A 144,179-nucleotide genomic window follows, 5' to 3' on the forward strand; every position below is an offset into this window, starting at 1 on the left:
CTAAAATTTATCTTTGAGCCCCCTAAACACACCCTAAAAATCATATTTGACCCAAATGCACACCCCAATTTTCATAATTGACTCCAAAACACACCCCAAATTTCAAATTTTACCCCATAATACACCCCAAATTTCATCTCCGACACCCGAAACCCGTACCCACCCTAAAACTTTAAAATATCCCATTACTGACCTCACAATTCGTTGTAATGAAATGCAATGTAAAGGCACCTACGTTTTTGGGGTTGCGTTGTAAAGGCATTACGATGTAATGCCTGCATTGTAATGGAGTCTCCTGGGCCAAAGGCAAGCCATAGGCAAGCCCCTCTGCATCCGTCTGCCCCTGGAACGCGCTCAGCACCAAGGACCCTTCGCCTCGGACACTCCACAGCTACAATGCCATCAACATCCTCAACATCAACCCTGGACGCCACATCTCCTGCCAGCACCAACCTCTGTTCCGGACCGGACATTGCCATCGCCATGACTGACTGCTATTAAATCACCTGCAAGGACCAGCCCGACCCTCCAGGAGGAGGCATTGCCATCACCTACAGAAGCACACTCTGACTGACCACACACTCTAATGACCCAATGGTGACCATGGAACACCTCAACTTCCAGATCCGGACCAACCCCATGCCCATCCTCTGTGGCACCTTCATCTGCAGGCCCCCTGGGCCATGGACCTCCATTCTCCGATACCATTGTAGACCTCATTGCACCCAAGGCTGTCCCATCCACCGACGACTCTAGTTCCACCTGGACAACCCCAGTGACCAGAACACCACCTCTTCTTGGGGAAGCTCACCAACATCAGACTCAAGCAGCTAGTCCGCACCAAGCCACATCGCAGGACACACGGTCAAGCACATCTCCTCCATCAGTGGGCACTTCAACTACAGCCACACCACCGGACTCTCCTGGACCAACCATCATTGTATACATCACGTCTTCACCATGCCCACCGTACACAACCGCCATCATCGCCCCCCCTCTCAGCTGGATCAAGGCCATCGAAGAACTTCTCACCAACTCCCTCAGCACCACCACTCCGCCAACGCTTGCAGACGATAACACTGTAGCTCGCAAACGCCATGGATGGATCTCCAACTGCGCCGACACCCCGGCACCCCTCAAGAAAAGACCAGGCAAAATCTAGCACCACGTTGCGCCATATTTGCAAAGTGAGGCATGTAGGCATATACGTGACCTTGTGAAGCCCTGTGCCACATCATACCTGCATCAGGTATGATGTATGCAGGATGTGCATTCCCACGCGACAGGGCCTCATAGGAGTGGCACAGTGAAATCAATCAGATTTCACTGTGACTATTGTAGGATGGCACTGCGTTGGTACCTTACGCCTGCCTGATCACAGGCGTAAGGGTGACCTAGTGCCACAGGAATAGGCTGGCCCCATGCATTGATGGAGTTGCGTCATGCTTGTGACACAAGTGCAGCAAAGCGTGACTTTAGCGCTGACAGATACATCAGGATTCCAGACGTATTTGTCATTACTTGCAACATGGAGCGCTGTCCAGTGAATACAGTGCATCCATGGTGTTGCAAGAAGGGCATAGTGAAAAGTGTTGCAACGCTGTCTTGTCGCAGTTTTCTTGACTGAGGCCCATGGATGCGCACTATCTTATCAATGGTGCACATTCCTGCCCTGTAGTTTTGTCGCAGGGCAGCGCAGCAACATTGCTTGCAGCGCTGTCCAGCACCAAATCCTGCTCAAATGAGGCCCTAAGTTTTATCTCAGTTTTTAAGACCAGCTACTTTCTGGTCTTAAAAAACTGTCTCTAACTACAGCTAGATGCACTTTTTTTTGATCTTCCAAACTCCAAGGATTCCCTTGTAAATATCGCAAAGTGGGGTTAGCAGACGTTTATGCACGGGAACGCCTTGCATGTCATTATCACTAACAGAAGTGACGATCTTTTCTATGGACGTTTTCGCAAGAAAACTGCAACTAACTGAGGTTAGTGACAGCTTGTACATATGGCGATAAAAAAATCGCAGCGTTAACTCCTTGTACCTATGCCCCTGTGTTTCCCTTCAATGGATGTATTATATCATTGACGGTTATAAGTTAAGACGCAGTCACTAGATGCACATGTATATGTAGAAAAACAACATGCACCAAGCTCTGTTATTAGTCATGGGACAGGCAATCTTCTGAAATGACTTGCAATGCATACAAGTGCAGCTCATTCACAATTTACTCTGCTGAGCTAAAATCAGATTAACAATGTGACTCTCAGAACCTTCGCAAAAATGCCCGAGAGAATTCCATCTCTAAAACTTGTAATAAATGAAGTAAAGACACTATGCCCAATCTAAGGAGTGCAATGAATGTATTATAAAGAAAAGCAACGAATTTGCTAACTAAGATATTAAGAGTATAGTTTAAAAATCTTGACAATGAATCGCAAGTTTTCGGGTGTCATATGATCCTTAACCAATGTTCTTCCCCACGAGTCTCCGTTGCACTCTGTTTAAAATACAAATGGAGTGTGCCAGAGTATGAGTATATTATTTTAATGTCTATATCCACTCATTTTTTTTATTTTTTATTTGTTGCTACATAATTCTATTTGAAATATTATTCAAAGCGACTGTAGTCTGGCTTGGCTGACAGCTTCACCTCTTGGTTTCTTTTGAGGTCATTCAGTTCCCGGGGGTTAAGCAGATTAAAATATAATAATGAGTGACAGTCTCCTTTTTTCTTGTAGATATGCGGACACCTCATTATAAAAATTATAAATATTACAAATGGGAAAAGGAGCCTGCAGGCAGATGGGTCTGCGTATGGTCCTTCCTCTATATGGAGTACAATTGTAAAAGACAATCTTGCACTTATACATTGTCACCTTTATGTACTACACGTGGTATAAAACTGGGATAGCTTCCCTTTTTATGTGTAGGAAACTGACTTTATAAATATAAGATACATACATTTAGTTCAAATATTATACTTAAACAATAAGACTTAAACAATAACCCCTGCTACAATCATAATAATATGACATTCACATAAGAAGAGTGACAAAGGTATAATGCAGCCATAAGATTTCAAAATACCACTTGAACAATTCTTCATATACTTACTAATTCAGTTCATCTCCTTCTCAAAAAAACATTAAAGTTGCCTCACATTTTCTGAATTATCGCACAATTGTATTTTTAAGGCAATTTACCACTTCTGAGAGAAACTGTCACCCATAATTTCCTGCTTGGTGTGTCCAGGTAATAGCACCAGAGAATGACTCAGACCACACAGAGCATTGTAATGTATTGTCACACCATTGATAAGGGAGAAATGGAATGCAAGCATTGTGACAATCGAGTGTAGAGAGTAGTTCATTTTAAATTCCGCGAATCCACAGAGAAGGCACCGGAGGGGCGATATAAAATGTGTGGAGGAGCTCTGGGATGACTTCAGTGACCAGTTCATCTAGAGCAGAATGAAAGATGCCATGACCTTTGACCCACCACAATGTACTTGACCAGCCTTGTTTCCCTCAGATAGCTGATCAAAATTAGGTTGGTTCTTTTAAACCTACAAACTCACTTTTCTTTCCCTGTTTGTATAGCAAATTGTTTTCAACCAATACAGCAATATCAACATAACACGTGTATTTGTAAAACTAACTTCCACTGGAACACGTTGGCGCTGAGTAACCGGTGCTTACTGCTACCGTACGGTACTTATTTTATTGACCTCAGATAGATGAGAGGCAGAGTAGACCCACCAGCATTTTAAGCCGTGGGCATAAGGTGAAATACATGTTTCAAGGTGCATTCCGGCATTAGAGCTGCAGAAGGAAAAGGAGCCAGTTCAATCTCAGTTTCCTTCATAAGCAAAATCAATAAGGTTTCAAGATATTATTTTTCCTTCTTCTACGTAAATAAATGAAAGGATCTTGAGATCAAACATCTGGTTTCACGTTGCTGTTTTTCCTACTTTCCAGCCTCTTTGTCCAAAATCCTTAAGCCTGCCAATGGCCTTTCTGGGCAAGCAGTTTTCCATTAATATGAATGCTCCCTGTGCTGTTTAATGGAAATGTAGGTCAGAGCATGTCTGGCGAGGCATTAGATACAGGTGCATAAATATTTATATCTGTACTGTGCATATTTTATATTCCTGGATGAGGTCAATATTTTAGGTACTTTGTAGAGTTTTCTTTTCTTGTACAAAATATACAGTTAAGCAGAATTTCCTTAGTTTAGCATTAATCGCACACATCCATATTGTAAATCTAATTTTTGCTCAACCCTTTCTCTCCCGCCCAAACTGGGCCTGCACGTTCCAGAACGGCTGCCTGTAAGAGATAAGGATTGCTGCATGAGCAGGATTTAAAGCGCTACTGGCGCTATTTAAATCCTTTCACAATACAAAAATGCACGTAGCACCAGGCAAATATTATCTTTATTTTAAAAACTTCTGCTTTTCATTGAAGCTAGTTTTCACATTTTATGTGCTATTTATGCATTTTAATCATTACTTTTTTACTGTTGAATTGTAGTACACAACTTCAAGAACCTTCGTAAAAACAAGTCTAGGGTTGAGTAATTGAACAAGGGCAAAGGATCAAGGAACTCTTTGAAGAGGCAGAGCAGTAGGCTGTTCTATAATTATTTGATAGGGATCAACATAGTGAAAAAATTCAAGCCATTCTGTAGATTGCCACGAGGTATTGTATGACTACACTAACACAACCACACACATTAAAGGGGAAATCATGGGTGTGCGCTGATGTCATACACAGTAAAGGATGCAGTGCAGAACTTCAAAGGCTTTTGACAAAGGGACTTTGAGATATCCTCAGCCGCACTCTTATCTAACGAAAGATCACTTATACAGGACATGACTTCATGTCTCAAGTCTTCCACCGCAGCTTTGAGTCATGTTCCCTATCCGCTGGTGACATATTAAGGTCACGACATGATCCAGATATGGACCGCACGTGATAGACAATTATTTGCTGGCAGAACCACCAGCCACAGTTTATTTCTTAAAGATGAATGGAACAAATGAATTGTTAATTCACCCTCCTATTGGCTTATCCACCTTCTGATTCTTATTACAGGAATCTATGAGTTATTAAAGATGCCTTTCAATATTTAAAGAACGTCGAATTATTATGACATTTGCTAACAGTGTTACAATAGACATAACTTTTCCTCATTTCATTAGTGTTACGTTATAGTCACTAAGAAAGGCTTATAGTGGGGTTGGGTGTGTGGGGCAGAAAGTAACTGTAATACCTGCTGCTCAGCCCGTGTGAATGTGCTGTGGAATGTTGGTGTGCATGGTGATGTGTTGGAATGCGAGGATGCCTGCTTGTGGAGTGTTAGTTGGAGTATGGGCTGAGCAGCAGGAAGACTGCTCCTGGTGGGGCTCTACTTTACATCATAACTACTTATCCTGAATAAACCTACCTAATACTTACATGGACTACGAAGCTTCCTTCTTCATTACCACAGTAACCTTACCCTTCATATTTTCTGCATCCCCAAAAAGGGGCGTGCTTAGCTGCCTTTCCTGTCCCACTGCTCCTCTTTTATTTAAGAGGAAGATTAACAAAAAATCTGAACATTTCACTTAACATCATTGTAGCCTATAGCAAGTTAAAGAAAAATACCCACCTGCATATGCCATTAGCACCAAAAAGATTTAGAGCCCAATGATGATGAGACTCGGAGAGCCTCCCACATAAGGTCGGAGGCTTTCCAAGCCCCATTACTGTTTCAGTTTTGAGCAGCGCATTACAAAGCAGGCGGTTGAAAGTGAAACAGGCTGGTCATTCACACTGGATTTCGGCAGCCATTCTGAGATCGGCACGTAATCCCTATGTATGGCGTTTCCTCTGCAGGGATGACAATGTCGGTTTACGACAGGCTTTCCATGCCGAGCTTTCCGACATAGAAAACCTGTTGGAAAGCAACTTTGGGGGCCCCTAGTAAGCCCCTTTCTTTCTGATGCTTCCAATTTGGGGCCAAGTGGTCACCCATGGTGCCCGCCAGTGAATCCCTGCAACGTGTGGCAGGCAAACTGAGGTGCAGGCATGGGAGGCGTGCAGGGGAGAATGGGGCAGCTTTGCCAGAACTCACCAGCTGACCTTGCGGCAGTGCTCTCTTCAGGAAAACCAGAAACATCTTCAGGAAGTTTGGCCAATCTCCTGTGGAACACCTGAGCCCGCTGCCATCTTGAAATAATCACTTACATTTGGCAAGAAAGTGTCCTCTTTCTACGTCCATGACTTGTTCCCTTTGGTTGCTTCGTACACTTGGGGCAGAGTTAAAAAACTTCACAGCCGCCTGTTCTGTTTAGCACCTGCTCATCTTTCAGCCTCTCACCCCCATGTGTCGGTATGTGCCCCCTCTCCAACAACTTCATAAGTGCTCCGAGTCAGCTGCAGCTTTGGGGTTCTTCTCATGTATGAACTGGCTGCTCCAGGGTCTGAACTCCATATAGCCGCAGTGCCCCTTTAACAGCACCCCCTGCTGCCTCATCGCTCCTCCACCCTTTCAGTGCTCCACGGACCCACCCAGCCTCAGTACTGCTTTGAAACCCTTCCCCAGCCTCAGCAGTCCTGATGCCACCAGCAGGTACTGTGGTCCATTGACCCTCTTACAGATTCAGCTCTCTTGCAATCCCCTCTGCAGCTTCTGCACTTCTTAAGACTCTTTACTGGCCCACACCAGCAACCAGAGACCCCCCTGCAGCCCTCCCCTTGCTTCTGTGCTCCATTGTCTCCACCACCCCCGGCCTCAGGGCCCATCTACAGCCCTTTTAACCCTGCCTGTCCTAGAGCTGCTTTGAGCCATCTACAAGCCCAGGGGCATCAAGTTCTTTTTACAGCACTTCGTTGCCATCTGGGAATTGTTCTATTTTGCATCAGTGTGGTGGACCTTAGAACGCAGCACACACGTAAGCAATGCTAAACCAAAGACAGCAGATGCATACAACCATCATGTTAGAAAGGCAGTAAAGTGTGAGTGCCCCAAACTTAGTTAAAGAACCTACCACAGTCAGGTGCAAATGCAGTCAAATTGATTTGCATACAATCAAACACTGTGGGCATGGAGGCCGGGATTTAGACACTAATCTTTTAGTTTTGCTGCAGATCATTGCATGTCCTTATCTTTTCAGTGGTTCCCAATACCCTGCTTCCTGAATCAGATGAATTCTCCAGACCTTGCCTCTCTGAGTTTTTGTTTTGCTTTGATGGGTGTCAGTCAATCTCTTATATGGCTTTGTAGTTCCTCCTCTATTCTCTTTAGTGCTTTGAAGCACCTTATTGTCTTATAAACTCTATGCAAGAGACCAGCATGGCCTGATGTAATGTGCAATGCTTTCCATTCCACTGTCTCTGTCTTGCCACCCCCACACCAAATTCCTTTCATGGCATTTTTAACCCCAGCAGTTTTGAAGCGTTCAAAAGTGCCTATTTCCCATGTTGTCTTTTTTTTAAAAAAAGGCAAATGTAGGGTTGAGTGCTGGGCGACAAAATAAGCTGTTTTGACAATGTCCTTTTTTGTAGTTTATATTTTTGAATAGGGTAACCAGCGATAGAAGCCTTTTAAAAAAAAAATATTTACACCTGCAGCTTGTGAAGTTCGACTGCTTAATCTTTCATGACTTTTGGAAGTAGCCGAACAAGTAATTGTTCCTTCTATTGTCTTTGTTTTCTTTATACAGAATATGCCCATTCCCACACCACATATTCAAAGACTTCACTGTGAGATGACTCCTTCAGTTTCAGTAAAGCCTCTCTCGAGGTCTAGTGGTCTCGTATCTTCTCTCGTATCTTCTCTCTACTCAGAGGTTGTTCTGCAACTGAAAGATCCAACCTTTGACTTTAGTCTTGTTTAGTGGCGACCAAAGTGGCCACTGAGTTTAACACATCACTGCCATCTGCTGTGATTTGCAGGTTACGTGTTTGAATACGGGGAGTGTCAACCTTAACTATTAATCCTTCCAAGGGCGGTAAACTGAGTAACATGAACCCTGGTAGTGGAAAATCATTATTGCAGTGCTTAGAAATCAGCCCAAGTATGATTTGAAGCTCTAAATAAAATACTTGTTATAACTTGAGGTAAGGGTGGCCCTTTCTCTTTATGAAAGCTGCGGTGTATTGCAAGTGCTGCTTTGGATTTGGCAGGTGAAGCCTTAGTTTCCTTCCCTTTTTTTCTTCTTTTTCTTCTTCCTGCCTCCTCCTCCCAGCCCCGACACTGTACCATGGTATCCTCATACTTGTTTTATTTCCACACTATCATAGTCTCTTTTTTCAGTGCTATCTATGTGGACCACAAGTACAACTTCCAGGATTGAAAAATAACAGTATAGTCTTGTGGAAAGGTGCAATGAGGAACTAAGAGTGTTTTAGATGTCTAAAAATCATGTGCAGAAAAGATACATCTTTTATTTGCATTCTGGGAGTTGTAGTACTTTTAGTAACATTATTACACAGGAATAGTGTAGTGAGAAATAAAAGTTGAGAACATGTTGTCCGCCTGTATATGAATTAGAAAGAAGCAATACTTTTTAGGTATGTATTGGGAAGTGTTTGTCAATGTGTTTTGTAACTTATATGACCGCTTTGCATGTGCTTAGTTGGTGAGATATGGATTTTGTGCTTTCACATAGCTGTATATACATGGAGACTTTTGAGTTTACCTAAAGATGCAGAGAGATATATATTTTTAGAAAGAAATTGCATGTATGTTTACATGGTGATCTATGCTCAGTAGGACTGATGAAAATTTAATGTAGACAATGAGGGTAGTGTTTTTTTTAAACATGGTTTGTTTAAAATTGAGAAGGTTTAATAGTGCAGAATGCCTCAAGAGTTCTTGTTCAGGCTTAATTTCGAGTGTAACTCTTGTTTGTCAGTCAGTCAGGAAGTATTCAGGCACTCATGGAATCACCCAACCACTACTCAGGCAGTCATCAAATCAGTGCTTCAGTATGCATGAAGTTATTCAATTACCCAGACACTACACATGTACACTTGTAATCAGGCAGGCAGACATTATGTAGTGATAGGACTATGCAGGCACTACCCATACATCCATCTAATCACCTAGGTACTAACTATTGACTTATGCAATTAACAAGGCTGTAACTATGCAATCATTATAACATTTGTGTAGAACCTATGCAGCCATCTAAACACCCACTTATAACCCATGCAGTCATTGAAATACTGAGGCACACACATGCACTGATGAAACACTCAGCCTCTTTTCATGCACTCATTAATTACGTAGACAGTACCATTGTAGTAAACCTGTCACCCATCCAGTACCTATGCAGTCATTTAATTACTGAGGCACTAGGTTTGCACTAATACAGTCACGCCAGCAATACACTTGCTTTCATTCAATCTCTGAAGCTTTAGCAATAGAATCATGCAGTCACCCAGACACTAGTCATGCACTCATCTAATTAGCCAGGCACTATTGATGCACCTATTCAATTCTCCAGGCACTACACATGTAGTTATCTAAGTATCCAGGAACTACCTGTTCACTCAACCAAAAAGAATTGGGCAGCATCTAATTGCTGAAACTCTATTCATTCACTCATCCAATTGGCTTGGCGCTATGCATGTGCTTAAACAATCATGTATGCACTATCCATGCACTGCATACATCACCTATATATTATGTATGCATTCTTGCAATCATCCAAGCGCTAGAGTTGCACTCATTTAATCATCCCAGCAGTATCTATGCATGTGCTGGATTATTGAAGAGTTAGTCACACACTTGTCTAATGATTCAGGCTCTACTCATGCACTCATCCAAACTCCCAGAAACTTGTGGTATACTCATACAAACACACAGGCAGTAAGTGTGCAGATATGGAATGACCCATGGAATTATGACATAGTCAGGGAATCATCTAGGTACTACTTGTATCGTCAGGGAATCACCTAGGTGCTAACTATGCACTCATTCAATCATCCAGGGAGTATTGATGAATTCAACCACAAAACCACATATTTACAAGTTTACTGAGGAATATGTAGTTTTTAGACAATACAGTTGATAGGTTTGCTACAATCGTAATCTCTACCTAATTAGACGAGTAGAGCCTGAGTGTTTCATCAGTGCACATGTGTGCCTCAGTATTTCATTGACTGCATGGGTTGTAAGTGTGTGTTTAGATGGCTGCATAGGGTCTGCACCAATGTTATAATGATTGCAAAGTTACAGCCTTGTAACTTTAGTGATACATTTAAAAAAGTGTAGAATGAGAGATGCAGTGAAACTGAAAGAAAGAGTTGACAGAATGAAGACTCTTGACAAAATAGTGCTGTGCAGGAGGAGACAAAATCATATTCAAAGATTAGTGAATAGCTGTAATTGTTGTACAGTTTGTAGTGGGGAATGGATAGAACAGAGGCTTTCACTGTGCTGCCCCTGAAATCACTAAAGTTGAGTCCAAATTTGCAAGGCGATTACTATCGCTTCCTCAGAGTACTCCATTAACACCGTTGAGGTTAGACCTGGGACTGACGCCTATTGCAAATGAGCTAGCAGTAAAGCCCCTAAGGTTCTGGCACAGACTATGGACCACTCCAGATCTTTTAAACTATAGAGACGAACTTAAACAGATCCTTAGTTTTAATTGTGTAAGCAAAATCCCCTGGCTTGCGTTCATTAAGCGTGAACTTCTAAGTCTAGGACTACAATCCATGTGGGAAGATCCAGATGGGGCATGTGGTCGGATATCACGAAAGATGTTTACCAAAATTTATAAAGGGCAAAAGCTGGAACTTTTAATCACGGCCCCTAATCTGGGTTCCCTCACTAATTCTTTTTTAGAATTCAAAAATTCTTATTATTTCGAGGACTTCATAAATGTTGTCTTCCCGATTTTAGCGCGTAAACTTTTTATCCAATGGCGACATGGCACTTTTCCCCTCAAGGCCATCACAAGCAAGTGGACGGCCTCCTCTAATAAGTCTTGCCCGGGCTGCAGCTGCGACTTAGAAGATGAGCTTCATGTTCTCTTCTTTTGTCCAGCATATACCAAACCAAGAAAATATTGGTTGATACCATTGTGCAGAAATCTGGGTTTTAAACATTGCCTGAATGCTTTTAGAATTTTTAAAACCAGTACATCGAGCCCTATTGTTTTTGCACTTTCAAAATTTTTGCTAGCTATGTGGTGCAAGCGGCGTAAATTAATCGATATTGATTGCTACCCTTAATGTTTATGAAATGAGTGTTTGGAACCTGACGTATTTTAAAATATTTTACAGATGAGAGGGTATTTTTGCCTGTACGAAAAAATTGCCATGTGTATATAAATGTATTTTAAATGTTACTTGCCTTCCCTTCCCCCCTTCTTCCCCTTTGTGTTTTACTGTGTACTCTTTTATGGCCAAATTGGCCGAAATAAAGAATTTTTTGAATTTGCTTTCTTTAATGAAGAAAAGTATCTCCAGGATGTCAGATTACAGATTAGTTCATGAGATTGATTAAAGTGGATGATGAAATGAAGAGTGGTAGTGCTCTAGCAAAAGAGGTACCTAGAAATGTAGAAGAAGTTATTGCAGAAGAGGTAAAAGGAAGATGTAGTCAGTGCACTGTATACAAATGGAATTGTAGTCGTGTTTCTAGTATTAGACAGCAATCCATTGATATATAAAGAATATTTCTAAGTATCTTTTCAAGGCAAAATTTAAAACACAAAATAAGTTATACCACTCAACAATGCGTACTTTAGACATTCATACACCCATACAGATACTCAGACAACCGATCAATCACCCATACACCCTCACATGTACCGAGTCACCAACCCATACAGCCAATTTGACACCAAGACTGACAGACTGATACAGACATTCAGACAACCTAGTCAGTGACTTATATATTCACTGAGACACCTAATCACTCACTTATACAGTCAATCAAGCACCCACTAAATCATCCATACAAGCACTCAAATACCCATGCATTCATTAACTACACCTTGGTGCAAATATATTTAACACTCATACACTTTTTATAAACACTCACAGTCACTGGATGATGTCATCAGTGATGTCATTTGAGAAGTCATCAGTGATGCCATCAGTGATGTCACTGGCCATATCATGATTGATGTGATATGCCAGGTCATAAGCAGTGCATTGCGGGGGTGTGAATTATAGTTAGCTCAGCTAACTATAACGGCTGATTTCTCTGGTTTTGTACAAGTGAAATATCAGCCTATAATGTCCCTGCAACCTTTGGTTTTTTACTGAATATCTAAGGTCTTTAAATTATATTTCCTAACTATAACAGCTCTGTAACCTTTGTTTTTTTCAGTGAATGCAATTTAATTTAGGTTTGAAGTTGGGCATAGAAAAAGATAACAACTTTAATTAATTTAAAGTATAATTGGATTCAAGTTAAAGTGAGGCCAAATTAACATTTAATGTAATTAAATGAAATTCAGAGGAAAACGAAGGCAATGGTTAACATTGTCATAAAGTTCAAGGTTTGGTATGTAGGACATATTGAAGATGGGATGAGGTGAAGTGGGCATATTAAGTTTAAAAAAATAAAGTTTGTTGAGGTCAGTCAACAAAAAGAAAAGAAAAGAAAAAGAAAATCATGTAAAATAGAATATAAAGTAAACATACAGTATATAAAAGGATCATAAGCATAAACATGTCATGGAAACATCACCAATACAAGTTTATGAAGCAGGACGAGCAACTTATTAAATATACAACAACATATTATTAATGACTCTAATTCATCAAACTGATAGGAGAAAGTAAAATGTCAAGGAGGTTTTAGGACTTCTTGTGCAGAACTAGCATGCGCATGAGAAATATTGGCATGACAAACGAAAAATTGTGTGACTGGGGACCATAGTTGGGAACGTTTTATAGCAAGAGATATAGGGTATACATATGCTGTGTCTCGTCTATGATTGTGACAATGTGACAAACCGCGTACCGCCAAGCTAGAAAGGATAAATCAGATAAAGATTACCAGTGTTTGGTAGTTTGCTGAAATGCAACTCCCAAAAGTAAGTCCAAAAGTTGCATGTTGGCATGAAAGAGACCAATCTTTAGAAAGGGAACCCAAAAATATATTAGAAAGTGAAAGAGGTACTGAAGAATTAAAAATGGAGGAAATCTGCTTCCATACACATGACCAAAACTTGTGTACATAAGGACAAGTAAAAAGCATATGTTTTAAGTCAGCATTTATGGTGGAACAGGACCAGCAGGTATTAGGAGTGTCAGCATCTATCTTATAAAGAAGGGCCGGGGAAAGGAGTATTATGTTGTAAATAAACAAAAGTGTTTGTGTGGCATTAGCCGCTCTTGAGGATTTGCGTAATTTGAGCCAAATTGTATTCCATAATGGGAGAGGATAGGTTGTATCTAAGTCACTATCTATGTATCTAAGTATCTATGAAGTGGGCATATTAATGGGAACAAATCTTCAATGTTATGAATAGGTAGGAGAAGTAATGTTAAAATGAACTAAAGATGGGGGGGGCTCATTTACAAGCTCCTTGCGCAGCTGGAGAGTCACTTTTAATGTGGGATAACGTGATGCACCAGTAGCACAAGGGGCTTGTAAATAAGCCTGGGGTGTTAATAATATGGAGCACTAAAGGCAAAAGTAAAGATAGACAGCTCTGAATACCTCTCTTTTTAGGTTCCCCCTGCACTGCACTTGCGCTGTGCTTGTGAAATCTCTTGTATTTAATATATCTTAAAAGAGGATCTTATCAGTTCCTACTGCCGAATTTCTGTGTTCATACGCCTTTTTGAGGAACTTTTTTTTGTTAATTTCTCCTGGCTGCAAGCATTTATGATACTTCTACAAAAGCTTTTCACACTGTATAAGCCCCATTCACTATCAAGATAAGATCTTTTTCCACGGAAAAGGCAGACAGCTTCTAACAGTACTCTGAAATGCATGATTGTTATTACTTAGTTGTGTAAAGCAGATGCTTTAGCCTTAGAACATTCGTGGCATTTCCTATTTATGCCTCAGTACCTTTCTTTCCACTTTGTTGGCATTATTGGATTGATTTATTCAACTTAATCTATTTGGTCATTACGATGACATTCTAAATGTTGTAGTAAACATTGTGTGTTAAAAATAAAGTTAATATACAACAGCTATGCTATATTTTACTACTAAACAGACAGCCACAAGTGCAGTTACCTTGCAGACAACAGGGTCATGATTTGAATGGTGCAGCAGGTGCAGTAGCACCGGGCCCAAAAGTTGTCAGAACTCCTCTAAACACCTAATATTGCGTTATTTTAGTACTATACAATTAGTCACAAGTGCGGTTACCTTGCAATTGACAGGGACTTGATTTAAATGGTGCAGCAGCTGCAATGGCATCGGGTCCAAAAGTTGTTAGAACTCCTGTAAACACCTAATATTGCTATATTTTACAACTAAACATGCAGTTATCTAGCAAGCATCAGGGTCATGATTTCAATAGTGCAGCAGGTGCAGTGGCATAGGCACCAAAAAACTCCAGGTGCCCCACTAAACACCTAATATTGCTATATTTTATTCCTAAACAGGCAACCACAATGAAGTTACTTTGCAGACAACAGGGTCATGATATGAATGGTGCAACAGGTGTAGTAACACCGGGTCAAAAGTTCTCAGAATTCCTCTAAACACATAATATTGCTATGTTTGACTACTAAACAGGCAGTCACAATTGCAGTTACCTTGCAGTTAAAAGGGACTTGATATCAATGGTGCAGCAGGTGCAGTTGCCAGTCATTCTGGCTGGCTTCCAACAGGCTCAAGGAGCCCATAATCCATATGGACGCCAGTTTACGCCGCTCGGATTGCGATGCACGGCATAGCAGGGTTTCTATGCTGGCCTTTCCGACATGGAAACCCTGTTGGGAAGCGGGTTTGGGGGCCCCTAGCAGGGTTCCCTTTTCCTTGCAGCCTCCTGTTGGGGCACCTATTGTGCCCCCTTTTAATCCCTGCAACTTGGGGTGCAGGGATTAACACAACCTCCAATTTCCCTATTGGACCACATGTTTCAGCCGGTTTATTGGCATAACACATGCTCCCATAGGGAAATGTGGGAATGCGACTGCACCATGCATGGTTGCACCATTGTCCAGATAGCTGAGTGGAAGTCGGTTGGTCCCATTTCTGCCACAGGTGTTGATCGGAGGAAACTTTAATCAACATCGTAATAGGCCCCATAATATTGATATTACATCAATTAATTCTTTTATTTCCACCTTTCTTTAAATTTTTACCAAAATGTTGCTATTACTTACCAGCACTATACCAGTAGTAACAGCACAATATGTTGCCTTTTTGTACATAAATAAGTCATAACACTTTAACAGACCTTCTGTAACTTATATTGTACAACTACTCAGCAAGCTACAACTTACAACAAAAAACAGCTTATTATTAATCACTTAGGCAAAACCTAATGCATTTACCAATGCTTGTTTAATTAGTTGCAAATCCATCCATCCCATAAACCCAACAACTAGTGTCTTCTGCACTGTTTCATGCAATAATCTTCACTGAATGGCGCAAGTATTATTATGTTAAGCCTACAAAAATGCCACGAAGGGATCTGCAATGCTGATGAGATGAACCGAGGGTTTTCAATGAGTGACTACTTACTGTTGATGCTAATTACTGGAAGAAAATTAGAAGGAAGGAAGGTGTCCATGGTGCTACAATCTATGTAGTGTACATGTCCTTCTCAGGTCACAAATGCAATAAGAGTGATGTCAAGGGGGAAGTAGTACAATATATTTCAATTTACATTTGAGCTCAAAAAACGAATGCCTTATCAATTCTGACACCGGTGGAAACCACTGTTTGCACAGGTGACGGAATTTTGAGCATGTGCGAAAAATACAACATAAACAATACTTGAATGAAAAAGCTTTATTCGGTAAGGCGATTACATACCATAAAAGCATTTACGTAAAAGAAAGAGCAATTACAATTATACATTTGACAACAGTTTAAAAAAAAAAAAATTGTTTTTACCTAGCTAGATAAAAATATGTACAAATTGGCAAAGAAGTATTCGTATGCCTTTCATATTTATTTGACAGCGAATAAAATAGTGAAGGTACTAAAAATTGTAAAGACGGAACAAAAAAACAAACCCCCCAGTAGCAGATTTAAGATGCATAGGAGGGTAATCCCAGTTCATCGTAGAGTATGTTTTGAGTGATTTATGGAGACCGTCTTATTGGATGTTTAAAAAGGGGACGAGTTTCCATTTATAGGTTTGTTCTGTGTCGCACACAGAATTTTAAAAACGTTGTGATGTTTTTTGCCAATGTTTCTGTTTCTAGCATTTGGAGAACCATTAGGGCTGGTCGACATTGATTTAGGCCCAGGTGTTTCAAAAAAGGGATCAGGTATAGCTTTCTTCGTTCGGTATAGAATTTACAAAACATAATTACGTGCAAGGTCGATTGGGCAGAAAGGTCATCACAGGGACAAGGGGTCCATTGAGGTGTCCAGTCATTTATCGCTGGGAAGCTAATTAGCCGATGGAATGTGTTAAATCGCAGTCTTGTCAATAAAAATTTCTCGTAATTACTTAAGCTTGAATTCAGATAAGGCTCCATTTGATCTGTGGTCTGAATAGGGAGAAAGAGCTGTACTGAGTTTTTACTTGATTCGAGAACCAAATGCAGGTCTGCTAGGTGGCTTATACACATGTCTCGTAATCTCTTTCTAGGAATTAAGTTTATTGTATGAGGGTTAGAGAAAAATTGATCGAGTCCTAAATCAGATAGGAAGTTTTTGACATAGGATAGCCAAGTGATATGTAACCCATGCTCCAGTTTCATGCAGTCAGAGATGAGTGCCTGCGTGAATTTGAGTTCCGGTGTAGACCAGGCGCGGTGCCATAAAAGAATTGGCTGCATTCGTATCACATCTGTGATGTATGGGAGGCCCAGTTCACTGTGGATATTAAAAATCGGGGTGGACGACGGGACTGCCAACAAAAATTTCAAAAAAGAGTTCTCTATCTTTTGGATTGAATCGACTCGTATGTTGCCCCAAATCCCTGCCCCATAGGTTGCCGTGCTAAGACATTTTGAGTTATAAATGTCAAGCATTTCTTTAGAGGCTCTTTTGCCCAATCTCTGGGCAAACGCTCTCAGGGCCGTTGTTGCTTTGAGAAATTGTAGTTTTCTGTTTTCTATTGCGCTTTTCCAGGTGCCTTTGTTGTCTATTACAACTCCCAGGTAAGGGTAAGTAGTAGTTTGTTCTATTTTAGTGTCGTTTAAGTAGATGTTTTTCGTTTTTCGGGATTGTTTGCCTGATGCCATTATAAAGGTCTTTTTGGCGTTGATATTTAAATCCAAGAGGTTCATAAAGTTTTTGTATCTGTCCAGGGCCCGTTGTAGCTCCAGGGGGGTACGGGCGACTATGACTGCGTCATCAGCATAGAGGAGGGCGGGGATCGGGCGTGATTGTACGTATGATTGGTCCTGGCTACCCTTTAACAGGGCTGCTTCTAAGCCATTAGTGTAAAGATTGAAAAGAAAGGGAGCCAGGACACAGCCTTGCCTGACTCCCCGCTCGATTCCATAAGATGACGTTAGCTGCCCCCCTAAGCCATATCTTACTCTGGTAGTCGTATTAGAGTAAATTTCCCTGATGTAATTAACCAGGTTGGTGTCAATTCCCATTTGTATCATTATGCTCCACAGCTTAATGTGGGCTACACAGTCAAAAGTTGTGGATAAGTCGACGTATGCCATGCAGAGGCTGCCACACTTTGCAAGGACATACTTCCCTCTCAGAAGTGTGAGGTTGAGGACCTGTTCAATGGTGCCTCTTCCTTCCCTGAAACCGAATTGTAGGTCAGATAAAATATTGTTTGCCTCTGCCCAGTTTTGTAAGCGTGCTAAAAGGATTCTACCTACTGTTTTTCCTAGGGAGTCCAGTAGGGATATGGGTCGATAGCACGCAGGGCTATTCCTGGTACCCTTTTTAAAAATTGGGACTAGGATCGAATCTGACCAGGAAGTTGGTAATCCTACCTGTCCCAGTGCCTCTAGAACGTTAAGTAGCAGGGGAGCCCAGAGATCGATGTTCGATTTATAAATATCCATAGGAACGCCGTCTGGTCCCGGGGCCTTTCCTGATCTGCTTACGTTCAGAGCCATCTTCACCTCAGCGAGGTTGAAGTCCATGACTAGTGGGTTAATTCGGTCCGTTGGGGGGATGTGGGACTGTCGACTTTTCCCTGCTGGGATTGAGAACATTTTGGAGAAGTGGGTGACCCACTCTTGTTCAGTGATAGTTGTTTCAAGTGTGCCACTATCTTTTGGGCCTGCCAGAAAGGAGGAATTGACAATCTCCCAAAAGGTGACTGAATCTTTGTTGTGACAACTGTCATGTAAGGTGGTCCAGTGTGCCTCTTTTAGTTCTTTTTTCCTGGATGTAATTACTTTGTTATATGTTTTCCTGGCTTGTGAAACCTCTGAATTTTTTTTTAAGGGTTTTGTAAGCTCTTGAGCATGCTGGATTAAACCACCGAAACTTAGGTTTGTCCTTCAAGATTTTTTGCCCTTTGGGGGGCACTGTCAAAGCGTTCTTTACTTCTAGAATTATTTTCTCATTATTAGCTACAATCTCACCGGGAGATGACGTCTCCTTTAGGCAGACTGCAAAGGCTGAACGCGCCGCTTTGAGTATGGTTTCTAAAATGGCGGTGGAATCCGTGTGTGACCATTTGAGTGCGTAACCGTTTGAACGGGGCATTGAGATGTTATCATCGTGGTATATTGTTTGAGCCTTTTTTTGTGGAGCAGTGGTTTGAATAGTGATGGACAGTGGGAAGTGGTCGCTAAATACACAGTCATGAGTAGTGACAGCAGTAATCAAGTTTGGGGAGATATTACCTGCCAAGATAAAATCAATGCAAGAAGATAGTCCTCTACCGTTAAAGGTTGGGGCAAAGACAGTTGGAGGCTCAGTAAATTCATTTGCAAAGGCTAATTGAAGGAGGGTCATGGTCTCATTCAAAAAAGAATCCTTATGAGAATGCGAGAAATGAGTGATGTTATTATTTAGATGATCGATGTAGCCACAATTACCATTTGGGTTACTCTTGCGTAGTGTGAGGTTAAAGTCCCCTCCCCAGATTTTTATTGGTTCTTTCCCTTTACTAAGAATAATATGTTTTTGTAGAAAGTCACAAATTTTTTTAATAACCTCCATGAAACTGGGGTCTGTAAGATTGTTATAGATATTAACTATTAGGATTGATGGCATTCTACTTACGGTTACACGTAATATCTGATATTGTATCTCGTTTTTGAGAGGGTGAGCTTCCAGAGTTGGAATTAGATTTTAGACGTAGGTGGCTAGTCCGCCCTTTGCTCTGCCTGATGTTGAGGCTAAGGCTGGGCTGAAAAATGTTTTAAAGCCGTTTATATGAGTGGGGGTGGTTGCCCATGTCTCCTGGAAAGCGATAATTTCACTTTCTTTAATGAAATTTAGCCACCCTTCATTGTGGATCTTTGATCGGAGGCCCGATATGTTCCAGAAAGTTATATTTAAGTCTGAGTTCTTCAGGGAAGTTTTATTAAGACTGGTGGGACTCCTTGGAGCGTTTAATTTAGCCGCAAAGGGGTCCACAGATGGACTGATGTCGTCCTCCCTACAGGATCTGTATGTCAAAAGGGATGTGTTTTCAGGCTCGCTGATAAGTGTAGAGATAGGGAAAAGCCCTGTTTGGGCTGAGAGCGCCGGGGGGCTGGAAATAGAAGGAGCTGTGTTCTTACCGTGGTCATAGTTGGACTCAAAATGTCCATTTGGTGTAGAGAGAGTAAGGGTGACGTTTAGGGGAACGGGATTATCTGTGAGTGTTAGTTGTCAGTCCACCTCCTCTAGTGTAGCAAGTTGTTCGAATCTGTTTTGTGTGAAGATGCACCCGTTCCTTCTGTGGTCATTTGTTTGCTCGGTAAGGTAGAAAAAATTGAGTGACACCAAATTGATGTTCGTGATTCCATGTGTTATTCCCCTGTTGATCCTGAGGAGAGAGCGCACTAGACCTGGTGATTTGAAATTTATAACTATACAGTCTCCAGAACGCTGTTTATGGGAGTCCCCGATCCAACCCACTCTTCTAACCAACAGGATCTGATTTATGTGATTTGGGTGAAAATAAGTGTTTTTGGTGAGCCAATCCGTAACCTTATTCCTAAGTGAAACCCATGTTTCTGTTGAGTCTTTTTGTAAGGGGGGAACGCCTGTTAAGACAAGAACGTATGGGCGAGCAGCCGGTGGTAGATTTAGGCGATCTTTGTTTGAAGTTGGAGAAGTTATAGGAGCAGACGTTTTATTCTGGATGGGACTTTCAGAAGCTCTTGAGGATTGTTCCACTATAACATTTGGTCTGATCGCCCCCTTGGTACCCTGATTGATTAACGGTATGGTTGTAGAGGGGGTAATAAGAGTGTTTGCAATGGGGTTGTTAGAGTGTTTTGTTGTGGAAGGTATAGACTGTTCCTCGTGAGAGGTAGATTGACTGTTTACGGGCTGTATTCTGGGGGAATTTAGTCGTGTTATGCCATCAAGTAACGTTTTTTTAAGTTGGACGAATTTTTCTTCAAAGACGGCAGAAAGTATGGAAATCATTTCGCCCAATTTCTCTTCTATGTCATGGGTTACTGCTATTTGGATTGCCTTTACGCTATTTTGAGCTGACAACTCAATCATTGCGCCAAGGGTGTCTAGTTTGACGGAGGGAGCTTGGTTGTTTTCCTCGGTCTGTGTGCCTATGTCACAAGTGGCTGAGTGAATTGACGTCTTCCCCACTTTGTGAGGTTGGCCTTTTCTATGTGCTCCCCTTCCAGTATTCAGTTTTGTTTTGGCTTTCCCACGAGTTAGCGGTCCTTTCGCTTGTGGGGGGGTGGATTTAGGCGATGTTCTTATGCACCCCTGTGAGTTTAGAAGGGGATAGGCCAGGGAGTCAGAGGCAGGTATCGGGGTGAGTGATTTAGTCAATGGGGCTGGATTTGAGACCTCGGGGGTTCTAATTAATCTGGTGGTAGGTTCTAATGAAAGCCTCCTTTCAGTGGATTGTATTTCCTGATTAATTAAGGATTCTGCTCTTAGTAAGTAAGCATCTAAAGTGCCCACAGCGCTTTTACGTATTTCCATGTTTGAGGCGGGAACAATAGATACAGGACAAAATGAACAGACTACGCAGTCCGACTCAGTTATGTTGATAGGTAAATGTCTTTTCCGGGAAGTGGTCTCGACCAGTCCGTATGTGGCGATGAAGTGAAGGTGGGCTTCAACCCTGGGGTATAACGTACCTTTTGATCACAAGGTCTGACCGTTGCTGCGACGGGGGGTGGCCCGGCCCGGCCTCCTCTGGCCCCGAACGGCCACAGACGGCCCGCCCTCTGCCCGGGCTCAGCCCGGCGCCGCCCGCGCGCGTCCCGCGACGCGGAGGGAGCTGCTGCTTCTGAAGCGCCTCCGGGCGTGCTGTTGTCCGGAAGGAAGCCGGACGGCAAAGGATCACGGGAGCTGTAGTCTCCCCCAACTGCGGCCTGCGATGTTGTTGGGCGGCGGGGGAGACACACAGCGTTAGCGCCCCGTCCACAGTCCGCTGCTCAGTTCCCAGGTGAGTCCGTTGGCTGATGGTTGGTGTGAGTCAGAAGATACTTTACAGCAGATCAATAAGGCCTGGGAGTCATTTTTGATGGATTTTACATTATATTCCTACTCTAAACCAAAGTTTTGCGTGGCAAGAGGGAAAGCTTTGTGAATGAAGAAATGACCCCAAGAGAAGGATATCAATGGAACGGGAACAAGCAGCTGAGTTAACAGACTTGGGAGATGGGAAGGATGGGGTTTACTGAGGTTCACTGATTGCAGAACATTGGTCGTAAATCATGAACATATTATCTAAATTGAACCACCAGTTTGGAATCTACTTGAAGATTTCCAGGTGTCATAGTTTCAGTAATGTCATCACCAAATATCAATTGTGAAGACTAGGCATGGCAGCAGTATGAACTGTATTTTTTAAATAGGGACAGTCAGTTCACCACCAAAGGTGTATTACTAGTTTGAGAGCATGACTTGTAAGTAGGGTAGGATGATTTTGACTATCAGAGCATATCCTGCTTTACAATAAATGATGTGCAAAGTAAGGGTTATAACGGGAATAATCATAGCACAGTCTACTGCATGAGTGACATGTAATATGTGAGTTATTAAGAACATTTTTAAAGTGTCTGCATCATCGATGCAAGCCTCCCTGGCAGCAGTAGAGGCAAACAGACATAAATTGGCATCCTCATTCTTTCAAAACTTCGGGCCTGTTGAAAATTGGGTTACTGGTTGAGGCGAGTGAAACTCTACTCAAGCAGAAATCACAATATCTGTCAGGGTAAACACAAGCAACCCCCAAACTTGTGGTTATCTGGTTGTGCGAGACCAGGTTAAAGTCACAAGTTCAGGTCGACCACGATGAAGTATGGGCCAAATACAGGGACCAGGTTAGTCCACTGAAAGAACCTACCCCAGTGTTCACATATTTATTAAAAAGGATGGTTTGGGCATGGCAAAAGGCTTGTTTTTGGCTGGTCGAAATGGCAGTTTAAAACAGCAGACACGGGTTGCAATGGTGGCCTGAGACATGTTTAGAAAGGCTATTTACGCAAACTATTACATAGTTCACCTGTGGCGTAAGCCTGCTGTAAGCTTTGAACTGTGGTATGTGATTATGCTTTACTGTTAAATGCTAACAAAACAGATTTTCAGCAAAACAAAAAGGGTGCTTAAGTGGGTGGCAAGAGTAGTGCTGCAGGCCCACTATTAGCAATTAATTTACTAGCCCTAGGTACATGTTGTACTACTTTACAAGGGACTTACAAGTAAATTAACTATGCCAATTGGGTGTAAGCCAATTCTACGATGTTTATAGGAGAGAGCCCAAGCACTTTAGCACTGGTTAGTGGTGAGTCCTAAAAGCCAACAAAAACCGGTTCAAGAAAACAGGGGGAAGACAAAAAGAGGGGATGACCCTGCAGCAAGAGTGAAGTCCAACTGGGCCCAAATTAAATCTTGGTAGTATATGACGGAGTACCTATACTGCCAAGATAAGGACCCGCCTGCAGGATTTTGATGTGGGAGGATCATAGGTTTGGCTATGGTGGTGACTACTCATCCCAGCCATACTCTCTCTTCTCAGATGTCCGAAAGAGTAAGGGCCATCTGAGAAATGGGTATATGTTTGCCTGCTCTATTCTAATTGGAAGACATATAGTCAGGGTGTGACTGATGTTGATGAACATTAAAATGGAAATAATCCCCCCCCCTCGCCATGAGAGGTGATTTGCATGGTGAGAGAGGCATTACATTTTTTATTTTCAAAAAGAAAATCCTGTTTTGGGATTTTCATTTTAAAAATAGAAAAATGAAACTTTTTGGTGCAGGGCTCCTTCCTGTTGATGGTGCCCTGCACCACACATCAAAATGCATTGGCAAAAACCTCCATGATGGCGGTTCCTGTCATAGTATTCTAAATGGCTGCCTGGTTTAAAGTCATTTATAAATGTGATGGAGGTCTCTCTGCCATGGTGGAATAATGGGCCATTGTTTAACCTGACAAGTTGAACTTATCTTTGCTACACATGAGAACATGGGACCTCTCAGTGTTATTTGCATTTGCAGCTCTATCGAATGTAAGAGCTGAGATAGGCAGAAATGTAGAGTGTTAATATAAATGCAGGCATTCAGCTGCTATACATACAGTTATGTTATGAGTAGGTTGCGTTCTCTTAGGTTAAACAACTGAAAGGGAAACAACCCTCATCAGTGTAAACATATAAACACTGGCAAACCCCTGCACAACCACAATCTAAAATGCCAGTTAAAGAAAGAAAAGTGAGAGAGGCTCAGATATTTTTAGTTCTTCCTGAAGGGACCAACACTGTGTAACTTTGTTATACAAGCTAGCAGCAAGAAAGACTGGGCTAAGATTATTCTACTTGAGTTTTGTTATTTACGAATATAACTAAAATATTGGTTCGTCTTCATTTTGTTCCCTCTAGGGTTTGATAAATTGAATTAATTGTGCATATTTTAGGTCCAAAAATGATTTTGTAGATAGTGGAGAATCTGGGAAAATATAAATCATATTTGATCTTTCAGCAGTGTAAGAAATTGGGTTACTGGATGTGGGGAGTGTACCTTTCTCAAGCAGCAGCCACAATTCTTCTCAGAGTGAAGTCACAAGCAAATCCTTAATTAATATTGCTCAACCCTTGGGTGGCTCAGCAATGAGCAGTCAGTCTTTACTCAGAGGCAATGTGCAACGTTTTTGTGCAACACTTCAAACAGTAGCACTATACCAAACATACCACAAAAGAAGCCCACCACAGTATAAGAAGAATAGAGTGATTTGTAATAAATAAAACAATACTAAAATGGAAAAAATTCAATTAATAGAACCAGAGATATTGAATTTTAATGTTTTTAGAGAAAATAGCGCCAAAAGGTGCAAAGTGCCAACTGTGGATAGCTAGTCGCACCCTGGACCGGGACAAAGTAACAAGTAAGTACGTAAGTAAATCTTTATTGTCCAATTAATAAAAATCATTAAAATAAAGGAATATATAAAATGCTCGAGATTACTTAAAAGAATAGAATTAAAAAGTACTTAGAGTATCAATGTTACTTTCTTCAGGATGTATGATTTTACAACGCATACTTTTACAACGCATGCACTTACAACGCAATTTTTACATCGCAACATCCACTACAACGCATTCCATTACATCGCATGACACTACAACGCATTTTAAAAAACTACCTTTACAACGCATTCCATTACATTGCATACTACCTTTACAACGCATACCATTACAACGCATACTGTTACATTGCATTTAAGGTAAGTATTGGATAGTATAGGGGTAAAAATTACTATTCTAACTCCAGGGGGTGCAACAGTAGGGTAAGTGTTGGATAGTGTAGGGGTTAAAAATTACTATTCTAACTCCAATGGTATGCATTGTAATGGTATGCGTTGTAATGCCTGCGTTGTAGTGACATGCAATGTAGTGTCATGCGTTGTAATGGTATGGGTTTTAATGGTATGCGTTGTAGTGTCATGCGTTGTAAAGGATGTTCCGTTGTAATGCCTGCGTTGTAAGTGTAGTGCGATGTAATAGTTGCGTTGTAAAGGTTGTTTCCCCTTTCTTCAATCCTCACAAGATCAGGCCAACTGCGTTGGAGCACTTGTCGGCTACAAGGACCCAGTTAGGCCTGCTAAACAGAGCACCATAAATCCTAGTTTGTAGAGAATTGTGTGTACCTGTATTGAAGATTCGTTGAGCAGTTGAAGCAATGCATAGGTTCTGAGATGGGGCGAGGCTGCGGTGCATGGTTCTAGGATCCTGTTGACGAGGGCTTGTGATCTGAAGTTCAAAGTCAGTGATGCATCGTGCAGTCGGGGCAATGCGTCATCTCCGAGGAGATGTGTGACTGCAATGCTAAGTTGTTGTTGAGGCTGAGAGGGCCTACACTGAGGATGTGTCACCCAGCAACAGTTCCAAAAGCGATGCGGGCTACAGCGGCGATGCAAGTCTTTCCGACGGGGCCAATCCATGTAGCAGCGGCAATGTGTTGGTTCTGTTTGGCGTTGTGCCGTAGAGCAGATTAGATGAGTCAGTTCTGCTGGGTCCGCAGAGGCTTGTAAAGCACCTTAGGCCCACTTCCAAGGGTCTAGGACTGGAGTGGCACTACTGGGCAGGGTAGACTCACAGATGGTAAGTCCAAGTGCAGATGCCAGGTAATTGGAAGCCTGTGATATACCTGAGGCTTAAGATCAGGAGGCCAGCCGACCAGCCCTTTGAGTCATTCTGGGTTCAAGAAAGGCAGTCCTTTTAACCCAGGTAAGAGGTCAGCAGTTGAGCTCAGTAAAGCAGGAGTCCAGCAGAATGCAGTCCAACAGTAACACATCAGTTCATTTTCCTGGCACAGGTCCAGAAGTGTACAGAAGTGGTAGTGTCTGAGGTCCAGAACTTATACCCTGTTGTGACTTTGAAGTCAGGGAGAAGCTTCAAGAGGTTTCCCTTTGAAGTCCCCAGGCATCCTTACTTCCCTGTTCTGGCTCCAGACTAACTACGGGGTGTATGCAACGCTTTGTGTGGAGGTAGGACACAGCCTATTCAGTTGAAAATGGGGCTGTGACCATCTCCTCCCTCCCATCCCATCAGTGATGGCCCATCCAGGCACACCTGAGCTCCCTATTGTGTGTGGCTGTCTGTGAGGAATACACAAAGCCCAACTGTCAGCTATCTCACCCTGTCATGTGACCAGAGACAAGCAACAGGCACTACATAGATAAGGCATAAAAATGCCAACTTTCTAAAAGTGCCATTTTCAGAATGGCAATTTAAAATCTGACTTCACTATAAGTTAGGATTTTAAATTGTGATACTAGACACACCAACTTTGAACTGGTTATCTCTTCCCATTTGGAAATATAAAATGTGATAAGTCAACTTCAATGTTATCCTTTTGGAGAGAAAGTCATTGCAGTAGTGAAAACAAATGTAAGAATTTTTCACTACCAGGACATGAAAAACTTAAGCATACATACCTTACTTTTTAAATACATTGGACACTGCCCTCTAGCCTGTCCACGGCCTACCCTATGTGTGACCTGTATGTATTAAATGCAATGTTTATTTTGTCAGGCCGGAATGGCAGTTAAAATCTACACACAAAAACTCTTCAAGGGCAGGCCTGAGACATGTTTAACGTGCTACTTATGTGGGTGGCGCAACCAGTGCTGCAGGCCCAATACTAGCATTTCAATTATAGGACCTGGGTCTATGTAGTACCACTTTACTGGAAGCTTATAAGTAAATTAAATAAGCCAATGAGCTTGGAGGCTTATAAGTAAATTAAATAAGCCAATTGGGGATAAGCCAATATTTCCGTGTTTAGAGGACAGAGCCCAAGCACTTTAGCAATGGTTATCAGTGATAAAATGTGCAGAGTCCTAAGGACAGCAAAAATGAGGTCAGGAAGAATGGAGGAACAAAGCAAAAGGTTGCCGGTAAGACCACCCTAAGGCTACTAACAGGACTAACGTGTCCTCAAAGCTGAAAGTGAGGAGAACTACCCAACCCCTTGGAAGTTCTTACCACTAAGGCAGAAGAACCTGAATAGACCATCAGCATTAGTGTGGTCTGACCGAAAACGGTGTTTCACCATAGAGTCCATTCCCTGTAGGGGGATGGATCACCTCAACAGTTTGAAATTTTCACCCCTCAATCGCAGATGCGTTGGTTCTGTTCAGGGATGCATCGCTCAGCAGTACCATGTGTCGGTTCCACTAGCAAGCACCATAGGACCAATTCCAAAGGTCCAGGACTGGGGTGGCACCACTTGGCATGGTGCACGCAAAAATGACAGAGTTCAGGTGCAGGGATTGGAATCCTGTTATGTCTCTGAGGCTTCAGATAAGGAGGCCAGCCAACTAACTCTTGGAATCACTCTGTGTTCTGGGTTCACGAGATGCAGGTCCAGTCCTTCTCACCCAGGTAAGAGGGCAACAGGCAGCAGGTCAGCAGAGCAAAACAGGCATACAGCAGGTTGTAGCCCAGCTGAGTGTCAGTCCTTCAGCTGCACAGCAGTCCTTCCTGGCAGAGTATCCACAGGTCCAGAAGTAAACTGAACTGAAGTGGTGGTGTCTGAGGTCCAGTATTTACACCCAATTTTGCTGTTGAATTGGGGAGAAAGCCCTTAGAGGTTTCCCCTTTGAAGTCCTCAGGCAGCTAGTCTTCTTTGTCCTGGCGACAGACTAAGTACAGGGGGTATGCAGCCCTTTGTGTGGATTTAGGACACTGCCAACTCATGTGTAAGTGGGGCTGTGCCCATCTCCTCTCTCCCATCCCGTAAGCTTAATATTGCATCCAGCTGTCTAGGAGGATTAAACAAACCCCAACTGTCAGTTACCTGCAGTCATGTGACCAGAGACAGGCTACAGGCACTAAATGGATAATGTAGGAAGATCCCAGCTTTCTAAAAGTGGAATTTTTAGATTTGCAATTTAAAATCCGACTTTACCATAATATAGGATTTTAAATTGTGATTCCAGACACCCAACTTGAACTGGTTATCTCCTCCCATTTGGATATCACACTTATAAAATGTAATAAGGCAACTCCAATATTATCATATGGGATAGATAGGCCTTGCAGTAGTGAAAATTTAATTTGAGAGTTTTTTACTACCACAACATGTAAAACTTAAATGGAGATGTCTGACTTTTTAAATACATTGCACCATGCCCTCTGGTCTATCCAGGTCCTACCCTAGGGGTTGCTTATATGTATTAAAAAGGAAGGTTCTGGCCTGGCAAAAGGTTTATTTTGCCAGGTAGGAATGGCAGTTTATAACTGCATGCACATTCCCTGCAAAGGTAGACCTGAGATGTTTAAAGTACTACTAAGGTGGGTGGTACAACCAGGGCTGCAGTCCCACAAGTACCATTTAATTTACAGGCCCTGGGTACATGTAGTACCATTTTACAAGGGACTTATAAATAAATTAAATATGTCAATTGGGGATAAGCCAATATTACCATGTTTAGAAGAAGGAGCACACACACTTTAACACTGGTTAGAAGTGGTAAAGTGTGCAGAGTCCTAAGGCCAGCAAAAATGAGAACATGATAAATGGAGGAGAAAGGCAAGAAGTTGAGGAAGACCACCTTAAGCCTGACAGGTCTAACAAGCACTGTTTAATTCTTTCACTGGTTGGTAAAATGGACGGTGCATAAGATGCCTGTCCAAAATGGCCTCTCACATTTACCCACAGGCACAGAATGGGTAAACCCCTTTGATAAGCCATCCCCCTTTTCTATTAAGTCAGTATTGGAAGCAGGTTAACTGCCAAACACATCAGTATTTAATCATTCAATGCAATGTGTTGCAATAGGTACCCATGTAAAGAGTGCTATCACAATACACATGGCATAGTGGTGAAAACATAACACAAGACGTTCTTCATACCAATAAAAGTCATTGTTGCAAGGTGTCCCATTGACATGTGTGATGCTTTTAGCTAATCCTGGCTTTTTAATCCAACAGCACTTTACTGTTGGGGATTTTGAGTCCCTAGGTACAGTGTTAACAACAAAATTTCAAATCCCAGTATCCAATGTGATGGCTGCTAAAAGGTTGGAACTGAATTAAAGTGGGACTTTTGCCATGTGGACTCTTGGCTGCTATGAATGTCCTACAGCAGAAGCACCACCATAGTTTAATAGTGCAGGAAATTATTGGTGAGCATGCTTAAAGCATTACGTTTCAGTTGCCCTAGACAGCAAGGCTATTGGTTAATCTACAGTAATTCAAAATGTGTTAAGGGTTCACTGGGTACCCTGTCCCTAGTAATTTGGAGGAAGGCTGCCTTCTTTCTTGTAATCCGTGCACACCGAGTGAAAGAGGGAACTGAAGGAGTGCATGCACCTGACCTCTTGGAGCACTGGCTGGGGTCAGGGAAGCAGATGAGCCCTGATCAGGACTTCCAGGGCAGCTCTGCCATCTGGTCGCTTCAGTGGAAAGCATGGCATGCGACCAAATGGCCAGGCTCAGGGGACCCTGGGGGCCATGGTTCTCGGAGCCCCAGCTGGTCCTCAGGCACGGGGCTACAATGAGGGCCCTGACAGAGCTCTGACCAAGGGCCCTCACACACCTTATCATGCAGGCAAAGCGGGTAAGGCATCCCCAGGCCTGATGGAACCCTGTACCATGCCCATGGTGGTGCAGCAGGCCAGAGGATGGGCTGGGGCCCTTGGGCCTTGTCAGAGGTCTTGGATCCGGCTATGCAGGTGAAGGCTCCATGTGCCCAGAAAAATTATAATAACACTTGTTCTACCATTTTTGTTCCCCAGAATTTTGAACCCTAGCTCAGCCAGCAAGCAGGGAAACCAAGCCAACTTAGGACTATCCACGGTGGGGTGAGTAGCATGGCTCTCACCATGTTTTATTGCCCAGAATCTCTTGCAAACCTCAAACTTTGACTATAAAAACACATTTTCCTCACATTTCTGTGATGGAAAGTTTTGGATTCTGCAGGGAACCAAAAACTTCCTTCCACTTGGTATCCCCCCAGGTCTCCTGTTACAAATGGCAAGGGAAGCTCTTTCCCTGCTCCCGAGGCTGAAAAAAAAAAAGAAATCACATTGCTGTACACAGCAGCGAGATTTCCTGGATGTGTGCAGAGGACGGAACGGTTACGTCCTTGGCATAGAAATGGTTAAATAAATTCCCACTCTAATCCCCTACATATCCAACAATCCACTACTAATTAAAAAATTACTAATTAAATAAAAAAGATTCACATTGAATATTAAGCTATACTGTAATACACATAAGACTAATACCTTAAAATAATACAATATATAAGAGTCATTAAATTTGTCAAAAACAATATTATATACCACTGTAGTAAAGAAAATGATATTATATATGATATTTAAAAAAAAATATTATATACCTAAAAATATATATTCTTTTTTTTTATTTCTTTACCACCATATTTTTGAGCTGATTATATTTTTGACACAATATTTTGTCTTTGATATTTTGGCAGCATACCTAACATGCTGAGTCAAGTTGCTGCGGGATAGTGCTCGCCCCCGAGTGTTCCCTAGAAGAAATAATGTCTCCTTTAAACCTTTGCCTATTGCCGTTGTCGCTTTATATAAAAGGGTTTGAATGTTTTGCCCGGTGCTGGTCTCGATGAGAGCAATGGCATCTGTCTGCCAAACACTCAAGAAGCAATGGTCTGGCAAACACTCTAGAAGCAATTGGCCACCCACTTCCAAGCAAAACGTGCAATATATATTAAAAGTGTAAGTAAATGACATATATTGCCTGCTTTTAAGATCTATGAAGTGACACAAAATGAAGTCATTCTATGGTTTTCATAGGATGATGGAACAGGGTACTTAAGTAAATATGTGTTCAAAAAGTGTTATTTTGGATGAGTCATACTAGTCCCTTAGTCCTGTGTGCAGTAGTGAGGGAAACGGTGCCTGCAAAGTTTTAATTGGGTGATGGAATGACTGCAAAGTGAAGACAACAGTGTGAAACTGATGTAGAACATTTTGGATCATGACAAATCTACTTTGCTTCCTTCTGGCCCACAAAGGCTACTTTTCGGAGAATAAATTGAGTTTTATTTCTTTCTGCTAGAATGTTCCATTGCAGTATTCTGATCACATGTTCCAGTACCATTCGTTATTTCCTTCCTCTACATGCTTTCCACATTATCTTGCATAAATATCTTTTCTCCTTGGAAACTGGTAACATTGATTTGCAAGCCAAGCTGACTGGGAGGATAATGACTCTTATGGATGTAACAGTGAGAAAATCTGTCCTCCAAGTGAAACCAACATGCGACCGCCAACCATGCTTTATGGCACAGATGTTTCTATTAAAGATGTGTCATTGAAATAAAGGGCCCAAGGAAAAAGCGACATTATTGTTGTTTGTATGCGGGAATTAAGGTTAGAGGGCCTTCTAGATACACACTTTGAATTGTTTTTAGTAAACGTTATTTCATGTCAGTTTCAGAAAATGTGCCGACCAACAAAAAACATATTGCTAGGCAAAACCTACAACAGAGGAGGGACATATGGTATTAATCTATCCCTGGCATCATGACATGCTGGAAAAAGTGGAGGTTTATGTGTGGCCAACACTGCCTCCATATCCGAATCTCTGATTCTAATTTGTATGAAAGCATGCCAACAGGCCAGAAACATGCCTTTTGTTCTTAGCCAGTAGTGATTTCAGTGAGTCACTGCAGAAAACACCTGCTGCCAGCTGCCTGGCTGTTTGAATATGTGTGGCCTGTGTCTCTCTTGTGCTTTAATTAGCAGTCTCTGTCTGCATCTACATTACAGCAAAAATCACAGGTCAAAGAAATATCATTCCTGGGCTTCAGGTTCTGTTAGAATCAGATTAGAGGTAAAAGTGGGACTGACAAGAGATCTTCAAAGATGAATCCATGTTTATTTAGAATACCAAAACTTTGCAATATTTATTCTAGGAGGAATTTGCCTGGAAAAACAAATGACCATAGGCAGTTATAGAAGAGAGGCCAAAAGCAAAGAGGGGACCAGAGGAAAGCATCGAAGAGATTTGCCATGAGTAGAGCAACCATAGCAAATGGCTATAGCCCCAGGTAGTGTGCCAGCAGTGGGATGGGGCGTCCTCGTTCACAATGGCAAAGGCAGAATGGCCCCCTCTGCAGTATCCTAGAGAACATAGCCCAAACAAAATAGTAAATTTAGCATGTGTTTTACACGTGCTCTTATTGTGAGGAACTACAAATGGGCCTCACTGACAATGAATGGTGCATCACAGTGATTCTGGTTCATCTGCCTCTTATTTGTCAACCCAATTTCCTGTTGCTGTGCTTTATTTATGTTATTTCTGCATAGTCTTCGATTTCACTACCTTATTCCATTTCGTTTCAGTTAGCTTCTAATTTGAGGTATTCCTTTAGGTTCCTGGTTACCATTTTATAGACATCTAATATGATGTTTTTACAATCTTGAACTTTTTCAATGTTGGATGGACGCAGTTTGAGATACCGGGAAATGCACATCAAACTAGATTCCCAACAATATCCAATTTAGGAGATTTTCATAATGGAAAGGTGGACAGTGAAGAACTATACCCAAAAACCTATGTGTAGGTTTGCTTGCTGATCCAACAATGATAGTGGTCCTCTTGACTTGGGTTATAAAAGTTTCAATGTTAGTATTGTAATTATGAGAGATATTATAATAGTCAAGAACATCGGGATACTGGCCACTACTTAGGAGCTCCAATGGTTATGCAACCTTTTCTGGTTATGTCTGTAGATACTTCAATACTAAGGTATTGTTCAGTGGGAGAGTGCTAAGCATATCTTAATGGCATGCCCACCTTGGTTGTTAGTCCACACATAGGAGCCTAGAACTCTGACAACTGTGCAATTTGTCTATATTCTTCACTCAGACAAGTATAATGTATATATGTATGATTGCTGAACATGGTCATAAAAGCAAGGATACAGTGAAAAAGTGATTTGAGAGGTATCTGGTTTGTAGACTGTTATTTCATAAACGTAGCAATCATTAAAGAGGTGCATCTTCAACTCTTTCCTTATGTCATTTATGGTGTCAGCAAACATGTCCTCCACATTTGTGGATCATAAACACTTATGATTAAAGAACTAAAGAATGTGTTCCCATTACCAATATGCCTGTCACATAATACCCTTTCATTGGTAGGCCTTTTCACCTTAGAATGCTAAGCCCTTTTGGGCAATTTGCGGTCATTCGCATCTTGGCATCTTTAACTTGCTTTCGCACTGGCATACATCTGGAAGGTAAAAATGCAGAAAATCCAATTGGTAATAACAAATGTTCCGCTATTATGTGTTTCCATATGGTACCCGAAGAAAATGGCACCTTGATTGTGTGAGTTGGCCTAGTGCATGCAACAGGAAAGGACCCCAAACACAACATGGAAACACCACATTTTTCAATGAAAAATGACTCTTTTTGTTTACAGTGTGGGTAATTATGGATTTTCGGCCCTAGCTCAGCCGTTTGCGTAGGAAAACCCAGCAAACCTGCAAATTTTCAATAAAAAGACACTCAAGGAACCAGGGTGGGGTAACTTGTGTTCCTCTCATCATAGTTTCTTAGCCAGAAGCCCTTGAAAACCTCAAATTTGTGACTAAAAACACATATTTCCTCACATTTCTGTAAGGAAACTTTTGGATTCTGTGGGGATCCACACATTTACTTCCACCCAACATTCCCCCAAGTTTCACATTAAAAAACACAACATTGACACATCACATTTTTCCACTGAAAACTGAATCTTTTTTGGAATGTAGGTAGTTGTCGAATTTAGGCCCTACCTCAGCTGAAACCTAGTAAACTTGCATATTTTTGAAAACTAGACATTGGGCGAAACCCAGCTGTGGAGAACTGTGTGGCTCTCATGAGATTTTCTTACCCAGAAGCCCTTGCGAACCTCAAACCTTGACTAAAAAAACACATTTTATTCATATTCCTGTGATGGAAAGTTCTGGAATCTTTGGAAAGCCACAAATTTCTCACCACCTAGTATTTCCCTAACTCCCCAGTACAAATGGTACCTCACTTGCATGGGTAGACCTAATTCTCATAATAGGAAAAGCCCTGAAACACTACATGCACAGATCACATTTTGCCACTGAAAACGTACCCTTTCTTTGTAATGTGGGTAGATGTTGATTTTGGACCCTAATTCAGAGGACACACAGGGACACCTAGCAAGCCTGCACATTTTTGAAAAGTAAACACTGGGAGAGACCTAGGGTTGTGTAACCTGCATGGCTCTCACCAAGTTTTGTTTCCCAGAAATATTTGCCAACCTCGAACTTTGAATAAAAAAACACATTATCCTCACATTTCTGTGATGGAAAGTTCTGGAATCTGTGTGGAGGCACAAACTTCCTACCACCTAGTAATCCTCCAAAACCACCCATAAAAATGGTATCTCACGTGTGAAGGTGAGCCTAGTGTCTGCGACAGGAAAAGCCCCACTAGAGCATATGGGCACATCACATTTTTCCAATGAAAACTGCTGTTTTTTTACAATGTGGGCTCTGCTTTAGAGGTAGCTAGCAAAACCTGCACATGTTTGAAAACTAGAACCCCTATGAAATCCAGGGTGGGGTGATTTGTTTGACTCTCATCAGGTTTTCTTACCCAGAAGCCCTCGCAAACCACATTTTACTCACATTTCTGTGCTGAAAGGTTCTGGAACCTGCGTGGAGCCACACATTCTCTACTATTTAGCATTTCCCAAGTCTCCCGCTAAAAATGGCACCTCACTTGTGTAGGTAGGCCTAGTGTCCGTGACAGTAAAGGCCCCAAAATGCACCTTGGACACATCCCATTTTTCCACTGAAAACTGAACCTTTTTTTGAAAATGTGGGTAACTGTGGATTTTGAGTCCAAGCTCTGCCAACTCCTAGGGAAACCTAGCAAACCTGCACATTTTTTAAAACTAGACACCTGAGGGAATCCACTGTGGATTTTGAGTCCAAGCTCAGCCAACTCCTGGGGAAACCTAGCAAACCTGCACATTTTTTAACACTAGACACCTGAGGGAATCCAGTGTGGTGTGACTAGTGTGCGCTAACCAGGTTTTCTCACACAAAAGCCTTTGAAAACCTCAAACGTTGACTAAAAACCCACATTTTTCTCACATTTTTGTGATGAAAAGTACTAGAATCTATGGGTCTCCACAAATCTTCTACTGCCCACCATTCCCTCTAGTCTCTTGATAGAGATGGTACCCCACTTGTGTAGGTGGGCCTAGTGCCTACAACAGGAAAGGGCCCAAGACACAATGTGGAGACATCAACATTGCCTGTAAAAAATTACCTAATTTAGCAATGGGGGTTGGTGTGATATTTAGGCCCAGGCTCAGTGGCCATCCAGGGAAACCTATCAAACCCAGACATTTCTGAAAATTAGACACCCAGGGACGTCCAGGGTACTGTGTTTGGCATGGATCTTACAATGTTGTTCTACCCACAATACATTGCAAACCTCAAACATTACCTAAAATGGCGCATCTTCCTTGTATTTCTATTACATAACCTTCCAGAATGTGCAGGGATCCATAGAATTCCACCCTACCCAAGCATTCCTCACTTGTTCTCATAAAAATGCCACCTCACTTGAGTGGCTGGAACAAGTACCCGCGACAGGCATGCATCAAACCAAGGTCAAATGGAGTCTTGCTGAGAAATTCTCAATGACTCAAGTCGTGGGGTAATCCCCTGTAACAGCGACGAAACACGTGTTGGCTAAGAAGGCTTAAGATCTTGAATTAAAGTGATCTGAAAGTACGAAGATGAGCATCATTGTGATATTTTATTAAACTTTATGTATTTACTTTCAAACGTGTGCAGAGGATTTGTATATCCACTAAATTATTAGTTTTATGGAAGAGAATGATGTCTGCTGGATAGTGAACCAAATTCAACAGTTCCTTGCATATGATGGTCAGTAGAGGGGCCAACATGTCAATATTTTCAATATTTTCTTTGCAAAGCCCACCAGATGAACAATTACATTTGCTCACACACAAAAATGGTTTGATTCATTAGCAGACCCACTCTACATCGCCTCATTAACGATGTTTGTATCAGAAATATTGGGAAAATCTGGCCTGACACCGTACTGCTTTCCTTGGGATCCTTCTTCAGTGCCTCAGTTTTCATCTTGCTCATGGCTTGTCCTCCATTGAGAAGTCATTGAACTTTCTTTAATTTACCAGAATAAAGCGTAACGAAGGTTTGGTGACTTTTGACTGAACTAACTTTGTCGCATAATCCTTGACTGACATCTGATTTACCTCACTGTACAAAAACAGCATTTCCATTATAGCTGAGCTGTAAGGGAAACCTTCATCTGAAATGGAACATTGCTTAGCCATTAAGCGAGGTGATCGTAAATAGCTTTCAAACGCCCTTTTCCTCCGGCTTCAATCATGTCAGTCACACTCACACTGTTTCAATGGAAGAAGGAAAGAAGCCATTCATTAAACAATCACTACATTTATGAGGCACACGCTTAGCTGTCTACGTCTGGGGCCTGGGTGGGCCATGATCGGTTATTATCATGGATGTTGTGTGTCATGGTTTTCAGTGGGACTCATGCACCTTTCATAGACTTCAATTGCTTAAACGCATTTCTCAATATTCTTTGAATATAAAACATTAAGCAAAATCAACAATAGATCCTTAGTAATAACATATAAATCAACATCATAAATGTATTTTGCCACTTCACACAAAACTAACTCCATCGCTAATGCCCTCATTACTAGTTTGTCGGAATAGAATTAAGTATTTACCACACATGGTACAAACGACTATCCCAGGCTGAGGTATTTACCACATGTGGTAAATAGCTCCTATTCCAACATTTTAAAGGGAAAATGAAGCATTGCAGGCGACATTGGTTTTTAAGACAATGAATACTGAGGGGCAGATTTACAAGCCCCTTGCAAGACATTTACGCCGCCGTTGCGTCACTTCTGTGACGCAGCGGCGGCGTAAACCATGCGCCATGTTGCGCCCTATTTACAACGTGACGCATCTAGGGAGATGCATCACGTTGTAAAGCCCTGCGCTGCATTAAACCTGCGTCAGGTTTAATGTACGCAGGGTGGGCGTTCCGTCGGAAAAAGCCTCGGAAAAGTGACGCAGTGAAATCTACAAGATTTCACTGAGTCACTTTTCCGACGCTGCTGCGTCAAAACCCTGCGCCTGCTTGAAGCAGGCGTAAGGCATGACGCAGCATGTTAGGTATGGGCAGCCCCTGAGCATTGCTGGAGTTGCGTCGTGCTTGCGACATGACTCCAGCAATGCGCCGCCCTTATGCCATCAGATGCGTCACGCATCTGTTTATCCTTGCGCCACGATGCGCTGCATTGTAAACGCGGCGCATCTGTGGTGGTGCAAGGGTAAACTTGCGTGACGCATCTTTCCTGGCGCATCACTGCTGATTTGCAGGGATGCGCCAGGAAACATAAATCAACCCTGAATGTTTTGACTTTTTACCGAACCTCTCCACCCCTTCTCCGTAATACATTTTAGCAGGCTTGACCTGCCAGAATTTATTAGGGTAATACAGTGAGGGGTAGTTAATTATCAAACAACTCATAATTCCGATCCCTCTGCAAACATGTTATTGCACAGGGGCAGGAAATTAGCCCTTAAGTCGTAATGAGGACCAATGAGGGTATACTTTCTGGATAATAGGTTTGTTTCCCCTACTGTTCCACCATCACCATCTACTTCTAAACAAATCCGTTTTTTTGCCGACCATACTTGCCTCATTTTCGGGAAGCTAAAATAGGAATCAAACCCAAGATAAAAGGAAAAAACGCAGCGATGAAGTATATTAGCTAGTACAAAGGAAGTTACGAAAAAAGGTGAAAATTAAATTAAGAAAGAATAAAGATGTGAGAAAAGGACAGACACTTTCCTCAGTTTAATTACTCTAAATTTCACCTACTCAGATGCAAACCAACACTAAGCATTGCTTTCTACCCTATTGGTACTCGTAGTTTGTAAATGCAGGCCACTCGCTGACTAGAAACCTTATATTGCCCATAGGTTTAAAGCATATGCATTGACATTACAATGTAAGTCAAGTTGGACTATTGCACCTGTAAACTGCGAGTGCAATATCATTAATATGCAAATGGTTCAATGATTTACAATGCCACGGTATAACCATGAGTGCTATTGTTTTAATTTGCTCATTTTGTGAGCCACATGCAGCATTACCTTTATTGGCACAGCTCCACTAATCAAGATAAATGTTAACTATGTTGTACTAACCATCCACAGCTCAGTCAATAAACACTATTCCCAGCCAGCATGTCCAACATCACATTAATCATGACCAACAGAATAATCCCAATCATGAAAAGTATCATGGTCTCAATGTCAAGTATACCTGCAGAACTCCAGACACCATTGCGTAACGTTGTAGAGCAATGAAGTGAGAGCAACAGAAAATGCATAAACACAATGCATATAAGTACAAGGCAAAAAGACCGTCAGGGTACTAGCAGAGTGATCTGTCAGGGGAACTCTCTGGGTGAAACTGGGATTGTGTGTGGCCTCTGAAGGGAATAGAAACAAGAGAGCACCTGCAGGCTGGAAGAGAAGCAGAACAGAAGCAGAGGACGGAAGCAGAGTGGAACAGACAGTGAAAGAGGAACTGGAAGTCTGCAGGGTAACACAAGTACAAACAACAGGAAAGGTAAGCAGGGAAACGATAGACAAACTATCATAGTTGATAGTTTGTTCTTTGGAAATTATCTTTCTGTGAGGTGGAAGGATCTTTCACGAAACCAAGGAGCAGACTAATCTCACAGACGTCTGATAGAGACCCAGCTGCTCCTATGGAGAAGGCGTGCAGGGTGGTCCTCTGTGCCAAAGGCACACGACTTGTGGTCTAACTGGCACCCTTGGAAGCTAAGACAATCAGAATTACCATATAACCACAAGATAGAACAACAGGGAACAGAAAGAGGAACACCAAAACAGAAACTAGGCTCAGGGAAAAGCAGGACTGGAATCAGGGTCAGGAACAGGATTGGAATACACAAACCTGAAATACTGAAAACAGGGCTATGACTTATCCACCCTCAAACAAGGCAAGACAGAAATATGCAGACAAAGAGGAACACAGAATACAAGACAAGGAACACCCGCACTAGTTTGGTGCATATTGACCAATTAGGACAATTGTAAAGCTGTATAGTAATGTTCAACGCTAGGCCGACTGAGGCCACCCCGTTGTCTTTGAGCTATTAGTTTGGTAATGTTCAAATGTGGACAAGTATTGCCTCTGACAAAGGTTTGGATATTCTCTGCAATACAGATGGAGGAACCAGGAGTTGAGGCGTGCTGAGGGCATATGTAAACTGTGGCCCTATCACCAAATTCACATTGTGTATTCTGCCCCACAAGGACATGTAGCTCAAGCACAGAGTGGTTAAATATTGACAGGGACCATCCCATCTAGACCCCGATTGAGATACACCCCCAGATACTGAAGCTATTGCAGCATCCATTGAAAGTGATAGCAGGCTATGGCCACCAGTGTTTTAACTAGTGATAAAGGTAGGGCTTTGCTTTTGTCTCAATTGACTTTGTACCCAGATATACAGGCATAATCCGCTACCAGCCCCATAGGGCTGGGAGGAATTGTTGCAGGTCCACAAACATGTATAGGATGTCACTGGAAGTGCTGCAGACGTGGGGACCCCTACTATCAAAGGAGACTGACAGATGGTTGCTGCTAACGGTTCAATAAATAGTAAAAACAACAGTGGGGACCGGGAACATCCCTGCGTGTCCCCTGCTGTATGGGGAGGGCATCCAAAACGAAGCCTCTAAAGTTAACCTGGACAGTCAGTTCACTACAAGCCAATGGGCCTTAGCAATAAACTTCTCCCCTTGCCCAAATCACCTTAGGGTGAGAAACAGACAGGGCTATTTGATCCTCTCAGACGCCTTTTTGGCATCAAGGGACCAAGTCAAGTCATCATTTGGCAAGTCCCTGGGAGGTCATAACAGGTTGCCCAATGCCTGCATCTGATTAAGCGATGTACGGCCTGGTACAAAACCCACCTGGGTATAGTGTATGTGTGTTGGGATAACTCATTTGCAGTGGGAGGCAAAGATACTGGCCAAGAGTTTAACATCCATGTCGAGAAGAGATTTTGGGCAGCTGCTACTGCAAAGTTGGGGTTTTTCCCTGCTTTCTGGAGGACCATTATTAATGCCCTACTGGGGACAGATGAGAGAGTGCCCATCTGTTCTTCTTTGTACACCTCATATAGGGAGTCTAGTACTTCCTGTTTCATTTATTTATAAAATTCACCAAGACAGTCATCCTCTCCAGGAGATTTATCATTGGAGAAATTAGATATGGCTTGGGATATCTCAACTTTTGTAATTTCCCATCCAGTAGTTTCCTATCTTCATCATTCCGACTGGACAGACATAGGTTTGTAAAACATGCATCCTCCCGGACTCTATCACCCACAACTTCAGTATTATAGAGTGTGCTATAGTAGTCCATAAACTCTAAAACTATCTCTTGGGTGTTCATGATCAAATTACCCAAGTTGCAGATAACAGAAATCACCACCACCGCCTCTCGCTGTCTGAGTTGGGCAGCAAGTAGCTTACTCACTTTCCCTCCCTGTTCATAGTACCCGGAGCCTACAGAGCATGTATTCCACCTTGGTCGTATTTATAGTATTCAGTTCCATTTTTGCTGCCTCCAGCTGTCACCTGTTCACCACAGTGGGAGATCAGTTGTATAAATGGGTCTTGGACCAAATGTATAATTTCATCAAAGTTTGTCTCGCCTTCTTATGCCTATTTGCCACCACAGCGATCATGCATTATGTGACCTTTGAGGGTGGCTTCTGTTTCCGCCCACAATGTCTCTGAAGGGGTCACAGAACCCTTTTTTCCACTATGACATTTGTGATGTGTTTTGAGAAGACGTTTCTCTGGGGGCATTATGTAGTAGGAAGTATTGAGGTGCACCAACTTGTACATTGGTTTGGCCAGGCCACAGTCGACACGCAAACAGATAGTGGCATGATCCAAAAGGAACCCCTCCTAGACCTCACAGTCAAGGATTAGAGGCATCAACCAGTGGGAGATCAGGAAATAGTTCATTCTGGATTGGGCCCATGTACCAGCAACACATAGGTGAAAACCTTCTTTGAAGAATGTAGCAAGCACCAGATATCAAGAATCCATGATCATCCATAGTATCAAGGAGAACCGCTGTATCTCTATTATTGGCTGCATTCACTGGCCCAGTACAATCCATGAATGCATGAGGGGTCAGGTTCCAGTCCACACTCACAGTAAACTGTGTCAAGTCTAATTCTGTAACCATTGTATTAAGCTGGAGAGACAAGGTCTTTTTTTGACCTCAGTCGGAGTATAGATGGAACCCACCAGCTGGGGAATGAAAGAGCATCATTGCAGATCTGTACCACTTGGTATGGATTACATAGCACAAGAGGTATTTTAAGTACCATGCAACAACTGTCATTAGGATGGCAATAGCAGCAGAGGGTGGTCAGTCAAGCTGGTGATTAGCCAGAAAGTATCATGTGTGTAAGGGGGGGGGGCAAATCAGGGATTGGTCCGGTCTGAACCATATATATAGAACCATCCCACCCTGAAAGAATCCGGCTCAGAAAAAAACGTAGTGATAGTACAAGCTGCCTACTGAACATCATATAACAACCTGCACCAGGTCAAAACATTGTCATATATATAATTGTAGCTAAAGTCAATCACATGAAATCCCTACCCCCAGCATTTTTGTATGTGCCCCAGCATCCCTGCATGTAGGGGCAAACAAACAGGGGTCCCATCACATAGCATCATTTCCATTAACACATATGGTAAATCCTGCAACCCTAAATTTACTAATAAAGGACAGAGAGTAACATAAGCACGTCTTCACCTTCATAAATAGAGACAGGGGAGGGTATGGACCAGGAGCGGGGGCGGGGCAGTCAAAGGAAAAAGGGCAGGGAGGGGAATGAGTGGAGAGGGAGAGGGGACAGTAAACAGTTAAAGGAGGAGATGAGCTGTGAGAAATTGTATCTAGATGATGATTTATATAAGAATGTGAGGTTTAGTTCAAATTGCTGTAAACAGGGTAGATACAGAGAGCCATGCTGTGGTCGGACATGGCAAGATGTGAGCTATAGAATTGGCTGATGTGAGAGTGGGGCAGGGGAGGCTGAGGACACTCACATTGTAGGGTCAATGGTGTGCAGGATCTGCTGAGGCAGAGGACCATATGAAAGACAGCATGAGAGACCATTTGTGAAGCAATAGCATGAAAGAGCAAAACATGAAATGGGAAGGGCAGAACAAGGGAGCGGCCAAGGTACAGGCTATCAAAGCTGAGTTGGGCACTCACACAAGGAGTGTAAACATATACCTACGCAGGCATACACATGAACACATAACCACATAAAGCCCAGGGAAGTGTAGGCTTTGCATGGCATATTCATCTGTTCCACTTGAACAAGTGGCCCATCAGCTGCAGGGAGAACCAGCATCAGTAGCACTGTAGGGCTCGTTGTGGGCTTCAACGAAGATCTAGATTTGTCCCTGTTGGTATCGTTGGTGAGTTCCTCAACAGACTTTATCATTCTCTCTCTCGTTCAATTGGGTTCTTATGAGACCGGTTCTGTGGCTTGCCTTGCGGTCAGGTCACAGGAAATGACGCTGATGGGAGTTCATAGAATCTAAAGGCAATGGAGTTATATTCAATTCAATTCAAATAGCTTTATTTCGACAGTTTGTCATAAAAGCACAACCATACAACACATAACACATATATAAATAACACATAATATATACAATTACAGATTAAAAAGACCTATTAAATTCCATATACTGTCGGGTATCTAAAAAATTTAAGAACAGTTAAAAAAGAAGGGGAAGAGGCAGCCACATAAACAAGTCCTATTAAAAAGATACATTTTATGATAAAATAGCAGCAACATTTTTATTTAAAGTGCGAGTGCGGATAACCCATGTCCAGCCCAGGAATTTGGCCGTTGCTATGGCTGTACTAGGGCTACAGTCAGACCCTAAGATTCTCAACGCAATGGCACATCTCCGGACACCCATCAGGCTGCAAATCGGCCTCAGCCATCTTCTCCGTGGGGCAGCATAAAGTGGACAAACAAAGAAAATATGGGGGATGGTCTCTGCCATTGTCACACAATGGTGACATTTATCATCAGTTCTAGATGCCCATTTACACGTAAAGGACTTTATAGGCAAACTACCTACCCTAAACTGAAAATAAAGTTTTCGATCAAAGGGCCTCTCGATCAAGTCCCAGTAAGCCTCACATACAGGCCATGATTTAAAATCCAAAAAACGACCTGTTAGGCTAGTTGCAATACTGGAGTGACCTATAGATGAATAAACCATTTCCCAATATTTCTGCTTCAGTTGTACCTTTGTCGGAAACACTGCCGTCTCAGGGTTATTCCAGAGTATCTCTAAATCCAATTTAATTAGTAGGGCCCTAACCTCCTTTAACCAACCTACTCTGTGGAAACAATCCCGCAAGATCACATCCTTGAAACCCATAGCGTACTGCACAAGTTCTGGGGTGACCCAAAGACGCCTCCAATAAAGGATTGGCCGTAGCTTTGCTATGTCCACAATGTTCTTCCTCCCTAGATCTAGATGGAGCGGGAGCATGGGAGTACTTTGCGGGACACTTGCAAGGTTGCGTAGAAATTTATTTTCTAGTCTTACTAGGTGTGTTAGGTCGTTGAATCCCCAGAGCTCAGCACCATAGAGGGCCGAGCTCACTGCTTTGGCGTTATAGATCTCTAGGGCTGGAGTGATTGGTTTGGTAATGGAGGATTTATATTTCTTGGTCAGACACCCTATGTGTTGATGTAATTTTAGAGCTGTTATGTCCAAGTGGTGTTTCCAGCCCAAATCCTTTTGGAGAGAGATGCCAAGATACGTGAACGCACTCACCTGTTCTAGGGGCTCATTGTTTAATAAAATACTGCCTCTAAACGATTTGTGCTGGTTAAAAGCCATAAACTTGGTTTTCGAGATGTTTATTTCTAACCCTCTCAGGGAACAAAAATCCACAAATGCATTAATGGTCTTCTGGAGACCACTCGGGGTCCTGGAGATGAGCAAAGTATCGTCCGCAAACATGAGGACAGGGACATGCTTGCCAGCCAGAAGGGGAGCATCGGTAGGGACCGCTGAAAGATACTCAACTACCCCGTTGATATATAGAGAAAATAGGGTAGGAGCCAACACACACCCCTGTCGGACGCCCCGCCCAACAGGGAAAGAATCGGTAACCTCTCCCTGTACCCCCCATCTGACTTTAGCAAAATTGCCCTCATGCAGGCGGACGAGAAGTGTTAATAACTCTGGAGCCATCCCCATATCGCCGAGAACACCCCATAGTTTCCTCCGCGGTACCAAATCAAACGCTGATTTGAGATCTACAAAGACAGCGTATAACGACCCCTCATTCAGGAGCACGTTCCTCCAGTAAATAGTTATAAACCGAAAGATTTGGTCTATGGTACTGGTGCGAGAGCGAAATCCCGCTTGAAGTGGGGACAAAATGTTAGCATCCTCAACCCAGGTCTGTACTTTTCCTAACACTAACCGGCCCATAACCTTTTGAATTGAGTCAATAAGACTTATGGGCCTGTAATTACTGGGGAGGGATTTGTCACCTTTTTTAAAAACAGGGATTATCTCAGCACCTTTCCATGATGGGGGTACTGGGGCCCCATTAGCCACTGCATTAGCAAGAAGGGCTATGTACTGGCACCAAGTTGGCTTGTCACTTAAAAATATATCGGCCGGGATTCCATCCATACCTGGAGCTCTTCCCTTTGCTACACAGTCTAGTGCTGCCTCGACATCCTTAATAAAAAACACTGGACCAGAATAAAATTTTTCAGAGAGGGATGGTGGGGTCTGTTCGTTAATTGCGCTACAAGCATACTGGGGACCAAAGAATTCAGTCCATTTTACCTGGGGAACATTATTCTGTGGGGGATCGGGACGCCCTCCCCTATCCCAGTTAACAATGCTCCAAAAGGTTCTCGAATCCTTCGCATCACAGGCACTTCTTAAGTCCTGCCACCATTGTTGGTCCCAATCTCTTTTGGCTTTTTTCTGCGCCTCCCTGTAGTGATCCCTAGCATACCTAACCCCCATGTGATCTCTTAACCTTAGGGCTTCACTTAGCCTTTGTCGAGCAGTTCTACAAGAGGTATCAAACCAGCTAGCATCATTAATTTTCGAAACCTGTCTCCCTGGCTTCACATCCCTTAAAAAGTAGGATTTCAGGCTACCAAATAGGTTAGTATGGGCTTCAATTACGATTTGTGGGAAATCTTCCCTCCAAATTCTTGACATAAGGTATTTGGTACTCTTGGTTACTTCGGCTTTAAGAGCTTCCAATTTCTCAGGATGTTCAGTTAGTTTACTCAATTTTACACGGCGTTTGTCGTTAGTGATCACTACATCCGAGGTAACGGTTCCCTCAACGTGGGTCGCGTCGCCCTCTCTAGTAGTGGCCCAAAAATCCATGCAAAGAGGGTTGTGGTCGCTTTCAAGCCGCCATATTACCTTCATGTCATCAAGTCTATGCCATATCCTGAGATCAATCAGTATATAGTCGATACGGCTAACGAAGCGCCCATTGTCAAAAGTATATTCACCTTTCAAATCAGATCTTGTGCGCCCGTTTGCTGCCCTAAGACCTCTTTCCAAACACAACGCCTTAAGCTGAATTGCAGCGTTAGACCATTTTTTGACAGGCGGTAGGTCAAGCCTAGGGATTCCCCATCTAAGATCTTGTTCTAAGGATAGCTCTTGTACCTCGTTACCCAGTGGTTCGAATGTAGTGTTGAAATCCCCTGATACAATTGGGATGGTATAAATGGGAAGATTTTCTAGTTGTAAGTCCAAGGACGATATTGTCTCTGAACTAAGACCTCCTCTCAACCCCCTAGCATACACGTTGAATATAGCAAGGGTACTCTCATTGGCCCTACTAAGTTTAAACGCTAGAATATCTAAGTCTGAGGATTTTAACAGTTCCACATTATAATCTAATTTTTGGCGAACCCAGGCCACAAGACCTCCTACAGGGCGCCCTTTAGGATTTTTTTTTGCGGGGGTGTAGAAATTAAGATATCCAGCCCTAAAAACAGGAGCAACAGCCCAGGACTCCTGGAATAGGCAGATATCATAATTATCAATAAAGTTGCCCCATTCAGGAGACAGCAATTTCTGGGTAATACCTGCAATATTCCAGGATACCAGAGATATTTTGCTACCACCACTGGTGATTTTATGTGGTGAGCTACACCTATCGCTTGTCAAGGGGTTATTAGCAATATGACCGGGCTCAATCGATTGTTCGGGTGGATTGTTACAAGCAAGTACCACTGTTTGATGGCTACTCTTAGGGATGTGGGATGAAGTCATGGTACTACTACAGGGGGTGATATCAGCCTTGGTTTTGTTTCCAATCAACCTATTTTCATGAGGGAACTTGTAGACAGGGTGGATATCACTTTCCCTATGTCAATCGCATTCCTCTAAATTTGACAAGGCATTATATCTATTTTCTAGCCTAAGATCAGTAGAAAAACTTAGAAGTGCCCTCCTCCCTGTAACTATATTTGGGACGTTTGATGGTAATGGCAACGTATTCCGTCTCGGAGGTCTAAGGTTACCAATAAAAAAATCCAATGTAAGAGGAATTATATCTGAGTCCCTTTTCTGAGGTGGTAGTAAATTAACAAGAACATTGGGTAGCACATGCGTGGCAGCGAAATTAAGGACAACACAGTCTCCCCCAAACTTTTTAGTATTATATCCAAGCCAAGGGACCCGTCTAGCCATTATAATCTCTCTTGCCAATTGCTGTTGGCCACCCGATCCTCCAAAATACATATTCCTACTAAGCCAATATAGGGCTTTGTCTATTAATGCAGTTGTGGATTCTACTTGACCTGGTCTTAAGTGGGGAACATTGGCAAGGACAAGAGCCAAGGGGATAGCCTCTCTAACAAATGGAAGTCCTTTCCCTGAAAAAGTTTTATTAAGGTCCATGGTGTTGGTAGAATCCGTGGTAGGGAGTGTATTGTGATTAACATTATCAGTCTGTAGGGTTTGGGTAGGCAAGGATAATGTCGGAATCAAAATTCGCGAAGAAGGGTCTGCCACCACCGGAGGAGGCAGGAGATCAACCTTCGAGGGGGCTTCCTTCGTTAATACTGGCGCCAAACACTGGGTATGATCATGAACACTTGATCCTGGCAGCTCCAGAATAGACGGTTGCACAGTTGTAGACACGGCATTGAGCTTCACTTCCAGTATCGAGAACCGATCCTCAATAGATGTCAGTCTTTTATTAATAGGGGCCAGTATGGCATCCAGTTTCCTTTTAATTGCTGCCCAAAGTTTGTTTGGTAAAATCTCCGTCTGGGGCTGATGACCCGAACCTGATTTAGCTGATCGACCCACAGGCTGTTTCTTTGATCGTCCAACTGGGGCCAAACCCCCTGCTCTTGTACGTCTTGTCTGCATTTGAATTGGGGGGGAGGGGGAAACCTCTACTACCGGGGGCGCTTGGGTAGGTGTTGAGATAATAGACCCACCCTGTTCGGTAGTGTATAGTGGAGATGGCATATGATCTTGTTGGTCTACTAGATCCCTAGGAATGCCAGGTGATTGCTGTGATATGTTTACTACTGAGGTGTCAGGATTCTCGTGGATGAGGGCTGATGTCTTGTTCCCTATCCCCATTGACAGACGCCTTTCAGTTCTTTCTATTTCCTCCGTTAAAACGTTAGCAGCTCTAACCAAATAAGAGTCCAGGGTAGCTCCTGCCATCCCATTTGATTTGATGCATGAAGGCTTCTTTTTCACCATTATCACACTTATCAGGCAACACTACTCACGGTTTCTTCTCTGTGTGTAGATCGCAGAGGGTATGCCCAGCCCGGCCTCTTCTGGCCCCTGACGGCCACAGACGGCCCGCCCTCTGCCCGGGCTCAGCCCGGCGCCGCCCGCGCGCGTCCCGCGACGCGGAGGGCGCTGCGTCCTTTTGTGCGCCTCCGGGCGCGAGGATGACGTGAAGGGGCGCTATGAACCCTGGGAGGTGTAGTTTCCCCTGCTCACAGCCGCAGAATGGAACAGCGGCAGCAGGGGAGACACGCAGTACAACAGACCCAGGAGCGTCAGCGGCAGCACAGCAGCACAAGGCAGGAGTCAAGTCCCCCACAGGTACGGCAAGGCAGGTTTGAAAGAATGTTTCCCAGGGAAGTGTAGGCTTTGCATGGCATATTCATCTGTTCCACTTGAACAAGTGGCCCATCAGCTGCAGGGAGAACCAGCATCAGTAGCACTGTAGGGCTCGTTGTGGGCTTCAACGAAGATCTAGATTTGTCCCTGTTGGTATCGTTGGTGAGTTCCTCAACAGACTTTATCATTCTCTCTCTCGTTCAATTGGGTTCTTATGAGACCGGTTCTGTGGCTTGCCTTGCGGTCAGGTCACAGGAAATGACGCTGATGGGAGTTCATAGAATCTAAAGGCAATGGAGTTATGTCCATGTTGGAGCCTTCCAGGCCATCCAAGAAATGGAGCAGGCCAAATGGTTCATGAAAGTTCCTTGATTCTCTGACCTTCGTTTTCCACATCCAAACAGGCTCTAGCAGACCGCATTTAATGTCCCATTTCTGCAGCTGATTTCTCTCTAGGGAGTGAAAGGCTTTCCACTTCACATTAATCTCCATGGAAAAGCCTGTGGTGATTTGAAATTAATAGTATTGATGTTGAAACGGGCATGTTTATGCGCCACTGTAAGAATCAGCCTGGTCTGTTCATGTGAAGGTGGCAAAGTATTATCGAACAGTCCCTGTCCCCAGTGTGATATGCATTGCCCAGGATTCTATGTATGCCCCCGTTGAAACTTCAAGAGCGTATAGAAAGAGAGGACTGTAAGGCGAGGATTAATGGTTTGGAGAGGTATCTCTTGATGTCTTCCTTTACCAGCATGTATGGCACACCGTAAAAATGCACATTGTCCCAGCTGACTTTGTCCTCAAATGCCACAACCTTAAGCTGGAGGTACCAGATATAAGAGTTTCAGGCCTCTGCGTTAGCCAATTTTTTCAAGTGTCCTCACTCTTATGTCTAAGCTTGTCACTCATCCTGAAAAAGCTCACCTAAGAATGGATCGACTTCATTTCCAAAGTAAGGTCAGTGATTTTGGAGTCCTTTGCTCCTAGGGTGGGCTCTTCTGGTGCTAACATTCTCAGAATCGTCTCCTGAGTTGAGTCTTTTAACAATGCTGCACGCAATGTCTGCTTGCCGCCACCCTTGTTATGAGCCCCAATGTACCCCAATATAGGCCTAGGTAGCTGCACAACCTTTTACCTACATTTTTCCTACCTTGCCCTACATAACTGCTCTGACACTACCCTTTTGCCTAGGTATGTGCCGAATAAATGGTGTGTGGCTTTCATTGAAAACTAGCCTCATTTATTATGCATGAGGATTCTTAGTATCACAGCAGGATTACCATCTTCTGTATAATAACTCTGTACAAAAGTCACCGTTATCATCATCCTTGAACGACAGGCCCACAGTATCATCATACATCTAGGTAGTATCCCTGAGGGTACCTTTTGGGTATATAAGCACCACATATTTGCTGGGCAAACCAGAGGAGAAGCTTCCATGCTGACACAAGACGCTGAAGTCCCTACACGCAGAAACTCCAGCACACGGTGGTCTGACATCCCTTGCGGATGTCCAACTCAAGACAAAGACGGGGTCCTTCATTCTTTCCCATCAGGTAATGGGGTTGGCTCTTTCTTAGGGGGATTCTTGGCTTCACACCTACATACATGCTAGGTACACTTAGCTAGGGTTTGCATCTTAGGAGTGTGCTTGAATATTGCTATGTATATATATGCCTGCATGGCATTCACTGTTTTAGCACCATGGTATAATTCTACCTTTTGTTTACACTGTTGGTGCTTGCAATTGATTATATGGTCGCAGTACATGTATTTTATATTAGAATGACGCTGGTTTATTAAATGTTTATTGAAAAGTCCCCATTGTTTATTCTGTATATCTCTCTGAGAAGAAGTGAGCACGAGTGACTGAACGAAAAGTGCAGAACTGTTTCCACGATCCCTGAAGGATCAAGGGTTGTTATGTTCAATAGTTGCCAGAAACTATTCACCTCTTAGCAGCTGCGGCCCGTGGAGGGTGTTCCGTGGGGCGGAAAGGCGGGGCGAGGGAGGGGCAGCGTGGGGGGTACTAAGAACCGGAATATGGATAATTGGAGGTAAGTAAACAATTAAATAAATAAAACGAATTTCGTAGCGCGCGCTGCATCGCAATTTGCCCCGCCTTTCCGCCCCACGGAACTCCCTCCACGGACCGCGGCTGCCTCTTGGTATGGTTAGGGGGCTTATAGTGGCAGTGTGAGCCTGCTGGTCTACAGCCTAACATATCCTTTGGGGGTGTCTGGAATCAGTCCTGACACCAATCTCCTAGTTTATGTTGTATAAACACGCATTTGTATTATTAGGAACTACATGACATGGCCCCGCCAATGTTGGTTTGGATCCTATTTAACAGTCAAATCTGAGAAGTTCAGTCATGTGTTCTCAGATCTGCCACAGCTGAGTAGGTATACCCTATGTATTGGCTGTAGGTTTATTCAAGCATGAAGGATTATAGTTCCCACATTGTGCAAAACCTTATCTTTAGTGGCAATAGTGGTGCTGGTAGGGAGGAGACTGAACAGGAAGGTGCGATAAACATTTTCGAAAATTGCAGAAATGCACTTGCTGTAAAATTAGAACATTTTGGTCTTTCAGCGTTAGGCGGGTCCATTACCTTCATTATTGAGGCACATGAGGCATTCAGAACAGAGGTGTTCTATTCTAGGGTTAAATTCCCTCCTGCAGATGCACGCACACATACATTTCATTCTTATACTCTCAATCAATCAATCAACCAATCAAGGTGTTTGTTAAGTGCGACTACTCATCCGTAAGGGTCGCAAGGCGCTGGGGGGAGGTTCACAGGTTCCAGTCCATAAAGGAGGGGGTCTGTCGAAGAGCCAGGTTTTGAGGTTTCTTGCGAAGATGGGGAGCAATTTGTCTGTCTGAAGTGGAGCGGAAGGTCATTGCAGGCTCTGGTCACGAGGAAGGAGAAGGAGCGGCCTCCCGATCTGGTCTTTCTGGTGTGGGGGACTGCGGCGTAGGAGAGCTGGGCTGATCGTAGGGTCCTTTGGGGTGCGTGGAATTTGAGTCGGCTGTTCAGGTATGCTGGTCCAGTGTCGTGGAGGGCCTGGTGAGCGTGTGTGAGCATCTTGAAGGTGACTCTAGCTTCGATGGGGTGCTGGGAGATTTGGCAGTGTCTTGGCAGGTTGAGGACCAGTCTTGCAGTGGCGTTTTGGATGTTCTGTAGCTTGCGGGTGAGGTTTTTGTTTATTCCGGCATAGAGTGCGTTGCCGTAGTCGAGTCTGCTGGTGACAAGGGCATGAGTGATGGTCTTTCTGTGTTCGAGGGGGATCCATTTGAAGGTCTTACATAGGAGGCGGAGGGTGTGGAAGCAGGAGGATGAGACGGAGTTGATCTGCTGGTCCATTTTAAGCTCTGAGTCTAGGATGATTCCCAGTTTGCATGCGTGGTCCGGGGGTGGGTGGGCTTCCGAGGGCGGGAGGCCACCAGGTGTCATTCCAAGCATCGGGGTTTGGGCCCATGATGAGTACTTCCGTTTTTTGGGTGTTTAGTTGTATGCAGCTGTTTTCATCCATTTGGTGATGGCGTCCATGCCTTCTCGAAAGTTGTGTCTGGCGGTGTTGGGCTCGTTGGATAGGGAGAGGATGAGTTGGGTGTCGTCTGCGTATGACACAATGTTGAGTCCGTAGGTTCTGACGATGGGGGTGAGCGGAGCCATGTAGATGTTGAAGAGCGTAGGGCTGAGGGAGGATCCCTAGGGGACTCCGCTGGTAGTTGGTGTGGGGTCCGAGAGGAAAGGGGGAGTCTGACCCGCTGCGTTCTGCTGCAGAGGAAGGAGCGGATCCAGTCGAGTGCCTTGTCTTGGATCCCTGCGTCGTGGAGTCTGCGTATTAGGGTGCGGTGAGAGACTGTGTCGAACGCAGCTGAGAGGTCGAGGAGGATGAGGGCTGCTGTTTCTCCTTTGTCCAGTAGGGTGCAGATGTCATCTTTTGCTGTGAGGAGGGTGGTTTCCGTACTGTGGTTTTTTCTGAAGCCGGATTGGGAGGAGTCGAGGATGTTGTGCTCTTCGATGAATGTGGCGAGTTGGCTGTTGATGGCTTTCTCGATGACTTTCGCTGGGATCGGGCGCAGGGAGATGGGTCTGTAGTTTTTGAGGTCGTTGGGGTCCGCCGAGGGTTTCTTCAGGAGGGAGTTGATCTCGGCATGTTTCCAGTCGTCGGGGAACGAGGTGGTTGCCAGGGAGCGGTTGATGGTGTGGCTAAGCATGGGTGCGATGGTGTCGGCGGCTCTGTTGAAAATGTGGTGGGGGCAGGGGTCCGTGGGGGCCCCGGAGTGTATTCGCTTCATCATCTTCAGTGTGTCTTCGGTGGTGAGGGCTGCCTAGTTGTAGATCGCTGGCTTTAGGGTGTCAGGGGTGGCTGTTGAGGGTTCAGTGTGTTGGTTGTCTTTGTCAAAGTTGTCGTAGATGCTCTTGATTTTGTGGTGGTAAAAGGTGCTGAGTTTGTCGCAGAGGTCTTGTGAGTGAGTGATGTCGGTGGACTCGCTGGTGGGTTGGGCAAACTCCTTGATGATGTTGAAGAGTTCTTTGCTGTTGTGTGCATGAGTGGAGATTCTGTCTTCAATCAATGTTTCCTCATTTTTCTGATGAGTTGGTGGTGAGCGTTGGTGGTGGCTCTGAAGTTGTTGTGGGCTTCTGTGGATTTGGTGCTCCTCCAGGCCTTTTCGAGGTGGCAGCAAGTGCATCTGGACTCTCGAAGTTCGGTGGTAATCCATCCAGCTTTCTTGGCATGGGTGTTGTTGTTTATCTTGAGGGGGGCTATGGTGTTGGCCCTGTCAGAGATCCACCTGTGCAGGGTTCGGGCTGCGGTGTTGGGGTCGTCGTTTTCTGTGAAGGTTGGGGTGGAGTTGCCGAGTGATGAGGTTAGCTGGTCATCTGTGATTCTGGTCCAGTTTCTTTGTGGGAGCAGGTGCTGGTGTCTGTGGATGGTGGGTGTTCTGAAGGTGAAGTGGACGCATCGATGGTCAGTCCATGGGAGTTCGGTGATGTGGCTGAAGGTGATGGAGTTTCCTGTTGTGAAGAGGGGGTCGAGGGTGTGTCTTTCTAAGTACGTGGGTTCGGTCACGATTTGGCAGAGTCCAATGTTGTGGAGGTTGTCCAGGAGGGATGTGGTGCTGGGGTCCAGTTGGTTGTCGAGGTGGAAGTTGAGGTCTCCCAGTAGGGTGCAGTTGGTGGACACGATTGCATGCAGGGAGATGATGTCCATGAAGGAGTTGGCGAAATGTCCGCGGGGTCCAATCTTTGGAGGGTGGATGTGGGGCCGGCCAGTATCTTGAAGTGAAGGTGTTCCATCAGGTCTGTGGGCTCGTTGGGGAGTGTGCTCAGGCGTAGGGTGGATTTGTGGATGATGGCGATTCCTCCTCCTAGGTGGGTGGGGCGGTCCTTCCTGGAGATCCTGTATACTTGGGGAATGGCCATGGCGATGTCCGGTCCCAAGGTGGTGTTGGTCCAGGTTTCAGTGAAGAACGCTACATCCAGGGTGGTGCCATCGAGGAGGTTCCAGATTTTGGTGGCGTGTTTGTGGAGGGATCGGACGTTGAGGAGGATGCATTTCAGGGTCATCCGTTCGGTTGTGTTCTTGCAGGTGGGTTGCGCTAGTTCCGAGGTCTTGGCAGTGTTGCAGGTGTGCCGGCAGCAGTGACAGCTGAAGGGTCCGTGGGTGTCGACCGGTGATGCTAGCTTGCAGTTGTTGTTGTGGCCAGGGTTGAGTGCATGGAGTGCCGTTGGGTCGTAGTGTTGGCGGTGCAGAGATCCAGGGTTCCTGGCGCTAGTCGTGGTCAGGTCACGGACCGGCGCAGATGGGCTTGCCTTCAGTGCGGCCGCTGCGCGGCCGCAATTAAGTAGGGCTCAGGGAGGGCTGGACAGCTATGAGGCGGCAGCAGGGAGTGGAGCTGGATTGGGCCAGTCGCGCTGGTTGTGCTGGGTGGGAAGGGCCACGGGGCAGCAGCGGCGGGGAAAAAAGGGGCACAAAAAGGCAAAGAAAAAGGTGAAAAAGAGAGGGGAAAGTGACAATAAGGTAGCAGAAGTGCACGAAGAGTGGAGGAAAGAGACAGAGGAGAGTGAAAGGGGGAGATTGGGATGAGGGTGAAAAATGAGTGAAAAACGGAGGAAAGACAGAAGGAGAGTGACGGGGGAGATAGAAATGAGGGAAAAACGAGTGAAAAGGGAGAGAAAAAAGCAGAGCGAGAGAAAGGAGACAGAGGTCCACTGGACCACCAGGGATGAGGCGCAGGTAAAACCTGCGGGTGGACGAGGGCCTCGAAAACCAACACTCAGGAGTGCAGGGGCTCGGGGGAAGGCCTCACTTAATGGTGGAGCTGCGAGGGAGGGAGAGCAATTTCACCGACAATGAGTCAGTGGTCTTGCCCGCCTGTCCCCGCAGTGGCCGCCATTAAGTAGGGGTCGGGGAGGGCTGGACAGCTGGGAGGCGGGAGCAGGGAGGGGAGCTGGATTGGGCTGGTCGCGCTGGTCGTGCTGGGGGAGAGGGGCCGCTGGGGCAGCATCGGCGGGGAAAAAACAGGCAGAAAAATGCAAAGAAAAAGATCAAAATGAGAGGGGAAAGTGCCAATAAGGCAGCAGAAGTGCACGCAGAGTGAAGGAAAAACACAGAGGACACAGAGGAAAGTGAAAGGGGGAGATTAAGATGAGAGTGAAAAACGAGTGAAAAACAGAGGAAAGACACAGAAGGAGAGTGAAGGGGAAGTTTGAAATGAGGGAAAAAACAAGTGAAAAAGGAGGAAAGACACAGAAGGAGAGTGAAAGGGGGAGATAGACAAGAGGGAAAAAATGAGTGAAAAGGGAGAGAAAATAGCAGAGCGAGAGAAAGGAGACAGAGGTCCACTGGACCATCAGGGATGAAGCGCAGGTAAAATTCTGCGGGTGGGGGAGGGCCTCGAACACCAACACTCAGGAGTGCAGGGACTCGGGGGAAGGACTCACTTAATGGTGGAGCTGCGAGGGAGGGAGAGCAGTTTCACTGACAATGACTCAGAATACTCTGGATGAAATACCAGATGAACACTGTCTGTACGAGGAGATAGAAGTCCCATTAACTTACCAAGAGCATATTAATTGGTTTAAAGGTGACTCCCCCATACCACAGTCAAGGTGAGACTCAGTCAGCTCAGCAGAGATGAAGCGACTTGGCCGGTCCTAGCTGCAAACACACCGCATCCAGAGATTGACACATTGCCAGCAGCAGACTTATGCCCACTTCACAAAGACATAATAAAACAATACAGAAATATTACACAGTTCGCAATGTGAACACTCACACTTCAACCTACAAGAGTCAGTAAGCCTGGTCAACTTCAAGGGATCGCAACAAAAATCACCCCACAAGCGCTGAACGCAATTATGGGAAGAATGCCCACTAAACGTGAGCAAATGCCATTCTGGATAGCACAGAAAATAGCACAATTTGAGGCAGTTTTTCCACACACTGTCCCCAAGAAAAACACAGGATACAGTTTTACTGTACATCAATAGCAGTCACACCAGAAGTATTAAAACAAATACAAATCAAGTATGGGGCAGAACCTGCCCTGGACTTAGGGATGAAATTGATACGTAATTTTGCCCAGGTATCTACAATTATGTTAGCTAACATAAAAGGGGAGACAGCGGTGGCTATACACCAAAACCTAAGGGTGTGCACTCCTGCACAACAGGAACGAGAATTACCCAAAATTATCGAAGATACCTATGCATCACTGGGTAGAGATAATTTGGGAACTATACCTGTGTAACCACAATTCATGGGTAATTCTGAGAAGGACAACTCGAAGCAGGCACCCGATTCTTCTAAAAAGAAATGGGACAATAAACAACCAAAAAATAAGCAGAATGCATCACAATCATGGGGTGGGTTTCCTCTACAGGAGCACTCTGACAGAAAATGTAATCTTATAAACTGTGACAATATTAAAAAAACCTGACAGGTTTCAGGATACTGATACACGTTCCTCTCGTTCCTTTCAGGGTTCATCCAAAAACTCAGATAGGGAAGGACGGTCAGAACGCAGATCACAAGAGTGAGCCAAGCTAAGAGACACACATCTCACTTCAAACTACATTATCAAACAAGAGTATGAACCCAAATCTATCCTCCATTTAAAAAGAAGAAGGTAGCAGGTCTTAAAATAAGAAATGCCCAGGCTACTGAGGACAAAACTATTGACCGGGGAATGGGCTCTGACGATGCTAGACAGTGCAGCAGAAGTAACAATAGCTTGCAAGAACCTGACAGAATTTCTGGTGACAACAGCATTAAATGAACACTTCACAGTGGAAACACCTGATACAAGGGTTAGTGTCCCACATCAGTTACATTAAATAACGCTCCAAATGGAGGGGGACATATTCGGAACGGTGAAAGGTCTCTTTTGGGAGAACCTGAATTTGAATACAAAATCTTTTTGCCTGAAAAAGATTGGCCACCTGAGTTTGGCATTAATTGCCCAAAGGGGGAAGAAGTAATTTTACCGGCTTTCTCCGACCTCATTCCAGAATCACTACAACACACATACGCACAGGAGTGGGCGGTAGCATTAGCTCCCGCATTATACCACAATCATGTAGGGTAGAATGCTGAGTCCCCTCACCATGAAATCCTAGTTAAAACTACTCCTACACAACAAAGGCAGTACCCAATAAAACATGACGCAAAGAAACAGGTCAGGGAGATCTTAGATCAACTAGAATACCAAGTTGTAATCGAGAACAGCACCTCCTCCATGAATAATCCTTTATTTCCCGTAACGAAACCCAACAATTCATACCATCTAGTTTTAGACTACATGCATTTAAACACATGCATGAAAACATTTGTTCAAAATACAAAATACACACAGTGCCGCATTAATGAATAACAATATGTGGATGAAATACAAAACAACACTGGGTATCTCAAATGGATTCTTTTGTGAAAATATAGCACCTGAAAGCAGATATTTGACAGCATTTTCAGCGCTCGCTCTCAGCGCCAATTCTTTAGACTGCCCCAAGTGTATAAGAATAGCCCTGGGTTGTTTTCAGCAAGAGTATCAGAGTTGCTTCAAAATTGTGATGAGGAGGCATTGTCCTTTGTAAATTACATTTATCTGATGGACGATGAATTATTGGATCACTTGTACAGAGTGAACAACATAATTCTGGGCTTTACCTCTGAGGGCTATAAATGTAGCTTTAAAAAATCAAAAATTGACCACCTCAATGTCCTTTTTGTAGGATATGAGTTCTTAAGTAAGGGAAAAAGCCTAGCAGCTAATTTTTTTGAGAAATGTGTGCTGCTCCAACCTCCAAAGACTCTGAAAAACTTCAATTTTAGGATTCCTAAATTGTGGCAGAACATCCATTTTGGATTACGCAGAAAAAGTCAAACCTTTCCACAACTTAATTAGACCTGATTTTTCAGTCGACATTGGACACAGGAACACACAGAAACTCTACATTCCTTACAAGCTGATATGATAGCTTCGAAACACACACATACATGTGTAAATACTATGAATTTGGTGATCCGTGTACTCGCGGGTCAATTTGGTTACACCTACCTCACCTTCAATGAAGGCGAAATGGTACCCAATGCATACAAATCTCATTTGTACACAGACTGCTGTAGTGAGAGAAAGAGCACTAGCTCAGGGGAAACTAATAATTGTTGCGACTCCAGTACCAACCTTAGAGGCTGTTAAAAAAGCAAGAGTTCCAAAGAAGAAAGCACTGCATTCAAGATGGATACTGTGGGCTGATTCTCTCACTACAACAGATGTAGACTACAAATTTGATTCTACGATAAAAACACAAACATGCCTGCCGTATGAACAAGAATATCCTCTCCTCAAATGAAATAATGCCTTTAGATAATTATGAATACATCATTTACACTGATGGATCTGCCTAGCCTGCTGTAGAAAGTAAACATCAAGACAGCGCAGCATGTGCAATTGTAAAGGGACATATGCAGGATGGTAGGTTCCGTCCTAGCAATATGCAGACGTACTCCCTAGGAGATTGCATGGCACAGCTGGCAGAGCTAAAAGCCCTGATACTGCCACTAAAAAATATGGATCGAGATTCCCCCACACTCATTGTGGGCAATTTGTTTTATTGTGCCCAGTCATGCAATGAATATCTTCACTGTTGGGGCAAGAATGGATTTAGCGATTCCAAAGGTTGCACAATAAAGCACCAATTGCTTTGGGAACAAGTGGCAGAGGTGAAAAAAGGCTTGCCACGGGCTCATCTAATTCACACATTGAATCATCAACGTGTTGTCGTGCACGTTGAAGGGAATTCACAGGCTGATGAATCCGCCAAGCCGACAGTAAGAACTGCTGCCACTGCTGCAATCACTCATTCTAGTATGAGAATAGGCAGACAGATAATGATAGCTGTGAGCGCTACGCACAACAACAGCCCAGCCTTGCTAAAAGGCTTTCCACTCATGTACTCCTACAAGTTAGATGCACAAAATCTTCTGTATGCTCAAATTCCAGGAGTGGGAAATAGAGTAATACCAAACACGGATCGCAGATTATGTTTAATTCTATCTGCACATGAGGACCTGGGTTCAGCATACACAGGAATTACTGCAACAATTTCACCACTGAAACAATGTTATTGGTGGCCAGGTCTTACTAAACAGAACAAAGGATTTTTCCTTAAGTGTGACACCTGTCAGCAGATGAAAGGTTACACCATAGCACTTCCACCACAAACACCACTACTGATATCAGACAAACCTCTTGCATGTGTCTATTTGGACCACTGGGGCCCTTTACAATCTGACGGGGCTTACAGGTACATCCAGGTGGCAGTGGATTCATGCTCTAGATTCGTGTGGGTTTGGCAACTGCTCTCGGCTGACGCTTGAACTGTTATAAAGGATTTGCATGTCTTTTTGGGGACGTACGCAATAGACACATTACATTCTGACCGTGGCTCTGCATTTAGCTCTCTGGCTAACAAAGAAGCTATGGGAAGTTTGGGTGTGGTCTTGCTGTACTCCTCTCCGTATAATCCCAAGGAAAATTAGATTGTGGAGAGAAGAAACCGGGACTTAAAGCAATCCTTAACAGCAAGGGTATAAGGCTCGGGTGGCAGTTGGGCCAATCAACTATATGGGGTCCTGAGGGCACATATTAACATGCCAAGAAGTTCCCCGGGGGGCTGTACTCCATATGAAGTCATGTTTGGGACTAGAATGTGGGTACCCAACCTCGATTGTGGCAGCGCTGTGGCAGATGAAAAACCATTTAACATCAATGATTGTTTTGCTGTTTTACGGGAACTCAATGAATTCCGGGCATTACAAAGCAACCTCCAAATAAAATGCACCACCACTGGGGAAGGTAAAACTGTTCCAGCAAGACCTGCCTGGGTCCCAAAGATTGCGGACCTGGTCAAAGAGAAAATTGTGGACAAAAACTAATTTGTGCCATCTTACATAGCGCCTGTACCTGTCCTGGCTGTCAAAGTAACAAGAACGGTACTTCTTTGCCCCTTGCCGGCAAGAAAGAAAAGAGATTCATCTCCATTTATGTGATCAAACCACACTATGTGGCCGATACTGAATAGTAGGCCACTTGGGCTCCTGGGTAGCTGCCGATCTCCTCTTGCTACAATACAGGAAGTTCAGACAGAAAGATTAATAACCTTCAAAGATCCTATTCTATGAAGTGAAGGAGTTACCAAACACTGGAATGGAACTCATGCCTGTTGAAATTGAACAGCAGCAAAATAGAAATGAAAAACAGATTTCTATTCTGCCTAATTCTGACATCTATGTGAATATGTCTCAAAACGAGTCATCTGCCAGTTCTACAAAAGCTCTACTGAGCTACAAAAGATAGATCTAAGAGCATCTGGCTACTTCATCGATTTTTATACTTTCTCATTGGATCCAAGTGAACTAGAGTCACCACCAGCTCCTGTTTCCCACAAACAAAACTATGTGACTTATACCTTTGAATAGGTATGGTGACTGTCTTTTTCCTGCTTCTGACTGGACATTATCTCCCAGAATGCTCCGCAGTACAACATGTGAACCTGGTTCTGAAAACACATGCATCATCACACCGGGAACAGAGAGACCTGCCCTTGGTGAACATTACAGCAGTTCCAGTTCCTGATAGAATAGTTTGGGCTAGTGTTGCATATGATGTATATGGTCCAACTGAACTTTTGAAAAATTCTGTAAGTGATAAAATTAACTCCAGTTCTCTTTCTGATGATTTGGACTATGAGACTGTAAATATTATGCTGTCTGATTTAGAACAATATGCTGCATTTTCGAGTAATGAGCTGTATGATGATACATCAGATTTTGACACCATGTATTGTTATTAACACTATGGTCATAATTTTCTGCACAAAGCAAGTATCCCACATAATATTTTCTCTTACCATTAATGGGAACATTGTCCGACACCACCTAAAGGTAGTTCACAAACATTTGCATAGAAGTGTGCTTATTTTCGGGATTTAACACTTCAGACCCGAGAACTTGTTATTATAATGCTTGTACCTACAGTTGCAAAGAAAAATATGCTAACTACCACTAAACAGATATATTCTGCTTCCTTTATTTCCCAACTGTCTTTACAGGGTCTCAACTTTTGGAGGGACACCGTAGACACAAAATCTGTCTGGGGGACTAAAGATTGGCAATTTCAGGGAACTGAGGCTTTATTTCAAGCATGCCTCATACCACAGCAAATTATCTTCCTGAACAACACAGTGCAACATACTTCCTGTCTAGGAATAGCCAAGATAAAGGACTTGAACACACCTCGGATTCCCTCACTCACACACTTTGTGGGTGGTGACATCTTACAGTGTTGGGAAGTTATGCCTAGAGTGGTTAGAAACCTCAACACTTCCCCAGGTGAAACAACACTTACCCTTATCTCTAATGACATGGGTCTTAGGGATTTTTTAGTAGGTCCCCAGAAGCCACATCAGAAGCACTTCTTATACGCTATTTACAATAAAGTATGGAAAATCTCTCAACAAGAGTCTGCTGAGTGATTGCGAGATTGGCAGGGTTAACCTAGAAAAAGCAATAACAGTGGTCGACAATGGTATGACCACACTGACATCCAGGATTTATTCACTGGGCAACATTGTGTCTTCTGTGATAGATATAATAGAACAGGATTTGTTTCATCTTCAACATGGGCTATCGCGCAATTGCGATCCATTCTGTTAGTGAGCTGGATGCTTCAATCATTGCGTTCTGGTCTCGTACCCTGGCGGTATATCAACAGTACATCTCTGTTTTCCGTATACAACTTAACGGAATGATAGACATAAATAGCACAAAGAGATGCAAAGTATACAATACAGGGACTGTCATCTGCGAAGGCAAGCAGCACTAATGTTGTGTCTCCAACACAGGACACAAACATTTGGCTTTCCGCGTGATGGGAACAATTCAGCCTTTTCCAAAACAAGCCAAATTGGAATAAGGAGACATCATTTTGTTTTATTTATCACCTTGCTCTCACTGAGCACCATGGCTTTCGATGTGCTCAGTTGGTCTAAACAGTATATTGACTTTCTAGAGGACTTATGGAGCTTTATTAACATTTTTCATCGTTTTACATATACCATGTTTTTAGATGTTTTCTACATTCGGTTTTTTAACAAATGTTTGTATGCTTAATACAGGCTTAATTTATCATTAGTTTATCTTATCGTCCTTCGGATGAGGAGTGGATTTTATGAGCCCCAATATGCCCCAATATAGGCCTAGGTAGCTGCACGATCTTTTACCTACATTTTTCCTACTTTGCTCTACATAACTGCTCTGCCGCTGACATTTTGCCTAGTTTTGTGCATAACAAATGTTGCATGCTTTACATAGAAATCTTGCCTCGTTTATTATGCATGAGGATTCTTAGTATCACAGCAGGATTACCATCTTCTTTATAATAACTCTGTACAAAAGTCACCTCTGTTGTCACCCTTGAATGGCAGGCCCACAGTATCTTCATCAATCTAGGTAGAACCCCTGAGGGTACGTTTGGGTATATAAGCATCACATATTTGCTGGGCAAACCAAAGGAGAAGCTTCCATTCTGACACAAAACGCTGAAGTTCCTGCATGCAGAAACTCAAGCAAACAGTGGTCTAACATCCCTAGCGGGGTGTCCGCCTCGAGACCAAGACTGTGTCCTTCATTCTTTCCCAACAGATAAGGGGGTTGGCTCTTTATTAGGGGGTTTCTTGGCTTCACACCTATATACATGCTAGGTACACTTAAGTACACTTAACTAGGGTTCGCATCTTAGAGTATGCTTGATTATTGCTATGTATCTATATGCCTGCATATATTCACTGTTTTAGCACCATGGTAGAATTCAACCTTTTATTTACTCAGTCGGTGCTTGCAATCGTTAATATATGTTGCTGTCTAATGGTTGTCACAGCACACGTATTTTATATTAGAATGACGCTGGTTCAATAAATGTTTATTGAAAACGTCCTCATCGTTTATTCTGTATATCTCTCTGAGAAGAAGTGAGCACGAGTGACTGAACGAAAAGTGCTGCACTGTTTCCATGATCCCTGAAGGATCAAGGGTTGTCATATTCGATAGTTGCCAGAAACTATTCGCCCCTTGGTAAGATTAGAGGGCTTATAGCGGCACGGTGAGCTAGCTGGTCTACAGGCTAACATATCCTTTGGGGGTGTCAGGAATCGGTCTGGACACCAATCCCTTAGCATATGTTGTCTAAACGCACAGATCCTATATATTATTAGGAACTACATGTCACCCTAACACCTCCATAAATATCAGTTGCCTAGAAGCCTTGCAGGAGGTGGTCTACAAAGTGGTATGGGATCTAGGAAGTAGTTCATAGTCTCTAATAAAGGGTCTCTCTGTTCCCCAAAGAGCATACAGTTATCCCATCTGGTGAGGCCAAGGTAGGGTCCTGGTTAGGGGAGGCTGGGTATGCTGTCAATAAATAGGCAAACGACTATGGGCTCCAATGGATGCATAGTGGCTGCGGTGCACAGGCACCAGCAATGTGTTGACAACTGAAAGTGAGGTGAAGGATTGGCAACAGACCAAGTCAAGTCTTAATCAGTGCCGAATTGCTCAACTGGCCCTGGGAATGGGGGGGATTGCTAGCAAGAAGCACTGCTCTCACTTATGTTACAGGGGGGCTGATATTGCAGCACCGCTGCAAAACCGGCTCCCGGTAACAAAACCAGCCCCCACAAGCACAAAACTGGCCGCTACCCCTCCAGGCCACCAGGGAAATGACTGGTTCCCACTTTGGCCAGTCTGGCCCTGTCATGATAGTGGCCAGGCCCAGCTCTCCTGTGCTGCATCGCTCTCTCTCCTGCTTTTGCCTCATTTTACTTGTTTCTCCTTCCTTTCCTACCATTTTCTGAGTGCTTCCTCCTGCTGAAGGAAGTGGCTCGATTAGGGTCACTCGGGTCACTAAAGACCACCTCTAAGCCTTCCACACAAAATGAAGAGTCGGTCAGACAGTAGAGAATACAAACCAATAACAGTTTATTCAAAGTACACTCAGTCGCTAGGAGTGCTGCAGAGGGACTGACATCAGCAAGCATAACAATACATTATGGACACTTTAAAACCAATAAAAGCACGCCCACCATGGAATTTTCCACGCAGATGCAGCTGGACAGTAAATTACAAAGGAGTAAGTTTCGATTCTGAGGCCGGGCACACCTTATCTACTATTCAAGGTCACTCTGCCTGTGCACACCGCTAGACTAAAGGGAGAAGGCCTATATCTAAAAGAAAAGGTATGCGCTAATAAGAAAATGGTGCCGCGAATGCTAACTTACGTAAAACAATGCAAAAGCATAATTCTTTTTCTAACACTGCTTTCTGCCTTGTTTTTACTGCTTTCTCCCTCTTTTCTCCAATTTTTCATGTGCTTCCTCCTGCTTTTTGCCTCTTTTTTACAGCTTTCCTCTCTCCTTTCCCCCTATTTATCCCAGTGCTTCCTCCTGCTTTCTGCCTCATTTTACAGCTTTCTCCCACGTTTCCCCCTTTTTCCTGAGTGCTTCCTCCTGCTTTCTGTCACATTTTAACTGCTTTCTCCCTCCTTTCTCCTTATTTTTCTAAGTGCTTCCTCCTGCTTCCTGTCCTTGTTTTTTCACTGCTTTTTTCTTGTTTTTCCCATTTGCCACTCCTGCCTGCTGTCTGTTTTCCCTCCTCCTGCCTAGCCCCGCCCACCACCTACTAGCGCCCCGGCTTCTCCCGGGCCCTACTTAATGGAGGCCCATCACTGGCGCGATGAAGGCACACAGCTGTCAAGCTCGTCTGCGCCAGGACCCCGTCCCTTCCACCCCACAACGATACAGAGCCACTGACCTCTGAGCATTGGACCCAGGATGCACCAACAACCACTGCTGCTGCACTTCCCAGCGCACCACCAGAGGACTATTCTCCAGCCAACACTGCCCCCTCACCTTCAGCACTGAAGCAGTAAATGACACCAACACTGCAAACATGGCCACACCCGCTACATCAACCGAGACCACCACATCACAACTCCAGTGCATCCTACTCAATGTATGTTCACCTGGGAAAGATGCCACAGAGGTCTGGGACACAATCTCCTCCCTCACCTCAAATGTCATCTTCCTCATTTAAACCTGGCTAAACCCTGCCTCCACACCAGACATCGCCCACCATCCCCAAAGGTTATAAGATAATGCACTGGGACAGAACCTACTAGCACGGAAGCGGTATACCCATCATCTACAGCGCCACCATCTGCTGCATTACATCCCCTTACCATCTTTCACCAGTAATGGATCACCCCAACTTCCAACTCCTTACAGATAGAAAAATCACCATCAGAGGTGCCCTTGCCCACAGACCACCAGGACCACACCCCAGCCTCTGAAATACCATCCTAGAACTCATTGGCCTGCTCGCAATCAACTCAGAGCACTACATCTTCCTAGGGGACCTCAAATTGCACCTCGACGACCCCAGCAATGCCAACTGCTCCGACCTTCTGGAAAGCATGAGGAACATAGGCCTCACACAGCTCATCACCGACCCTATTCACATTGCATCGCAGGACACATGCTCGACCCCATCTTCACCTCCAGAGACAGAGTCAGGTACATCTACACCACATCACTAACCTGGACCGACCACCAAAGTGTACACTTCACCATCTCAGGACCCACCCACCCTGGCACCGTGCCCCCCAGATCCACACAAACAGACTGTAAAAAGGTATCATAACACCAGTAGAATGACTCCCAACTCCCAGACTCTACACACAACCCTGAACAAGCAGCTAAGAACTTCTCCCAGTGGATCACAAACTGTGCCAATGCCATCGCCCCAGCCAAAACAGCCAGGAACAAAGAGCAAAGCAAAAGAGCAAGCTGGTTCACCGAGGAACTGCATTCGACCAAATGCAAATGCCAACAACTTGAAAAGAAAGTGGCGCATCAGCAAAACATCAATAGGCACCACCGCCTTCAGGTCCGCTCTGAACCAGTACCACTGCCTCCTAAAAGAAACCAAGTAGAATGCCCTAGCAGACTAGATCAAAGCCAGCACCAACCACAGCAAATACCTCTTTACCATTGTGTTCACCAATTCCGTAGCCACCGAGAATGACATATTTCCCTCCTAGAACCTGTGCAACAATCTCGTAGACTTCTCCATGACAAGATCTCGGCCATCTATGAAAACTTCAAACACCAATCCTCTGTCGTAGACAGCATCAATCATCTCACACCCACGAACACAAGGTGAACATCTTCTCACCCAGTGGAAACGCCTCTCTGTGCAAGACACTATGTCCAATATGAACTCTATGCACTCACTGACCCATGCTCCCACCACATCTTCAACCTTAGAAACAAGACAATCTTCAATGAGCTCAGAAAGGTCCAGAACACCTCCATCACAGCAGCCACCTTCCCTAAGGACTGGACACATTTTGAAGCGAGGTCCATCCTGAAAAAAAAATCCACCAACCCAACTGAAATGAAGATCCGCTGGCCAATCTCTCTGCTTCCCTATCCAGCAAAAGTCCTTGAGAAAGTGATCATGCAGCAAATCACCCAACACCTAGAAGACCACAACCATCTGGATCCCTCCCAATCTGGATTTTGAGCTAACCACAGCACTGATACAGCCCTGATCGTAGGCATAGATTACATCAGAGCCGTCCTTGTCAGTGGAGAAACAGCAGTCATCATCCTCCTGGTCCTGTCCGCCGTGTTTGACACCTTCTCTCAACACATCCTGATCAACAGACTACACCACATTGGGATTCAAGAAAACACCTTCAAGTGGATCACATCATACCTCACCGGCAGAACCCAAAGGTACCTCCACCACTAAAGCTAACCTCCACAGAGGCATGATGAACATTGCAGACTGGATGAAGGATAACTGTCTCCAACACAACACTGAAAAACAGAAGTCCTTATCTTTGGGAACAACACCTCGCCATGGACTGACGCATGGTGGCCTGCAGAGCTCAGTACACAATCCCCACCCCAAAGGACCACACCCTCAACCTCAGCATCATCCTGGATAGCAAACTATCCATGGAGAAGCAAGTAAATCCAGTCTCATCTGCCTGCTTCCACAACCTTTCCGATGCTCCACAAGATCTTCAGGTGGCTCCTGGCAGACACCAGAAGGACCATCATGCAGGTCCTCATCACAAGGAGACTGGACTATGGAAACATGCTTTATGTAGGAATCACTGCATGCCTGCTGAAGAGATTCCAGGTAATACAGATCTCAGCGGCAAGACTCATACTCGACCGCCTGAGAAGGACCCACACCACACCACATCTCAGGAAACTAAACTGGCTCCCAATTCAGAAGAGAAGCAAGTGCAAGATGCCCACACACACCTACAAGTACCCCTGCACAACGAAGGACCAGCATACATCAACAAACGCCTAACCCTCCACCAATCGAGAAGACACCTTCCATCAGCTTCCCTCTCCCTCACAGACACCCCACGGAACTATCAAGCCAACAGCGAAAAATGCTCCCACTCGCACTGTCGCTCTAGCAATTCAGAAGAGAACTAAACACCTGAATATTTGAATGATTAAACCTCCATGCAGCAGCAAGCAACTCCAGCGCTTTGAAACCCTCACGAGTGATTTACTGCGCTCTATAAACGTTTGATTGATTGATTGATAGTGGTTACAGCTTGAGGGCAGCAAGAAAGTGTGGGTCAGGTACGGGAACCCAAGTTGTATATCACTACCCCCTTCACAGCCCTCCAGTCACCTACAGTTACTGACAATGGAGACAAGGGGCCATATAGAGGTGACACCAAAATGTATAGCACATCTTATCCTGCCTGATGTGAGCAGAAGAGCCTGCTAACATCAGGTGGGATAAGATGAGAGCTGGTCGGGCAGGGATCGGCTGTAGAGACAGTGCCACCTGAGTGATGAGGGACAATTCTCCATAATCATGGCCGAGGCCTGGTTAGGGAATACTCAGAGGCATGAGCTTCCATCCTTATGTGCAGAAGCGATAAGTAGGGGTTGGATGCTGCAGGTGGGCGTACGGGGTCCACATCTCCCTCAGCGGTTCCTCTGAGACCCCCTTATCATATGCCGTGCTCTCTGCTGACTTGGGAGAGTATTGCATGGGCTTAGGACTCGACCCTACCACACCAGAGTTGTTTGGTGTTCTACCTGCAGGGATTGACTGAGAGAAGATGCTGAGGCTTCCATGTCACCTCGGGGAATGCCCTGGGACCCCCTTACCACAGAATACTCTCCTCTTCCATCAGCCTAAAAAAGTGTCATACTAGCCACCACTTCTGCACGCCAGAATGGCGAGCAAGCTCTATCACTAGAACTCTGTCAGCAGGTTGTGTGGCAAAGAGGGCACTACTTAATGGTGTTTTCTCCGAAGACCCCCTCTCCTTTCCCCATCTGTTTCCACCGAGGATGGGGTTTTGCACCACTATGGTGAGTCTTAGGCCTCCAGTTTACTCTGGCATATTAGAGCCTCAAGGAAAAGTGGCCAGCTTTGTCTATGGCTTGATTCCACCTCCCACCCCAACAGCATCATTCTGAGTGGTGCACTTAATTTGAGTGCCAAAACCGCCTGATAACATACAGTTAGTGCATGGTAGAAGTCCTGTTTTTGTGTCTTCTTCTAACTTTTAAATGTCATGCAAGGGACAATATTGGGCAAAAACAGTCTTTGTTTTGAACATCGTATTCCTTTTTACCATACTGTTTTTCCTTTGCAATTTCCTTCAAATAGCACCTAGAGGGCATCTGATAAACAAAAACCTACTGGGACAAACCAGCAGTGCAAAGACCTCCTACCTGTGCTACTCAGCCAGAGGCAGGTAAAGGCCGAGCCAAGCCTGGGAGTTTCTCCTTTTCCTCCTCCTAATTCCTGGCTTGTGTTGACCATGTGCATCTGGTCCTTGACACAGGACTCTAGTATCTCCCACGCTGGCTGCCTGGAGGTGTACAGTCAGGCTCACAGTCCTTCGGTCAGTAGATTTCTCACAGTGTCATACCAGAGAGTCTGGTTTAGAGAGAGATACCTAAAAACAATGAAGTTGACTGCAGAACAGCTCAGTTGGTCAGATGGTCAATTGGTCAGTTCGATCGGCAGGCAGAAACCTTGGTCAATAGCCAGCCAAGACGGAAAAGCACAAGAACACATATGAGGGAGTCTTATGCAGAGGGTGGGTGAGCATGGGTATGGCCAATGATCGTAAAGCAGGGTCATTCTTGATAGCAGTTTTGTACAGATTGAGAGCCTTGTAACCACTAACACCACTAAGATGGTGCCAACTGTTTGGAATCAAACTTGATCCATCAAGTCCCCTGGGCAAGAAGCAGAAGCACGGAGGGTGGAAGTTATCTCTCTTCCGGTCTAAATGCAAAAACAAATGGTTTTAAAGTGCATGTGGTCTGAATGGGTTCACATTAAAACTATTTTTTTTCCATTTGTTTTGGAAGCCCAAAATGCAGGAAACATGAATGGGGCTCAGAAGGAGACACCAGTTGCTTCTGGGTGCAAAGTGCACTGGCCTTCTCAGCTCTGCTCCAGTCTCCAGTCAGAGGCAGACCACTGCACCTGCCTGCATGCTTAAGAATATTGGGCAGCCAGCAGACCTACCCTTCATCCCAAGCAGGTTTTTGCATGTGGGCTGCTGTGAGTAAAGGGTTTATCAGCATTGCCCAGCCATCCCAGCATCCAGGATTAAAGCTCTAGCCCCTAAGCTGCCTCAATAGGATACACACACCCCAGGGAGATGAAGAGTGAGTGGTGGTTGCAAGACTGGCACCAAGTATCAAAACTGAATCTCACCTTTCCAGTCTAATGGGAAAATGCCCGGTGCCAGGTAGGCCCAGTCCAGGCTATGTATATGAATTGAAATGAAGCATGTAATCAAAGAGACATTGTGAATGACAAGTATGAGGGATATTCCCAGGTGCGGCCCATTCTTATGGGCTGAGGAGCCATGCCCCCTCACTGTTGGCCACAATAAAGAGTGTCTGCCAGGCTAAGCAAAGGTCAGCTGACAGACACTCTTGATTTCCAAGTCAGGCAGGCAGGGGCTAGACATTCGCTAAATGTGCAGGTTCCTGGCTGCCTGAGCTGATCTTTGCAGTGCTGAAGAAGTCACGGCTCCTGTTAAAGTGACTTCTTCAGCTTTGCAAATCACCTCGAGGCCCTCTCCCTCATGACGAGGGGAAGCATTACTGATTGCCTCGGACCTGGACACTTCAGTACTAGGCCCTGAAGTGCCCTGGGCAGAGTGTCAATCACTGACAGCTCAGTGTCAGCTTGACCTCAACCCACTCTGTGACGAGAGAGGGACTGCTGCCTTCCGGCATTGGCTGACCTTAGGTTAGCCAGTGAGGGAAGGCAGCAATACCAACCCTCCTGGGATCTCCCAGGCAGAGCTTCACAGGTAAGTATGATTTTATTTTTAATGTTTGGTGCATGCATGTGTGCATGCATGAATTAATATTTGGAAGTGAGTGTTATGAATGGATGTGTGTGTGTGTGTGTGAATGCATGAGTGTGAGTGATTGTTTTTGTATGCATTTGTGCCCCAATCACCCACTTCAAGCTAAAAGTACAGGCTCCCACTGGATATACCATTAAGCAGGGTCGGACTGGCAGGTAGGACACTCTAGCTCTGCCGGAAGGGCTGGTCTGACGAGTGAGTTGGTGTGCCAGAGTTTTGGTTCTTTGTGGTCCTGTTTTATGGTCTGGTTGGCTGATCTTTACTGTTGTTTTTCCTGATATTACCACAAACATTGCCTGCAGCAAGCACAAATGCATGCAGTCTCCCGTACCTTGCAAAACTCCTGTAGGACCTCTCTTTACAAGTTCAAAACTGCATTGATCTGCAAATGTTTTTGCGACTCGCAATTTGCTACTGGAAAAATGTAATGTACAACAGTGTCTGAGAGACTGTTTGCGATTCCCAAATGGGTCACAAGGGACCGGACTCATTCATATTCATGAGACAGGTCACAATTTGCGACCCATTGGGAATGGCCAGCACTCAGAGGGATGGTGGCCTGCTGGGGTCAGCAAATCACCATTTCTGTGACTGCTTTTCAAATAAACCAGTTTTTTTAAATGCAGCCCATTTTTATTAATGGAAAAGGGATGCATTTAAAAAAGAAAAAAATGAAACGTTTCTGCTTCATTTTTTAAGAATAGGCTTTTTAAGCAGGCTCCGTGGGACCTCTGCCTGCTCTTGAAAAATATTTTTGCTGCCCAACACAAAAAGGAAGGGTCCCCTGGGGACCCCTTCCCATTTGCAACTGGCTTACCACCTACTTGAAGTAGGTGATAACTGCGATTGTTTTGCAACTGCATTTGCGGTTGCAAAACAATCGTACATACCAGTGTAACTCTCTATTAGGAAGGGATGCCCTTGGCAAGCTCCTTCCTAATAGCGAGTCACAAACCCTATTTTGTGAGTCGGTAATACGTTACTGACTCGCAAAATTTGGTTTGTACATGTCACAGACCTATTTATCGGTTGCAAATGGGCCAATTTCCTTTTCACGACAGCGAAAAACGGTCCTACATCGGGCCGCTAATGCCTTAAAGGGGGCCATTTTTATTTTGGTGCATGGCCATATTTTCTGTCCATCTCCAACTATGTATTAAAATAAGGAAAAACAAACGCTTTTTCTCCCCTATCCTGAATCTATCAACATAGCTAGTTTGAGGGATTTTATGAGGCTTCAATCATAAGTATTTGCTAGAAATTTAAACAGCTTCTATTCTCGTGAGAATCGGATTAGGCAAGTAATTCAAACATGACGTAATGTGAATGAGATAAGATGTCACTTTATGAAAAATAAAATCACCTTGATCTGACTTGACTCCAAAATAAAGCACATGTGCATTATGAATGCAACCATCCAAATACCATCTATGGCAAAACACAATGCAAAGAATAACCTACTTTGCTTTAAGAGTGCTTTGGGAAAAGATGTGTTGATATGTGCTTACAATTTATGGCTATATTCTTCTACATGATTATGTGCAGATGATGTCTTCCAGCCACTACACTTTAAGGGTCATATGTACTTATATCTGGTTGCAAAATAGGAGTCTTAATTTGCAATCAATATTTTTGTGACCAGTAAAGATTTTTAAGAACTGATCTATTTACTAATAGGTCGTTTGTTAAAAATAAGAATCTTAGTGGGTCGGAATACGACAGAATACGACCTACCTCTTGCATATTAATGAGGTAGGTCGCAATCTCAATCTTACTTTGATTGGAAGCCTCCACAAGGATGGTGGCCTGCTAGGGTCAGCACACCACCATGCCTGTGATTGCTTTTTAATAAAGCAAACGTTTTTAGAAATGCTGCTCGTTTTTCTTAAAGATAAAGGACTGCATTTAAAAAGACAAGTTTATTTTTTTGGTTTGTCTAAGAGGAGGCAGTAGTCCCTAAACAAACATTTTTTTGCAATCACAAAGGGGAAGGCGGTCCCACAGGGACCCCTTCTCTTTTGCAGATGGGCTACCACCCCCTTTGAGTTGTTGTTTACATATCGTTTTTTTGCAACTGATTTTCCATCGCAACATTGATACATTACATATTGATTTAATATTTGAAAGGGATGTCATGAGCATGGGGTACGTCTATGTCCTTATAATGGAGCACCTGGAGTGCAAATACTCTCGCCATTGTAGATTTTCGCATGCCTCTAAGCCTGTTTACACTTGTAAACAAGTATATCCAAAAGCAATTCATTTCCATGTGCAATTATGAAGGATTCAGGGTAAATAAGTAAGTTACCCATATTTCTTAAGTTTTGTATAGCCTTCAACCACCATTAGTAGGGCTTCTTACAGGGCTTGTCCTAGAGACCTGGCCGGAACGCCAGTACTTGCTGTTGAGTTTGAGAGTTAGTGTTGAGGAAGAGTATCGTGTGGTTTTTGCTTCTAGGATACTGAAATGAGTGTAAAATTGGGATGCTCCACAAGTGTGATGACAATTCATACATGGTTGAATTTTAAAGTGACTAAAAGTAGCTCGTAGGAGAACTCCTACCTTCCCACCAAATTAACTCGAGTGAACCTCAATCCGAACTCTGGCTCTGGCCCAGCATGTAAGTAGCACTCTGGCACGAAACTCACAAACAAAACAAAATATATGGACCTAGAATAAGAATTTAATATTAATAACATGTTTCCTGGATACATGACATGGATGTGCAAATCTAGTACTGTAGGAAGATACCACGCTTGATTTATTGGACCCTAAAATGTGCACATCCTGATTTACTTTCCCACTCAACAAGTTGATTCTCGATCCTTAATACTGCAACTCATAGCGACCTGCAGATGCATAATTGTATATAAAGGAAGATTTATAAAATTGTCTCCAACAGAGTCTAGGTAGAGTATCTTGCTGCCCTTAATTACATTTCCCTATCATTGCCATCAAATACATTTAAATTCTATTGTCTTATGTTAAAGTATTTATCCAACACACTGTGTAATGTGTTTCACTGATGTTTAATGAATGAGACAAGAAACGAGGTTTTCATTTAAGAATCTGGAAATGTCTCCTGCCAACTAGAGTTTCAATTTTACAGAGCTCCTAAGGAGAAGTGTTGCCAGAGAAAATATTTTCAGCACATGGAGAATGGATCCCAGCGAGAGCCAGTTCAAACCACGGACAGTGAATAAAGAGCAAAGCAGATCACATTTGAAAGCCAAGGACATATTCAACTTGCACAAAACATGAAATTAACTTATGGACGCAGTTCATTTTGTGAGTGGTTGCTTCTGCTTTAAAGATTGTTTAATGTTGCCACTTTTCCATCCATGCCACCCAAGAACACCCAATCTGCTCTCAGTGTAAGAACATCTGGGACCTTAAGCTAATCTTGATCTAAGAGGTAACAAGATAGCCTCCAACAACGGTCGATCCTATGTATGTCCACTATGGTCCTAAAACACATTGGGGTATTTTTACAAAGAAGTGGTACAGAGCTGAGGCAAATTTTGCAGGGCCACGCTGCATCATTTAGAAAAGTGATGCACTGTATTTACAAGAATACACTGCACCCCTGTGTTTTCCTTTGTGCTGGGGCTAAAAATAGCTGCCTAGCGCCAACACAGACACCTTTGCACCATAGTTTAAGGGCGCCTGTGTTGCAGAGATGATTTTTTATGTGCAGGAAGAGACATAATGGTGATTTGCAATAATGGTGACTTGCTTTTTCTGTGTGTGTTGCATTCTGCAGCACACATAAAAGTAGCAAATCGACATTATTTAATGATTGTTTTTGTGCAGGTAGGGACATGGCATTAGTTGTTGGCACTGTATTAGATTTACACATCCTTGTAAATCTGGGGCAGCATCAAAAAGCAATGGGTGTTGTAGTGCAACGCCCACAGCAACACCCATTGCGCGCCCCTTTCATGCAGATACCTGTGTGAAAGGATACCATTTTCACAAAGCGGTGTTAGGCCATGCAAAGTGGCTAAACACCGCTTTGTAAATATGGTCCAGGACATTGCGCCACTGGAACATCGAAAAAATGTGCCATTTCGGTGCCACAATCCTCTTGTAAATATGTTCAGTTGTGTTAAAATTCTGGGTTTAGTCCTGATTTCTCAGTAGACTCAGGAAAAGACGGTTAATGGCAGTTTTTCATTCTATGACTTTGGATGTGTCTCTGGAAGTAGTTAACAGTAAGTGTGAATTGCTTGCACACGATCACCCACCCCAACCAAATCAGCTCGAACAATAACAGCCTTTGGGTTTTTCCATGGTTGGGAAATCTAGCGATCAGTTAAGCCAGTTCTGCATTGAACTCTGTTCCCAGAGGCTATTGCAGTCCAGTGATGTGAAGGCAGACGTTAGTTCCCTGTCTCAAATGAAATCTAGCTGATATATTTATATAAGAATTATTATTCCTGAACCCAAGCTCAAAGTGTACTAGAGGCAAATCAGACAATGTAAAACACATAAAATGCACAATAAAAAAGAGTGCTTCTAAGTGCAAGAATGTAATGAAAATGTTGGAAACAGCAGGAAAGATTAAATCATTTGCATGGCAGCCAACAAGTACAAAATGAAACAGATAAAACAAGTACCCGTCCAACCGCGATGCTTTTAATGCACACTGCTATATAGATACTACTCTACCGCATATAGTTCACTGGGAGGATTATTGTTCAAGGCTGGAACCCATGCGAATGTCTGTCTAGCTGCTGCTGTCTGTTCCACTGAGAGATACCCAGGGGCAGATTTACAAGCCCCTTGCAACACTTTTGAGCTGCCGCTGCGTCACTTTTGTGATGTAGTGGCAGCGTAAAAAATGCGGCCAATTTACAATGTGACGCATCTAGGGAGATGCGTCACGTTGTAAAGCCCTGCGTCACATTATGGTATAATGTATGCACTGTGGGCGTTCCCAAGCAGGAAAGCCTTGTAAAAGTGACGCAGTGAAATCTACAAGATTTCACTGCTTCACTTGTAGGATACCACTGGATCAAAACCTTACGCCTGTCTGAAGCAGTGACTCAGTGTAGTGGGCATCAGAATGCATTGCTGGAAGTGCGTCGTGCTTGCGACTCGACTCCAGCAATCTGTGACTTTTGCCCCAACAGATGCGTCAGAATTTCTGACGCATCTGTCAATCCTTGCGCCATTGTGCGCCGTATTGTAAATACGGCGCATCCATGGTGGCGCATGGGTTTCTCAGGGTGGTGCAGGGACAGTGACGCATCTCTACAGATGCCTCACTTTCTTGTAAATCTGCCCCCCAGAATTGAACATAATCAGGCCTGCTCTTTGTTAAGGATTGTCTGCTTCCCCAGCCTCTTCTGTGGAAGCCTGCTAATAAATAGCCTTGTATAGGAAGCAAACTCAATAGAACCACGTTTCTTCACAGAGGAAAAGTGACAAGATGTCACAATCATTGCAGTGTATTGAAAATCAGCTATGACAGATACAAATATCGCGAGTTCTCTGATCAAAAATGTGTTAAAGGATTGAAAACATGCCTCATCTTTGCATGAAAGCGCTGTAGGCTGAACTGCTTTTCTAAAGTCGTCATTGTGAAGGAGCTGGGTCGGCCCTTTCAAGTGGAAATCTTGCTCGTTCTCATTTTTGCTGCAGTACATGCGTGGTTTGTAAACGTCAGTATGATAATTGAAAGGCTTAAGAAAATGTGCATACATAAATAATGGAATACATCTCTCCTATGATGTCAGGGCGATGGATGGCAAATGCATATTCATGAAGGAGTGTTCAGACTTGTTATCAGTCTAGTGAAATTTAATTTGAAAAATGCACGTTCAAGATTTTTAGGAAAGTGTATGTGGTGATGAAAACATGAACTAAGTTGGCTTTTCCAGACTGTGTTGCTCATTTAGTGCTAAAATCTAATTCACATCTGTTCCCAGCAACACCATTTTAAACGTAGGAGAGGGGCATACCACCAGTATAATCGACCACACTGGTGGACCTATTTAGGATTCATAAAAAATATGCAGTGGCACATAAGTGCAAATTGTTCCAGCTGTAAGTTTGCAAAACTTCCACGTGATCAATAGCATTGTTATGGTCAGGCACATCAGAATGCCAGAGAGGCCGAAAAACGATGGGTTTGAATGCTATCCAGAGTCATCGCCAGAGTGTTGCCAATATTCCCCATCATCTTGTGTGGGTTTGACTTCAAAGGATGCGCCTGCAGCGAAAACTACTGCCATCATCCATGACTGTGCCCCAAAAGGCCCTTTTCAACATAGTGGATAAACTGCCCCTTATGATATGACAGCAATCTGTCTGAAGAGAGAGAGAGTTGATCTAGCCTGAACACCTTAGGCATACCACAGTGCCACAAACGTCCCCACACAGAAGGAACTTGGAGTTGTCAGGAGTGTTAAGAGGTTATAAGCATCAAAATAATCACGAAGGAGATCAAAGTATTCTCCAAGTGAAGTCTATTCAGTCTTCACAGGTCCAGGATGAACATATAATGAATACAACATTATGCCACCCGTTAACCTCCCACATAGAACTCCCATTAAAACATAACAACCCAATGCAGAGCGTGACAGTCGCGAGAGGGACGAAAGGAACACGCTTAACACAATTGATATATACAACACATCCCCCCCCCTTTTTTTTTTAACTCATAACATAGTCCTTGAACCTCTCAGGAAGATGATGGTCACGCATCCTCCTAGCAGAATCACGGCTATGGTCAGGATGATGCAAGTCCTGATTGATTGGAACCTTACTGTGCTCAACATCTAAAAATACATTACTACCAGAATCCTTAGATGGATGAACCATAGCCTTGAACAAGGAAATCCTGTTGAGGTTCCAGACACTTCCACCTTCAATTCTCACAGCATTGTTGAAAACTTCAATAACTCTCTTGGAATCTGACTAAACTGGAGAACCCTTAGCAACACCTTCCTTTTTTTCCAAGCGGACACAATCACCAATTACAATCCTTTGTTTACTCGCAGCACCTCTCTTCCTATCCATGACCTGTTTCATTATTTTTTTGTAAGTATTAACTCTGTGTCTAACTAACTCATAGTCAACCATTGTGGCATTGTTATCCTCACTTAACCAGGATAAACATACAATGAATACAACAGTATGCCACCCGTTAGCCTCCCACATAGAACTCCCATTAAAACAACCCAATGCAGAGCGTGACAGTCAGGAGCGGGATGAAAGGAACACGCTCGCGACTAACACGCTTAACACAATTAATATATACAACAAGGAGACCCTTCAGAGTGTGCATGGGTCAAGTGGTTCAGAGACCCCAGGTTCCCAATTTAAATGCTCAGAGGATACCTGGCCGCTACATAAGCGCCAAGGTAACCTGCATGACACAGTCTGAGAGGCCATGCCTACATGCCTCAGAGGCCACTTATTGTCATAAATAAGTGTGTCACAGACTCCAGCTGCACTTTTTACACAATCCAGATAAATGAGTGCTTGAAAGCCCACTGCACATCAAGCCTGCATCCTCTTGCCAACTACTATGAATCACGATGAATTACATCATCACGCACCACATGCAATGCTCACGATCTCACATAATGAGCACAATTGGTGTGCAAGTTATAGTTTGCACTACTGTTGTGCCAGTTATAGATGCTGATCTTAACCATACCTTGCAAATTTCAGTGCTTTTTTGGTTTTAATGTGTACCATAACTGCCTATCTATCTATCTATCTATCTATCTATCTATCTATCTATCTATCTATCTATCTATCTATCTATCTATCTATCTATCTATCTATCTATCTATCTATGTCTGTCTTTCTGTCTGTCTGACTATGATATTAATTTATTGCTTGAGGCATAACAGTGTTTATGAGTAAGAAAGCTTTGTTTGAGAGACTTGAAGATGAAGATGAAGTCAATGCACCTCTGCGCCGTCCTAAAGACAGATTTCCAGACAAGGAGCTGAGGAACATTGAAGACTCAAAAGGAAATATTAAACAAGGCAACAACATAAGCTCCTATGGCACACTTTTTCCCAAGCGTGTGCATCAGATGATCCACTTCCCTTCATTATTCATATCACCCACATAGAGACGCATTTGAACTGCCAAGAAGAGAGCACCTTTTTTGTAAAGAATGGAGCAACGTAGCATGTAATTTGAATGCTCACAAGTATTTATCCTAATAGCAATTATTTATTTATTAAGATTTTTTGGGCTCATAGTGCATCACATGACCGCTGGTACACAACTATAACACACACTGTCCATACAACTGCTGCATGAATACATCTTGTGATTCATATCTGGTACCATCAACATTTGTGAGGGCCAGTCTCAGCCTTCACAAGTTTTCTCTCTCGAACAGGTAGACACACACTTATGCATTTCATAAGTTCATGCAATTACTCCCCTTCAGAAACCAGTTGATTTGTTAAGTAGCATCCAGTAGTATGCCACAAAGATGTCACAAAACACACTGATGTATGGTATGCCAGACTGACTACATGTTAACCTCGAGCATGATACAGCAAACAGGAAGAGGTGGAACATATCATGGCCGCTAATGAACACTAAACCATGATCATCACATCATACATAAATACCTAGCGGTGTCAGAACTAGACACCGTCTAGGCCTCTCACTTCCATATGGTGAAATATCAGACATACGTGGGCTATCAGTCTAGCACAGATATCATTCAAGATTGTGAGAAGGCCAGGAGACATCTCAAGATGAGCTTTCCCAGCTTCCTATTGAAGATGAGAGAGCTCACACAGACACAGTAGAGGAAATGGTATGGCCAGGAACCCCCTCCTGTGATATAACACCACAGATCTTCCAGCCAGGTCCCTCAAGTCTTCAGTCAATCATGGACTACATGGTCACTCTTGCTGAAGACTAACAGTAGCTGTTGGATGCGATAAGTCAGTATGTGGGGGTCTAAAATGAGCATACAGATTGATCTGCATGAATGGCAGATGTTGCAAATATATTACCTTCACAAGGGTTACAAGGCGTATCTGATACATGGCATGAGGCATGCAATCAGAAGTCACACAGTTAGTCAGAGGTTCACAAACATTGGTCTTGCACCATGCCAGGAAGTGATAAGTCATTACATTCATCAGATGGCAGTAGTAGAATTACAGCACTCCTTCCTGAAGTACCAATGGGCTTAGCCCAACTTGTTGGCTGCACTACCTGCAGTGTCCCACTCCCCCCAGGCTTTGCAAAAGAGTTAAACATCCGGTGCATTCTGCTGGCACCTGAATAAGCAGTACATAATGATGACAATACATTTATAGTGTGATTGCAGAGGTGTTGCAATACGCATATGACATATATGACATGTAATGTACACTAAAAATTACACAGGTGCTGTTTTAAACTCTGTAAATATGTGTGATTGTTCTCCTTTTTATAAGTACTGAATAAGAAGAAACATGATAGGACACGTAGGACGAATTGTAAAAGAGTAAACTGGAATGTGATTGCAGAAACTTGTACATCGTGTACTGTGTAGGAACAACAATATTTTGGTGTCTGTGCCCAATTTACTACTATTCAATATTTTTAAATATCACCCAAATTCGCACATCAAAGATTGTGTCCCTACCATCATTGCTCTTTGATTGAGAGGCATCCTCAGGTGACATGCCTATACAATTTTGGTGAGTAATTTTATGGAGGATGCAAGCGAGTACAACAACAAAGCAATGTCCCACCTATAAGCAATCTAACCTGTCTTTTAGGACAAAGGTTTTATGCTCTATTGTGAGTTTTTTTGGCTGGGTGCGTTTTGTATACCTGTTAGCTGGGGTGACTACCACAGCTGTATGAACCTTCAACCATTATCCAACAGCATCGATACTAGCAATCAGGGACCATGCAAAGAATATCTATGCAGGTCAGCAGTAGATCAGGGGAAAGGGGAATGGGATAAAACAGAAAGCAATGGAAACACCAGATATCTTCAACTCAGCTGTTCTTACAGACAGACTTAACCTGCAGTACAAAGCTGATAACGTACATCTAAAATAATTAACTTATTGTTTGCTCAATGATATTGGAGCTCAATATTTTTTTATATGACATCTAACATACATTGTGGCAGCCTATGTGTAACCCACTCTCTGTGGTCTATATCTACCTTCAGTGAGTCAGAAATCTTGTTACGATTCCGTCCCCCAGTCCAACTCTCCTCAGGATTCTGGTGATGCAATAGGGGTTCCACCTCTTGACATCCCCAACTCCTGCACTAATGGCACGGAAGGTTAGAGCGATCAAGCGAGGGAAGGGAAGGAAGGGTACAGCGGGGAGTAGAACCTGTAAAAGAAAAAACATACCAACACAAACAAACACACAGGCATGTAAGGCTACTCTCTTAAATTCTCACTAGAAATGAATACACCTTCTGTTGGATACCAAACTGGTACTCCTAATACTATCTTTGTTAGCACCAATATTTCCTCATATTCATACCGACAAATAACCCAGAGCCAAGACCCCGCACCGAACATTCATACGTGGCACGATAACAGCTGAGGACAAAAGAACACCCCCTCCCCTTCTTTGTAATCCTGGAAGGGAACTGTGGGCGTGTAGGGTCAGCAGAAACCCTGCTGTACTAGTCCCGCAAAGGTAATGACTGAATAGTCTCGACAAGGCATGAGAGGACCGGTAACTAGGCACTAGGGTATTGAATTATCACTGTGTTCATTGGCCTCATGCAGTGTTCTGAAGGGTTCAGAGAATCCCCTTTTTATGCCGTGCTGTAACTCTAAGAGTCTTCACACCACGGTTGCTTCACCGCCAGTGGAATGCGCATAAAAATGAAAGGAACCCACTGGGACCCCCCCAGCTCCCCTTAATATGGTCTCAGAAGGGAGGTAGGTAAGATCCGGTTCACCAACAAAGGAACATTAGCGAAATCACAGCGCTTTCAGCGTCGGAGTCCGCTGGGCGACGCCGTGCGAGAGGGCGTCTCAGGAAAGGAAAGCAACTTGACGGACCTCCCGTCTAAAGCGGAAACACAGAACACTTAACTGGCAATTACAGACGCTGTGTCCTGGTGCAGCGTCGCGATACGTCTGCAGCAGCAGACCGGCTGCTTCTAAGGTGCCCAGGAAGGGTGGCAGAGTCCGCTATGAGCTCGTCATCTCGAGGTCTTGAGGTCTCCATCAGCGGTGGAGAAACGCTTCACTGCACTTCCTTCTCCGAACGGGGTCTGGGACTGACTCGCACTCTGGAATTACGCACGATGTCCTGTGCGTATTCTGTTTCTTTTGTGCGCGCGGCTCCTCCCCCTCCCGGTCCTCGGGCATTCTGGGGATTGTAGGCCAGGCAGGCACGCGATACCCGATCCCTGACAAATCTAGTGTGATTTAAATGATTTTTAATACACATAGTTCATCAGATGAGACTCAATGAATACTCATTAGCATTTTTCTTTCAGTCCTGTAATATGCATTCACGTAACCACCAGTGGAAATACCATAATACCATATGTGATTCACAGCAGCGGCCAGTGCAGGTAAGACCGGTGGGGCCAGGTTGGGGGGTGGATTTGACAGAAAACCACGAGGGAAAATTAAATAAACAATTAATTTTCACTCTTCGTCGTCTGTCCGTCGGGCCCCACCGATCTTACCTGCACTTGCCGCAGCTGGTGATTTAGGTAAACAAAGCCTTACAATATGTAGAATTCACTAGCTCCTCCTGTGAATAGTTGCAAAAGAGTTTGTAATCCTAAAAATCTAAATTGAGAACAAAATCCTTGGCCTTTAATGTTTTCCAAAATACTCCTATAAGCTCAAGGTCCTTGACAACTTTTAATGAAAAGATGATAAATCTCAATCTCCAGGCAACACGATTTTGGCTGCACCAGCTAAGTATCACAATTGTCAAGCATGGAATCCACTGAACCACGGGAAATGTAGGGCCTAGTTTATTTTTTGGCAGACAGGGTTAACTTTATCAGGGTACCAGAGTAAATTACTCCGTTGCCCTGACGGAGTCCCTGCCAGTTTGCTAAATGTAGCAATGGTGATGAAGATTACCAGGAATCACCCAATAAATAATGTGTCATGAATGGAATGGAATTATGAGTAGCACTCAGTCATTTTCCAGAGTACATGCATGACATTTCTATATCAATCATCTAATGCTGCAATTTCCTAGAATCAGTGAGTCATGGGTAGAAGCACCGGCCATTACAAAACAGTGTGTGAATTTCAGGCACCATGCCCATTGATGCTTTAGAACAGCTGCACTTGTTATTTGACAGTACTGATGGCCAGGGCTACACCTATGCTATTTGCCCTGATTTTATTAAGCATGCAAGCGCAGTTGAGGAAGAGCATCTATCAATTTACACATCCAACTATACCAATGAATGTGCAAAGAGAGATGTTCTTGCACCTCTGAGCTTACAGGACTCTGGAATGGTCTTTTGTCACAGAACTTCAGCTCTATAGTATTGCCATGGCTCTCATGCTCTTGATGCTGGCTAAATATTCCTTGCATGCATCCTGGTGACTACCAAAATTATATTGATTTTTCAGTACTTGTATATGTAGCTTGTGTTTCTAGGACATTTCCATGAACAGAAAACTCATCCAGTAGACGCTGGCTATTTGGCTGTGTATGACCTCGGCAGTGGTAATATTGTGGTTAGGTTGCTAGTTACCAGCCAGCAAGTCAGTGTTCAGGTACAGAGTTCGAAACTCAGCTAGGTCATAATAACTGGAATTCATAACTACCAGGAACATGCAATTCACATTTTCTACAACTTTTCCAAATGAGCATTGTGTCTAGTTAGCCCCCTTCTCATGAGGTCAAGGAGCAGCGACGGCCCGTATAGGGCGTGTTACCGGGGCGGTGACGTGGGGCAGAGGAGGGGCAGGGTGGGGGGTTGCAAAATGCGGCATACGGCCGATTGCAGGTAAGTTACGAAAAAAATAAATAAAACAAATTTTGTTGCGCGCGCAGCATCGCCAAATGCGATGCAGCGCGCGCAACAGCATTCGTTTTCTTCATTTTTTTCAACTATTTTAACTATTCACTTTCCCACTCGGGGGCATATGTATGAACCCGTTGCCCCCAGGAGCATCACTTTTTAAGATGCTCCCACTGCACAAACCACAAAATCATATCTATGAGGTTATGCAAAGCCACTATGCATTGCTTTGAATGGCCTCATAGATATGGAGTAAGGCAATGCAATACAATTCAATGTGTTGCCTTACTCTCTGCTCGGGAGGCATTCCATGGGCATTGCGGTGGTTGTTCCTATGCAACACCCATAGATTTTGACGCTTTTCCAGCTTTACAAGACCATGTAAACCTGGGGAAGCAACAAAACCTCATGCCTCCCGAGGTGAGGCACAATGAGGAGAAATTACTTTATTTCTCATAATTTATTCCTCTTTCCATGTCTGCTGCATTCTGCAGCAGACATGGAAAAAGGAAGACGCGTCTAATGATTGTTTTTGTGCAGGAAGGGGCCCTTTCTTGCACAAAAACAATACTGACGACAACAAAGGCACCCATGCACTGTGGTGCAAAGGTGCCTCTGTGGGCGCTAGGCTGCCAAAACGGCACAAGCGCTGGAGGAAAGGACAGGAATGCACGGCATTAGATAGATATGGAGTATTACAGTGCAGCAAGGTGACTGGCTGCACAGCCCTACATCAAATCCCCATAAAGAGGCCCTCATTATGGCCATAGACATTTGTTGCAGAAAACGTTCATTTGTTGCAGAAAACGTTAATTTGTTGCAGAAAACTTTGGTGATCTCTACTTTGATGAATGCTGTGTTTTTATGGACATGTTATGTGTGAGTGTGTGTATGTGTAAGTGTGTGTGGGGTACAAGGGGCACTTGGCATACGTTGGGTTGGTAGACATGCAAGGTTCCCCTCAAATTGGGAGCAAAACAAAAGTTAAATGTAATGGCAATAAATGAAAGATTTGACATTGATTGGGTGTGTGCGGTGAGTAGTACATTCACATCTCTGCTAATGACTTTTTTCTTTTCTTTTCAATGTGTTTTTTAGGCAGTTTGGACCAGATCAAGCCCGCCACCTTTTGAAGGCTTTGTACATATCATACTTGAGTCTTTTGTTATTCCACTCTGTCAAGTCAAGTCAAGTTGATCTTTATTCGGTTATTAAAACAAAATAACCATAAAAGTACAGACACATAATTACACATATATTAAAATAACAATTATAGGAACCAAACATAGGAAAAACCGAGTAAGTTCAGATCTCAATTGTTTTCCGTAATTTAAAAACATTTTTAAGGAATGAGGAAATAAATACGACTGTTAAAATGTTATCCAATTTCTGTACAGCTAAAAAAGCAGGGCGACATCGATTAATTGCCATCATTTTCAGCAAAGGAACAACAAACATTTGTCTAGGTCTGGTATAAAATTTACAAAAGAAAAGTATATGCATATCAGATTGCACTGATAGATCATCACAGGGACATTTATTCAAAATTTTTGACCAATTATTCATAACTGGAAAGCTGAGTGATCTAAATAGTAAATTAAATCTAAAGCGTATCAGTGAAAACCTTTCATAGTTACTCGTTAATAGCTTTAAATATGGCTGTAAACTATTGCAAATTACAATTTGCTCATGAGCTACCACCGTAGTTTTCTTGAACTCTATTCTTACTCTGGTCTCTTGCAAATAGGTCATACATCTATCTTTTAAACATTTCCTAGATATATTACAAAGAGAGGGCGGGTCTGTGTAATAGTCCCCCAGCCCTAGTAGCGTGAGAAAATTATTAATATAATTCAGCCATCTAATTTTCCCACACTTCTCTAGTCCCATCGCATTTTTCATGATCATTCGATTTAACCCAGATTCATCTGCGGTCAATATTCTATGCCATAATAGAACTGGTGCAGTTTTTATTATATCTTCTAAATATGGTTCACCAAGTTCTACATGGCAAACATATGTCGAAACACTCTGTGGGACACCTAGGAGATATTTCATAAAGTTGTTTTCGACCACTTGTAATGTGCTGGCATTTGCATATCTCCATAGGCCTGCCCCATAAGTGACAATAGCTACACAAGTTGCTTTGTAAACAGTCAACATTTCCTTAATTGGTTTCCTCCCTATTTTTCGACTAACATTTTTTAAAGCCATGATAGATTTACAGTACAACAATTTCCTTGTCTTAATTGTATTGTTCCATAGCCCGGAACTATCAATTAAGACCCCTAGGTAGGGAAATGTTAAGGTGTCCTCTACTGGGGTAGTTCCAATATAAATTGCTTTTTTCTTCCTCTGTGCACCCAGCCCACAGTGCATGGTGAATGTCTTAGAACAATTTATGCTTAAATCAAGCTGATTCATAAAATCAAAAAAGGATGTAACTACTCTTTGCATGGCCTGCGGTGTTCTAGCCATCAGGACCGCGTCGTCTGCATACAGCAAAATTGGGATTGATCTTTTCCCTACCATTGGCACGTCCCTACACTCAGTTATCAATGTCTTTTCCACGTTGTTAATATAGAGTGTAAAAAGGAACGGCGCCAGGACACAGCCCTGTCGTACACCCCTTTTGATTGCAAAGGAACTAGTGCATTAGCCATTTTTTCCATATCTTACTCTGGCCGATGCTCCTGCATAAAGATCTCTCAGGAAGTTAATAATCTGTTTATCCACACCCAGTTTATTCATAACTACCCAAAGTTTACAAAGTGTTACTGAGTCGAATGCAGAGGTTAGATCCACAAAAGTTAAAAACAATCGTCCCTCTTTAACTTTGGTGTATTTTTCAATTAAAATATGCAAATTCAAACACTGTTCAATAGTACCAAGACCTTTCCTAAAGCCATACTGCAGGTCACTTAGAATATTAGCTTCATTAGCCCATGCATGTAACCTATCTAAGATTACCCTTCCTAGAATTTTAATAGTAGAATCCAGGAGTGATATTGGGCGGTAACACTTGCAGTTTTCACGGTCACCCTTTTTAAAAATTGGGACTATCAGGGATTCACACCACGATGGGAGGAGGCCTTTTTTCAGAGTGGCGTTAAACAAACGTGTAAGGATTGGAGCCCATAGTTCCCTGTTGTTTTTAAATAAATCAACAGGGACTCCATCAGGGCCAGGTGCTTTTCCCGCCAGACATGCATCAATACATTTCTGCACCTCTGTTATTGTTATTTCAGGTTCAAGTTGGCTACTACTCTGTTTACAGTCTCTCAATTGGATATTATCATTGGTACTTTCCATGTTGTCCTGTACAATGGAATACAACTTAGCAAAATATTCGGCCCACTCACTCTCAGTAATTGCCACGTCTAGTGGGTCCGTGTCGCTGAAATTTAAAAAAGGGGCATTAACAACTTTCCAGAATGAGGCAGAGTCTTTGCTTAACGAGGCGTCACATAAAGCATCCCATGCTTCCAGCTTTAAAGCATATTTTCTGTTTTTAAGGGTCTGCTTATAATCATTCCTACAATTCCTGATTAAATCAGTATCCTTCTCTGTAGCATGTATAGCACGCTTTAGACTTCTATAAGCCTTGGTACATTCTGAATCAAACCACCTCTTCTGCCTAGTATTCCCACCATTAGTACCAACCCACAATAACTTCCTTATTTGGGCAATAATCAATAAAAAATTATTAATAAAATCAGAATCATTGGCATTCTCATCTGTACATACATAAAATTGGGGCAGCGTGCTTTTTATTAGTTTCTCCTGGAAATCTGCGGGGCAAATTTTTGTCCAATTTAAAGTATAACCATTTTTACGGGCCATAGTAATGTTATCTATTATCACTTTAGATTTGACCCTACCACGATATTTCTTAAGTCTCAAGGTTATATTAATGCTTAAAGGAAAATGATTGCTAAGTGGGCAATCCAGAATTCTATAGTTCCGTATCATATCCCTATGTCTAGAGGTCATTAGGGCATAGTCAATAGTTGTATTTGCCCCTCTGCCATTAAACGTTGGTAAAAAGGGGATTTCTGGACTAATCAACCTATTTACAAAGTCCAAATCATTTTCAAATATTAATTCATTTAAATAATCCCCTCGTCCAGAGTGTTCAAAATGACTAAAGCCAATGTCTCTATCTAATTTTATCCCACATAAACCACTCTCTGCACTCCTGCATAATTGACAGTTAAAATCTCCTACCCAAATAATGCAGGTGTCCTCTGTACTCCTCCCAATTGCTGAGGCGATATTACTACCTAATAATCTGAAGACATCCATTGGGTCTTCTCCTTGGATGTTATCATAAAAATTAATCAAAACTATGGAAAACCCCTTATTGACTGTGATCCTTATAATATGATAATACACATTATTAAAAACTAACTCAGTTTTAATTCCTACTAGCAGATTCGAAACGTAAGTACACAAACCTCCTTTAGCCCTACCATGAGTTGAGCTAACTGCTGGAGAGAAATATGTTTTAAATCCATTAATGTGTATGGGTTCAGTTGTCCATGTTTCCTGGAGGCTAATCACATCAAATTTGCCTACCATTTTTTCCCAATTTTTATTACCCAATTTAGATCTCAGTCCTGCGATATTCCAACTCAAGAGGGACCAAACCTCCCCACTAAATTGATCATCCACTAAATCATTGTTACTATTAAGAGATGCTTCCCCACCACAAAGTACCTCGATTTGTGGGCTCTCGCTAATAAGGACCACCTTATCTATCTCTAGTTCGGTGATGGTATTCCGAAGCTCTTGGTCCTTTAACTTGCTACTTTCGCTAGTGTTCAAATCGGTGGGTCTATTGTCTCCCCTGAGTCAGTCAATATCTTCTAACCCCTGCAAGATCTGAAATCTATTTGCTAAAGGGATTTTAAAATTTGGGCTAACATTACCTCTATGTCTGAACCTATGTTCCCCGGAATACCAGGTATTATCTCTCCTTAGATCCATTAGCGGATAAAAGTAGGTTAGGTCTAGAGTTTGAATTCTGCCAGATTTATAGTTAGGTTCCCAATGACAAATAAAACTCACTGCTCTTCTGTCCCTCAAGTTCACGATAATACAATCTCCCTGAATATCTTTATGCCTCTGTCCAATCCAGTGTACTCTCCTAACATTTAGAATTTCTACACGTGTTTGTCCAGGCAATGGCCTATTATAATTCAGCCAATGAATTACCTTATTCTTGAGTTCCTGATAATTTTCTGCCTTTCCGTTGCTCAACTCTGGTACTCCTGTCAACACTACAGTATAGGGAATTGACTGTGGAGGGAGGTCAATATATATTCTTTTATCCTTGTCATAATCGTTTACGTCCTTATTTCGATTATAGACTTTTGAGTCTGCCATTCCCTCCTTCTCATCATATCCCCTGCCTTTCTCTTTTTCAATTCTTTTACCACCAGAATCCATTTCGTTTAACATATTTGCCCCCGTAGGTAGGATAGGGGGTGCATCATCCTTCTCGCACCTTTCAGGTAAAGTTGCAGGTGCTAATGAATGCGAAACATTAATAACAGCATTATCTGTTTTGATGGTGTTCAATACAACTTTAGGTCTAATTAGTGTACTAAGATGTTCCAGTGTTTCTAAATTACCTGCCCCTTGCTTTTCTAAGCCCTCAATTTTATCAACAAGGGTCTTTAATCTTCCTACTACTGGCAATATCAAAGACTTCATTACCTGCTCAATTTTTATCATGAAGTCTACCAAATCACTCAATGTAATTCCTTCTTGTAGGGTGGAATTATCATCTTGGTTAGGGGATTCAATACTATTTAGTGACTTTCTTTTGTCCCCATTCTCTTGGCGAGGGGGTAGTACAATTTTCTTATTTTTGCCTTTTGGTTTCCCTTTCTTGCGTACATTCTGCACAGCTTTTGCTTTTGGACTACTCCCTTGTATCCCCTGCAAGGAGATAGCACCATGTGTCAAACCCACAGTGTTTATATCTTCATTTCCACAGACAATTAACTCCTCCCTGTGATCAGGCACATTATTTATGTTGGATTGTCCCTCACTTAGTCCTAATCTAGGGGTTAGAGACAACCTATTTTCCCGAGTCATAAAATTTTCAGGATGTGTAGTCTGCGAGATTATAACACAATTTAGAGTCCTTGACCGGAAAGTCCGCATATGAGGCCATTAGGATAGATTCTTGTGATAATGGCATACTCAGCACGGTGTTAGAGTGATCCTCTGTGTCCTGATGCTGTTGCGTTAGCAAACATAGGCTAGGGGGTAGTGATAGCCGCCTCTCGGTGCTCTCAATAGCATTGGCGACTACCCCAATTGTTTTTTGCAGCATCCTATCTATTGCTGTCAAACTTGGAAGAGGGGTCTTGGGTGGGGCTTTAGTTTTAACAGTTGAACGAGTGGCCAACCGCGTGGATTTCCCCATTCTTCACAACCACCGTACGTTCGATGTATCCAAAGAATCCCTTATATAAGGATAGCAACAGAATACCTGTAATGAACTTCAAGGAAGGTGGCCCAGCCCAGCCACGGTCAGCCCCGGACGGCCACAGACGGCCCGCCCTTTGCCCGGGCTTCGCCCGGCGCGTCCCGCACGCGTCCCGCGAAGCCGGCCTCTGTGCGATTTGTATGCGCCTCCTGGCGCTTGCGCCGCGTCAGCTCGTCGCGCCGCCGCTGAGGCTGCCGGGAGTTGCAGTCCCGGGGCAGCGACGCGGAACATGGTGCTTGCTGGCGCTGTAATGGACCCCTGGACTCTTGGCGGTGGCGGCAGTGGCGTGGCTCTACAGTTCTCGACAGGTGAGTATTTCGGTATGGCAGCTTCCACTGTCAAATATTGTATCGTCATTCCTATTGCACCTTTTCCAATTGTGCTACAGATAGTTCACTGTGTAACATACTCCTATGTATGGGAGCTGTGAGAGCAGATCGTTCCCCTTGCTTCCGTACATTTTCTCTGCCATTTTACAGTCCATGATACAATGACAATATTCTATACATTGCAGGGCTTTATTTTAAATCACCAGAGATGCTTTTGAAAAATGTATACGTCTGACTGTGGGCCCATACTGCCTTACCTTCCCTCTACCCTTGAACTCCCTCACCCCCTCCCTGTCCTTCAGTGGCGACGGGATGTCCCGGGCCCCCCAGAGCCTATTTCGAAATTATCCTCTCACTATGTGAGCCGTCCCTTTTCGCCGTTCGGCGCATCACTGCAATTTCCCATCAACTTTTTGACAAAGGGTCTCCTGCATCAGGACATCGGATGCACCTGAGAATGGATTAAGAAACAGGTAAATTGCACACTTAACACTTCTTGAATGTGGGTCGTCGAAAACGCGCTTCCTTTTCATAGTCGATAGCATAACATTGCATAATGTGTTTGATGGGGATGCGCAAAGTCCAGAGTACAGAGCTTCGCGGTACTATTTCAAACAATTATATCAGTAATTATGTTCCATGGATAAAGCGATTTATCTACTTGGGTGGTGAAGGGTGCGTGGGCGGGGTGGGGGTTGGTGCGTTTGGGTGGACGTTGTGGCTGGAGGACTAGCCTGATAGCGGGGGAGGGGCAGGCACGTCTATTGGTGGGTTGTAGTTCTAAGTGGGATCGATTGGGACAAATTCATAAAATAGGATGGATGAATGGATGGATGGATGGATGTTAGGTGAGTATAAAAATTAATGGGTCTATAATTGGGTGGATTGGATCTAATGATAAATTGAGGAATGGATGGATGCATTTATCGATGGATGACTGGACGGATTTATGAATAAGCAAACCGACGTGACAGAAAACTATTAGAGTGCCTATGTTAAGGTAGGATGGGAGTACATATGGAGACAAATGCTTGGTATTCTGCTAAATATTTTTTATCACTTGCTTCTTACGATCATTTAAACTAAGTTGTGTTTCTTTTCTGTGTGCTTTAGATCACCATTCGACCAAATTAGAGCATATTCCCAGTTACTGCAAAGGCGTGTCTTCTTTTTGGGCATTAATGCTTGGAAAAGTCAGCCCTTCGATGGTTGCGTTTGGAATAAAATCTCCAAGTACTACATGCATGCTGGCAGATGGATCGCGCGTCGGCATGCCCGCAGTCCGACATCTGGGAATGGTCTTCCTGTCGTATAAGCGTTGATAACATCTGAACAGCTCTGGGTACAACAACACAGAGTATCAGTGCAAGTGCACATCGAAGTGTTTGCTCACCGAACGGTGCCGCAGGATAGCCGAAGATGCAAGCTGTGCTAAAGGATGTGTGGAGGCTGAGCACAGAGTGCGGGAGACCGTCAAGAGGGAGCGACGGGCCCCTCTGTTGATGAATCCGAGGGGGTTGATGAGAAGTGAACTCTGGAGGTGGCGCAGGTCAGCATGGGGCCAGGCGCAAACGGCAAGACGGGCGCTGCGCCAGTGTGGTGTGAGCGGTGAGAGGCCGGCCGCGCAGTCCCGCCTGGGCCTGCTAGTCTCTCTGGGGCATATCAACAAGGGCTTTATCTCTGCTTTTTTGGCTTTAAAAGCCAAAAAAGCAGAGATAAAACTAGCGCCCTATCAACAACAGGGTGCTAACACGCAAATTTGCATGTTAGCACCCTTTTACTCTACGCTTCCCCTTGCATCTCTAATGAGATGCAAAGGGGGCGTTCCAGAGTAAAATAATAGGAGAAATGTCGCTAAGCGACATTTCTCCTATTATCAAGAATGTCGCTAACCCTGTTAGAGACAAAAAAAGCAGCGCTAACCGCGGTTAACGCTGCTTTTTTACGTCTGCTAATTTTCAGACTTATCTCTAAGCAAATAATGGGGTAACCCAGTATCCCTCAGAACCTGGGCAGTAAGTTTATAAGGTAACAGTGGTTCTGTCGGGTGAAAGTATTGCTTTTCGCATTAGGCCTAGTCACACATTGTTTAAACAATATAAAACAAATATCATTATACTGAAAACAACACACAGGACAGTTCAAATTCAAAGTAAATTCTTTATATATGAATTGCGTCATTCATATATACATACATTAATATTACCCGAAAGGCCGTCAGGCAATAATGTGGTGACACGAGTGACAAAGTGAATACTAAGTGCTCGGTGACAGTGTGTGTGAAGGTGTGATATGTACAGTAGTTTAAAATCGAAGTTATTCGAAAGTGGCCAGGGAAATGCAAAAGTTCAAGCTGCGCAATGGAAGAGTTCTTTCTTTGGCGCAGATTCTATGCAAAGGTCCACGGAATAGTCGACGTTTCGACCCTAGTACTGCACTCTTGAAAGGTCAGTGCGGGTCTTCATCAGGACTTGAAAATAAGCGAGACGGCCTATGAGTAAAAAGGGGGGACTTAATTAGGTGTGTGTTAACACTGGAAATATGAAACATGGATTAGGGTGGTAGATGACTCACCTTGAAAGGACTAAATCTAAGGAGTGGGTAAGTATCCGGCATATGTCTCAGGATTCACTCCAGTGGTATATCGTGTGGATGGGACGATCAATGTGGCGGTATCTAGAAGATAATGAATAACCAGGGTTTCAGCGGGAAAACTATTCCCAATTATCCGTGTAGTTGGATAAACTAGCGCATAGATGACGCTCACCAATTGGCTTACGAAGCGCTGTCTAAGTTCAAGCCCTTCTGTCTCCTTAATGTGGGTTAAACAGCTTCAACAGACGAAGTTTGTTTCTGAAAGGAAGCAAGGTTCGAGGTTATGCTAGAATACCTTGGGTCCAAAGGGACAAGGTCTGTGAATGAACGAGATTGGATGGGGATTCACAATTACCTTATTTGGAAAAACGAACCGCTGGCCTCTGGGTCCTGGCTCGTATGATTGAATCGGTATCTGGAAGATAATGAAAACCCGGGGTTTCAACGGGAAAACTAATTTCAATTATCCATCAGGCTGGATAAACTAGCGCAAGTATGACGCTCACCTGTTGGCTTGCGAAGCGCTGTCTAAATTCTGTCTCCTTAGTGTAAGTAATCTTGTTTTCTTCAGACGAAATTTATCTGAAAGGAAGCAGGGTTCAGGTTTAGGCTTGATTGCCTTAAATCTGAAAGAACAAGGTCTATGAATGGACGCGATCGTATGGGGATCCCAATTACCTTATTCGAAAGAACGAACCGCCGGCCTCTGGGTCCTGGCTCGTATGATTTAATCAGCAAGGAGGTCTCGGGGTAGAAACAGCATTGGAATATGTTAAAAGTCTAACACAGGAAATAGAGAACCTTAAAAAGGAATTGTTAGACGATACCTCCCTAACCAACGCTAAGGAAGCATTAGAAAGAGCCGAAAAAACACTCTCTGAATTCAATACCATCACTCTAAACAGGAAGCTAGATAAGTTATCCAAAGATATAAGGAACTACGATAAAAACATCACTTATCCATATTTATCAGACGACTATTACCAGCAAGATAGCCAGGGTTTCTTCAGCAATAAAGGTCGACAGGGACCCAGAAGATTTTATACCTTCTCAAATTCCTCTGCGGGGAGTGGCTCCGATACAGAATCTGACGGACCTTCCTCAAACCCACAAACCAACCAGGGTCCACGTTTTTTAGGAGAGGGCTACCGCCAAAACAACAGGGGCGGAGGGAGGGCTCAGAACTGGGAGAGACCGAGAGGATGGAACAGGGGGAGGAACACCCAGCAAGGTACATCACGAGTCCGGTTCTACCAACCGGAAACACACGGGGAAATATCTACACGGAGGCAAACTTACAGATGGTAGAGTTTCACACACCCGTGATTCCATCTGTGACTATTTCACAACCTATACCACACTCGATTGAAGCCAACACCATGATCTCAATGAATCAGAATAGCACTAACCTATCTGACCCAATCATCAACCTATCAAACCATACCATGTCTCAGGCTGAAAAAGATATACTAGCCAAAGGTCTTTCTTTTGTCCCCACAACCATCCCAGACTCTTTCCAGATCAAAATTGAGCTACAACGCTTCTTTCGTAAAATCAGGTTGAAGTACTATTTTAGCAAAAATACCTACAACCCGGTACCGACTGCCACAGGATTTAGACCCATCTCAACTTTCACCCCAGGGGCACATATGGTGAGTGATAAAATACTTGCATATGAGAAGATTGTACTCGAGGAAACCATGCAAATTGTGTCAGCCAGGAAGTACATAAAACACAATATCAGCAAAGAAGAAAAGAATGCTTTACGTTCCCTGAGCGACAATAAAAACATCATTATCAAGTCGGCTGATAAGGGCGGTGCAGTGGTACTACAGAACACAGACGATTACGTAGAGGAGCTTGAACGACAACTAGGAATGGAGGATAGTTACCAACCTACCCCACGTGACCCTATGCCTCTTTTAAAATCCATGATAGAGAAGGTGACAAAAGGAGGTCTTGCACATGGATTCCTAAGCCAGCATGAATACGATTTCCTCAACAACAAAGACCCTCGAACACCGACCATATACACCTTACCTAAAATACACAAACGATTGGAGAAGCCACCTGGAAGGCCCATTGTCTCTGGATGCGGCTCAATCCTTGAGCCACTCAATCAATTTATAGACCATTTTTTACAACCCTTCGTATCAGAAACAAAATCTTTCATAAGGGACACGACACATGCCATCCAAATGCTGGAAGGTCAGTCATTTGATCCCCATACGCAGCTCTTGGTCACACTTGACGTGTCCTCCTTATATACTTCAATTCCACAAGACACTGCGTTGGAAATCATCAGAAATACATTAGATTCCAGATCAAGACCGCACTGGATCCCCACCGATTTCTTGATCTCCTTACTGGATATTGCCATGAGGAAGAACTACTTCATCTTCAAAAAACAATTTTATTACCAATGCAAGGGCGTAGCCATGGGGGCTACATATGCCCCAAGTCTAGCGAATGTATACATGGATCACTACGAAGAGGAACATCTATATAGCCTGGACAACCCATACCTGAATGCCATCGTAGTATGGAAGCGTTACATAGATGATGTGATAATGATTTGGAATGGGGATAACATCGAGCTGAATAACTTCTTGACCTGGTTGAATATGAGATCTCCGGATATCCAGTTCACAATGGCAAGCAACAACGAAGCAATTGACTTTCTGGACTTAACATTCCGTTCACAAGATAATCTGCTATATTGTGACTTGTACCGAAAACCGATGGAAAGAAATTCTTTACTCAAATACCAGTCCCATCACCCACGCAGCCTGCGAGACAACCTCCCTTATGGCCAATTCCTCAGACTGAGGAGGAACTGCACAAGAAGGGCAGACTACTTTAGGGAATCTGAAATACTCGTGTCAAGACTCAGAGAGAGAGGTTATCCAAGAGGCCTTCTCAAACGGGCAAAGAAACGGGCATGGTACTGCCCTCGTGAACAATTGCTGGAGACTAACCGTAAACAACCAGAGACAGACAAAATAGTCTGTGTGACTACATTTAATTCCAAAAGCAATGAGATAAAGAAGGTTGTAAAGAAGTATTGGAACCTGGTCGCAAGTGAACTACAAATATCACAAGACCCCACATTCGCCTTCAAGAGAGGAAAAAACATTAAGGATTCAGTGGTAAATGCCTACTTGGACACACCGAAACAACCTGACCTCAGGGACCTCTTGGGGTTAACACCAGTATCTGGACATCACAAGTGTGGGCATTGCAAGGCGTGTGACGTTTGCCAAGAAGGATCTACATTCACAAACACTGGTAGAACATACAAGCTTTCCCAGTTCACAAACTGTAACAGCATGAATGTTATTTATGCCATTCAATGCCCTTGCGGACTTACATATGTGGGACAAACAACTCAGAAAGTGAAAGTACGAATTCTCCAGCACATGAGCAGACTGAGATGTAAGGTGCAGGGGGCCCCCATGGTAGAACATTTTACCTCACACAATCATTCTCCCAATAACATCAAATGGTGGGTACTTGAAAAGATTATCCCTAGCACCAGGGGTGGGTCAATTGCGAGATCATTGAATTACAAGGAGTGTAGATGGATCCATTTACTTAACTCGGTCCAGAATGGGTTGAATGAGATGGAGGAGATCGCAAAACAAATGGGTCTACTCTGATAACTATCATTGCCTGATTCTTTCATGATGCTGTGCAATCACCTTGTGTAACTTTCCGTCTGTATACTTACTGATGTACTGTGTTCCGGTTCCTGAACCTACCCATGTAATGTGCATGCTATGAATCACACTATGTAGCATAATATCATCAAACTACCTTCTCTTTCCTTTAAGTGTAATTTCACTGTGCATTCAACCCATGCTGGCCCATCTAATGTTCATTTATCATAAAGATTGTGCACAGACAATGCACGTCTAATAGTGTGACTGCACTGTTTCATTTGGCCACTCAACAATTGAAGTTTCCATACGCTTGTGCTACGCATCACCAGCTTTGCATTCATCGACGTATGTGAATCCAAAACACTCCGTTTTAACATTGTTACGATGGTAACGTATGACACTCCTTGCCACAGGTGGCAACGTAGCATACGTAGTGACGTTTGCGGGCGTTCGCGCCGCGCATGACTCAGGATTCACTCTTCGACACATGGGATCCCCCGGATGACGTATTTGCATTTGGTCTCCATGACAACTCACGTTTTTTGACGTTAGCACAATCTGTTGCCGAGCAACCGACAGCGCTCGGCGTCCACGCGCACGCCACACTGAGCATTTAGGCAGACGCACGTCAGACCTCCTTGCTGATTAAATCATACGAGCCAGGACCCAGAGGCCGGCGGTTCGTTCTTTCGAATAAGGTAATTGGGATCCCCATACGATCGCGTCCATTCATAGACCTTGTTCTTTCAGATTTAAGGCAATCAAGCCTAAACCTGAACCCTGCTTCCTTTCAGATAAATTTCGTCTGAAGAAAACAAGATTTCTTACACTAAGGAGACAGAATTTAGACAGCGCTTCGCAAGCCAACAGGTGAGCGTCATACTTGCGCTAGTTTATCCAGCCTGATGGATAATTGAAATTAGTTTTCCCGTTGAAACCCCGGGTTTTCATTATCTTCCAGATACCGATTCAATCATACGAGCCAGGACCCAGAGGCCAGCGGTTCGTTTTTCCAAATAAGGTAATTGTGAATCCCCATCCAATCTCGTTCATTCACAGACCTTGTCCCTTTGGACCCAAGGTATTCTAGCATAACCTCGAACCTTGCTTCCTTTCAGAAACAAACTTCGTCTGTTGAAGCTGTTTAACCCACATTAAGGAGACAGAAGGGCTTGAACTTAGACAGCGCTTCGTAAGCCAATTGGTGAGCGTCATCTATGCGCTAGTTTATCCAACTACACGGATAATTGGGAATAGTTTTCCCGCTGAAACCCTGGTTATTCATTATCTTCTAGATACCGCCACATTGATCGTCCCATCCACACGATATACCACTGGAGTGAATCCTGAGACATATGCCGGATACTTACCCACTCCTTAGATTTAGTCCTTTCAAGGTGAGTCATCTACCACCCTAATCCATGTTTCATATTTCCAGTGTTAACACACACCTAATTAAGTCCCCCCTTTTTACTCATAGGCCGTCTCGCTTATTTTCAAGTCCTGATGAAGACCCGCACTGACCTTTCAAGAGTGCAGTACTAGGGTCGAAACGTCGACTATTCCGTGGACCTTTGCATAGAATCTGCGCCAAAGAAAGAACTCTTCCATTGCGCAGCTTGAACTTTTGCATTTCCCTGGCCACTTTCGAATAACTTCGATTTTAAACTACTGTACATATCACACCTTCACACACACTGTCACCGAGCACTTAGTATTCACTTTGTCACTCGTGTCACCACATTATTGCCTGACGGCCTTTCGGGTAATATTAATGTATGTATATATGAATGACGCAATTCATATATAAAGAATTTACTTTGAATTTGAACTGTCCTGTGTGTTGTTTTCAGTATAATGATATTTGTTTTATATTGTTTAAACAATGTGTGACTAGGCCTAATGCGAAAAGCAATACTTTCACCCGACAGAACCACTGTTACCTTATAAATTTTCAGACTTAGCCATGATATCCTATGGAAGGAGGATATCATGGCTAAGTTTGCCTGTCCCTATCAACAAGGTAACGTGTGATTATCACTGGGTTTCCAGCGATAATCTCACGTTAGCCTGTTAGCGTGTAGATTTTTATCGCTATTGAGATAAGCGTTGCTAATAGCACGCTATCTCAGCGATAAAAATTCACGCTAGCCGGCGATAATTATCCTCACGCTAAGAGCGCTGAGCGATAATTATCGCCGGTTGTTGTTGATATGCCCCTCTCTTCGCCCTGTCCGAGGTGCCAGGTAAGTCTTAGTCGTTATGAAAGCTGCCTTGTTTGATTCAAATTCACCCTTGCTAAAAAGAAAAAAAATCACTCTAATTAGTTTGCTTGGTAAACTCACTGCTGCAAGCAACACATCCTCTCCTTCTCAGATGTCAACACTTCTCCAGTCTGATTTCTGTTCATATCCTTTCAAAATAAATAAATCCCATATTGGAAGACACCCTTTGACCTTTTGATGGGAAATAAAGTGCACGTTTTCAAAATCATTCAAGTTTATACCAACTGACATTCTTTAATGAGACAGGAAACATACTCACTCAACCTCCTAGCCTGACAGAGAGAAGGCCACTAGTTAAAATCTCATTGTATCAATGTTGGTCCCTTAAGCAACATGTAACATACTATGGGGTCATTTAGGCACAAGAGGGGGTCCGTTTGCCTGTAACTGTAAGGCAGTGGCATAACGCAAAATGATGGGGCCCCACTTGTAGAATGTGGGGAGGGACCCCGGCATCCCACAGATCGCACAGATATTCATTGGTGTTGGGCTCATTGGGGCCCCTGCATTGTTGCCCACCCCTACACTGCAGGGACCTGCTCGGTAAAGCAGAGTGGCTTTCCCAAGCGTTTAACTGTTTCTTATTCCATGCCCTTGCACATATTCTGCAAGGCATGCAATGGCATGGCTTAGAGGGTGAGGGGGCCGCCTCCAAAACAAGAAACCCTGCCCCCCCCCACACCATGGGGGCTGCAGGGGACGTCCCTTAGGCCCCTGCTATAAAGTCAGCAAGAATGGAGATCGAGTGACTGCCACCTCGCTGGCAAACTCCACTGTGTATGACGTGGCAACCCACTGGCAGGCGGCCCCAAGGTCAAATGATTTTGCTGGTGAGCCATCTGTGGCTCTGTCATTGTAAACCTGGTGCTTCCACCCCCAGAAATGAGATCTTGGAAGCATGAGCTAATTGGAGGCGGTTCCCTGTCATTTTAGTCTATACAGTGCTTACTACCACTGACGAGGCATTGATGTTATCTTCCAGAAGCTATGTTAGTGAAAGTATCACCTGACAGAAAGATTGCGCATTCAATTATAGTTTCTGAAAACATTCTTAGGTGTAGGTTTTCCATCATTTACTCCATTGTGCTGATATTTTTGCAAATGATATTTACTATGCACATTTTCTAGCAGATGCTGTTATGGTATTCTGGTACCATACACATCTGTTTATGACAGTGCTCTCCCTTTGCAAACTCTGAATGATGTCCATTGTGAGTAGCAGCTACTATGTTGTAAATTATTTCATTGTGTAGGCTGCAACATTGCGAGGACTGAATATATCAAAGCCTATATAATTACTTTAAACAATTTCACTGGGCTAATGTTAAACATATTTGAATTTTTATTAGTACTCATCCTTGTGAGTGTGTTTAGAATTTTATCATGTCATTGCACACTCATTTCATTTTTTTTGTACATACAGTCCAATGATGTATGAGCTATGACATGTAGCCCACAAAACCAAAGCTTCTTGGCTTCAGTCTGAGCAGTGTCAAGCCACATGACTGAAGAGACTCTTTCCTGAATTAGAATGAGGACAGACTCCCATGATCTACGACTCGCTCTGGGAAGATATTGTTGCAAAGACACTGAAGAAGACCATTATCACACCTCTTCTGAAGAAGCCAACAGATGATGCTAGGAAGATGGCTATTATCTAGTTTGCAACTTCCCCTCTCCTGCATGCTCCTGTAAAAAGAGGCAATGAGGCGACTTGAGGAATATGTGCAAGAGAACCACATCTTTCATGGTCATCAGTCTGGTTTCAGGCACACAATGGGCTCCCTAGCCGCCATGTCCTTCATTAGGGAGGAACTCCTTCCCACCAGGTACTAAAACCAAGACCTTGGCTCTCACATTCCTTGATCTGTCAGCTGCCTACAATATGGTGGACCACAAGATAATTCTATGCATGCTTGGTAAATGGGCATTGGAATCGCCCTTTTCAAAATAACTTTCAGAGCCCCTAAGGGCTCTCCCCATTGCTTCATTTTAATCATTGTTCATTTACTCCTTTTGGCTCCTTTTTTTAATCAATATTCCAGATGTAATCTCATGACACCCAAATATGCTTTCATGTGGAAAATGGTAAAGATTAACAAAATGACTTGCTCCACCGGTTGAGAGAGAGAGAGCTTCCTTTATGTGAACAGAGTGAGGAATAAGGTAACAACACTTGGAAAAGTCATCTTTGACCACTTGCCTGACAAATCATCGCCTCATTTAGGTCTAGTTCATTCCACAACCATGAAAGTGAATAACTTGGGAATCCAGAATGACTCTGAGTCCTCTTTCATCCCCCAAAATCGTTTGTGCAACCAAAGCCATCTACTTCTAGCATTCAATTGAGCAGAAGATTTTATGTCTCCTCTAAACAAACTGCTGGGCTGAGCTGACAATAGCCTTAGTGATGGTTCGCCTTGAGTTTTTCAATATTGCCTGCACTATTTTCTCAAAGAAACTCCTAAACAATTTTCAAATGCTTCAAAATCCAAAATTGATGGTAGAATAGAGTGCACATCAAACTTTTGGTGAAGGAGCTTCACTGTCCCATGGTGCATCAGAGAAATACAATCTGAGTTCTCTGTTCTGCACACAAATCTTGATGTGGCAGGAGGCCGGTATATTAATTGAAACAGGCTTCTCATCAAGACCCTTATAGGACCTTACCACCAGAAACTAATCACCTTATTTCCCATAGAGTCTTCAAATGGTTGAAACAAGGAGTTCAGATATGTATGTTGTGAATGTTCATCATCTAAGCCTGAGGTCGGAAACAGGCTACATTCACTTCAGGAGGAATATGGAAACTTAGGGGCATAATTATTATTGTATTGAATCAACTATGCGCCAGTCAAGGGGGTACATAGGCGACGCAGCACTAAAGTCAGATTTATCAAGCCACGCAAGGCCATCTTGCGTGGCCCTGGATGTCTTGATAAATCAAGCATAACGCAAGATAGTGCAAATCACTGCCTTGCGTTCCTCTGCTTCAGAGAGGCGTTTCATGGGCGGATCATGGGTGTTCCCACGAATCCGCCCATGGCTTTTGGCGCATTCCCAGATTTATCATTAGCGGCAGATCTGGGAATGTGTCAAAATGCTACACTCCTGCTTGGGAGGAGAAAAGAGGAGAAATGTGTTTATTTCTCCTCGTTTTTTCCTTTTTATGTGTGCTGGTCTGCAGCACACATAGAAAGAGGAAAATGCCTCTCACTATTATTTTGTGCATGAAGGTGTCCCTTCCTGCGTAAAACAATCCTGCTTACAATACAGGCACCTTTGCCAAAAGTATTCCAGCGCATGGAAAGGACAGGAATTAGCCACATGATGTTAAATACCGAGCATAACTGCTCTTTCCCTTTCATGCAGCACAGTGCAGCAAGGCGGCTTGCATCATTGCACTGCATGAAACTATGACAAATATGCCCCCTTAGATTTTTTTAATCTGCTCTATTCTGAAGTTGATTCTCATGTGTGATATAAGGTTGGGGTTCCCCCTTTCACTGAGTGTACTCTAACTTCCCAGTAATTCAATTGTTCTGGTCCATTATAGTGCTTTGAATTAACAATGAATTTCCTAACAAATGCATGAATATATTCTCAAAATGTGAACTCTGATTTGGTAGATGGTTCTAATGATCTGTGTGACAACATCATTGCTGTTATTTCTATATGACAGTGATTTCCTGCTAGTCCACTGCTATATCCGGAGTCTATGCACCTATGCTGGATGCAGCCTTTCATGTGTTTGCATCTTCTGTAGCAGTCACCTTCCTGGTCGGAGTGGAGTGGGGGTGAAGGTGGCTGGTTCTCAGGGACCCCCAATCTTGTCCATATCTCCTCTGTGTTTAGCGCAGCCAATTCGCTTTGTCATTCCTTTAGGTAGTTTTTGATGCCCACCTCAGCAACAGGACACAATGGCAGAGCCTTTGTCAGAGCTGCAGAATGCTGCCCAGGAACACTACTTTCCCATCACTAGCCCAAGTCAAATTCCAGGGCAAAACTTTCCTTGAAACCCGTCTAGATTCTATGGTAGGTATAGCCCTGTCTGTAATGGCTGACGCTAACAGTGTGCTGCCTCTTCCTCTACCAGGTCAAAACTATGTACTCCACTAATAACCCCTTCCCCGCGGGGGTAATTCCCCCATGGTGTGGGGGGGAGGGGTTTGCGGCGCCGCTGTGCTCGTGACGAGCTCAGCTCGTCATGACTCACAGTGGGGCTGTGCTCATGACGAGCTGAGCTCGTCGCGGCCCCGCCTACTGATTAATTCTACATCACAGGCGGGGAATATATCATGCGTGGGCGGGCCGCGGCCGCATGAGCACAGTTCCACTGTGACTCATGACGAGCTGAGCTCGTCATGAGCATGGAAGGAGTTAAAGGAAGCCAGTGGAGGTTTCCAGTGAATCACAACAGTGAATGTTCCTAACTGGGAGCTGGCTCCAGAAATGTCACTTGTCTAGTTAATCTACTCAGAATGCGTTTTTCTGCTCATGATCTTAGCCTGTTTGTTTCTCTTACTAGACTGGTTAATACCAGTGTGTTTCTTTTGTTATTCTTTAACCAATCTATAATTCTACAATGGGATAGCAAAAGGGAGTGGCAGCTTTGTACTGCACAAGATCTTGGCACTCCCCCCACAAAGACCAGCCCTGGCCTTGACGAATAGTGACAGTAGGATAACAATATAATACAATATTATTCAAATTGCGCCTCCAAAGAATTTAGTTTACTATATAGACTATAAATCTTCATTCAGCTTTCCATTTTCTACTAAAAGTGGTTTAATTTCTACTAATGCACCATACCTAGGATTCCTTTCCTGCAGCCCCTTCTTTAGGTTTTCTTATGATCAGTCTAAATGTTTGATATAATGGTGTGGTTTGTTCTATTTAGTTGTCAATCTGATTGTGCTCTATATTATTTATTTGCATTATTGTTTTACAAAAACCCACTTTCCCTATTTTATTAAATCTATTGTGAGTTATGGTTGCTTCCTGAGGCCATATAAAATACCAACATGGGTGAATTATTTCCTAAGTGAACCATTTTGTGTACATATCACGAGTTATAAAGTATTAATTTAATGTTCCCCTTAATTTTCTTCTATACAGTCAATTACTGATATGACCCATGTTGTTCCTTACCTGATCTGTCCAGGGAGTTACACATGTTTGCACATTAAATGCAGCGCATGACAGAAAGCTGAACTGGTTAAAGATATATAGGGTATGAGTTTAAATAGATTGAAAAAAGACACGTATATTTTGATGAACTACAAGCCACCATAGAGATCGATCTCATCATTCAAATTACCTTGCATCACTACACTCATTCTCCTATAAAATACCTCCTACATGGTTACATCTCTTGGGTCAAAGTATTGTCCTGTTGTTTCACTCAAGCAAAAAAGTAGTTTCTTCTCTCTTTCTAATCCTGCCTCAGTGTTCTTGTGTTATGAACTTATATCTACCAGTGCCCATATAGGGCAGCCTATGTGAGTTAGTGGTTTTATATCACATGCTCCCTATCACAGGGATTCTATAACTTAAATGGAATCTTCTTGTGTAAATGTGTCTCTACAGATCTTGCAGCAATATCTGTATCAGCCATATGGGTAAGTAAAGTAGTGGACTTTTTTATTTTTCACGCAAGTCCTCATCCACCAACCAACCATGGAAGATTTATAGTCTGTGATAAGCTAGTTCAGAACGTTGGGTGGAGTGCCGATAAACGCCGTCATCATCTTTCCTTGAATTTTCTTTCACCTGGTACAAAAAATATCAGTTTAAAACAACTTATCCTGCATCTGACCAATCACTCGTATTTTCATTCAACGTTTTTTAATCCTAAATTATAATTTAGTTAACTTTGGTGGCAGCTAAATCAAGCACTCTTGCACTGTTCTTTGCTTTTTTGCCATAATGTGCAAGATATTTAACTGCCCACCCACACAGGGCACAAGTCCTCAAAAAAGAAGTGGGGGGGACGCTGACGTCACAACAGGAAGTGACGTCATGAAAGGTGGTTTGCACCATCAGACTCATTGCCTCCCCTCGCTCACCCCTTCGATGCGATTGCGTCAGAGAAGCCAGCTCGTGAGCAGCGTTCTTAATGAGCTGCGATCTCGCCCTAGAGAGACCAAAGAGTGAATGTGTGGCTCCATTTGCTCCAGTTATCGTGCTCCCGGTAAAATAAGTGGGAGGACGCCGTCCACCCGTGTGGTACCCCGACTCGAGCTCTGCACCCACATGACAATATGCTGATGCCCAGTCCATTAACTCTATTGCCACACTTTGCACAATACGTAGTGCAGCTATGCTGTGGTAAATTCACCACCCTGGTCGGGCAACCCTATATGCCTGGCATTTCCCAGTCTCCCGTCTCCAACACATACACATCTGCTTCTCGTGCACCTAATGTCTCTAACTCCGTGTTTCATGTTCATCTGCTTTGACAAAGGGGTGCTTCAAACCTAAAACAATTCTTTCTTCATTAGTTTTCTATATGGTCCCGGTTTATCCCATTGGCCCATATGGTTTCCACTTTGACTAAGGCCCTTGTAGCTAGATTTTCTGTGGCAAACAACCTGGGGCCATATTACTAAGGTGCCCTGAAGCACAGCAGACGTTTAAACATTTTGCAAGCAGCGCCCGCTGATGATTCTTCCCTTTGCACTGGCAAAAATGTTATAATTCACCCAAAGTTAATTCGGGGTTCCTTTATTACAAGAGGGCATATCCCCATGCAAATGAAGGAGCAGCTTTGCCTGAGCATCCACATCAGAGAACACCATTGCCTGTCACCCACACCATATTACCAACAGAAGCAGAAGAGCACACAGGCTACCCTGGGACATTCTAGGTGTGTGCCATCCAGAAGATTGCAGAATCGACTTTGTGGAGACTGCAAGGTAAGTGGTTTTCTTTTTTTAAAATTTTTCCTGTCAAGCCCAACCACGCCCCAACCTGCCGCATCACTGTTACCTGCACTGGCCCTCACTGAGGTACTCACGAAGGGGCATATCAACAACAACCGGCGATAATTATCGCTAAGCGCACTTAGCGCTAGGATAATTATCGTCGCCTAGCGTGGATTTTTATCGCTGAGATAGCGTGCTATTAGCAACGCTTATCTCAAAAGTGATCAAATCCTATTGGTAACTGCCTAACATGAGATTATCGCTGGAAACCCAGCAATAATCTCACGAAATGTGGCGTTAGCTTGTTGATAGGGACTCACAAACTTAGCCATGATATCCTCCTTCCATAGGATATAATGGCTAAGTCAGTCCTGAAGCAGGCGTAAGGAAAGTAGCGATAACAGGGGTTATCACTACTTTTCCTGCCGCTATGCTTCAAAGCGTGGGGCTTGATGATAGAACATTTCTCCTGTCATGTCAGGTCAGGAACGCCCACTTTGCATCTCATTAGAGACGCAAAGCTGGGCGTTAAGATTTTGTTAGCTAGAGCAAGGTAAGTAGGCGATAAAATTATCGCCGCTTTTCGGACAAAAACGGCTGCAAAAGCGGTGATAATTTATTATCGCCTCGTTGTTGATATATGCCCCGAACTGCGCCAAAGTCAACCCAGATCGTTCACTGCATCGTATATAATGTAGAAAGTGATTTAAACCCGTTCCCCTTTCATTTGGATATTTCTAGTCACTGTGTCAGATCATATCTTTCATTGTGGTTCACCCAGGTGGCATAAAGGCCAGCACTGCATTGCATTTTCTAAACTATGCTTTTGATAATTACCAACCTGAATCTATTAACAGTGGCATTGTTGATCATAGTTATTGTTCTTTGCTTTTCAAGTTGTGTCACAAATCACAATCGGAATATTCACTCTTGTGTTTATAAAACTGCTCACAAACTCTTGGGCCAGAGATGACCATCAGGGACTGTATCATGAACAGTTGCTGGCTCGGAGCAGGGCTGAGCCCCTGCGGCCCTATCATGACAGCCTTTGCTGGGGCAGCCAGAGCCGAGCGCCTGTTTTATGAGTCTGCAGTGAGTAAAGTGAATGCATTCAAGCCGATAGTTCGCGCTTTATTTGCAGACAGTACGGGTCGGAAACAGTGAGCAAGATCTCACCCTTTCTGTTTGTGCGCTGTGCTGAAAATAAAGTACTAACCCAAGAGAAATATCTGGTTAAAGGAACATTATGCACAGCAGGTACAAAAAAATAGGTGTTTGGCCCTGTGCTGTGCCAGCAAAGCACTTCATGAAACCGCCCCTCGTTGTGTGATTTGTGCTATCTGATGAGCATGTATATTCATTGGAAGGTCATGCATGAAGTGCAGGCAGCAAAGCTACAAAAAACACTTTGAGAGGCAACCACACCACTTCCCAATGGTTCTAACATGCAGTGCATGCAGTTCATGCATCAACTTTGAGGCTGCCCACGATGCACGCAGTGGGCCCACCAAGGAGGTGCCACATTAGGCACACCAACTGCTCCAGTTGTTGGGACCTTCGGTGGGTACCCATAGTCCGGCGCGATCCATGCGTCACTTCCGACGCAGCAATTAGTGCAGGGTGCGAGGTGCTCATACCTGCCCCTCCGATCCAGCATTCCTTTTGCACTGACTAACCACGCCACCCACCACGTTGGCATATTTCTTGTATGAAATAAACCTGCAGGAAATATTCTCCAAAAAACGAGTCTTGTGTGTTATTAATTATGGGCATGCTATGGGTTTTCAGGTTGGGCGAGTTGCAGATATTGGCACTATGAGATTTTCTCTGTTTTTTGTATGCCTTTGAGACCCGTAGTCCTAGTCCTAATCTTTGAGCAGCCTCCTGTGTGCTGCTTTCATCATGACAATGAGACTAGGGGTCGTGATGGCAGTTCACAGGATAGCATAGATCAAGCCAGGAGCAGCAGCTACAAATCCTGGCAACCTTCGCGTCACTTCCAAAACCAGTCTGCGCGAAATACAATGGAAGCCTTTTAGTGGTAGCGCCAGTCAACTGGTATTCCTTAGCGGCCATCTTGCGTCCGAACGGACTGATCACACAGCCCAGCTCTACTCGTGCCTTTAATTACTTGGGACTTATCTTCAATTCATAATCTACAATTAACTGCCATTGAAGAACATTGTTAAAATGAAACTAAACAGATGCTATTTAATAGTGTGACCTCATTCAACTATACAATACCAAAGATGTAGATAAAAAGAGCTCAAGGCTGCTTCAGACAGAAGAACTTTTTTTGTCAGCCCTGGAGTCGAATGTCTGAGGCAGGAGCGGCGCGAGGGAGGAGGTGGCTAGCCTCAATGACTTCTAATGCACTTGACTTCGAAGCACCGAGGAGCAAAGTCAGATTTTAATATCCACACTATTTTACCCGGACCCCATTTACCTGCCGTGAACTTTTTTCTGCATTTCCTCTTCCTCCATCGCCTCATACTGAAGTGTGAACAGCTCACAGCAGCACGCGTTGCATGAATGTCACCAGCAAGGGGCTGCAGCAATCAATTTACTTGTGAAATGATGTACTTATTCCAAATCCCAAGAACAGCGCAGACACATCCAAAGCAAATCACCCTTTTATACCTTCAGTAAATGGCATTTCATTGTTATTATGCTACTGAAAAGATTATTATGAATGTGTGATCCTGCTGACTCTATTCCCCATCATCAATGTGCTGCTTCCACTTCTCGTCAAGTTGGTAAAATGATTCATTTCATTCTGTTTAAGAGAACACACACACACTGTGATATCTAATCAGGGATCCAGGGTGGGACATCATTTTAATTTCTTTCCCCTTGAATATTTTATTCCTAAATCCCGGGTATATCACAGCACTGACATGCCTGTTAGCATCAGAATATTTTCAACACCAATAATATTTTAAATAGATGTTTAATTTCTTCCTTGACAAAGGTTATTATCATGCAGTTTAGATCAATAGGTAAGAAAGGTTTCGGTGTGCAAACACTCATAAACTCTGTGAGTCACAAAATCACTAGATTGGCACCCACACAATTGCTTTTTGCTGTCTACTAAATCCCTGTTGCAATTAGGAAAGCTCTTTTCTAATTGCAAAAATTGCATATTGACTCATTCCATCCTAATTGAGAATCACAATGAGATGTCTTGTGACTGCAGTTGTGTTCACAAGCCATTTATAAGTTACTAAGGGGCATATCAACAACAAGCGACGATAATTATCTGTAAGCGCACTTAGCGCTAGGATAATTATCGCCGGCTAGCGTGAATTTTTATCGCTGAGATAGCGTGCTATTAGCAACGCTTATCTCAATAGCGATAAAAATCCTCACGCTAACAGGCTAACGTGAGATTATCGCTGGAAACCCAGCGATAATCTCACGTTAGCTTGTTGATAGGGACAGGCAAACTTAGCCATGATATCCTCCTTCCATAGGATGTCGTACTTTAGAATTTGGGACCGCATAGGAGGCAGGGCCCTACCCCTGTCCATCCCAGTATTAGTGAACCGCGAATGGTTAATGCGGTATGTACAAGTGCTTTGTGTAACGTTTTAGCTATGAATGCACTGTGTATACGTAATTATACATCACTACGTGGGTTCCATCTTAGAGCGGTGGCCATCTTATGGTTGCCCTCACATAGGCTACATATCATGAAGCAAATACGGGCCTTTTAGAGCACATGTGCCTTCCTTTGACTTCTCTGTGACCTGGGCAGCTGGCTCCGCTGCCCCAGGTCATTCCGGTCTCACGAGCTCCCCGTCCTCTGGCCACCTGTGATTAGAATCAGGGCTTGACACACCATAAAGCCTTTTCATCCTACACGAGCCTCCAGCTAATCTCTTTCACACCTGACTGTTCCTGCTTTATGGCTTGTTTTCCAAACAGGAGATGCTCATGTTTATTGGGGCCTATCGATATCTGATGTGGGATCTGAGCCTTGCTGGGTAAATAATTGCAGGCTGGCTTAACTGGAATGTGGGATGGTCATCATGACTCTGCCTTTTCGTTTGAAATGTATACACGTATATGGCCATATCGTAAAACCAAGGAATGTGTGCCTGAAGCATGATATTTTGTATTTAAGGAGAAGCCCGTTTCTGTGATTTTCAGCAGTCTCCTGAGAACATACACGCTGTTGTACTTCTAGGATACCTGTAATTGGTCTGCAGCCAATAAACTGATCTTTGACTTCACCCAGAAGACTCTGTGTTTCTGTAGGTCTGAAACAGGAAGAACCCGAAGTCATAGGGTGTGTTCCCCTGCACCGCTGGGCTTAAAATTCCCAGTACTTCAGTTGGCGCCCAACTCAGCGCGATTTCAGCGGTACCGGTCCAAGCCAGAGGTTCGTGAGGAGCTTCGTGTGGAAATTCTGGAGGAAGGCCGCCACTTTATCGACCCCTGCATGTCGACGTGGTCCAAAAGTCTTTTCTGCGAGGTTCTCCGCGTCCCGACGGCTACGAAGGACTGCTGCCCTGATTAATCGCCCTGTTTTGGACCCTTGACGATTTTGGTAGAGCGAAACAATCGAGAGAGTCTTCTGGTGACGCCATTGATCATCGATATTCAGTTAAGTATAAGTGGAGCGTCTCCCAGTTTGAATTTGGTATCCTTCGGGATAATTTTGATTTGGAGTTTGCAAACCCCAAAGCCAGAGGACTCGTGTATTCACGAGACTATCGTAATCGATAATCCTTTGAAGTTTGGAACTAGACTAGTGAGCAAAGATGCCTGGTGCTAGTGTATTTGGAAGATTGTTTTGTTTGAGTTGTGGAAGGGATTTCCAGTTAGAGGATTCATGTCCGGTTCCTCAAATTGGAACTCCAACTTATGAGCTTTATGTAAAACATGGCGTGGGCCCCATTGCATATAATGAAGTATGGATCCGATACACCAGAAAGGACGGTGTTTTAAAATGGCCCCAAAATGGTAGTTTCGATACAGATATCTTAGATAATTTGGAAGTAAAATTGTTTAAAAAGAAAGCTCGGCCGGCGATGTTTGATTCTTTCCGCCTATGGCGAAAGGAAGCCAAACAGAAGGAAATTAAGCTAGCGAAAAGAAATAAGAGAGAAAGAGGTATGTCAGTGATGCAAGCAGCTTTGCAATTTAAAGATAATGAGGAGGAACAAATGAATGAGCAATTGCACAGACAGCGCAAACTAGCGATTGATAAATGTTACCCTGTTTTGTCACCCCTTGTGCAAGATGAGACAAAAGAGAAAGAGAAAGATTCTCTAATGTCCCATTTGTTAAGTTCGCCACCCCCATATGCGCAAAATGCCACAGCACCTCCACAGCTTGTAAATGTGCAACCTCCAGTAAATATGCAGCAAGCCTTCCCGCAGCTGCCAGCTCCTCTTCAGATGGCTCCTATCCCTGCAGTGCAGCCCTCTCAAGGGCCGCCAGTTTTGCTACCTGTTACCCCCGCGCTTCCTGCGACTTTGCCTAGCACGCCAGTGGCTTCCCCTGGCGCTCCTTCTTACACTACCCAGGTACCTGTATCTGAATCTGTTTTTCTTCCCTCTGTCTATCCCCCTGTTTTCGCCTCAACTTCTCCTTCTGCACGACAACGACTAGCTAATGTAGTTACTAGTTTAATGTCGCCTCTCTTTGGGTCATCTAGTCCCGACGAGAAAGAGGTGTTAGATCATCTGACGCGTAGGTGGATTGGTTTCCCTGATTTTGAAAAAGGTACAATTGTGGGTCCCAATGTAGATAAAGCAGTTGCGACTTTACTGTCCTTCAGAAATGGCGATTGTCAGCAATCATTGTTCGAACAGGAACTCCCTGTGGGGAAAAAGGTAAAAGTGCGCCAATATCCGATGCGTGAGGTTCCTCCAGTGTGGAGACCTGCTGATTTAAATGCTAATCCAGCTGTCCCAGCTCATTTTCAGCGTGTTTGGGTACATGTTCCATGGAAGCGTTCTGAGGTCTTAGCGCTTAAACAGACATTGCCTGACCCCCGTAAAAACCCTACCGGTTATAATAAGGAGTTATCACAAACTGCAGAATCATGTGTAATGAATTTGGCTGACATAGATATGTTGTTTGGGAATGTTGTTCCACAGCCTTTCTGGGGATCCATTCGTAATGTAGATCACGCTGCAGAATTGGGTAACACATGGGCTAATATCATTGCTGCAGATGCTGGCCAAGTTGGTGGCGCGAAACCTGACCCTTTAGTAGCAGAACTCCCTGGTCGAATTATTACCTACATGAAAACTATAATGCCTGCGATGCGCGTAAATTGGGATAAACTATCCGCATGTAAGCAGAAGAAAGATGAGACAGTGTCCGATTTCTTTACCAGGTTTGAAGAAACGTTTATCGACCACAGTGGTCAAGACATGAGCACTGAAGGTGGCCAACGGTTATTTGTTGATAAATTTGTGCAGAATCTACTTCCCGAGTTGTGTAAAAAATTAAAAGACTCAGAAAGTTCTTGGGCTGTTTCCTCTTCAGCGCAAATACTGGCTACTGCACAGTATTATGATAATAGAGACAAAGATGAGAAGGATAGAACAGATAAGAAAACGAAAGAACTAAAAACAAATGTCCTCTTGCAGCAGGCTTATCCACCACGTGGAAGACAGAGTAATTATAGGCAAACACAAGGTATCTATCAGCAACCCCAACAATTTCAGAATAGTCAGCAAATGAATGGGTATTATCAACCACGAATCCCTGTAGGTCCCAACCAATGTTCATATTGCAAAGAGGAAGGTCATTTTAAATATAGTTGCCCTAAATTAATGCAGCTTAACAGTAATGCGTATGGCACAAGAGGTAGAGGTGGTCAGCAAGCTCCTAGAGGCAGAGGGCGCGGAAATGTTCCCCAGAACGCGCGTCCTCTTCCACCTCAAAATACCATAAATAGCTTTGACCAGCAAGCCAACGCGACTGGTAATACAGCTCAGTACTACAAAAATGATTATTATGCAGAAGACGACAATGTAGAAGATAATGATTACTAGGACAGCCGTAGACAGAGATAGGGAGTTGTTTCAGTGCCAGTGGATCAGAGTGGACCTTATGTTAAAGTAACTACAGCAAATGTAACGGAGCCCTTTCTGCTGGATACTGGTGCTGCAAAGAGTTCAATCATGCATTCAAAACTCCCTGGTGCGCCTTTGTCTGGCGAAATGAATGTTTCAGTAGGTTTTTCTGGCGCCCCAGTTAGGAACCCGATTTCTAGTCCTATGTCACTTTCTGTTGGACCTTGTGAGCTAAAAGCACCCCTCATTCTAACAACAGGTTGTGGTGAAAATTTGCTAGGATTAGATTTGCTAAAAAGATTGCATGCAACGCTATATTGTTCTCCCTCAGGAGTACAACTTACATTAGGCAAGAAAGTGATTTCCCCGATGTATTTGTCTAAAAATGCAATGCCACCTGAATTGTCATCCCTTCCGGATGTCATTTGGGCTACTGGTCCCAATGATGTGGGTCTTTTGGAAATACCGCCATACGTGGTCACTTTAAAAGCCAATGTCAGACTGCCACGTTTTCCCCAGTACAAGATCTCCAATGAAGGTCAGAAAGCATTGTTAGCAATTGTCAGTGATTTGATTAAAAAGGGTGTAATTGAAGAGACAAGAGGCAACGTTTGCAATAGTCCTGTTTTACCTGTCTTAAAACGAACGGACCCTTCACAGCCACCTGTTTACAGATTTGTGATTGATCTTAGAGAGGTTAATAAGATTGTTGTACCATAGTTTCCAGTTGTTCCTGATATAACTGCCTTGTTAACCATGATTCCAGCATCCGCTGCATGGTTCTCAGTGATCGATCTGAAGAATGCCTTCTTTAGCATCCCAATTGCAGAGGAGAGCAGAGACATTTTTGGCTTCAGTTTAGGAGGTCGCAGCTTCCGCTTTAAACGTGCTCCCCAGGGCTACTGTGAAAGTCCATCAATATACAGTCAGGCTTTAAAAGCGCAGCTTGATGCACTGGTTTTACCCAGTGGCGCTAACCTCATTCAGTACGTCGACGATTTACTGATCGCCGCGGATACTGAAAAGATTTGCAAAAACGCTACCTTGTCATTGTTGCGTCATTTGTCTGCCTTTCATCACAAAGTGTCTCTCTCAAAGCTGCAATATTGTCGACAAGAAATGACCTACTTAGGTCATCTCTTATCGAAGGAGGGAAGGAAACTGACCCCAGAACGAATTCAAGCCATTGCACAGTTGAGTGTGCCAAGAACACAGAGAGAAGTACGTTCTTTCTTGGGCATTACTTCATACTGTAGGCATTGGATTCCCAATTTTTCCTTGTTGGCAAAACCTTTGTTAGCATTAACATGCAAAGACACACCGAATCCTATTCCATGGTCTGAAGAGTGTCAGAAAAGTTTTTTGGGAATTGCGTAATGCATTATGTTCAGCTCCTGTGTTGGGTACCCTTGACTACAGCAAGCCTTTTACATTGTATGTTCATGAGAAAGATGGTTGCGCATTATCAGTGTTAACACAGCCTTTTGGCGACAGACCGCGTCCATGCGCGTATTTTTCGTCAACCTTGGACCCGGTAGCGAGGGCATTGCCAAGCTGTCTGAGAGCCACAGCCGCTGCAGCTATGTCTATTCGACAGTCTGCTGGCCTAGTAATGGATCATACATTGATTGTTATGGTTCCACATGCTGTGGACACATTGTTAAACAGGACCAAGACACAACACTTAACCAGTGCGCGATTATCTGGGTATGAGCTGACGCTGTTAGCAAACCATATACACATAAAGAGATGCAACACGTTGAATCCAGCTACACTATTACCAATTCCAGCAGACCTAGATGAGATTGAGCAACATGATTGTCTGTTCAGAACAGAAGAAGAGACGAAAGGAAGAGTAGATCTTAAAGATACTCCCCTGACTGAGTGTGATGGTACTTTATGGGTGGATGGTTCGTGTTTTAAGCTTCCAAATGGTGATACGACTGCGGCATATGCTATCACGACTTTGCGCATGTGCCACAGAATTCGGCTCAAGAAGCAGAACTGATTGCGTGTTGTCTGAAGGAATGAAAGTGAACATATATACGGATAGCCAGTACGCCTTTGGCGTGGCTCATAGTTTTGGGCGATTGTGGAAAGAACATGGGTTCCTGACTTCGCATGGAGCTAAGATTCAGAATGGCAAGTTGGTGAATGATCTCCTTGAGTCGCTGACCCTACCGTTACAAGTTGCGATTATGAAATGCAGTGCGCACAAGAAAATCACTGATGATGTTGGTCGTGGTAATGCGTTTGCTGATGAAGTCGCGAGAGAAACTGCGAAAGATGTAAAGACTCGAATGTATGTTGCAGGCCCTGCAAGATGGGTTGGTGATGTTGGAATGTGTGAAAACACAATAGAGAGTGTAAAGTCCCTTCAAGCTGAAGCCACAGAGAAAGAGTTGAGCAAGTGGAGAGAAAGTATGGGTAAGTTGGATGAGAATGGTTGTTGGATTGATTTGTCAGAACATAGGCGATGGTTGTTACCTGATGCATATGTGCTTCCAGTGGTTACTATGGCACATGGAATGGCACATATCAGTACGAAAGGAATCTGTAAGTTGTTGGCTCCAGTATGGCAGAATGCTGGAATTCCTAAGTGGGCAGAGAATGTGGTCAAGAATTGTATGGTATGCTTGAAGTACAACCCTGGTAGGGGAACCCCAACTCCAGCTGGTCATTTTGCGCCTCCATCATATCCATTTAAAGTTTTGCAGCTAGATTTTATCCACATGGAAAGGTGCAACAACATGAAATATGTATTGGTGGTTGTCTGCGCTTTTTCAAAATGGATAGAGGCCTATCCCCTAAAGGACAACACTGCTCTATCCACAGCCAAAGCCCTTGTGAAGGAATTTTTCCCTAGGTTTGGAATGCCAAGAATGGTGTGGAGTGATAATGGGAGTGAGTTTGTGGGTCAAGTGATGAAGAATGTGTGTGAGGGAGTAGGGATAAAGCAGAAATTCCACGCTGCAAATCACCCCCAATCAGCTGGATTAGTAGAGCGCTACAATGGCGCTCTAAAACTCAAGCTGGCCAAAATCCAAGCGAGCTCAGGTCTTAAATGGCCTGACGCTCTGCCTCTAGCACTCCTGTCCACCAGAATGACCGTACACTCACAAGTGGGACTTAGCCCACACGAGATTATTTTTGGCCGCCCGGCCAATGTATGGGGTGTGCCAAGACCGACGAAATTCAGTGAAATCGAACATCCAGTACTGCTTGATTACTTGTACGAATTGATGGCTAAATTACGTATTTTAGACCAACAGGTGCACGATACTCTTCCAAATCACAAAAAGGAGCTGGAGGGGCAGAGAACAGGTCATCCCCCACTCAGAAATCTGTATACAATAAAGGACCTGTTCCCACAGTGAGCATTTAGTTCATGTATCCCTTGCAGTTGTCATCTGATTTTAGACGAACTGTAGAGCAAGTGTTTCTATGTCATCTATGCTACTTCTAGGTATGGCTCACTATTCAAAGAAAAGACAAGGTTATTCAAACGAGATAGGAAATAACTGTCTTTTTATCCAACAATAATGTCTAAAAATACCCACATGTGGAAAAAAGTGTAGAAAAGGAGTGATGGCGCCTCACGGTAGCAACACCATAGAGGATAAAGCAGGAAGGTACTCGCCTGCTAACTCAAGATCTCATCATCAGCTACCACCACTCCGTAGAAAGGAAACGTGTGTCAAAGAGTATAGACAAGAGACTGGGTGTTAACCCAGAACGCAAAGACTGCTAGGGTGTGTAACAGAAAGAAGAAAGGTTGTGCAGAGAACCGTGCACCGTAATAAACCCCACAGTGTATATACACAAAATTGAGTTGGTTCACACTGGCTTTCTACTTTTTATTCTATGCTGTGTGACCACTCATATATAAAATGCCGACATGTTTCATTGCCATTTGGAAAAACTCACGGCAACTTCTTCAGGGCGTGGGGTATTGTCATTTCACCCTTTAGCCTTGCTTGATCAGTTAAAAGCAGTTCTGTTGGAAAAAAGACAGACAAACAACACATATCCAAAATATTTGGTTCTAGTTCAAAAAGGGCCCATTACTGTATATACACCATTCCCTACTGAGTATCCCCCAAAATGTTTACCGGGATGATGCCCATCGTGGGCATACCTTTACCCTCGAGCTTGTGTGTATATGGCAGCAGTCCTTTGTTCAGGGCTCATCCCCTCGACTCCTATCGTGAGTCTGTAAATACACAGTGAAAGACATGAATCAGAGGATTTGACTTAAAAGTTTGTAAGGGAACCGGATTCCCACCGCTCCCTGTGACATAGACTGCTATTTCTCTTTGTCTAGATGCATCCCTATTTCATTGTTATGTAACTCCTCATGTGTAGCTACTGCTTTCCGGGGGCTGGTCTTGTATCAGAGGAATTGTTCATTTTAAGTTTTACCCGCCGAAAAGAGGATTATCCCTCATGTGTCCCGCTCATAATACGATTCTTAGTGCCGGTTAAATGGCTCCCACAACGTGTATCTACTGTCGATTGGTGGAGCCAGTCTATGACTGAGAAATTACTGAAGACTTACTTTTCGTAACGGGTCAAGGCGTGCCCCTATTTAGAACCCACGGCCAAGCCGAGTTGACTAATGCAGGTATCCCTGTGGTATGCCCTACTTTTTAAGAGACCCCCTTGTTTAAAAGGAAACATGTAACCGGACTCACCGTCGTTGTGTCCGTGTCCGGCGTTAGCTCAGCACTGCAACAACGCAGCAGCTGTCAGCCGGAACTAAGAGCGTGGTCTCGCGGGTCACGTGGCTATGCTGTGTTAGTCCCGCCCATTTCAGATCGTTCAGATTGGCTTGGCCGCCGGAACGCGCCATCTTAGAATGGTGAATTAGATGTATGATATTGTTTACATCTACAAGGCAATCTACATATCAGTATGCGAGCGTACCCCCGCCAAGGAGTTCTACTTATGACAGAGGGTTTAAATCATAAGTAAAGTATGAAGTCATATGTAGTTTGTAAAATATCTGCATCTTACACTGCTGCAATAAACGGTGTCAGTGATGCACGATACTCTTCCCCAGGCCTCTGAGGCTCCAGGACACCCTATCGACCCTGGCAAGTGGGTTTTGGTGAAAATTTTTCAGCGCAAAAGCAACGATGAGACTCGTTGGATCGGCCCTCATCTCGTACTTCTGTCTACAAGATCAGCTGTTCGAGTAAAGGGGAAGAAGAACTGGATCCACGGCGCCCACGTGAAAAGGATCCCTTTGCCTCTGCCGTATGACCAGAGGGTCCAGGAGGGTATCGCTGACTCGGAAACAGACACTGTACCTCGTTTTGTGCCGTTCAGTGATGCACGCATAAAGGGCACAACTTCAGCACAACAGAGTGACGATATTTTGCAAGAAGCTGTGCCACCGTCAATTCGATTGGACACTACAGAGCCTGAACTCTTGTTTCAAGATCAGACAGTACCTGGCTGTTTTCATTATAATCTAAGACCAAGGCCTATGGACAAATAAATATTCTTTTTCCTTACCCTTTTGTTTTTGATACCAGAGCTCTCCCATCTGAAGGACTATCTTGATTTTTGTTTTTCGAACCACCATCCGGGTTCCGCCGCAGGGTCGCGGTGCCAAGACTTTGGGATACAGGCTGAAGACGTTAGGTCAATGGTTCTGGTTGGTCTAGGGCGTTCCCTGGACTGACAGGCGTACCCCTTAGCAGAAGATACTCACCCGCCGCGAGCGGCACGATTAGAGGATGGAGTTTTTTAAGATGGAGAGACTCGCTGAGGAAATTAACTTTAAAGCAAGATTGTGTAAAATAATGAAGAGCAAACGTTTTGTATTTTTATGTCTGTTTGTATTATGTAGTATGGTAGTGTTTACTGTAGGATTTGTATTCTTCTCCTCTCAAGAGCCCATTGCACCCACTGTACAGCTTATACCTCCTCCTACTGTCTCCTCACACTCTTTTCACCCTCTGCCTGAACATGAACAAGCTAGACGGTCTGAATTTGTAAACAACTCGTTTTTTCAGCTCCTGCACCAGCACCAACTAGTCATGAATACAACCAATTGTTGGGTGTGTGGTTTAATGCTACATACCATTAATAATCTAGTGCTGCCGTTTAGTTGCAATGGATCGTCATGGGCATTCCAGACCATGTTTCTCTTTGCACTAGATGCGTACTCCCCGCGACAACCGCGTTCCATCAGACCTAGCACCAATAATAAAGCTTTAATGAAAGGAGTTGCCGATATGAGCAGAGATATCGACGCATACTCATCTATTCCCAAAGAAGAATTGAGAGCTTATGTAGGGTGGAACGCGACGGGGTATAGTATTAGTCTGGGTGAAAGACAGCGAAAAATCTCATCCCCAATCTGGGTCGTACCCCACATAGGTCGGTTCTGTTTGCAAGGTAATGGTCAGAATCCTAGAGCTCAACTGGGAAGAAGTGACTGTACTGAAACGTACACTTTTCCGTCACAGTTTTCCCCTGCGTTTTTGGCTGCCAAGGGTACATATTTTATCTGCAATGACCGAGCATATACATGGTTGCCCCCTGATTTCTCGGGCACATGTTATATTGCAAATCTGCTACCGCCAACATTTACTGCCGCCTCTGACTATCACAAGACCAGAGTTGTGAGAGGCGTGATTAGTAAGGAGGATACTGCCGGTCAGGAAGCGGGAGATTTCTTTTTGGGTTTCCTGCCGTTTTGGGGACCTATGGTCAATAGTAGGAACCTGAGACAACTGACTTGTGTGGTTGAATCCACTGTTAATGTTACGGCTGGTGCCCTTGGTAATTTGACAGCTGAGCTCCAAGCGGATCGCCTCATGACTTTGCAGAACCGCATGGTTCTAGACGTTATACTTGCAGACCGCGGTGGGGTATGTAAGGTTATCCAATCTAGTTGTTGCATTTTCATACCAGACAACGCTCCAACAGTTTATCAAGCCATCTCCAAACTACATAAAATATCTGAGTCCATACACGTGGATAAAGGAGATTGGTCACTGGTGGGGTGGTTCTGGGAACTGATATCTGCCTGGGGTTGGAAAGTTCTGATGGTCATTGGAATGATCTTGGCCATCCTTTTCCTGTTCTGTCTGTGCATACAGTGTGCTCCTGCGATATGTGGCCTCTGTGCTACATTATGTGTAAGGAAACCTGTATCGAGGGACGAGCTAAGTAATAGGATGATGCTACAGCAACATCTCCATGACTTCATGAATATTGACCTAGACTCGGATTGAAATGAGTATAGTTATTGCCTATGTAAGGGCAAAAGGAGGGTCTGTCGTACTTTAGAATTTGGGACCGCGTAGGAGGCAGGGCCCTACCCCTGTCCATCCCGGTATTAGTGAACCGCGAATGGTTAATGCGGTATGTACAAGTGCTTTGTGTAACGTTTTAGCTATGAATGCACTGTGTATACGTAATTATACATCACTACGTGGGTTCCATCTTAGAGCGGTGGCCATCTTATGGTTGCCCTCACATAAGCTACATATCATGAAGCAAATACGGACCTTTTAGAGCACATGTGCCTTCCTTTGACTTCTCTGTGACCTGGGCAGCTGGCTCCGCTGCCCCAGGTCAGTCCGGTCTCACGAGCTCCCCGTCCTCTGGCCACCTGTGATTAGCATCAGGGCTTGACACACAATAAAGCCTTTTCATCCTACACGAGCCTCCAGCTAATCTCTTTCACACCTGACTGTTTCTGCTTTATGGCTTGTTTTCCAAACAGGAGATGCTCATGTTTATTGGGGCCTATCGATATCTGATGTGGGATCTGAGCCTTGGTGGGTAAATAATTGCGGGCTGGCTTAACTGGAATGTGGGATGGTCATTATGACTCTGCCTTTTCGTTTGAAATGTATACACGTATATGGCCATATCGTAAAACCAAGGAATGTGTGCCTGAAGCATGATATTTTGTATTTAAGGAGAAGCCCGTTTCTGTGATTTTCAGCAGTCTCCTGAGAACATACACGCTGTTGTACTTCTAGGATACCTGTAATTGGTCTGCAGCCAATAAACTGATCTTTGACTTCACCCAGAAGACTCTGTGTTTCTGTAGGTCTGAAACAGGAAGAACCCGAAATCATAGGGTGTGTTCCCCTGCGCCGCTGGGCTTAGAATTCCCAGTACTTCAGGGATATCATGGCTAAGTCAGAAAAATACCAGACGTAAAAAAGCAGCGTTAACCGCGGTTAGCGCTGCTTTTTTTGTCTCTAACAGGGTTAGCGACATTCTTGATAATAGGAGAAATGTCGCTTAGCGACATTTCTCCTATTATTTTACTCTGGAACGCCCCCTTTGCATCTCATTAGAGATGCAAGGGGAAGCGTAGAGTAAAAGGGTGCTAACATGCAAATTTGCATGTTAGCACTCTGTTGTTGATAGGGTGCTAGTTTTATCTCTGCTTTTTTGTCTTTTAAAGCCAAAAAAGCAGAGATAAAGCCCTTGTTGATACGCCCCTAACTTCTCAAAGGAGGAGACAACCCATTTGCAAAGGGGAACTTTGACAATTTTATTGGGAAAGGTCAGGGGAGCAGGCAGTTCCCACTGAAGTACCCCAAATGGGACTATTTCAAAGCATCACTGCTCCCCTTACAGAACATGTCCGATTTGAATTCAAAGGATTCCCATTTGGAAATGGAGATGCAGGGTTGCTATTCCAGTTTTCCTTAAAAATAACCAACCTCTGTTGGTAGCCAATCACATAGGGTTGCAAACGGGGCTCTTACAATCCCGAATACAACCACAACAATTGTTAGTAGGGAAGGGGAGAGAGACATTTCAGACTAATTGATACTGGCACCCTAACTGAATGTAAATGTAAATGTGCTTGTACTTATATAGCGCACAGCTACCCCGGTTCGGGGTTTCCCGGCGCTGTACTCATACCGCTAGGGAACCCTTCCTGGCTTTTTCCCTGTGAAATGTCCACTCCTGGGCATCCCCAGGGTGAAGCCAGGCATCCCAGCGCTGTTGGGGCCGTTGTGGAGATTAAGCAAGCTATTGCCCAGAGTTGCAGCGTGGGACCCATGATTAGAATAGGCACTGAGGCGAGAATATCCGGTCCGCGGAATTTATAGCCCGAATACAATACATGTAAAGGAATGCTATGACCTTATGTCTGCAGACTCAAACTATATGTGACAACAAAATATTGAAAACCAGAAAACGTTCTATTTTATTTTTTATTTTAGAACCCTCCCCCACATTAGTGGCATGCTTTATCATCGGATCTCATCCTGGTCCCTAAAAAACAGGATGGGATCATCCATGCTCCAGGGAGCTTTATTAGGATTATTGTCTTCTAGAAGAGAAAAATACCTCAGAACTCCCAGGTATCTTTTTTAATAGTGGATGTTTTCAGTATGCATACAAACCCTATAGATAGGGTGATGTCGGGATATTATGGCCATACACCCTTATTTAAGTCAACATCTTTCAGCCTAGTCATCATAGTTTGACATATCCCTCTCTGTGGGGTCACTCCCAATCTTTTTGCCTTCCTGCCTCCTATTTTTGCTGAATTCATTTTGTTGGCCTTAGGACTCTGTGCCATCTACCACTTCTAACCAGTGCTAAAGTGTTTTTGGTCAATCCCTAAAACATGGTCAAACTAATTTATACCTGATTGGAATATTTAATTTACTTATACGTTCCTAGTAAAGTGGGATACTGTACACCCATGGCCTGTAAATTAATGCTACTGGTGCACCTGCAGCCTTTATTGTGCCACTCATTTAAGTAACCCCTCAAAACATGTCTCAGGTCTGCCATTGTAGCCTGAATGCAGCTTTACACTGTCAATTTGACTTAGAAATATAACCCCCTTGCCAAGCTTTAAACTTCTGTTATGTCACTCTAAGGGAGGCCATAGGTAACCCACAGGGCAGGGTGCATTGTATTTAAAAGGTTGTACATGTCCTTTTAAGCTTTACATGTACTGGTCATGAAAACACCTCAATTCTTTTTCTCTGCTGTTACCTCTCCCATATGATAACATTAGTTTGCCTTATCATGTTTTATTGGGAACAGGTAAACGTTACATGTTTGTTGTCTGAGAAATTGTAATTAAAAATCTGCTTTAAGAGTAAAGTCAAATTTTAAGTTACTATTCTGTAAACGTCAGTTTTAGATGGTTGACAATTTCCTACCCTAACTATTTGGTGACTGCAGCCTGTTCCTGTGTCATATGAATGGGTGTGGTTGACAGTTGGACTTGATTTATTCCTCCAAGACAGTCACACATTAGAGGAAGTAAGTGTCCCTGGATGGGCCATCAACTGGTTGGATGGGGGAGCTGGGCACAAACCCACTTGCAACTGAATAGGCTGTGCCTTGCCTTCACACAAAGGACTTGGCACCCCTTCATTGTTCATGCAGCCAGCTTGAAATCAGGGCTGGGGAACCAGGAAACTTCAAGCACTTCAAAGGGAATTCTCTAGAAACTTCCCCGACTTCAGTTTACTTTCTGGTCCTGTGGAAGAACTCTCAAAAGCCTGCCTGCTTCTGTGGCCGACTGTGTACTCTACAAGACTGCTTTGCTGCACCTAGAAGGACTGCTTTGCTGCCTGGAGCCTTCATTGAACCCTCAGAGACCTGCCCTGCTGCTTGAGCCTGTTCGATAACTTGAACAAAGAACTACCAGAGTGAATCCAAGGGATTGCTGGCTGGCCATTTGATCAGAGCCTCAGGAACAAAAAAGGCGCTAACCATCTTAAACCCTGGACCCAGCCTAAGGGAGTTCTAAACCCCGAAGTAGTGCCTCTCCAGTCTTGGACCCTTGGTTGTGGTGCTAAAGGTAACCAGATAACCAAAATCTAAAACTTGGGACTTAAAATTTCTTTGGCTAAATCGTGTTTTGAGAACCAAGAGGAGATCAGGGCCAACCTGCTTATCTATCTGCCCAAGGTGCTTCTCTGGTCGGCTTAACTTTGCGGTAGCTCCCTCGACATTCTTTTTTGTATCAGCAAATACTGTTCAGTGTTCCTTTGCCAAAGGGATATCCGGCCTCATGGAACTCATATTGACACCAGCCTCCAACCTCATATGCTGGAGATTTCCAACTTCCAAAAAGAAGACTAAGTCTGAGTGGCGAAATCTTCACCGCAACTTCGTCCAGAGGCTCCCCGGCGATAACTCCTTCTCCCCGGACACCGCCTTCAGCCTTTCCCCAATAAACCTCTACCATCTCTTAGACTTTTTCTTCAAATTTCTTCTAAGTCTGAAGGTAAGTGCCTACCAGGTCCAATCCACTTTTTGTATGGGACTCGCACTCTATCACGGTTGGCCATATTTTTCGACTTTGACCCGGTCTCATGCGACTAGATGTCTGTGATTGGCGCTTTGATCTTTTAGGTGCTAGTTTTTACCTTAAACTTTTAAAATTCATCACTCTGGTTCTCCTGATTGGACTTTTGTCATTTTGGTGCCAAATACTTTATTAAATGTTACTTAATTTTTCTAAATTGTTGTTGATTTTTTCTTGTATAGTGCTTTCACTTTATTACTGTATGTGTGATGCATACATGATTTACACATTGCTTCTAAGTAAAACCTGACTGCTTAACACAACACTCAACCAACAACCCAATTTTCTCACCTATATAAAGAAAGACTAGACTCCTCCTGGTTTTCAGGGAGCATGATGGTACCTGATGACGAGGTTTACCACTTCTAGAGTGTATTTGAGACTTAAAATGAAAAAAAAATGCTTTGGAGGCAGTACTGATTCTTTTGGGGAAGCAGCTTGAACCAAAATGAATGTATCACACTATACTCAATCTAAAGAGGCTAAAATGATCACTGAACTTCATGTCCCTTTTGGGTGAAGCCACCATGAACAGTACTTAGTATACTAAACCAGGGATGCTCTTTCATAGCCAAAGTTTTCTTAATGTTACAGCGACCAGCCTTTCTTTTCAAATGCATTCTAACACTGAATGTATATATGTGTTATTTGTATAGCACACCCATAGCCAAGAGGCAGCAGACCACTTTACAGGCTCATAGTCAACGATACAGTCAATGAATGGTTAGTGTAGTTGATGAATACAGGCCCCAGCTAGGCCCGCAAATACAAGGGTTCGCCCTCCTGTAACAAAAACTAGAAGGAAGTTGGCACGGAAACTGCAAATACAAAGACAGAGTTTATTAACCCTTAAGGGTGGTCCTACAACCTTCACAACACTCTTTAGTATTGTATAGAGTAGCACACAGAGCTTGCGCACACGGTCCCCTTTTATACACAACAGAGGGGCTCATAAGTGGGTGGATACAACATAGAGCAAAATTCATTACCATTTATGGACATTTTCGATACAGGATCAATATATGGGCGGAGTTAACAATTTCCTGAGCCCGCAAAAACATGGTCAAACAAGGACTAACTGATAACAGATGTGGTCAAGTCTGGGCATGCGCCAGACGGACAAAGGAGCTATTTATAGACTGTTACTAGGCAGATTACAAGAGCAACTAGCGAAAAGGTAGGGCTCTTCTCGTGCAAAGCACGTGGAGACATGACAACACAAAATGGAGTCCGGACATTAGTCAACATAAGACAAGAAACACATTTTAACTAAAAAGAATCCATGTCTTCAGTGAATGCTTAATCATATCGCTGTTTTAGTTTTCAACAGACGACCCTTTCAGCATTTACTGAAGACATTCGGCTTATTAGGATAATCATCATATATGTCAATTTTCATCATCTCTTCCACCTCTTTGTTTAAATGTTTCTGATAGGTGACATTGGCAATAGCTTTCTTATCAGGAATACAAAATGACACACATAAAGAACAGAGTAAAGGACCACACTGAACACAGATGCAACATTAAAACAAAACTGCTACAATAATACAGAGACCAGTTAAAACTTTCCATCCCCATGTAGTAATCAATGCCCAAAACCATCCAGAAAAGGTCCAAGTGCCATTTTCTGTATGAATCTCAGCTGCGATTTTATACAATTTATTAATAGCATTATAGACTGATGGCGTGTGGTCAGGAATAAATACGCAACAACTACTTCCGATAATCCTACATGCTCCACCTCTGTCTGCTAACATAACATCTAATACCATACGATTCTGTAACGCAACAATTCTAGTGATTTGTAATTCTTCGGTAAGATTCCCAAGAGCAGCAGCAGCTTGATTCGTTACAGCCTCTACAACTCTCATTAATCGTCGAACCTTCCTACTATTTAGAGCAGCTCCAACAAAGAAAAACAATCCTAAGTTAAAATCAACATACTGCTGTAAGCTAGTGTCAGTTTGGTCAACATCATCAATAGATAGAGTACTTTTATACCTATTTACAGTTACATTGTTCAATAACTTCAAGTCTTTATGATAGGATGCAGGCGCTAAGAATACAGGGGGTAATAAGAACGCTACATAACATACTCCGGACCAGCCGGCTGGTAAGCGATAATAGCCCTTATTCCCACATACGAAATACGTATTATGGGAAGCTAAGAAAGTACTATTATTTAATCCATCTATATTCAAAACAATAATACAGTCACTAACACCAACAGGAATATGACCCACACTCTGAACACACAGGTCCGCTTGAGCTTGTGCCACTTGAATTACAAATTGTTCATTTCCAGCAGTGTCTCTGGTGTTCGTGAAGATGTAGGGGATTGATTCATTATCTGGTCGATATTCTTCCCACTCCCATATTGTCCCATGCGCTTGTGGATAGCCTTCTTTATCTTGATGACATTCCCTATTAAGTCTAAAAAGTAATCGTCCCACTGTAGGTTTCCGTGTGGCAAAAAGCAAAGTGTACCATGCTCTACAAGAGCCATTGTGAGAGAAAGGAAGAGGTATAAATGGCGTTCCTCCATTCTTCTGATGAGCTGGCATCATACCACATATCCAACAGTTCATAGCATTTGTAGCGACATGGGTGTGATGCAACATCTGGATAAAAGTATTATTCAAATAAGACTGACGATGCTTCAATTCTTGATACGGAAGGGTGTAAAAGTAGTGCTCCTCAGGCACTGGAGTAGTCAAAGAAGTAACTCACGGGAAGGAGTCACATCCTCAACAAACCACGTGGTTATACCAACAATAGCTACAATGATAATAAAACTTGTCGCACAAAAAATCTTCTTCTTCTCCATTTTATAGTAAAAGTCAATATCTTCCTGAAACTAAAAGGTTGTCAGAACTCTTCCCCTTAGGCAGCCGTTGATTTCTTCACCAGCGGGCCAAGACGGGTGTCACTACACTAATGCAGGGCTGATCTTCTTCCTCCAGGAATCGCTTGGTCCGGGAAGAGCTCCTCAGTGTCGTTCGGTTCCACAGCACGGCTTGTCTCTGCAGTCAGGATTTCTCGATGGTTGGTCAATACAGCAGGCTCCACTAATCCAGGCGGCACTTTACGACAGTACAAGGAGTGGATCCAGTTCTTCCGATTGGAGACTCGCACAGCAGTCCTCGTTGCGAGCAAGACTTGCTCAGGACCAACCCATCTCGGCTCCAGACTGTTCGTCCTTTCAAACACCTTGATCATGACATGGTCTGCAGGCCGGAGGTTATGTCCTTCACCTGTGGACCGATCAGGGAGCGCTTCTCGAACCTGTTGATGAATAGAAACCAAATTATCCGTTAACTGTGCCAGATAATCATTCATCATTACACAAGGTACATCATACACTGACTTCGGTTTTGGTGGACCCCAAATATTCATTGGGCGTCCGAACACGATCTCATATGGCATGAGACCGGCCCGAGAATGCGGTATCGATCTAATTGACAATAATGCCAGCGGTAAAGCGTCTGGCCAAGTCAAAGAAGTCGAAGCTTGGATCTTAGCGATCTTAAGCTTCAAAGTACCGTTATATTTCTCAACCAATCCCGCAGACTGAGGGTGAAACACTGCATGAAATTTCTGGGTAATTCCCAGTCCTTTTAGGACATACTTGATAACGTCTGCTATAAAATGAGGTCCGTTATCACTCCACAACAATCTACAAACACCATATCGAGGGAAGAACTCCTTCAATAGCATCTTGGCTGTAGTCATTGCAGTATTGTCTTTCGTAGGGTATGCCTCAACCCACTTGCTGAAGGCACAAACCACTACTAGAACATACTTCAAATTATTACAGCTTTCAAGCTGAATGTAATCCATCTGCAAAACCTCAAAGGGTGCAGTAGGTGTTGCAAATCCTCCTGCTGGAGTTCGTGTACCCTTTCCTGGGTTATACCTCAGACAAATCATGCAAGTCTGCACTACCCTCTTCGCTGTACTAGCGATCTCCAGATGCTCCCAAACTCGTGTGAGTAATTTTACAATTGCAGAAGCTCCGACATGCGCTAGTCCATGTGCCATCTGAACCATAGGTTGTACGAAAGCTGTGGGTAACTTCCATTTATCCATCTGCTTACTTCTCCAACACCCTTCATCATCTAATTCTCCATCATTGGACCATTGCTCCCGTTCCTTATCGGAAGCGGTCCTCTGTATCTCCAGCACTTCTCTCCTAGCATCGTGCCATCTTTCTGCTTGTGACTTCACAACATACATTGCAGTGGAGTCAGGCTGCATCGCAGTCTCTCGTGCCACCCGGTCTGCCAAAGCATTCCCTTCTCCAACTTTATCAACCACCTTTTTATGGGCACTACATTTAACTATAGCAATCTTCTTTGGATATGTTAATGCAGTCAAAAGGTTGTGAACTAACTCTCCATGCATTATCTGTACTCCATGTGACGTTAGGAACCCTCTCTCCTTCCAGAGTAGGCCAAAATCGTGCGCTACTCCGAAGGCATAGCGGCTATCTGTATAAACATTCACACACAATCCTGCACTGAGCTCACATGCTCGTGTTAATGCTATCAGTTCCGCTGCCTGAGCTGATTTCTGCGGTATGCGTGCTGTCTCCACTATTGTTTGTAATGTGGTAATTGCATACGCTGCTGAAGTCGTACCATCTGGTAGCTTCAGGCGTGATCCGTCCACCCATAGTTCTCCATCTACATCTGTAAAGGGCGTATCCTGGAGATCAATACGACTCTTTGTCTGTTCCTCAGTCACAAGAATACAGTCATGTGCTCCTCGTGCTTCAGACTGAGTTTCCGGGAACGGCAACAATGTGGCTGGATTTAACGTTGCACACCTCTTTAACGTAATATGAGGAGCCAAAAGCGTCAACTCATATCCCGTTAAACGAGCACTGGTCAAATGCTGCGTCTTTGTCTGATTAAGCAGGGCATCAACAGCATGGGGGACTAATACCAACAGCTTATGAGATAACACAATTCCCTCGCTTTGGCGTATTGTCACAGCTGTCGCCGCAACCGAGCGAAAACAACCAGGCAATGCTCGGGCAACAGGATCAAGTACGGCCGAAAAATATGCACAAGGGCGCTCCTTGTCGCTGTGCATCTGCACTAAAACTGATAATGCACATCCATCTCTCTCATGTACATACAATTTAAAGGGCTTCGTATAATCAGGGGTCCCTAACACTGGTGCTGAACAAAGGGCTTGTCGCAATTGCTGAAAGGCAATTTCACACTCATTTGACCAGGGAAGAGGAATTGGGGTATCTTTTGTCAAAAGTGCTAACAATGGCTTAGCTATGTGTGAAAACCCCAATATCCATTGCCTACAGAAAGAAGCAAGACCCAAAAATGCACGCACATCCTTCTGTGTGGAAGGTACTGGCGTGTCCAAAATTGCTTGAATACGATCCGGGGTGAGTGCACGCCCCTCCTTAGACAAAAGGAGACCCAAGTAAGTCCCCTTTGGTCTACAGAATTGCAATTTCTTCTTCGACACCTTGTGATTGAGTGATGCCAAAAAGGAAAGCAAGGATAACGTGCACTTCTCACACAGCTCAGGAGTGTCGGCCGCCAACAAGATGTCATCGACATATTGTATAAGGGCTACACCATCAGGCAGAACAAAGGAATCCAATTGTCGTTTCAATGCTTGACTGTAAATACTAGGACTCTTTGTATAACCCTGAGGGACTCTACAAAATCTATAAGACCGATTATTCAAAGTGAAGCCGAAGAGGTACCGGCTATCAGGATGAATGGGAATCGAAAAGAAAGCATTTTTCAAATCGATAACTGAAAATGTGGTCGCCGTTGGCGGGACCAGAGTAAGTAACGTCGTGATATCAGAAACCACTGGATACTGAGGTATCACTATCTTATTCACCTCCCTTAAGTCAATAATAAAACGATAAACCCTAGTATCGGTATCTTTCTTCAAAATGGGTAAAATAGGACTGTTGCAGACGTTGTATGGAACTTCCTCCACTACTCCCACCTTGATCAAATCCTGCACAATCTGTATGAGTGCCTCCTCCCCCTCCTGGGAAATACGATACTGAGGGAGGCGAGGTAACACAGCACCCTCCTGGACACTAATGTGGACAGGCGGAATCACCATCTGTCCCACATCAGTATCCGAAGTGGCCCATAAAGTACGAGGAAGAGAAGCTAATACAGTATCCTCTGCAACCACACACATCCGTTCTGTCATGGGGTGATTGTCATTTAATATCACACGTACTCCAGTAGGGGAGCAGCGGATCGTAGCTCTGAAGTGCTTAAGCATATCAAGACCCATAATATTGTCAGGCGTGTTCGGAGCAAGCAAAAACGGACAGGGTGCAGAAAATCGATCAACATGAAATGCAAGGGGTTGGGATAGAGGGCTTCGAGAGAGTGTACCATCAAACCCTACTGATGTAACCATTAAGCCAGATGGGGGAGCCCTCGGAACCAATTGTTTGGACAGCGCACTGCGAGTAGCTCCTGTATCAACTAGGAACCGATCAGTAGAACCCAGAACATTTGCTGTAACATAAGGACCCTTCTGATCAACTGGCACTTCGACTGATTCCAACCCCCACCCAACGCAATCCTATGCATGCTGCGAATCATGGTACCCAGGGCGATCATTCCCAGACATTTGATACTGATTTTGCCGATCAAATACATTAGGTCTATCTCGTTGCTGCACATTAGGCTCAAATCGAGCACGATCATTGGAATTCCCTCTGAAATTCGAAAAGCCCCCTCTACCTCTCGGCGGTCCCTGACCACGGCCCTGACGAGGTGCATATAATACCGGACAATCCCTGGCCCAATGACCCAACTGTTTGCAATACGCACATTGATTTCTATTAATATCCGACCGACCCAAAGGGGGACCATAAAATCCTCCTCTGCCTCTCTCAACACCCCGACGAGGCGGACCATACACTTGTGCTAACATCACCTTAGTTTTCAAATCTTTCGATTTCTTCTCCTCATTCCCCTTCGCTTCTTGTTCCTGACGCTCATAATACTGAGCCATAGTCAGGAGGGATGCCGGAGACGAGGTGGACCAAGAACTTTCACTCGCTTTTAAACGAGCTGCTATTCCCGGTAATAAATTCGCCACATATTTATCAACAAAAAGATGTCGACCCGTATCATCCGTAAGTGACTGACCACTGAAATCATGAAATGTTTCCTCAAAGCGCGTAAAGAAATCTGAAACTGATTCATCAACCTTCTGTTTACACGAGGCTAACCTATTCCAGTCAATCTTTTTAGGGGGAATAATCGTTTTCAACTTAGTCAAGATAGCAGCAGGAAGATCTAAAATAAGCTGGGGCGGTTTTTGTGCGGGCTTTCTCTCCCTATCCTCATCCTCAATCTCAGACCATTTGGCCTTAAAAACGGCTTGATCATCCACCTTCCGCACAGATCGCCACGTATCCGGTGGTAAAATAAGCCCAAAGAACAAATCTATATCTGCTAAAGTCATAGTACAACAATTCAAAGCCCCCTCGACCTCTTCATAAAAGGCCGCTGGATTCTTGCGGAGGTCAGGCAACGCATTCTTCAATGCCATAACGTCAGTCCTATGCCAGGGAGTATAAACCCAATTATACACAAAATATCCCCTAGCATCAGGGGAAGACATGTCTGAACTAGTACCCGCTCCTTTAGGAGGAACATACAAAGGTGCCGCCTCTCGCATCGGTTTAGCATGCACTAGTTCACTCTTATCTGAATGGGAGGTAGACGATTGTTTACTGCCGACATGTGGATTCGATTGCTCCTTCTCCCCTGTCTTTTGGCGCGCTTTCTCATTGAGTTCAAACGCTGCGTCCCGCAATGAAACAGCCGTCGGACCGCATCGGGTACCTTAGAGGGAGAAAAGACACCGTTACGCAATGCTTTAGAATCTGATACTGCATCATCAGGCTCAAAAACATCAAAATATTTCCGAAAGGCAGTACCCACTTCGTCAGAAAAAGTTTCAACAAAATATAACTGTTCTCTATCCTGCCAACTTTCCAAAAATTCCAATAATTCAGTAAGAGATAGCTTGCCTTTAAGCGCACGAAAATAAATTTTCCGAAGCTCACCCATACGATCAGTTGATAACATGGACCGCGTGTCTACCTTATCCGAAACCGATCCAGAATCCTGTGACCTCGGGGCAGACGCGCCAACTTAAGGGGGAGGATAGCGATCGAATAAATGAAAATCATCTTCAAGATTAGTAAGGACAGGATAAAGTGGCTGGCGGACAGCATATTGACCCGATACTTGCAACCTACGCTCTTTCTCTTGTCTCTCCGCCAGTTCTCTTTCCTCCCGACGCTTCGCTTCCTGCGCTCTCACATGATCATTTTTTCGTTGCTCTTTATCAATCAGCGCTTTCTCACGTTTCTCCCGTTCACGCACTTCCTTCACCCATAACCGTACACATTCAAACATGTCTTGCCGAGCACGCCGTTTACACATACACTGTTCCACATACTGAATATTACGCATATCAAACGATCCATACAAAGGCCATCGTAACTCAGGATCCTTTTTGGTGTATTTCCTCCACACTGTGCTGTACATTATAGAGGAAAGACCATGCTTCACATACATATCCCTATTAGGAGTCCCCTCTGGGGGGGCTGGAGCGGATTCCTCAAGATTTAACCGGTTTCCAAAGCAGCAGCACCACTTACGAAGTGCGCTAAAAGCAGGCATGCTCAAAAATAATGCAAAATATGCAGTATTTTAAAAAATGGCACTTAAACTTTGCGCCGTTCAAATTTAAACAACTCCGGAGAAATATCTCCAAATTACCTGCCTATATGTGTTGCAACGCATATATTCCCACAGTAATTAATACAAAATATGACCGGTCATCACAAATCAAACTCAAATAGCCAACCCAGGCTTCAAAACTCGGAGCAAGTACCGTAGAACGGTTCTTACCAATCAAGAGCGTCCAGATTCCAACTGCCAAGTTCCAAAATTCGCCCAAACGGCTATCACACGGCAAACCGACAGAAGAGGTCTCAGTCGAGGACCGGCGCCACCCAGATGGTCAGCTCGGAAGGGAAGGAAGAAACCTCAGGATGCCAGGACTAAAAGACGCTGCTGGCAGTGATCACATCCCCGGCCAAATTCCTCACCTTCGTCACGACCAGTCCTTCGAGCATCCGAGTCGCCGATGAGCCCCACGTGACGGGCGCCAATTGATGAATACAGGCCCCAGCTAGGCCCGCAAATACAAGGGTTCGCCCTCCTGTAACAAAAACTAGAAGGAAGTTGGCACGGAAACTGCAAATACAAAGACAGAGTTTATTAACCCTTAAGGGTGGTCCTACAACCTACACAACACTCTTCAGTATTGTATAGAGTAGCACACAGAGCTTGCGTACATGGTCCCCTTTTATACACAACAGAAGGGCTCATAAGTGGGTGGATACAACATAGAGCAAAATTCATTACCATTTATGGACATTTTCGATACAGGATCAATATATGGGCGGAGTTAACAATTTCCTGAGCCCGCGAAAACATGGTCAAACAAGGACAAACTGATAACAGATGTGGTCAAGTCTGGGCATGCGCCAGACGGACAAATGAGCTATTTATAGACTGTTACTAGGCAGATTACAAGAGCAACTAGCGAAAAGGTAGGACTCTTCTCGTGCAAAGCACGTGGAGACATGACAACACAAAATGGAGTCCGGACATTAGTCAACATAAGACAAGAAACACATTTTAACTAAAGAGAATCCATGTCTTCAGTGAATGCTTAATCATATCGCTGTTTTAGTTTTCAACATAGTAGCTGGTGTCTAGGAGCAGAGGATGCTGTTAGCGTATTTTGATGTAGTATTTTTAAAGAGGTGCATGTTCAAATGTTTCCTAAATTGAAGCAGGGTTGCAGTGGTCCTGATGGATATGGGAATGTGGTTCAAGATCCTGGATGCATAGACAGAAAATGCCCGTTTTTTTAACAGTCATTTATCTACAGCCTGATGGTGTACTGGCCATTGGTGTTTCAGGAGCCTCCAGAAATAATGAGCTTCTCATCCAGATAGGCGGGAGTGCTGGTTGGGATGGCTTTGTAAAGGATGCAGCTGGTATTGAATATGGTGTGGTGAGGCAAGTGATGTCTGTGGAGTTCCAGCTGAATAGCCATCTATCAGCCAAGTAGATTCTACTTCCTTTAGGATGTTCCTTCCCAGGTCCAGTATGTTCTAAGGAGGTGATGGTGAGGTGCAATTCTTATCCTGTGTACTTGCCAGTTATTATTATACAATTTCTTACACCATGTCCTGGGTACTTGCTCACACAATCCCCACCTCTTTTTTCAGCATCTCCTCTTCCAGTTAACTGCAAACCTTCTCAGAAACCCTTAACCAAGATGCCCTAGCTGTTTCCAGCTTGTCCCTTCTTCTAGTGACTCTCCTATGGAGCTGATATTTCCTCGTCTCTGTCAGCGGCAAAACTATTTTTCACTCCTGCTAGAGCACAGCCTGAAAATCAAGGATGGCTCAGGGAATGAATGGTTGCAGTTCCTGTCGGCTATATTGTCTGGGTGCTATAAATACACACTGCAGCCCAAAAGTGGTGACTTCACACCACTGGTGCAATTTCTGCACCAACGTACAATGGTGACTTAAATACATCAATTGGCTGAAACAAATTTTATAGAACAGTTTTAAGGACAGGTTACACACACTGTGGAACTGAAAGGCAGTGTCACAGAGTTATATTACATGCAAAACCGGGTCCATAAACATTTGAAAAATCTGGAGTGACCACACAGAAAAGGCAAATATGCTACCATGTGGCAGATGTCAGGGATTATAATATTGTCTGTGTACTCCGACATAGATTGAATGTTATGTATTGTTATCCATTTCAGGTTTTTAGGGCCAGATAGAATATGATTTTAAAAGGTAAATATGTAAGAGTTTAACACCTGAAAAGGAGGGATCAAAGTTAACCATTGTAGTAGCCCTGTTGAGTCTTCTTTGCAGTTATACTCCTTAGCAGCAAATACATTTTGAAGTGTTATACTGTGAAAAAGAACTAAAAGCTTTTAACTTTAATGACAAAGAAATCATTTTACTGAGAAGTATCCATAATTTAGAGCGCAATTGTAAACTTACATAATGGCCTTGAGGATAGATTCTTGTCGAGTATAGTACCTACAGCAAAAGTAAGGCTGGGGTGGGTGCTATTTCTGATAGCACTGGAAACAAGTTTGCTTCAACGGATGCCACAAGTAAGAATGTTGAAAGATATTAGCCGGCGGGTGGATGTAGTGAAAAAAGGACAAAGCATGTACTCAAAGGGTTTCATGATGTGAAGGAAGGCCCGAAAATGCCTGGCGAGCTTGAATTTGCATTTCCAATTGAAAAAGTGCAGTGATATAGTCAATGGATATAACTATGTTGGACCACTTAATGCACTTAAAGGTTTACATGATGTAGTAAAGGAAGGCCATAGATATTTCTGAAAGGACTGGGAAATGTAGTAGGAAGGACTGATGTCTGGGAAAAGGTGCCTCAAACCATACATCATAAAACTATTACAAATTCGGAATATTTGATAGCTGAATAACTCCAATGGCTGTGTGCCTTTATAACGCCATAGAATTCCGAGCTTCTCTTCGATTTTCAATATTCTTTAAGCATACCGTGGGCCTATTTTATTTGTTTAAATACATGACTGAACCACTATACTCCCCAACTCCCCTAATAAACTCTTGCTTCGTGATTCTCAAAGAAATTTGCAAATCGGCACGAACAGGTTTACTTACTCAAGTGGGCGCATAGTTATGAACGTTTGGAATTTAAATGCTTTACTAAAGATAAATAAGCAAACTGTAAAAAAAAATATGAAGGAGATTAAAACAGATCAAGCAGCAATTACAGATTTGTAGTGGCTCCAATTCTTAGTTATTCATGTTTAACTGTTTACTCAAGCCTTCTGATAAGTTCTCCTAAGGGTGTGAAAAAGTACAGCATGTCCAAGCTTGATATTTCAGGAAAAAAGATTCAGCTTTCAAACTAATGGGTGACTTTCAATATTTAAGAAGAATATTTTGACAACCCATTACTTTTAAAAACTATTGTCAGTTTTCCACTGAGAAACATATTTGAATATATGTATTTCATGACTAATTCCTTGTCCCCATGTTAAGCGAATTATCTTTTGTTTATTCTACAAACATGGGGTTCATCATCTTCTAATGGAAGTTGCATGTTCTTTCTTCCAATCAAACTTTGTTTTGCTTGAATTTGCCAATTTGCTGGCCACATGGATCCTCTAGAACTATGAAGCTGAGATCATGATGAAATCAGATGTCATTGGCAGTAACTTTATTTTGGAAGGAGTTAAAGTGGCTGAAAAACTCATGCACACGTGCTGAAAGAACCTTCGTAATTACCATATAATTGTACATTTCATATGTAGAAATAGAGTAATTCTCACGTGGTTTCTTGAAAGACATTTCGTTATTAACCATGGTAAAAGATTCCCTGGAAATTCTTACCTATCCTCTCCTTCCCCCTGCCCCCCGTTGGTAGTCCAGTAGATTACAGTAAGAAAAATAGCTATGGGATATCTTAATATGCTGACAGAAGTGCTGCACAATGATGTGGATGGCATGGAAGCTTTAGAAGATATTTCCTGTTTAGTTGTAGGTTGTGGTGTTTTAGGGAATATAACTGCAACAATTGGATTACGTTATTGTTCATTTATATTGACATATGAACCATTCTAACCTCCAAAAACAAGATGCACCCCACCATAACATCTATTGCTGCTTTGGAGAGTGCTAGGAACCATCCTAGCACCTCTTATGAAAGACATTGTTCTTAGTGACTTGAATTCATCAATCGTCCAGATGAACCTCACTGTTCTTTGTGGCCAACTCATCAGTGCTGAGCAGTAGGTAGATTATGTACAGTGAAATCAATCAGTGATACTTCTGCAGCCTGCCATAGAAGTTCTAACTTCTTATGTCACATTTCATGAGCTCAGTATTAGACTTGACTGATTGATTGATTGAAAAATGTGTGTTTGGATATCATATAGGTGCCCTGACTAGTGTTGCAAACTATTTATGACACAGATGCAGCGCATGGAACAAGCATCTGTTGTGTATTGGGAGTCAATGGAAATTCTGAAGATGTGAGATGGGCGTATCTCTTCGAAGTTCACAAAATCAGCTTGTTATTTTTTAGTGGCTGGAGACTGTTAATGAGATGTTTTTGGGCTCCCACTAGAAGGAAATTACAATAGTCCTAATGTTCAATGCTAGAACAATGCATGTCCTTTCTCACAGACTGGGGGATAAGTGGCACAATCTTCTTAATTATGTGGAGCATCTGAATTCCCGTTGTACAAACAATCTTTCCTTGTTCTGAAATATTCAGCTCTTTATCAATAACTACTCCTATATTCCATGAATAGGGTGAGGGAAGTGGAAGCATTCAAAGATTTTGAGGACCCCACTCTGAGGCCTATACTGTGTCTCCTCCAAAGGTGATAACTTCTGTCTTTCCTCCATTGAGAGTAAGAGAATTTGCATCTATCCAGCTCACAACTTCTTGCTGACAGTTTCTGAGGTTAGAGGCTGCTTTAGCTGTATCCCCATCCAATCTAATTATTAATTAAGTACATGAGGCACAGGTGAAAAAATAAATGCTGGATGATTTAATTAACAGAGCCAGTGGAGCCACATGAAGGTTAAAGAGACTGGGGCTTTAGACCAAACCGTATGGCAGTTTCTGATTGATTGGCTTCTGAGCAGAGCTGTATTCCGCTAGCCTCATCATCACCATCTAGGTATGATACTGTAGAAAATAAGTAAACCATTCCAGAACTTTCTTTGCAAGGCCATCGTCTCATAACCGTTTGAGAAAGATTGAGTGTGTGGATGTGATGAATGGTGCTGCTTGTCTTAGATTTGTGTTTGATTATAGGAAACTATACTCCTTTTGTTGAATTCGACTAGTTCTGAAAAATGCAGTGCTTGACTCTGTTCTTTGTAAAGCTTGAATATTTATGGCACGTTTTCCAATATAGTCACTATTTATATTTTTCATGTTCTGTATATGTACTACTTGCTATTTTAACGTTTTCTTTTTAATAAAACAAAACAATGGCACTTTTTGAAGCTGTCCTGGTTATTCTATGACTCTGTTGCGTATGAAAGCAATCCAATTTGGATTTCAGATGAGATCTTTACTTGAACTGAAGTACAAAGGATGGGTAACCAATGTTCTTTCTGAACTTTCCACCAGTTGCAGTTTGTAGCTGAAAATATGATGCTGGGTTTTGATACTTCCAGATCCTAGTAAATAGTTTCTTGCTCATGTTCGTAGTTCCTGCTCACCAAGATGCTCTAGGTGAGAGAGATTCTCAATGAAACATTATGATGTGGAAATTATGAAATCACACAAGAACAGGAGATCCCCAAAAGGACAAAGCTTCCATCACCACATCCACTGGAGAATGTAACTACAATAAAACCCCTTAACAATATTTCCCCCTTCTGGAAAAGAAGCTGACTAAGGTCATATCATCAAAGTGATCAACTACACATTGAACACGCTTCTAAATGAGCCATTGGTATGCCTCGACTCACATCATTGTCCCTCAGTCACATCACATTTGGTGGTACATTAATTGCTCCATGGCAGTATAGTGCAGTCATCTAGCAACAATGACATTATAGGTACTGATTTTGTTAGAATAAAAATTATGCTTCTGAACCGTTTTTACGTAAGTTAGCATTCACGGATCCATTTTGTGTATGGGCGCCATTTTGTATTATGATCGTAACTAATTCCCTGCCAATTATCGGAAATGGCCTTCTCCATGTTATGTTTCTTTGGAGCTGAGTTTAGTTACACTAATGAATGCACTGTTCTTATTAGCGCATAACTTTTCTCTAGATGTAAGCCTTCTCCCACTTGTCTAGTGGTGGGCACAGGCAAGAATGACCTTGACTGATAGATAATGTGTGCCCGGCTTCAGAATTGAAACGTACTCCCTTGTAATTTACTGACGACGCGGTGGTCCTGCTCGACAGCTGCCACGCAATAGTAGGCGTCAACAACTATGCCTTTGGGTCTGAATCAGTGTGCCTACTGTAAGGAGGAGGGACATTGGCGTAGCAATTGTCTTGTGCTTTTGCAAAAGGTAGCACTCCCCAGAGGACGGGGTTCTCATGGTCGGGGTCGTGGAGCTGGTGGGGCTGATAGGGCACAGAGTGCTACAGCCTGACAGGGTCGTTCAGATAATAATTATTTCGATGACCCTCGAGATGGAAAATACTATCATGATGATTATGATGTAAATGAAGTGACAGGAATGTCTTACACCTCAGACAGCCAGGGACAGAGTAGGGGACCAGTTCCGATACCTGTAGACCAGCATGGTCCTTAGTAACAGCCGAATTGCAAGGTTCAACTAAGGAGTTTTTGGTGGACACAGGTGCGACAAAAAGTTCTGTTGCTCGAAATATGGTCCCTGGGGCGGCTCTGTCTGGCCATAATAATGTGTTGGTTGGTTTCTCTGGTGTACCGGTTATAAGACCCATTTCAAGGCCTCTTGCATTGACTATTGGCCCTTTCACTGTGGATTCACCATTATTGCTGACATTTAATTGTGGTGAAAATTTGATGGGTTTGGAATTGTTGAAAAAATTGCATGCCACAATCTTTTGTTCTCCGGCAGGTGTCTATATGACAATGGGTCCAGATATAGCACATGCTAAGCAGTTTTTGTCCAAAGACGCACCCCTTCCTGTTGAGTTTAAAGATGTGCCGCTCACTCTGTGGGCGAGAGGCAACACAGATGTGTGATTATTACAGATGTCACCGGTTTCGATTCAGGTTAAGGATGGTGCTATTTTGCCTTGTATCCCTCAGTATAAAATACCGCAGGCAGGGTAGCGAGCTTTAATGCGAATTATACAGGATTTGATCAAGAAGGGAGTGGTTGAGGAGACAACTGCCAATATTTGCAATCGCCCTATTCTTCCAATTCTTAAAAGGGTGCCCTCAGGTTCTACTGATGACCATGAAGATTTTTATCATTTTGTGATTTTGTGATTGATTTGCGCAAACTTAATAAAATAATAGTGTCCCTCAGTTTCCAGTGGTTTCTGACGTTGTCACTCTTTTGACGATGATTCCTTCTACTGCTCAATTCTTTTCTGTTATCGATTTGAAAAATGCATTCTTTAGCATTCCTGTTCATCCAGATAGCAGGTACTTGTTTGGTTTTACCTTAGCTGGCAGAATCTTTAGATTCTGTCGAGCTCCTCAGGGCTATATAGAAAGTCCGAGCATTTATAGTCAAGCATTAAAGAGTCAATTGGATTCCCTTTCACTTCCCCCAGGTAATGTATTGGTGCAGTACGTTGATGACTTGCTCATCGTTTCTGATGCAAAACAAGGTTGTAAAGACAGTACAGTTAATTTATTGTTGCATCTGGCACATCACGGACATAAAGTTTCCCTTTCTAAATTTTAGTATGGTCGACAGGAGGTCACCTATTTCGGACACCAACTGTCGAAGGAGGGTAGGAGGTTGACCCCTGAGTGCATTAGTACCATTGTTAAAATGCCTGCTCCACAAACTCAGAAAGATGTGAGCACTTTTGTAGGTATCAATCCCTACTGTCAGCAGTGGATACCTAGCTACTCATTATTAATCAAACCCCTGCTTGCACTAACGCTAAAAGATGTGCATGAGCCCTTGCCTTGGATGCCTGAATGTCATCAGTCTTTTGAGCAATTGAAAACTGTGCTTTGTTCGGCTCCAGTACTTGGCACCCCAGACTACACTAAACCGTTTGTGTTGTACGTCCATGAGATGGCCGGTTGCACGCTTTCTGTTTTAACACAAACATTTAGAGATAAGCAATGGCTGTGTGCTTATTTCCCTGTCGCAAGTGCCCTCCAGAGCTGTCTAAGAGCGTTTGCGGCTGTGGCCGTTTCTGTTAGACAATTGGCTGGACCCGTACCTGATACTGATCTCGCAGTCATGGTACACCATGCTGTGGATACACTTTTGAATAAGACAAAGACACAGCACCTCGCCAGTGCAAGTCTAACAGGCAGTGAATTAACATTGTTCGCAAAACATATTACGATTAAAAGATGTGCCACTCTGAACCCAGCCACGTTACTGCCCTTCCCTTCTGAGAATGATGAGATTGATAAACATGACTGTATCTTCCGGACGGAAGAAGAGATGAAAGGAGGGGTAGACTTGACTGATGTTCCCTTATCTGATCCCCAAGGGGAACTATATGTCCTTGGCTCTTGTTTTAAATTACCAGATGGCACTACAACTGCTGTGTATTCTGTCACAACGCTGAGTACAGTAGTTGAGACATCACAAGTTCCCTATCCGTTGGCCCAAGCTGCTGAGCTTGTGGCCCTAATCGGAGCTTGCGAATTAAGTGAGGGACTGGTTGTCAATATTTATACTGACAGCCAATATGCCTTCGGAGTCATGCATAATTTTGGGTGACTCTGGGCTGAGAGAGGATTTCTTACTTCTCATGGCACAAAAATCCAGCATGGGCATCTCATAGTGAGGCTTTTGTCTGCTTTGACACTCCCTAAGAAATTGGCAATAGTGAAGTGTAGTGCCCACCGGAAAGTTGCTGATGAGGTAGGTAGGGAAATGCTTTTGCAGATCAGACAGATAAGGAAACAGCCCAGACCAAAATGAAAACATATTTGTAGCAGGTCCTGCTAGGTGGGTGCCTGAGGTTAATGTGTTTGAAGACACACTTGAGAATGTGAAAGAGATTTAAAGTGAGGCCACAACAGAAGAGTTAGCAGTGTGGCAAGAAAGTACAGCACAGTTGAACGATGAGGGATGTTGGATTGATAAGTCAGGGAAGCAAAGATGTATGTTGCCAGATGCATATGTTCTTCCTGTGGTTACAATGGCACATGGTCCAGCCCACATTAGTGCTAAGGGTATTATTAAGTTGTTAGATCCTCTATGGCAGAATGTTAACATTTCGAAGATTGCTTTACATTTAGTGAAGTATCGTATGGTGTAGGAGTGGGCGGAATTTGCGGAATTAACTGTTGCAAACTATCGCGAAAATGCTGAAAATCTCCGCAAACACGCCAAAAATATCGCGAAGACGCGGCCGTTTTTTTCCCGCTTGTTCACGGTAATTTTTGCGTGATCGCGGGTCGCCAACTTACCCATGCGGTTGCTCACGGGCGCGGCCATCTTGTTTTCACTTGTCCCGCCCTCTCGCGATGCTTACTTCCTGTTCCGGGTCACGCAATGCATGTTCGCGCCCGTTCGCGGTCGATATTTCCTGTTCGCGACCGCTTTTACTTGATCGCGTTGCTTTTTGCTTGCTCGGGAGAAAATATCGCGCGAACTTGCGCACATGGTCGCAATGGGCGCGGCCATCTTGTTTTTCACTCTATTGCATGGTTCTGGGGCCTGATTTTGAATCCTCCCAAAATCTTTTCAATCCTTTGTTTATAGCCACTTTTTTTGGATCTTTATTACTTATTATTTCTCTAACTATTTTCCTGCCTCTATATTTTTGGTTTTTGTCTACTTTTTTTTGTTTTTTAGCTACTTTTTCTCTTTCTATTGCCTGCTATTTATTTCCTTTACTCCTTTATTTATTTTACCTTTTCTTTCCCGCCCCGTCCCCAGAACCATGTCCAAGGGTAGGGCTGTTCGCCGGCGCAGCCAGAGCCGCGACCGCCTTCCTTGCGGAAGGCGGCGCCCACACGGGGTGCAGGCACGGGCCTTATTTAGGGAGGTGGAGTTGGCTGCACTAATTTTCTTTGTGCAGCGCCACCTCCCCTCAACCCTGGCAGCAGGCGGCAGGCCTGGGTCTGGGTACGGCCTCCGGGAGCGTCGGCAGCGGTGGGGGAAGGTGCGCCGGGCAGTGTCACGCTTCTCTGGTGTTCGGCGCACCCAGGCGCAGCTGTCGCACCGGTGGTCCGACATCTTGGACCGTGAGCAGGAACTGCGAATCCCCCGATATTACTTGTTGGCCAGATGAGATCGGTCAATTTATTTATTGCAATTGTTGTTTACATAAGTGTTTTTTGACCGTTGTTGAAAAAGATTGTATTTGTTTGACACCATCCATCAATGTTTGTCTCTTTCTTATATCTTTCCTGTTCATCAGCACCCAGGGGCAGACCGACAGGGACTAGGCAGTCGGCGGGACACACAGAAGAACACCACCAGGAGGACACAGCTGAGGGCTCCTCTGCTGGCCCCAGTAAGTCTTCTTGTTTTTAATAATATTTCTTATTCCATAACTTGCACTGCCCCATATTTTTCCCGAACTATTGTTTGTTTCCAAATGCTATTTTTTTACCACCAATTATCCTTCGATCTGTACGGTTTCAAAAATCTTATCCCTGCCTCCGCTATGATGACTCTGAGTACTACTACATACTATCAGTCTGTCTGTACTGTAGTAGCTAGTCTTGCACAGTTGGCCAGTGCCACTCTTTGTGAAAGGTTGTAATATAAAACTCATATTCACCAGTAGCTCGAGCCATTGAGTCCAATCCGTTGGGTCGTTGTCTTGTACTACTTTTACTCTTATAGATCTTGAGGCTTTGAAAATTCACAGCAACAGCCCCACCAGATTTATTCCTATTTTGATATGATACCCTATAGGACATACTACTGTTGTAGGGATCTTGCACATACACAGACATTTGCACCAGAAAATAGTATGTTGGTGATGGTAGGTTGGACCTTCCTTGCACACCTCAATCAGAAATTCCGCACCCACCACAATTCCACTGCTTGACTATAGTACTGTCTTGTCATAACTATTAGGTCTCGGAACCCTCCCCCCAAGTTACCCAACAAGTAGACAACCCAGAACATAACACACCCAACCTCTCAGTCGTGGAAGCAATTCACATGCACACCCTTACTTTAATTTGCTCACTCGTGTAAGTTAGTCCACACCAAAT

Source organism: Triturus cristatus, chromosome 2_1, assembly GCF_964204655.1.
Source record: "Triturus cristatus chromosome 2_1, aTriCri1.1, whole genome shotgun sequence".
Classification (NCBI taxonomy): domain Eukaryota; kingdom Metazoa; phylum Chordata; class Amphibia; order Caudata; family Salamandridae; genus Triturus; species Triturus cristatus.